At 41.4% G+C, this 144,179-nt stretch overlaps 1 long non-coding RNA gene and 1 pseudogene across 1 annotated transcript; both read right to left on the minus strand.

The window, feature by feature from the left end:
• Positions 1 to 27,306: 27,306 nt before the first annotated feature.
• LOC139179929 (uncharacterized) lies at positions 27,307 to 47,974 on the minus strand. The gene is made up of 4 exons (XR_011564225.1): positions 46,604 to 47,974; positions 43,483 to 43,662; positions 42,013 to 42,241; positions 27,307 to 29,339 (listed from the first exon to the last, which is right to left on the minus strand). It is a non-coding gene; the product is annotated as an uncharacterized lncRNA (long non-coding RNA).
• A 77-nt stretch (positions 47,975 to 48,051) lies between these two features.
• LOC139179897 (ankyrin repeat domain-containing protein 26-like) lies at positions 48,052 to 115,375 on the minus strand (annotated as a pseudogene).
• Positions 115,376 to 144,179: the final 28,804 nt, after the last annotated feature.

Raw genomic sequence — 144,179 nt, forward strand, 5'->3', positions numbered from 1 at the left:
CTCTTCGAGAGGGCGCCTGCGGCCTATGTAAGTGGTGCAAACTTCTTGTCTTGAAGTTTTATTGGTCTCCCGCGTAAACCAAGCTACTCAGTCTCTTTTCTCCACCGAATTTTCCTACTGAGCTATCCTCATACTATTATTCTTGATATCTCTGATGAGCATATAAATAGTCGCCTAGGCCATCTCTGCTTGGCATACCCTGGATCAGCTGGGGCTGGTCCCCGGCAGGTGGCGCCCGAACAGGGACCTCAGGAGGCAATACTCAAAGAGCAGAGCAGACACGAACCACGCAATCAGCAGGCTATAAGCATGGAGCTGAGCAGTGACGAATCATGCTGCTCAACCCGCAATAATCAAGCAGGTGACCAGGCAGGAATCACGCAGCTCAGCTGGCAATTGTCAAGCAGATGAGCCCACAGTACTCACCCAGCTCAGCAGGCCCTGATCACGTGACTCTGCAGGCACTGATCACGTGGCTGATCAAGTACAGATCACGGGACCGAGCATGCACTGATCAGGTGACTGCGCATGCACTGATGACGTGGCTGATCGGACACTGATCACGTGGCTCATCATGCACTGATCACCTGTTTATCAGGCAGTGATCAGTGACTGACAGGCGCTGATCATGGGACTGTGCACGCACTGATCCCTTGGCTGATCAGGAACTGACCACCTGACTGCACATGCAGTGATCACGTGGTTGATCGTTCACTGCTCTCATGTTTATCATACGGTGTTCACGAGACTGAGAGGCGCTGATCACGTGACTGTGCAGTCAGTGATCACGTGGCTGATCATGCACTGATATCGTGACTGAGCATGCACTGAACATGTGCCCGGAGTCGGTGAGGCATTCCATTCTGTGCAAAGGTCATGAGGAAGGAGGCTCGGCATCCGCAAATGCGGGACAGCGCCTCAGGAGTCCACCCGGATATTCTCGAGCATCTCCCCCCCAAAATAACCAGAGTCTGCCTACTTTCTTGCTTTGTGCTCTCACCTCTGATTTCACTGGGGGCTGTCCCCCACCACCATCTCGCTCTCTCTGTCAAAGAGTTAACTTACAGCTCCAATTCATAAAGTTCCTTGTCATTCTTCCCTGTAACCTCCAGCCGAGTCTCCATCTGGAGCGCGGAACCCACCACGCTTCCTAATTATGCCTGGGCTGCTAAGACCCACTCGAGAAGGTGTCTAGGGTGAGGCACCTTCCGCTCTTCCAGAGGGCGCCTGCGGCCTACGTAAATGGTGCAAACTTCTTGTCTTGAAGATTTATTGGTCTCCCGCGTAAACCAAGCTACTCAGTCTCTTTTCTCCACCGAATTTTCCTACTGAGCTATCCTCATATTATTATTCCTGATATCTCTGATGAGCATATAAATAGTCGCCTAGGCCATCTCTCCTTCGAATACCCTGGATCAGCTGGGGCTGGTCCCCGGCAGGTTGCGCCCGAACAGGGACCTCAGGAGGCAATACTCAAAGAGCTGAGCAGACACGAACCACGCAATCAGCAGGCTATAAGCATGGAGCTGAGCAGTGACGAATCATGCTGCTCAACTGGCAATAATCAAGCAGGTGACCAGGCAGCAATCACGAAGTTCAGCTGCCAATTGTCAAGCAGATGAGCCGACAGGAATCACGCAGCTCAGCAGGCCCTGATCACGTGGCTGATCAAGTACAGATCACGTGACTGAGCATGCACTGATCAGGTGACTGCGCATGCACTGATGACGTGGCTGATCGGGCACTGATCACGTGGCTCATCATGCACTGATCACGTGTTTATCAGGCAGTGATCAGTGACTGACAGGCGCTGATCATGGGACTGTGCACGCACTGATCACGTGGCTGATCAGGAACTGACCACCTGACTGCACATGCAGTGATCACGTGGCTGATCGTTCACTGATCACGTGTTTATCATACGGTGATCACGTGACTGAGAGGCGCTGATCACGTGACTGTGCAGTCAGATCACGTGGCTGATCATGCACTGATATCGTGACTGAGCATGCACTGACCATGTGCCCGGAGCCGGTGAGGCATTCCACTCTGGACAAAGGTCATGAGGAAGGAGGCTCGGCATATGCAAATGCGGGACCGAGCCTCAGGAGTCCACCCGGATATTCTCGAGCATCTCCCCCCCAAAATAACCAGAGTCTGCCTACTTTATTGCTTTGTGCTCTCACCTCTGATTTCACTGGGGGCTGTCCCCCACCACCATCTCGCTCCCTCTGTCAAAGAGTTAACTTACAGCTCCAATTCAGAAAGTTCCTTGTCATTCTTCCCTGTAACTTCCAGCCGAGTCTCCATCTGGAGCGCGGAACCCACCACGCTTCCTAATTATGCCTGGGCTGCTAAGACCCACTCGAGAAGGTGTCTAGGGTGAGGCACCTTCCGCTCTTCGAGAGGGCGCCTGCGGCCTACGTAAGTGGTGCAAACTTCTTGTCTTGAAGTTTTATTGGTCTCCCGAGTAAACCAAGCTACTCAGTCTCTTTTCTCTACCGAATTTTCCTACTGAGCTATCCTCATACTATTATTCTTGATATCTCTGATGAGCATATAAATAGTCGCCTAGGCCATCTCTCCTTCGAATACCCTGGATCAGCTGGGGCTGGTCCCCAGCAGGTTGCGGCCGAACAGGGACCTCAGGAGGCAATACTCAAAGAGCTGAGCAGACACGAACCACGCAATCAGCAGGCTATAAGCATGGAGCTGAGCAGTGACGAATCATGCTGCTCAACTGGCAATAATCAAGCAGGTGACCAGGCAGCAATCACGCAGCTCAGCTGGCAATTGTCAAGCAGATGAGCCGACAGGAATCTCGCAGCCAAACAGGCCCTGATCACGTGAATCTGCCGGCACTGATCTCGCGGCTGATCAAGTACAGATCACGTGACTGAGCATGCACTGATCAGGTGACAGCGCATGCACTGATGACGTGGCTGATCGGACACTGATCACGTGGCTCATCATGCACTGATCACCTGTTTATCAGGCAGTGATCAGTGACTGACAGGCGCTGATCATGGGACTGTGCACGCACTGATCCCGTGTCTGATCAGGAACTGACCACCTGACTGCACATGCAGTGATCACGTGGTTGATCGTTCACTGCTCTCGTGTTTATCATACGGTGATCACGTGACTGAGAGGCGCTGATCACGTGACTGTGCAGTCAGTGATCACGTGGCTGATCATGCACTGATATCGTGACTGAGCATGCACTGACCATGTGCCCGGAGCCGATGAGGCATTCCACTCTGGACAAAGGTCATGAGGAAGGAGGCTCGGCATCCGCAAATGCGGGAGAGCGCCTCAGGAGTCCACCCGGATATTCTCGAGCATCTCCCCCGCAAAATAACCAGAGTCTGCCTACTTTATTGCTTTGTGCTCTCACCTCTGATTTCACTGGGGGCTGTCCCCCACCACCATCTCGCTCTCTCTGTCAAAGAGTTAACTTACAGCTCCAATTCATAAAGTTCCTTGTCATTCTTCCCTGTAACTTCCAGCCGAGTCTCCATCTGGAGCGCGGAACCCACCACGCTTCCTAATTATGCCTGGGCTGCTAAGACCCACTCGAGAAGGTGTCTAGGGTGAGGCACCTTCCGCTCTTCCAGAGGGCGCCTGCGGCCTACGTAAATGGTGCAAACTTCTTGTCTTGAAGTTTTATTGGTCTCCCGCGTAAACCAAGCTACTCAGTCTCTTTTCTCCACCGAATTTTCCTACTGAGCTATCCTCATACTATTATTCTTGATATCTCTGATGAGCATATAAATAGTCGCCTAGGCCATCTCTCCTTCGAATACCCTGGATCAGCTGGGGCTGGTCCCCGGCAGGTTGCGCCCGAACAGGGACCTCAGGAGGCAATACTCAAAGAGCTGAGCAGACACGAACCACGCAATCAGCAGGCTATAAGCATGGAGCTGAGCAGTGACGAATCATGCTGCTCAACTGGCAATAATCAAGCAGGTGACCAGGCAGGAATCACGAAGTTCAGCTGCCAATTGTCAAGCAGATGAGCCGACAGGAATCACGCAGCTCAGCAGGCCCTGATCACGTGACTCTGCCGGCACGAATCACGCGGCTGATCAAGTACAGACCACGTGACTGAGCTTGCACTGATCAGGTGACTGCGCATGCACTGATGACGTGGCTGATTGGGCACTTATCACTTGGCTCATCATGCACTGATCACGTGTTTATCAGGCAGTGATCAGTGACTGACAGGCGCTGATCATGGGACAGTGCACGCACTGTTCCCGTGGCTGATCAGGAACTGACCACTGACGGCGCATGCTGTGATCACGTGGCTGATCGTTCACTGATCACGTGTTTATCATACGGTGATCACATGACTGTGCGGTCAGTCATCACGTGGCTGATCAAGCACTGATATCGTGACTGAGCATGCACTGACCATGTGCCCGGAGCCGGTGAGGCATTCCACTCTGGACAAAAGTCATGATGAAGGTGGCTCGGCATATGCAAATGCGGGACCGAGACTCAGGAGTCCACCCGGGTATTCTCGAGCATCTCCCCCCCAAAATAATCAGAGTCTGCCTACTTTATTGCTTGGTGCTCTCACCTCTGATTTCACTGGGGGCTGTCCCCCACCACCATCTCGCTCTCTCTGTCAAAGAGTTAACTTACAGCTCCAATTCAGAAAGTTCCTTGTCATTCTTCCCTGTAACCTCCAGCCGAGTCTCCATCTGGAGCGCGGAACCCACCACGCTTCCTAATTATGCCTGGGCTGCTAAGACCCACTCGAGAAGGTGTCTAGGGTGAGGCACCTTCCGCTCTTCCAGAGGGCGCCTGCGGCCTACGTAAGTGGTGCAAACTTCTTGTCTTGAAGTTTTATTGGTCTCCCGAGTAAACCAAGCTACTCAGTCTCTTTTCTCTACCGAATTTTCCTACTGAGCTATCCTCATACTATTATTCTTGATATCTCTGATGAGCATATAAATAGTCGCCTAGGCCATCTCTCCTTCGAATACCCTGGATCAGCTGGGGCTGGTCCCCAGCAGGTTGCGCCCGAACAGGGACCTCAGGAGGCAATACTCAAAGAGCTGAGCAGACACGAACCACGCAATCAGCAGGCTATAAGCATGGAGCTGAGCAGTGACGAATCATGCTGCTCAACTGGCAATAATCAAGCAGGTGACCAGGCAGCAATCACGCAGCTCAGCTGGCAATTGTCAAGCAGATGAGCCGACAGGAATGTCGCAGCCAAACAGGCCCTGATCACGTGAATCTGCCGGCACTGATCACGCGGCTGATCAAGTACAGATCACGTGACTGAGCATGCACTGATCAGGTGACTGCGCATGCACTGATGACGTGGCTGATCGGGCACTGATCACGTGGCTCATCATGCACTGATCACGTGTTTATCAGGCAGTGATCAGTGACTGACAGGCGCTGATCATGGGACTGTGCACGCACTGATCCCGTGTCTGATCAGGAACTGACCACCTGACTGCACATGCAGTGATCACGTGGTTGATCGTTCACTGCTCTCGTGTTTATCATACGGTGATCACGTGACTGAGAGGCGCTGATCACGTGACTGTGCAGTCAGTGATCACGTGGCTGATCATGCACTGATATCGTGACTGAGCATGCACTGACCATGTGCCCGGAGCCGATGAGGCATTCCACTCTGGACAAATGTCATGAGGAAGGAGGCTCGGCATCCGCAAATGCGGGACAGCGCCTCAGGAGTCCACCCGGATATTCTCGAGCATCTCCCCCCCAAAATAACCAGAGTCTGCCTACTTTATTGCTTTGTGCTCTCACCTCTGATTTCACTGGGGTCTGTCCCCCACCACCATCTCGCTCTCTCTGTCAAAGAGTTAACTTACAGCTCCAATTCATAAAGTTCCTTGTCATTCTTCCCTGTAACCTCCAGCCGAGTCTCCATCTGGAGCGCGGAACCCACCACGCTTCCTAATTATGCCTGGGCTGCTAAGACCCACTCGAGAAGGTGTCTAGGGTGAGGCACCTTCCGCTCGTCGAGAGGGCGCCTGCGGCCTACGGAAGTGGTGCAAACTTCTTGTCTTGAAGTTTTATTGGTCTCCCGCGTAAACCAAGCTACTCAGTCTCTTTTCTCCACCGAATTTTCCTACTGAGCTATCCTCATACTCTTATTCTTGATATCTCTGATGAGCATATAAATAGTCGCCTAGGCCATCTCTGCATCGAATACCCTGGATCAGCTGGGGCTGGTCCCCGGCAGGTGGCGCCCGAACAGGGACCTCAGGAGGCAATACTCAAAGAGCTGAGCAGACACGAACCACGCAATCAGCAGGCTATAAGCATGGAGCTGAGCAGTGACGAATCATGCTGCTCAACTGGCAATAATCAAGCAGGTGACCAGGCAGGAATCACGCAGCTCAGCTGGCAATTGTCAAGCAGATGAGCCGACAGGAATCACGCAGCGAAGCAGGCCCTGATCACGTGACTCTGCAGGCACTGATCACGTGGCTGATCAAGTACAGATCACGTGACTGAGCATGCACTGATCAGGTGACTGTGCATGCACTGATGACGTGGCTGATCGGGCACTGATCACGTGGCTCATCATGCACTGATCACGTGTTTATCAGGCAGTGATCAGTGACTGACAGGCGCTGATCATGGGACTGTGCACGCACTGATCCCTTGGCTGATCAGGAACTGACCACCTGACTCCCATGCAGTGATCACGTGGCTGATCGTTCACTGATCATGTGTTTATCATACGGTGATCCCGTGACTGAGAGTCGCTGATCACGTGACTGTGCAGTCAGTGATCACGTGGGTGATCATGTAGTGATATCGTGACTGAGCATGCACTGACCATGTGCCCGGAGCCGGTGAGGCATTCCACTCTGGACAAAGGTCATGAGGAAGGAGGCTCGGCATCTGAAAATGCGGGACCGAGCCTCAGGAGTCCACCCGGATATTCTCGAGCGTCTCCCCTCACAAAATAACCAGAGTCTGCCTACTTTATTGCTTTGTGCTCTCACCTCTGATTTCACTGGGAGCTGTCCCCCACCACCATCTCGCTCTCTCTGTCAAAGAGTTAACTTACAGCTCCAATTCATAAAGTTCCTTGTCATTCTTCCCTGTAACCTCCAGCCGAGTCTCCATCTGGAGCGGGGAACCCACCAGGCTTCCTAATTATGTCTGGGCTCCTAAGACCCACTCGAGAAGGTGTCTAGGGTGAGGCACCTTCCGCTCTTCGAGAGGGCGCCTGCGGCCTACGTAAGTGGTGCAAACTTCTTGTCTTGAAGTTTTATTGGTCTCCCGCATAAACCAAGCTACTCAGTCTCTTTTCTCCACCGAATTTTCCTACTGAGCTATCCTCATACTATTATTCTTGATATCTCTGATGAGCATATAAATAGTCGCCTAGGCCATCTCTGCCTGGCATAGCCTGGATCACCTGGGTCTGTTCCCCGGCAGGTGGCGCCCGAACAGGGACCTCAGGAGGCAATACTCAAAGAGCAGAGCAGACACGAACCACGCAATCAGCAGGCTATAAGCATGGAGCTGAGCAGTGACGAATCATGCTGCTCAACCGGCAATAATCAAGCAGGTGACCAGGCAGGAATCACGCAGCTCAGCTGCCAATTGTCAAGCAGATGAGCCGACAGGAATCACGCAGCTCAGCAGGCCCTGATCACGTGGCTGATCAAGTACAGATCACGTGACTGAGCATGCACTGATCAGGTGACTGCGCATGCACTGATGACGTGGCTGATCGGACACTGATCACGTGGCTCATCATGCACTGATCACGTGTTTATCAGGCAGTGATCAGTGACTGACAGGCGCTGATCATGGGACTGTGCACGCACTGATCCCGTGTCTGATCAGGAACTGACCACCTGACTGCACATGCAGTGATCACGTGGTTGATTGTTCACTGCTCTCGTGTTTATCATACGGTGATCACGTGACTGAGAGGCGCTGATCACGTGACTGTGCAGTCAGTGATCACGTGGCTGATCATGCACTGATATCGTGACTGAGCATGCACTGACCATGTGCCCGGAGCCGATGAGGCATTCCACTCTGGACAAAGGTCATGAGGAAGGAGGCTCGGCATCCGCAAATGCGGGACAGCGCCTCAGGAGTCCACCCGGATATTCTCGAGCATCTCCCCCGCAAAATAACCAGAGTCTGCCTACTTTATGGCTTTGTGCTCTCACCTCTGATTTCACTGGGGGCTGTCCCCCACCACCATCTCGCTCTCTCTGTCAAAGAGTTAACTTACAGCTCCAATTCATAAAGTTCCTTGTCATTCTTCCCTGTAACTTCCAGCCGAGTCTCCATCTGGAGCGCGGAACCCACCACGCTTCCTAATTATGCCTGGGCTGCTAAGACCCACTCGAGAAGGTGTCTAGGGTGAGGCACCTTCCGCTCTTCCAGAGGGCGCCTGCGGCCTACGTAAATGGTGCAAACTTCTTGTCTTGAAGTTTTATTGGTCTCCCGCGTAAACCAAGCTACTCAGTCTCTTTTCTCCACCGAATTTTCCTACTGAGCTATCCTCATACTATTATTCTTGATATCTCTGATGAGCATATAAATAGTCGCCTAGGCCATCTCTCCTTCGAATACCCTGGATCAGCTGGGGCTGGTCCCCGGCAGGTTGCGCCCGAACAGGGACCTCAGGAGGCAATACTCAAAGAGCTGAGCAGACACGAACCACGCAATCAGCAGGCTATAAGCATGGAGCTGAGCAGTGACGAATCATGCTGCTCAACTGGCAATAATCAAGCAGGTGACCAGGCAGGAATCACGAAGTTCAGCTGCCAATTGTCAAGCAGATGAGCCGACAGGAATCACGCAGCTCAGCAGGCCCTGATCACGTGACTCTGCCGGCACGAATCACGCGGCTGATCAAGTACAGACCACGTGACTGAGCATGCACTGATCAGGTGACTGCGCATGCACTGATGACGTGGCTGATTGGGCACTTATCACTTGGCTCATCATGCACTGATCACGTGTTTATCAGGCAGTGATCAGTGACTGACAGGCGCTGATCATGGGACAGTGCACGCACTGTTCCCGTGGCTGATCAGGAACTGACCACTGACGGCGCATGCTGTGATCACGTGGCTGATCGTTCACTGATCACGTGTTTATCATACAGTGATCACGTGACTGTGCGGTCAGTCATCACGTGGCTGATCATGCACTGATATCGTGACTGAGCATGCACTGACCATGTGCCCGGAGCCGGTGAGGCATTCCACTCTGGACAAAGGTCATGATGAAGGTGGCTCGGCATATGCAAATGCGGGACCGAGACCCAGGAGTCCACCCGGGTATTCTCGAGCATCTCCCCCCCAAAATAATCAGAGTCTGCCTACTTTATTGCTTTGTGCTCTCACCTCTGATTTCACTGGGGGCTGTCCCCCACCACCATCTCGCTCTCTCTGTCAAAGAGTTAACTTACAGCTCCAATTCATAAAGTTCCTTGTCATTCTTCCCTGTAACTTCCAGCCGAGTCTCCATCTGAAGCGCGGAACCCACCACGCTTCCGAATTATGCCTGGGCTGCTAAGACCCACTCGAGAAGGTGTCTAGGGTGAGGCACCTTCCGCTCTTCCAGAGGGCGCCTGCGGCCTACGTAAGTGGTGCAAACTTCTTGTCTTGAAGTTTTATTGGTCTCCCGCGTAAACCAAGCTACTCAGTCTCTTTTCTGCACCGAATTTTCCTACTGAGCTATCCTCATACTATTATTCTTGATATCTCTGATGAGCATATAAATAGTCGCCTAGGCCATCTCTCCTTCGAATACCCTGGATCAGCTGGGGCTGGTCCCCAGCAGGTTGCGCCCGAACAGGGACCTCAGGAGGCAATACTCAAAGAGCTGAGCAGACACGAACCACGCAATCAGCAGGCTATAAGCATGGAGCTGAGCAGTGACGAATCATGCTGCTCAACTGGCAATAATCAAGTAGGTGACCAGGCAGCAATCACGCAGCTCAGCTGGCAATTGTCAGGCAGATGAGCCGAGAGGAATCTCCCAGCCAAACAGGCCCTGATCACGTGAATCTGCCGGCACTGATCACGCGGCTGATCAAGTACAGATCACGTGACTGAGCATGCACTGATCAGGTGACAGCGCATGCACTGATGACGTGGCTGATCGGACACTGATCACGTGGCTCATCATGCACTGATCACGTGTTTATCAGGCAGTGATCAGTGACTGACAGGCGCTGATCATGGGACTGTGCACGCACTGATCCCGTGTCTGATCAGGAACTGACCACCTGACCGCACATGCAGTGATCACGTGGCTGATCGTTCACTGATCACGTGTTTATCATACGATGATCACGTGACTGAGAGGCGCTGATCACGTGACTGTGCAGTCAGTGATCACGTGGCTGATCATGCACTGATATCGTGAATGAGCATGCACTGATCATGTGCCCGGAGACGATGAGGCATTCCACTCTGGACAAAGGTCATGAGGAAGGAGGCTCGGCATCCGCAAATGCGGGACCGCGCCTCAGGAATCCACCCGGATATTCTCGAGCATTTCCCCCGCAAAATAAGCGGAGTCTGCCTACTTTATTGCTTGGTGCTCTCACCTCTGATTTCACTGGGGGCTGTCCCCCAGCACCATCTCTCTCTCTCTGTCAAAGAGTTAACTTAGAGCTCCAATTCAGAAAGTTCCTTGTCATTCTTCCCTGTAACTTCCAGACGAGCCTCCATCTGGAGCTTGGAACCCACCATGATTCCTAATTATGCCTGGGCTGCTAAGACCCACTCGAGAACGTGTCTAGGGTGAGGCACCTTCCGTTCTTCGAGAGGGCGCCTGCGGCCTACGGAAGTGGTGCAAACTTCTTGTCTTGAAGTTTTATTGGTCTCCCTCGTAAACCAAGTTACTCAGTCTCTTTTCTCCACCGAATTTTCCTACTGAGCTATCCTCATATTATTATTCTTGATATCTCTGATGAGCATATAAATAGTCGCCTAGGCCATCTCTCCTTCGAATACCCTGGATCAGCTGGGGCTGGTCCCCGGCAGGTGGCGCCTGAACAGGGACCTCAGGAGGCAATACTCAAAGAGCTGAGCAGACACGAACCACGCAATCAGCAGGCTATAAGCACGGAGCTGAGCAGTGACGAATCATGCTGCTCAACTGGCAATAATCAAGCAGGTGACCAGGCAGGAATCACGCAGCTCAGCTGGCAATTGTCAAGCAGATGAGCCGACAGGAATCACGCAGCTCAGCAGGCCCTGATCACGTGACTCTGCAGGCACTGATCACGTGGCTGATCAAGTACAGATCACGTGACTGAGCATGCACTGATCAGGTGACTGCACATGCACTGATGACGCGGCTGATCGGGCACTGATCACGTGGCTTATCATGCACTGATCACGTGTTTATCAGGCAGTGATCAGTGACTGACAGTCGCTGATCATGGGACTGTGCACGCACCGATCCCCTGGCTCATCAGGAACGGACACCTGACTGCGCATGCAGTGATCACGTGGCTGATCGTTCACTGATCACGTGTTTATCATACGGTGATCACGTGACTGAGAGGCGCTGATCACGTGATTGTGCAGTCAGTGATCACGTGGCTGATCATGTACTGATATCGTGACTGAGCACGCACTGACCATGTGCCCAGAGCCGGTGAGGCATTCCACTCAGGACAAAGGTCATGAGGAAGGAGGCTCAGCATACGCAAATGCGGGACCGAGCCTCAGGAGTCCACCCGGATATTCTCAAGCATCTCCCCCACCAAAATAACCAGAGTCTGCCTATTTTATTCCTTTGTGGTCTCACCTCTGATTTCACTGGGGGCTGTCTCCCACCACCATCTCGCTCTCTCTGTCAAAGAGTTAACTTACAGCTCCAATTCATAAAGTTCCTTGTCATTCTTCCCTGTAACTTCCAGCCGAGTCTCCATCTGGAGCGCGGAACCCACCACGCTCCTAATTATGCCTGGGCTGCTAAGACCCACTCGAGAAGGTGTCTAGGGTGAGGCACCTTCCGCTCTTCGAGAGGGCGCCTGCGGCCTACGTAAGTGGTGCAAACTTCTTGTCTTGAAGTTTTATTGGTCTCCCGCGTAAACCAAGCTACTCAGTCTCTTTTCTCCACCGAATTTTCCTACTGAGCTATCCTCATACTATTATTCTTGATATCTCTGATGAGCATATAAGTAGTCGCCTAGGCCATCTCTGCTTGGCATACCCTGGATCAGCTGGGGCTGGTCCCCGGCAGGTGGCGCCCGAACAGGGACCTCAGGAGGCAATACTCAAAGAGCTGAGCAGACACGAACCACGCAATCAGCAGGCTATAAGCATGGAGCTGAGCAGTGACGAATCATGCTGCTCAACTGGCAATAATCAAGCAGGTGACCAGGCAGGAATCACGCAGCTCAGCTGGCAATTGTCAAGCAGATGAGCCGACAGGAATCACGCAGCGAAGCAGGCCCTGATCACGTGACTCTGCAGGCACTGATCACGTGACTGATCAAGTACAGATCACGTGACCGAGCATGCACTGATCAGGTGACTGCGCATGCACTGATGACGTGGGTGAACGGGCACTTATCACGTGGCTCATCATGCACTTATCACGTGTTTATCAGGCAGTGATCAGTGACTGACAGGCGCTGATCATGGGACTGTGCACGCACTGATCCCGTGGCTGATCAGGAACTGACCACCTGACTGCACATGCAGTGATCACGTGGTTGATTGTTCACTGCTCTCGTGTTTATCATACGGTGATCCCGTGACTGAGAGGCGCTGATCACGTGACTGTGCAGTCAGTGATCACGTGGTTGATCATGCACTGATATCGTGACTGTGCATGCACTGAACATGTGCCGGGAGCCGGGGAGGCATTCCACTCTGGACAAAGGTCATGAGGAAGGAGGCTCGGCATACGCAAATGCGGGATCGAGCCTCAGGAGTCCATCCGGATATTCTCGAGCATCTCCCCCCCAAAAAAACCAAAGTCTGCCTACTTTATTGTTTTGTGCTCTCACCTTTGATTTCACTGGGGGCTGTCCCCTCCACCATCTCTCTCTGTCAAAGAGTTAACTTAAATCTCCAATTCATAACGTTCCTTGTCATTCTTCCCTGTACCGTCCAGCCGAGTCTCCATCTGGAGCGCGGAACCCACCACGCTTACTAACTATGCCTGAGCTGCTAAGACCTACTCGAGAAGGTTTCTAGGGTGAGGGACCTTCCGCTATTCGAGAGGGCGCCCGCGGCCTACGTAAGTGGTGCAAACTTCTTGTCTTGAAGTTTGATTGGTCTCCCGCTTAAACCAAGCTTCTCAGTCTCTTTTCTCCACAGAATTTTCCTACTGAGCCATCCTTATATTATTATTCTTGATATCTATGATTAGCATATAAATAGTCGCCTAGGCCATCTCTCCTTCGAATACCCTGGATCAGCTGGGGCTGGTCCCCGGCAGGTGGCGCCCGAACAGGGACTTCAGGAGGCAATACTCAAAGAGCTGAGCAGACTCGAAACACGCAAACAGCAGGCAATAAGCATGAAGCTCAGCAGTGACGAATCATGCTGCTGAACTGGCAATAATCCAGCAGGTGACCAGGCAGGAATCACGCAGCTCAGCTGACAATTGTCAAGCAGATGAGCCGACAGGAATCACGCAGCTCAGCAGGCCCTGATCACCTGACTCTGCAGGCACTGATCACGTGGCTGATCAAGTACAGATCACGTGACTGAGCATGCACTGATCAGGTGGCTATCATGCACTGATCACCTGACTGCGCATGCACTGATGACGTGGCTGATCGGGCCCTGATCACGTGTTTATCAGGCAGTGATCAGTGACTGACAGGCACTTATCATGAGACTGTGCACGCACTGATCACGTGGCTGATCAGGAATTGACCACCTGACTGGGCATGCAGTGATCACGTGGCTGGTCGTTCACTGATTACGTGTTTATCATACGGTGATCACGTGACTGTGAGGCGCTGATCACGTGACTGTGCCGTCATTGATCACCTGGCTGATCATGCACTGATATCGTGACTGAGCATGCACTGATCATGTGCCGGGAGCCGGGGAGGCATTCCACTCGGGACAAAGGTCATGAGGAAGGAGGCTCGGCATACGCAAATGCGGGATCGAGCCTCAGGAGTCCACCCGGATATTCTCGAGCATCTCCCCCCCAAAAAAACCAGAGTCTGCCTACTTTATTGCTTTGTGCTCTCACCTCTGATTTCACTGGGGGCTGTCACCCACCACCATCTCGCTCTCTCTGTCAAAGAGTTAACTTACAGCTCCAATTCATAAAGTTCCTTGTCATTCTTCCCTGTAACTTCCAGCCGAGTCTCCATCTGGAGCGCGGAACCCACCACGCTTACTCATTATGCCTGGGCTGCTAAGACCCACTCGAGAAGGTGTCTAGGGTGAGGCACCTTCCGCTATTCAAGAGGGCGCCTGCGGCCTACGTAAGTGGTGCAAACTTCTTGTCTTGAAGTTTTTTTGGTCTCCCGCTTAAACCAGGCTACTCAGTCTCTTTTCTCCACCGAATTTTCCTACTGAGCTATCCTCATACTATTATTCTTGATATCTCTGATTAGCATATAAATAGTCACCAAGGCCATCTCTGCTTCGAATACCGTGGATCAGCTGGAGCTGGTCCCCGGCATGTGGCCCCCGAACAGGGATCTAGGAGGCAATACTCAAAGAGCTGAGCAGACACGAACCATGCAATCAGCAGGCAATAAGCATTGAGCTTAGCAGTGACAAATCATGCTGCTCAAATGGCAATAATCCAGCAGGTGACCAGGCAGGAATCACGTAGCTCAGCTGGCAATTGTCAAGCAGAAGAGCCAACAGGAATCACGCAGCTCAGCTGGCATGTGTCATGCGGATGAGACAGCAGGAATCACGCAGCTCAGCAGGCCCTGATCACGTGACTCTGCAGGCACTGATCACGTGGCTGATCAAGTACAGATCACGTGACTGCACATGCACTGATGACGTGGCTGATCGGGCACTGATCACGTGTTTATCATACAGTGATCACGTGACTGAGAGGCACTGATCACGTGACTGTGCAGTCAGGGATCACGTGGCTGATCATGCACTGATATCGTGACTGAGCATGCACTGATCATGTGCCAGGAGCCGGTGAGGCATTCCACTCTGGACAAAGGTCATGAGGAAGGAGGCTCGGCATCCGAAAATGCGGGACCGAGCCTCAGGAGTCCAGCGGGATATTCTCGAGCATCTCCGCCGCAGAAAAACCAGAGTCTGCCTACTTTATTGCTTTGTGCTCTCACCTCTGATTTCACTGGGGGCTGTCCCCCACCACCATCTCGCTCTCTCTGTCAAAGAGTTAACTTAAAGCTCCAATTCATAAAGTTCCTTGTCATTCTTCCCTGTACCTTCCAGCCGAGTCTCCATCTGGAGCGCGGAACCCACCAGGCTTACTCATTATGCCTTGGCTGCTAAGACCCACTCGAGAAGATGTCTAGGGTGAGGCACTTTCCGCTATTCGAGAGGGCGCCTGCGGCCTACGGAAGTGGTGCAAACTTCTTGTCTTGAAGATTTATTGGTCTCCCACTTAAACCAAGCTACTCAGTCTCTTTTCTCCACCGAATTTTCCTACTGAGCTATCCTCATACTATTATTCTTGATATCTCTGATTAGCATATAAATAGTTGCCTAGGCCATCTCTCCTTCAAATACCGTGGATCAGCTGGGGCTTGTCCCCGGCAGGTGGCGCCCGAACGGGGATCTCAGGAGGCAATACTCAAAGAGCTGAGCAGACACGAACCACGCAATCAGCAGGCAATAAGCATTGAGCTTAGCAGTGACGAATCATGCTCCTCAACTGTCAATAATCCAGCAGGTGACCAGGCAGGAATCACGCAGCTCAGCTGGCAGTTGTCAAGCAGAAGAGCCGACAGGAATCACGCAGCTCAGCTGGCAATTGTCATGCAGATGAGACGGCAGGAATCACGCAGCTCAGCAGGCCCTGATCACGTGACTCTGCAGGCACTGATCACGTGGCTGATCAAGTACAGATCACGTGACTGCACATGCACTGATGACGTGGCTGATCGGGCACTGATCAAGGGGCTCATCATGCACTGATCACATGTTTATCAGGAAGTGATCAGTGACTGACAGGCGCTGATCGTGGGACTGTGCTTGCACTGATCACGTGGCTGATCAGGAAATGACCACCTGACTGCACATGCAGTGATCACATGGCTGATCATTCACTGATCACGTGTTTATCATACGGTGATCACGTGACTGAGAGAAACTGGTCACGTGACTGTGCAGTCAGTGTTCACATGGCTGATCATGCACTGATATCCTGACTGAGCATACACTGATCATGTGCTGGGAGCCGGTGAGGCATTCCACTCTGGACAAAGGTCATGAGGAAGGAGACTCGGCAAACGAAAATGGGGGATCGAGCCTCAGGAGTCCAGCCGGATATTCTCGAGCATCTCCCCCGCAAAAAAACCAGAGTCTGCCTACTTTATTGCTTTGTGCTCTCACCTCTGATTTCACTGGGGGTGTCCCCCACCACCATCTCGCTCTCTCTGTCAAAGAGTTAACTTACAGCTCCAATTCATAAAGTTCCTTGTCATTCTTCCCTGTACCTTCCAGCCGAGTCTCCATCTGGAGCGCGGAACCCACCACGCTTCCTAATTATGCCTCGGCTGCTAAGACCCACTCGAGAAGGTGTCTAGGGTGAGGCACCTTCCGCTATTCGAGAGGGCGCCTACGGCCTACGTAAGTGGTGCATAGTTCTTGTCTTGAAGTTTCAATGGTCTCCCGCGTAAACCAAGCTACTCAGTCTCTTTTCTCCACCGAATTTTCCTACTGAGCTATCCTCATACTATTATTCTTGATATCTCTGATTAGCATATAAATAGTCGCCTAGGACATCTCTCCTTCTAATACCCTGGATCAGCTGGGGCTGGTCCCCGGCAGGTGGCACCCGAACAGGGACCTCAGGAGGCAATACTCAAAGAGCTGAGCAGACACGAACCACGCATTCAGCAGGCAATAAGCATGGAGCTCAGCAGTGACGAATCATGCTGCTCAACTGGCAATAATCCAGGAGGTGACCAGGCAGGAATCACGCAGCTCAGCTGGCAATTGTCAAGCAGATGAGCCGACAGGAATCACGCAGCTCAGCAGGCCCTGATCACGTGACTCTGCAGGCACTGATCACGTGGCTGATCAAGTACAGATCACGTGACTGAGCATGCACTGATCAGGTGACTGCACATGCACTGATGACGTGGCTGATCGGGCACTTATCACGTGGCTCATCATGCACTGATCACCTGTTTATCAGGCAGTGATCAGTGACTGACAGGCCCTGATCGTGGGACTGTGCACGCACTGATCACATGGCTGATCAAGAACTGACCACCTGACTGTGCATGCAGTGATCACGTGGCTGATCGTTCACTGATTACGTGTTTATCATACGGTGATCACGTGACTGAGAGGCACTGATCACGTGACTGTGCAGTCAGTGATCACGTGGCTGATCATGCACTGATATCATGACTGAGCATGCACTGATCATGTGCCGGGAGCCGGGGAGGCATTCCACTCTGGACAAAGGTCATGAGGAAGGAGGCTCGGCATACGCAAATGCGGGATCAAGCCTCAGGAGTCCACCCGGATATTCTCGAGCATCTCCCCCCCAAAAAAACCAAAGTCTGCCTACTTTATTGCTTTGTGCTCTCACCTTTGATTTCACTGGGGGCTGTCCCCTCCACCATCTCTCTCTGTCAAAGAGTTAACTTAAATCTCCAATTCATAAAGTTCCTTGTCATTCTTCCCTGTACCTTCCAGCCGAGTCTCCATCTGGAGCGCGGAACCCACCACGCTTACTGACTCTGCCTGAGCTGTTAAGACCCACTCGAGAAGGTTTCTAGGGTGAGGCACCTTCCGCTATTCGAGAGGGCGCCCGCGGCCTACGTAAGTGGTGCAAACTTCTTGTCTTGAAGTTTGATTGGTCTCCCGCTTAAACCAAGCTTCTCAGTCTCTTTTCTCCACAGAATTTTCCTACTGAGCTATCCTTATATTATTATTCTTGATATCTCTGATTAGCATATAAATAGTCGCCTAGGCCATCTCTCCTTTGAATACCCTGGATCAGCTGGGGCTGGTCCCCGGCAGGTGGCGCCCGAACAGGGACTTCAGGAGGCAATACTCAAAGAGCTGAGCAGACCCGAACCACGCAAACAGCAGGCAATAAGCATGGAGCTGAGCAGTGACGAATCATGCTGCTGAACTGGCAATAATCCAGCAGGTGACCAGGCAGGAATCACGCAGCTCAGCTGACAATTGTCAAGCAGATGAGCCGACAGGAATCACGCAGCTCAGCAGGCCCTGATCACCTGACTCTGCAGGCACTGATCACGTGGCTGATCAAGTACAGATCACGTGACTGAGCATGCACTGATCACGTGGCTATCATGCACTGATCACATGACTGCGCATGCACTGATGACGTGGCTGATCAGGCACTTATCACATGGCTCATCAAGCACTGATCACGTGTTTATCAGGCAATGATCAGTGACTGACAGGCGCTGATCATGGGACTGTGCTCGCACTGATCACGTGGCTATCATGCACTGATCACCTGACTGCGCATGCACTGATGACGTGGCTGATCGGGCACTGATCTCCTGTTTATCAGGCAGTGATCAGTGACTGACAGGCGCTGATCAGGGGACTGTGCACGCACTGATCACCTGGCTGATCAGGAACTGACCACCTGACTGCGCATGCAGTGATCACGTGGCTGGTCGTTCACTGACCACGTGTTTATCATACGGTGATCACGGGACTGAGAGGCGCTGATCACGTGACTGTGCAGTCAGCGATCACGTGGCTGATCATGCACTGATATCGTGACTGAGCATGCACTGATCATGTGCCGGGAGCCGGTGAGGCATTCCACTCTGGACAAAGGTCATGAGGAAGGAGGCTCGGCATACGCAAATTCGGGATCGAGCCTCAGGAGTCCACCCGGATATTCTCGAGCATCTCCCCCCCAAAAAACCAGAGTCTGCCTACTGTATTGCTTTGTGCTCTCACCTCTGATTTCACTGGGGGCTGTCCCCCACCACCATCTCGCTCTCTCTGTCAAAGAGTTAACTTACAGCTCCAATTCAAAAAGTTCCTTGTCATTCTTCCCTTGAACTTCCACCTGAGTCTCCATCTGGAGCGCGGAACCCACCACGCTTCCTAATTATTCCTGTGCTGCTAAGACCCACTCGAGAAGGTGTCTAGAGTGAGGCACCTTCCGGTATTCGAGAGGGCACCTGCGTCCTACATAAGTGGTGCAAACTTCTTGTCTTGAAGTTTGATTGGTGTCCTACGTAAACCAAGCTATTCAGTCTCTTTTCTCCACCAAATTTTCCTACTGAGCTCTCCTAATACTATTATTCTTGACATCTCTGATTAGCATAGAAATAGTCGCCTAGGCCATCTCTCCTTCGAGTACCCTGGATCAGCTGTGGCTGGTCCCTGGCAGGTGGTGCCCGAACAGGGACCTCAGGAGGCAATACTCAAAGAGCTGAGCAGACACGAACCACGCAATCAGCAGGCAGGAGCTCAGCAGTGACCAATCATGCTGCTCAACTGGCAATAATCAAGCAGGTGACCAGGCAGGAATCACGCAGCTCAGCAGGCCCTGATCACCTGACTCTGCAGGCACTGATCACGTGGCTGATCAAGTCCAGATCACGTGACTGAGCATGCACTGATCACGTGGCTATCATGCACTGATCATGTGACTGCGCATGAACTGATGATGTGGCTGATCAGGCACTGATCACATGGCTCATCATGCACTGATCACGTGTTTCTCAGGCAATGATCAGTGACTGACAGGCGCTGATCATGGGACTGTGCATGCACTGATCACGTGGCTATCATGCACTGATCACGTGACTGCACATGCACTGATGACGTGGCTGATCGGGCACTGATCCCGTGTTTATCAGGCAGTAATCAGTGACTGACAGGCGCTGATCATGGGACTGTGCACGCACTGATCACGTGGCTGATCAGGAACTGACCACCTGACTGCGAATGCAGTGATAAACACGTGATCAGTGCATGCGTAGTCATGTGATCAGTGCATGGTCAACCACATGATCTGCGTCTCTCAATAACGTGATCAGTGCATGATGGCCAGGTGATCAGGACATGATCAGTCACATGATCTGTGCCTCTCAGTCACGTGATCACTGCATGATAGCCACATGATTAGTGCATGCTCAGTCACGTGATCCGGGCCTGCTCAGTTATGAGATTAGTGCCTGCTCATCTCCTTGATAATTGCCCGCTGAGCTGCATGATTCCTGCCTGCTCATCTGCTTGATTACTGCCAGCTGACCTGCCTGATTCCTGACAGCTCAGCTGCTTGATAATTGCCAGCTGAGCTGCGTGGTGATTCGTCTCAGCTGAGCTCCATGATTGTTGCCTGCTGATTGCGTGAACCATGCCTGCTCAGCTGTATGATTAATGCCTGCTGAGGCACATGATCAGTGCATGATGGCCACGTGATCAGCCCATGATCAGTAACATGATCAGCGCCTCTCAGTCACGTGATCACTGCATGATAGCCACGTGATCAGTGCATGCTCAGTAACGTGATGAGTGCATGATCAGCCACGTGACCAGTGCATGCTCAGTCACGTGATCAGTCCATGATCAGTCACGTGATCAGTGCGTGCTCAGTCACCTGATAAGTGCCTGATCAGTCACGTGATCAGTGCCTCTCAGTCAGGTGATCACTGCATGATAAACACGTGATGAGTGCGTGCTCAGTCACGTGATCAGTGCATGATCAGCCACGTGATCGGTGCATGCTCAGTCACGTGATCTGTGCATGATCAGCCACGTGATCAGTGCGTACTCAGCCACCTGATCAGTGCGTGCTGAGTCACGTGATCAGGGTCTGCTGAGTTACGGGATTAGCGCCAGCTCAACTGCTTGATAACTTCCAGCTGAACTGCGTGATTCCTGCCTGCTCTGCTGCTTAATAATTGCCAGCTGAGCTGCGTGATTCCAGCCTGCTCAGCTGCTTGATAATTGCCAGCTGAGCTGTGTGATTCATCCCAGCTGAGCTCCATGATTATTGCCTGCTGATTGAGTGATTCGTGCCTGCTAAGCTCTTTGATTATTGCCTGCTGAGGCACATGATCAGTGCATGATAGCCACATGATCAGCGAATGATCAGTCACATGATCAGCGCCTCTCAGTCACATGATCACTGCATGATAGCTACGTGATAAGTGCATGCTCAGTCACGTCATCAGTGCATGATCAGCCATGTGATCAGTGTGTGCTCAGTCATGTGATCAGGGCCTGCTGAGTTACGGGATTAGTGCCTGCTCATCTGCTTGATAATTGCCAACTGAGCTGCTTGATTCCTGCCTGCTCAGCTGCTTGATCATTGCCAGCTGAGCTGCGTGATTCCTGCCTGCTCATCTACTTGATAATAGCCAGCTGAACTTCGTGATTCCTGCCAGTTCAACTGCTTCATAATTGCTAGCTGAGCTTCGTGATTCGTCCCAGCTGAGCTCCATGATTATTGCCTGCTGATTTCGTGATTCGTGCCTGCTGAGCTCTTTAATTATTGCCTGCTGAGTCACATGATCAGTGCATGATGGCCACATGATCAGTGCATGCTCAGCCACGTGATCAGCGCCTCTCAGTCACATAATCAGTGCATGATCAGCCACATGATCAGTGCGTGCTCAGTCCCGTGATCAGGGCCTGCTGTGTTACGGGATTAGCCCCTGCTCAGCTGCTTGCTAATTGCCAGGTGAGCTGCTTGATTCCTGCCTGCTCAGCTGCTTGATCATTGCCAGCTGAGCTGCGTGATTCCTGCTGGCTCAGCTGTTTGTTACTTTACTCTTCAGTGAAGTAAGCCAGAAAGAAAAACACCAATACAGTATACTAACGCATATATATGGAATTTAGAAAGACAGTAACAATAACCCTGTATACGAGACTGCAAAAGAGACACCGATGTATAGATCAGTCTTATGGTCTCTGTGGGAGAGGGAGAGGGTGGGGAGATTTGGGAGAATAGCATGGAAACATGTATAATAACATGTATGAAACGAGTCGCCAGTCCAGGCTCGATGCACGGTACTGGATGCTTGCGGCTGGTGCACTGGGACGACCCAGAGGGAGGGTAGGGGAGGGAGGCGGGAGGAGGGTTCAGGATGGGAAACGCGGGTATACCTGTGGTGGATTCATTTCGATATTTGGCAAAACTAATACAATATTGTAAATTTTAAAAATAAAATTTAAAAAAATAAATCTTTAGCTAGACTCATCAAGAAAAAGAAAGGAAGAAAATAAAATTCTAAATGGAGAGGACATTACAAATGATAAGATAGAATAACAAAGGATTGTTAGAGACTTCGATGAAAAATTGTATACCAAAAAATCTGATAACCTAGCAGATACAGACAAATTCCTCTTTGTTCTTATATATCCAAAAGTTCCTCAAATACCTAAAACACTCTTTCTTACTGTAGGCTTCTTTGAGACACTATGTAAGGTTATTATTATGTGACTTAGGTCTCTTTTACATTTCTTTCACATGAGAACATTCCCCTTCCTTTCCCATGTCATTGAGTAGCTTGAAAATGGGGAGGGAGGAGGGAGGAGGGTTCAGGATGGGGAACACATGTATACCTGTGGCAGATTCATTTTGATATTTGGCAAAACTAATACAATTATGTAAGGTTTAAAAATAAAATAAAATTAAAAAAAAGAATCTTGAAGGACTTGCCACACTCTAGATAAGTTACAAAGCCATTTCTTAAGCTGTGAACCACCCCTGGCCAGCTAGGATTTCCAGAGGTGTATCATTTGATATTGTGGACAATCTTCATTGTGTCACTTAATGAAACTGGCGCATGTATCATCTCTGCCCACACCACCCTACTCCTCTCCTGAATCCACTTAGAACCCCAAGCAATAGCTTTCCTCTCTAGGAGGTCCCTAACAGTTTTCCAAGGAGAGCTGAAAAGGAGAGTAGTGTTTCCACAATCCAGAGAAACAGAAGCCTAGGGCTGTGTAGGCACTCTGCTGGGAAAAAACACAAGTTGATTGTCTCAGGAAAACAAACAGCCTACAGTATCTGTGTTCTGGAAGAGGAAGCTTCTATCACAAAGACATGTAGAGGACTTGCCGAGGTTCAGCAGCAGAGCTGCCACATCTCTTCTTGGAAGGCAGGCAGCAAGCAGCAGGCTGGGGTGCTCAGGTGGATTTCATGTGAACCCAAGTTGCTCCTTTCCTTGTACTTACATGCAGCCTGCATCAGCAGGTTAGATCCCACAGCTCCACCTCAGATCACATGGGAGCCAGTACCGTGCTCTGGATACTAAGGCTCCTGGGCAGGGAGATTGATGAGATGGCCAGGGGGCCTCTTCTACACACTAGCCCAACAGCACTGGAAGCTCATCCTGGCCACATCTTGCATGACTGCTTCAAGGTTCTGAACTTAAAGGCAAGAATTCATGCCTTCTGAGTTCCCACTCACCTGGACTACTTTCAGGGTCAAGTTTCCTCCCAATAATCCAGGGGAGCCTGATAGGAACCCCTGGAGGAATCAGAAATGAAAAACTCTAAGATACTCCTTTCGATGAGCTAAGAGAGCAGCTCAAATGCAAACATGCACGTGCTTCAGTCTGGATGAACACACGCTGGCTGGCTGTCAGCTTTGAGTCAGGCTTGTTGCTTGGCACTGGGGCATATGGAGACTATTCCAGACTACTCCACACTGGAATATCCCATTCCTCTCAAAGCTGTCAGTCTGGGCACCGTTGTGTTCTATCCATCCCTGATCTTTTTTTTATTTTTTCCCAAGTATTTTCAGAATGGATTCCAACTTAAATGTTTCTTCTTTAGCTTATACTCCTCTTGCTACTGCCTTACACTATAAACAGATATCAAATCATACTAATTAAATACCATTAGCATCTTTGAAGCCTTTTCATGTGGCAGAGTGGTAAAGAATCTGCCTTCCAATGCAGGAGATGCAGGAGAGCTTGGGATGATGCCCTAGAGGAGGTAATGGCAAGCCACTATTCCAGTATTGTTGCCTGGAAATTCACATGGGCAGAGGAACCTAGTGGTCTACAGTCCATGGGGTCGCAGAGAGTTGGACAAAGCTTAGCAACAAGTATCTTTTGCACAGGACATCACAACACTTCACAAACACTTGCCATGTGTAGTGAATTCATGTGTAAATTGGTTTCAAATTCACAGATGGATAGTAGTAGGTGGGTGTGTAGAGCTGAGAGATATCAGAAAAAATTCTGACTTACCATTCATAACTTGCATTATGATCTCAGGCATACCCCTCCACCTCCCTGGAGCCCTGTGTCCTCTCTGCATGCAGCACTGGCAGCTGAAAATAAAATGATCCTCGGTATTTGAAACTCTGGGAGAGGTGACTTTTATTCATCATAATAGTAGCAGAAGCATTATTGATATGTAGACACCAGGTGTCTGGATGCTGTTTCTCCTGTACAGCAAGTTTCACAGAAATAGATTTTCCTGCCCCAAATGCCAGGGGAGGTCATTTACACTGGTCTCTTTCATCCTTCCCTGCTGTACAATCTATGCATGTTGGTCATGGACAGTGAGCCTGACTACTCAGCAAGTTGAGCAATGCTCAGAAGGAATCCAGAGAAGGAAATGGTACCCCACTCCAGTACTCTTGCCTGGAAAATCCCATGGATGGAGGAGCCTGGTAGGCTGAAGTACATGTGGTCTCTAGGAGTCAGACACAACTGAACGACTACACTTTCATTTTTCACTTTCATGCATTGGAGAGGGAAATGGCAACCCACTCCAGTATTCTTGCCTGGAGAATTACAGGGATGGGGGAGCCTGGTGGGCTGCCATCTATGGGGTCGCACAGAGTCGGACATGACTGAAGTGACTTAGCAGCAGCAGCAGCAGCAGCAGAAAGAAACAGCTGGAGCCAATCCACGACGACAGGTAGAATAAATCCAGGTTGCTGAACTGGCCATGTGCTCACTTGAAATTCCAGTAGTCTTGGAGCACAGTCTTTGGTTGTTTATAATGCCACAGTCCTTTCTTTAGTAATTTTTGTCCTGTGTGTGCTAAGTGAACTAAAATTATTCACTGTGTATCTGACTTACAGATGGACTCTTTTAAGTCCTAAGGAATCAATCACTCTGTTGTTCAATTGTTGTTTTGTCCCTAAGTTGTGTCTGAATTTTTGTGACCCTAAATTCTAACTAACTTTACAAGGTTCTTAAGGGCTGTCTTAAATGAAATACCTCACATGGGAGAATTAAACATAAAGCTCCAAAGTAGGAGTAATTGTTTTTTTTAAAAAAAACTGTATGTCTGAATGCACTTAAAAAAACAACAACAAAAAAAGATATCCTCAAAAGTTTTCCAAAAAATGACACAAAAGCATGGGTGAAGTCAGCTTAGCCAGAAATAATGATAAATTTGGGCACTTTGAGGTAAGTTGAAACAGGTTTAGTATTTCTCTTGGTTTCTAAAAGTCAGTGTCTTTAATTAAAAATAAAACTAAAGTTAGATGACTGGTGTTTTGACATCCAACCAAGTTTTATTTCTGGTACAACTATCCAGACTAAAACACCACTTGCAGCAAAACTTGCACATTTTTATGTGAATGCTTGTTTATACTCAGCTCTCTAAGCTCCACACAATCATGTCCTGTTGTGAGTTAAGTAATCTTGTCCAACAGTATGTGGAAGTACACTTACATGTTCATTTCACCTCACTGTAAGTCCTTTCCAAATGTCTGACAGAGAACCTGGATGAAGTGTGAAGACCACAGACCATAGCCATCAGACAAGGACCATGTGCTAACACCCACCACACTCTCCAGGGTTATATGATCAGTAAGTTTTTGAATGGGCCACCCCAGACTCATAATATTCCAATTGGTTTTCTTTGACCTTGGACTTGCCCATGATGTCGTGCATAAGGCGAAGAGTCTGAAGACAGGTGACCTGCTTCCAAATGCTAACTCCACCATTTCTTGCTGTGTCATCACGGCAAATCATTTAAATCCTCTGAGCCCCAGTTTCTTCTTTCTACCTACCTACCTATCCATCTATCCACCCATCCATCTATCCATCCATCTTCTACCTTCATCTATTACAGCAGGTTGTGGTAAAGAGGAAAAGAGGAAGTATAAAGAGGGAGGCACTTTGAAAACTGCAAATGCATAAATTTACAGCAATAAGTCAGATGATGATAGATGGACAAGGGCTTAGGGCCTAGGCCTAAACTTGGGCTTTCTATTGTCTGAGGGTTCCTGGGATTTGAAAGAAGAATGAGACAGGGAACGTGGGCTAGGGGGTGATGACTTCCCGGATAGTTCCATGAGGTGGTCCCGCGGCCAAGTCAACATGATTGTCATTGAGTATGAAAGAAATGAGTGCCACACGTCGGAGGAGGAGAGTAGTGGTAACGTGGAATATTAAGTTGGGAGCTGAGGACCTGTTAGACCTGGATCCTTGACTAGAAGGAGGGCAGTGGGAGGAAGTGTGGAAAGAGCCTGAACCAGACCAAATGGAGCCATTTCTGGACCCCTGTTTTGTTATTCTCACTATGTGCTGTTGGATATAGAAACCTTCAATTTCCTGCTTGGTTACCCCTTAAAGTAATTCTTTAAACTGTATGTCTTTTCAAATTATTCATTTGGGCATCTTTCAAAATGCATGGTAACACTATCATTTGACAAAAAACAACCATTATATGTCTCTTCACATGTGTTTAAGTTAACATCTCAACCATTTCTTTATCAACTTAAATCGTTGCAAAGGATATAAACTCTGGTGAATCAGAAATAGGAAAATTTAAAAATAAAATCCTAATATGACTTCTTCACTGTTTCCAGTACAATCTAATACCACAGCAACTTGATGTCCACCATAATTCATTTTAATATACAACTACAAGCTCATATTTAGTAGGCAAAAATCATTTCATTTACTCCTTAAAGTTGTATTTCCACTCTACTTTCTTCACATAATTTTATGTTAATGTGATACATTTTATGCCTAAAATCCTTTCATTGATCATCCATAATTATTTGCAGCAAAATATGTATATAACTTGAATTCAATTTTGTACATTTTAATTTGAAGGTAATGTTTAATCCTGTAGCCAAATAGCTCTAGATATTAAAGAAATAATTCTAAACTGAATAATCACTATAGGTACTATTAATATGTGATTTATCACACAGGATTTTATTAATGTTAAACATAAAAAGTAAAATTTTATTGGGAAAACCAGTTTTCATCAGACTTACTAAATTAAGATGCATCTATTTCCTAAAATAGATGGCAATGTTCACCAACATTAATCTCATTTTACAATTATTGTTGTTACAGTTGTTATACACACTATGAAACATTTTTCATGAAAACGAAAGGAACTTTATCATAGTAATGTCCATTACCGAGCTCCCTCTGATAGGGTGATCTATCATCAAAATGATTTTTAATGATCTAACTTTTGACAGAGCTCAACTCGGTCTTCCTTCAAATTTCATGAAAGCAAAGTATTAGAAATCATCTGAGTTGCAAAATTATTTAATACTAAATCAACAGACTTTCACTTTCTCAAAAAACACTATTTTGTCTGGCACTCAAAAGATTTGTGGGCCCTGGAGAAACTCATCATAGCAAGCATAGGGATAGAGGGCAGGTATCACCATTATGGAGAGGACTTTGTAGAAAGCAAGACCTTCCACCCACCTGGGACTGCTCACTGCTGCTCAGCTCTTGGCAGAGCAACCTTTGCAAAGGGTGCACAGGCAGGCTGTGGATCTTCATTTTTTTTTTTTTTAATCCACGTATTGATGTAACCTTAGCCAGCATTCATATACAACCAAGTATGTGGGGGTCCATTTGTGAAGGCTATCACTTTGGACTGCCTTGGAGCTGACTCCCACTGACCTGGGAGCTCAGTCTCAGCAAAGCTGGCAGCCCTGGACAGCAGGAGATTCCCTGACTACTCCAGCTGGCATTCTCCAAACTGGGTTGGGGCAAGGGCACATGGGGGCATTTGTGCACGTTGAAAATGTGAGTGATTCCCAGTGAAGACAGAATCCCAGTTGGAAAACATTTGGGAAAGGCTCCCTTTTATTTCCCCCTCTTAGAGACTTGCAATGAAACCAGAATATTAAAGGCTAAAGAAAGCTGTATAACTTTCTTTAGTGTAGATTTTTTTGAAATCAATTTGCTCCCCCACCCCAATCTTTTCTCCCAAAGAACACACAGTTATATAGAAAGAGACTTTAAATCATCTGCTCTGATCCCCATAGGGCCAGACTGAGTCTCCTATGAGATCTATGTGGTCTGACCTGTTCGTGACAGCTATAGGCCTCTCTACTTTCCAGGGACTTGAGATTGGTTGGTTTCCAAGGGCTGTTAACCTGCCAGGGCAGTGTTACCCTCTGCCCCAGTCTTCCTACTGATGTTACCCATTTTTACATGGACGTTCTAGTACAGCAGGAAGGTTTCTGTGCTACTGATGTAGGGGCAGCACCCACTGCAGCCATGAACTTGAAGCCTTATGATCAGATTTCAAATAACCACCAGTGGAGGGTCATTTTGGTGCCTCTGTAGCTGTCTTTTTGCACCCCATAGTCCATGATGGTGTGGGCCAAGTCAGGAGAGGAGTATAATTAGATGCAGAATACAATTAAAAGCAAACATATATGAGAGGAATGTGTGTGTGAGAAATAGACTGTGTCTCATCATATGACTGTCTTTATTACATCCAGAGCCACGTGGATTATAATCATCTCGTTTGAACTGTCCATCTTTTCATTGCCAAGCATGAAGAGTTCACTACATTACCATGATGAAGATGAGAATACACAGTTCAAGTACCCGCTGGGGAGAGACGTCCCTGACGCTGTTCACTACATGGGAAAGAGGGCTGGGCCACCTGACTTGGGTCACATTTTGGAACTTCGCAGGCATTTGATCTAAGACACCACCACTGACAATACACAAGAACAAGTCCCTGCTATCCTTTCCTCCAGGAAGACCCCAGGACTTCAAGTTAGAAATCAGTCAATGTGAGGTGCACCAGTGCTGAACATTTTGGTTAGTATGGAGATCCAATCAGACTCTCCACTCTGACAGCAGCTCAGAACTCAAACAAATCCATCATACCTGATGGGAACAAGGTTGAAGAGTGGAGCATCTCTGTTCTAGGAACACAGGAACCGTGAAGCATTCTGACTGTACTTTCACTCCGCACACTGTCTTCACTCTACACAGAACAAGACAGCTGATGAGAACCAGAGGCCAACCACATGGGTGACTAGTCCAGCCTCAAATGGAACTCGATTGGTCTGCCCTCACCTGTGAAGCTGAAAAATAACAAATGCATTTTTATAAGCCTCTGCAAACCAAGAACAGAACTCAAAACAGCTGGAAGAAAGGAGATAAGGCATCACAACTAGCTTTTGATGTTAAAACCATTAGAAACTTCCTGGGAAATCATCCTCCCAAACTCCCTTTTATGGGAAGACAAGGGGAGCAGAAATCAAACGGTTTGCCTACAGGTGAAGGGGGAGAGCTCTCAGCACTTCAGGTCATGGGTTCTAGATGTTAAGGTTCAGAGAAACCTGCAGGAAAGTGCCAGGGAATAAACACCACACAGCATGTCTGTGAGCAGGATACTCTACATGCTCAGTGAAACCTCCTGGACAAATTTGGCTTAAATATTCTCTTTTTAATGCTTTGTAGGAGGGCTGGTAAGAAGAGCTCGGTGAGGAAAACAAAGTACTGAGATTAAAATTTCTTCCATGTAATGAGATAGACAAAATATGACCGCAAATAATAATATGTCTAAGCATAAGTCTTAAAGAATACAGCTTTCTTTATTCTACAAGAAGTATGGGGTCACACAGAGTCTGACACGACTGAAATAACATAGCAGCAGCAGCAGCAACTTTTATATTCCTCCTTTGGTTTCAAATCGTCCTGATCTTCCTCTTAATATGCTCATTGTCTATGCCCTTCATGTGTCTTATGATCATAATTTTAACTCTTTAAAGCAGCTGGATGACATAAATATGGATCTGTGAAAAGCATACAATAAATATGTCATGTCAAGCTTTCCTAACATTTACCAACTTATTGATTTTTTTTTTTAAATATGGTACAATTGATGAGAGAACACTGAAAACCCAAGGAGATGATGTTGCTAAACTAGGAAATTCTGGCTTCTCATCCTTTATAACTGAAGGTTGTTAACAAGATTATTCTTTTAATCCCTTTGCCACTCTGCCATCTGTACTGTAGGTTTATGGATGTTCATAACATCCTTGCTTAACAACTATTCTAGGAAATGAATTCTGTTCATTCATCTCAAATATCCTGTTCATTGCCATCAATCAGGGCCCAGGCCATGTCCCAGCTCTCCCGACCTAGTCTTCTCTCCCGACCACACTTGCTCACTTACATGCAACTTCCTCCTAAATTCCTGCCACACTCTTTTTGATATCACTGAAAATTCAAAACTTACCACCTGACATTGTCATTCATATTATATATATATATGTAAATATATGTAAAATATATTATATTATATATATTATATATATACATATATATATATGTAAATTATATGTAAAATATAATATGTAAGATATATGTAAAATATAACATAGAGAAATTATAAAGAGTCCTTGAAATAAAAATTTCCACTGAATTGGTTCCAGATGACTTGGTGTGTTTTTTCTTGTCCTCTACTTGTATGACAGTCATTTGAAATTCAACTATTATTAGAACTTCAAGAAAGAGAGGACTAGGATCTTGCCTCCTGGAGCTCCCTTGTCAGTACTTTTATCCACATTCCCCGGTCTCATGCCCCCTTGAGCTTTCCTTTCTCTCTCTTTCGTGACCCACTTTTTAAATTCTTTTATAGGTTTTTCTACAATGTTTTCTCTTTACTTTTTTTTTTTTTGGAATATGTTTCATCACTTCCATTCTTTACTGTTTAATCTTTCTCAGAAGCACAAGTACACACACACACACACACACACACACACACACACACACACACACACATACACACAAGTTCCCATACAAGCTCTGTGTTTAGGTGCTGTTTGACTGGGCTGTCTCTGTGGTTGACTCACATTTTCATATTCCACAATATCACCACACTCCAGGAGAGACAACTATTTTCCTGCCTGCTTCTCCTTTTGACCCACATTACACTAAAATGAAGAAAAAGGAAGGGTTGCAGACAGACCACTGAACACTTTAAGATGCTGGCCTTTTAAAATTACATTTCATGTTTTCCAAAGCATCAGAGCCCTGGCCAGTCATTTGGTGCCTTCTTCAGGACACAAGGAGCCAAAGGCTTGGAAAATCAGATCTGATTTAATGAATTTGATTGAATCTGATTTAATTCAAGGTGGTCACCACATACCTAGAACCCCTCTGAATAAACCATTTCCTGCTGTTAAAATAACTTTACTAACCAAAGAAATCTACAGATTTGATGTAATTTGTATCAAATTACAAATGGTGTTTCTCATAGAACTAGAACAAAAAATTTTACAGTGTGTATCGAAATACAAAACACCCTGAAGAGCCAAAACAATCTTGAGAAAGAAGAGCAGGAGCTGACAGGATCAGGCTCCCTGACTTCAGACTAAACTACAAGCTACAGTAATCAAAACATTGGTACTGGCACAAAAAAATGAAATATATTGCATAGATCAATGGGACAGGGTAGGAAGTCCAGAGAGAAACCCACGCACCTGTGGTCAATTAATCTAGGACAAAGGAGGCAAGACTGTACAATGGAGAAAAGGCAGCCTCCTCAATAAGCAGTGCTGAGAAAACTGGACAGCTACATGTATAAGAATGAAATCAGAACACTCCCTAACACCATCCACAAAAATAAACTCAAAATGGATTCAAGACCTAAACATAAGGACAGACATTATAAAACTCTTAGAGGAGAACACAGGCACAACACTCTGCCACAAATCACAGCAATGTATCTTTTTTAACCCACCCCTTAGAGTAATGAAACTAAAATCAAAAGTAAGCGAATGGGACCTAATTACACTTAAAAGCCTTTGTACAGCACAAGATATCATAAACAAGACAGTAGAAAACCCACAGAATGGGGGACAATATTTGCAAATGAGGCAACTGACAGATTAATCTCCAAAACTTTCAAACAGCTCAAAGAGCTCAATATAAAAAAAAAACAAACAACCCACTCAAAAAATGAGTGTAAGATCCAAATAGACATTTCTCTAAAGAACACTTACAGATGACCAAAAAGCACATGAAACAATGCTAAGAAAGGATGCTCAACATCTCTAATTATTAGAGAAGTGCAGAAATACTACAATGGGGTATCATTTCACACCAGTCAGAATAGCCATCATAAAAAATCTGCAAACAATAAATGCTGGATAGGGTGTGGAGAAAAGGGGGCCCTCCTACAGTGTTCATGGGAATGTAACTAGGTACACCCACTGTGGAGAACAGAATGGAGGTTTCTTGAAAAACTAAATATAGAATTGCCATATGAATCAGCAATCCCACTCCTGGTCAATTATCCAGAGGAAACCATAATTTAAAAAGATACATGCACCCCAATGTTCATTGCAGCAATATTTACAATAGCCAATACATGGAAGCAACCTCCATCAACAGATTAATGGATAAAGAAGATGTGGTACACACATGCATACACACAATGCAGTATTCAGTTCAGTTCAGTTCAGTCGCTCAGTCATGTCCGACTCTTTGCGACCCCATGAATCGCAGCATGCCAAGCCTCCCTGTCCATCACCAACTCCCAGAGCTCACTCAAACTCAAGTCCATCGAGTCCGTGATACCACCCAGCCATCTCATCCTCTGTCGTCCCCTTTTCCTCCTGCCCCCATCCCTCCCAGCATCAGAGTCTTTTCCAATGAGTCAACTCTTCGCATGAGGTGGCCAAAGTATGGGAGTTTCAGCTTTAGCATCATTCCTTCCAAAGAACACCCAGGGCTCATCCCCTTTACAATGGACTGGTTGGATCTCCTTGCAGTCCAAAGGAGTCTCAAGAGTCTTCTCCAACACCACAGTTTAAAAGCATCAATTCTTCAGTGCTCAGCTTTCTTCACAGTCCAACCCTCACATCCATACGTGACCACTGGAAAAACCATAGCCTCGACTAGATGGACCTTTGTTGGCAAAGTAATGTCTCTGCTTTTGAATATGCTATCTAGGTTGGTCATAACTTTCCTACCAAGGAGTAAGAGTCTTTTAATTTCATGGCTGAAGTCACCATTTGCATTGATTTTGGAGCCCCCAAAAATAAAGTCTGACACTGTTTCCACTGTTTCCCCATCTATTTCCCATGAAGTGATGGGACCAGTTGCCATGATCTTCATTTTCTGAATGTTGAGCTTTAAGCCAACTTTTTCACTCTCCTCTTTCACTTTCATCAAGAGGCTTTTTAGTTCCTCTTCACTTTCTGCCATAAGGATAGTGTCATCTGCATATCTGAGATTATTGATATTTCTCCTGGCAATCTTGATTCCAGCTTGTCCTTCTTCCAGCCCAGCGTTTCTCATGATGTACTCTGCATAGAAGTTAAATAAGCAGGGTAACAATATACAGCCTTGATGTACTCCTTTTTCCTATTTGGAACCAGTCTCTTGTTCCATGTCCAGTTCTAAATGTTGCTTCCTGACCTGCATACAAATTTTTCAAGAGGCAGGTCAGGTGGTCTGGTATTCCCATCTCTTTCAGAATTTTCCACAGTTTATTGTGATCCACACAGTCAAAGGCTTTGGCATAGTCAATGAAGCAGAAATAGATGTTTTTCTGGAATCTCTTGCTTTCAATGATCCAGCAGATGTTGGAAATTTGATCTCTGGTTCCTCTACCTTTTCTAAAACCAGCTTGAACAAATGGAGTAATACTCAGCGATAAAAAGAATGAAATAATGCCATTTGCAGCAACATGGATGGACCTAGAAATTTTCATACTACATGAAGTAACTCAGAGAGAGAAAAACAAATACCGTATGGTATCACTTAACAGTGGAATCTAATAAAAATAAGTTTATTTACAAAATAGGAACCAACTCCCAGGTCTGAAAATCAAACTTACAGTTACCAAAAGGGAAACATGGGGGGAGGGATAAATTAGGAGATTGGAATATATATATATATATATATATATATATATATATATATATATATATACACACACATATATACACACACACACACACACTACTATGCATAAAATAGAAATAGATAACTAATAATGACCACCAATATATTACAGGGAATTTACTCAATAACCCATATGGGAAAATAATCTGAAAAGAAGGTGGTCATATATATACTGATTATATATATATATAAAAAACTGATTCACTTTGCTGTACACCTGAAATTAGCACAACACTGTAAGTCATATACACTCCAATAAAAAATTTTTAACAATTATTTCCTGCTGGGACAAGGCTTTATAGCCCTTCAGAAGAGATCTCTCCAACTCTCAATAAATATCTCAGAAGCTAAGGGGTCTTTCCTATGACTTCCTTCCATTTTCTTTGCAGTTTCATAAAGTACCTTTTTTCAGTCCAAAGACTCATGAGCGTTGAGGGGCCCAGTGGCAACCAATAACAACCAATGTGAGAGAAGAAGCCACATTTTGTTTGTTTTTTTTTCCATCTCTAACATCCAGCACAGAGATTGGACTCTGGAATTGGTTGGTTTTGGGTGTGTGGCTTTTGAAGCACATGATGCGTATTTAATATATGAGGTGGAGGACTATGACACACAGATTATTTTAAGAAGAGAGATTTTTCTAGATGTTCCAGCCTAGGTGGGTTATGAATTAAAAACTCCTTTGAACCCTCTCTCTACCTCTTAAATCTATTAAAAATAAAGGAGGACACACTAAAAAGAAAAACCAATGGAAACGGAGTAGGACCTGTCCACAGAACCTGCCTCTTGTTTACAGAAAAGCTTTAGCCTCTGAGGCTTTGACCAAAGAGCAAATGTAATCAGAGAAGTGAGAAAATGCTGAAACAAAAACAGTTGAGCAAGACAAAATAACAGATAGGTAAAACTTCAAAGTCAAGGACCTTGAATTCCTCCTTAAGTGCTGTAGATAACATTATGAACCACATTCTTGAATTCTGCACATACTGAAATGCCTACCAGCTGGAAGAAGTTAACTGCATGTTGACTAAACCTATGTACACCCCAGACCAGTTGAAACCTGATGGTTGATGATACTGACTCCTAAAGTCACTCAGTTATCTCACCACCAACCAGTCCAGAAGGATGTACACCAGCTATCAGGCACCTCACACTCTCACCCCTAACTCTGACATCAAAAACCCTTCCCTGAATTTGGGAGAGAATGGATACATATATGTGTGTGGCGAAGTCACTCACTATGCTCCTGAAACTATCACCACATTGTTCGTTGGCTATACTCCAATATAAAATAAGTATTTTTTAAAAATTGCTTTCATCTTTAGGAAACCTAAGCCACATATTTTTCTTTATTCTAGTTTGCCAAAAGGTGTATTCATTTTTTCCCAAGTATTCTAACTATTGGGAAATGTTTAAAATTGTGTTAATTCTCTCATTAACTAGCCTTTCCTCCTTGTTTAATACAAATATATGTCCTCCTGTTTAATACAAAACTTGGGGACATATATTTCTATACTGCTATCTCTATATCTACTCCTGTGTGTGTGTTTATGTATGTCTATATCTAGCTATTTCTCCATACTGGAAATATGTTTGTAGTATTTTGAAGCTTCCCTTGCTTAACAATAAATGACTAATATTAAAACAAAACAAACAAACAAACAAAAAAACACCACTGACAATAAAACCCTTCCCTGGAAGCCATCAGAGACTTTGGGTCTTTTGAGAAGGAATCCTCTGTTATCTTTACCTGGCCCCACACTGGGCACCTTGCAGGAAACACCAGTTTCCTTCATCACAACCTGGTGTCAGGAGATTGGTTTGACTGTGTATTGGGCAAGTGGACCCAAGTCTGGTTGGGTAACAAAATCAATAAATAACTCCTGCAGGAGGACAGGAAGGAATAAATAGATTGTGGTATAGGTTCTCCATAAAACCTAGCCTAGAACTGGAGAAATACTAGGCGATTTCAATATTGTCCTTTTAATTATCTGCCCAGTGTGATGGCTAATTAATCTGTCGACTTGGCTAGAATATGATCCCAGCTGTTTGGTCAAACACCAGTTTAGATGTTTCTGTGAAGGTATATTTTAGATGTGATTAGTATATAAATCAGTAACTTTGAATACAACTGATTACCCTCCATAATGTCCAGGGGCATCATCAGTTAACAGCTGTCAAGGCAAAGACTGAGGTTCCTCAAAGTGGAAGGATGCTTTCAAATTGTGGTGCTAGAGAAAACCCTCAAGAGCCCTTTGGAGGTGGGGGTGAGGGGTGAGATACAGGACGGGCAGACACATGAACACGCATGGCTGATTCATGTCGATGTATGGCAAAAGCCACCACAATACTGTAAAGTAATTAGCCTCCAATTAAAATAAATAAATATTTTAAAAACAAAAATTAAAAAAAAAAACAAGAACTACATAGACCTTTTAAGATTTTTGTTAAGGCTATGGAACATAATGAATAAATGAGAAAGAAGGAGATTTTTTACTATGACTGCTCATGTGTTCACATTTTTCATTAGCAATGTATTAGAAAAATCATTTAACATAGCATCTGTTATCCAAACAATGGCAAAAGATGCCATTTACTGTTTTAAGTGTATTTCAGAAATCAATGTCTAAATTTAATTCATAAGTTTTGGCAACATAACTTTTGTTAGTTCTCATTATACTCCTGGCCAATTCCTGCTGCATCTGAAATATGTCAAATATTATTTATGTTTAATTTAAGCAAGAGATATTGTCATAGGAATGCCACAGAACTGACTAAATATGACATTTAAAAATACTTTTAGAGACTAGACATAACTTGAAGATTACTTAAGTAGAAAAATAATCACATAAATAAAAGAAAATGAATTCCCACTTATTCTGCTTTTAGATAACAGAGAACATATATATGGAATGCTATTTAATCTGATAAAATGTACAAAAAATACCAGCCTATCGAGAACACACAATTTCAGAGAACTAGGGAATCATGCATAGTCCTAGAAATGACCCACAAGATTACTATCTTCTCCCCTAAAATCTCCTGCCCTAAATATATACTTCCAAGGCCTTTATTTTGATTTCTAGGTGAGGATCGAGTTCAAATGGAGGAAGTAGTTTGAAATCAAACTGCTAATAAGGGGAACACATCTGTGATTTTCTTTAAAATTTTCCATTTAATGAAAACACAGAAAGGTAAGAAAATTATACACAAGAAAACAAAGTACCAGCAAGTTTTATTTCTAAAGATGTTTAGTGAGAAGGATTCTCTCATAACTGTTAGTTTCCAAACTATGTCCCATAAAAGTAGAAGGTCACACAGGGGTCACTGCTGAGTTGAAGAACAGAGAAATCACAGCGGCAGGGTCTCTGGTCATTCCTTTAGCTAAAGGGCTCTATACTTGTCTCTATTTTATATAATATGGTTCCACGGAAAAATTTTTTTGTTGTTTGTTTATTTTTTTTAACTTTACAATATTGTATTGGTTTTGCCATATATCAACATGAATCCGCCACAGGTATACATGTGTTCCTCATCCTCCGTCCTCCCTCCTCCCTCCCCGTACCATCCCTTTGGGTCGTCCCAGTACAACAGCTCCAAGCATCCAGTATCGTGCATCGAACCTGGACTGCTGACTCATTTCATATATGATATTATACATGTTTCAATGCATTCTCCCAAATCATCCCACCCTCTCCCTCTCCCACAGAGTCCAAAAGACTGTTATATACATCAGTGTCTCTTTTGCTGTCTCATATACAGGGTTATTGTTACCATTTTTCTAAATTCCATATATATGTGTTAGTATACTGTACTGGTGGTTTTCTTTCTGGCTTACTTCACTCTGTATAATAGGCTCCTGTTTCATCCACCTCATTAGAACTGATTCAAATGTATTCTTTTTAATGGCTGAGTAATACTCCATTGTGCATATGTACCACAGCTTTCTTATCCATTCATCTGCTGATGGACATCTAGGTTGCTTCCATGTCCTGGCTATTATAAACAGTGCTGTGATGAACATTGGGGTACGTGTCTCTTTCCCTTCTGGTTTCCTCAGTGTGTATGCCCAGCAGTGGGATTGCTGGGTCATAAGGCAATTCTATTTCCAGGTTTTTAAGGAATCTCCACACTGTTCTCCATAGTGGCTGTACTAGTTTGCATTCTCACCAACAGTGTAAGAGGGTTCCATTTTCTCCACACCTTCTCCAGCATTTATTGATTGTAGACTTTTGGATTGCAGCCATTCTGACTGGTGAGAAATGGTACCTCATAGTGGGTTTGATTTTCATTCCTCTAATAATCAGTAATGTTGAGCATCTTTTCATGTGTTTGTTAGCCATCTGTATGTCTTCTTTGGAGAAGTGTCTGTTTAGTTCTTTGGCCCATTTTTTGATTGGGTCATTTATTTTTCTGGAATTGAGCTGTAGGAGTTGCTTGTATATTTTTGAGATTAGTTGTTTATCAGTTGCTTCATTTGCTATTATTTTCTTCCATTCTGAAGGCTGTCTTTTCACCTTGCTTATAGTTTCCTTTGTTGTGCAGAAGCTTTTGAGTTTAATTAGGTCCCATTTGTTTATTTTTTCTTTTATTTCCAGTATACTGGGAGATGGGTCATAGAGGACCCTGCCGTGATGTATGTCGGAGAGTGTTTTCCCTATGTTCTCCTCTAGGAGTTTTATAGTTTCTGGTCTTACATTTAGATCTTTAATCCATTTTGAGTTTATTTTTGTGTATGGTGTTAGAATCATTATAGTGAAAATGAGTATACTACCCAAAGCAATTTATAGATTCAATGCAATCCTATCAAGTTACCAACGGTACTCTTCACAGAGCTAGAACAAATAATTTCACAATTTGTATGGCAATACAAAAAACCTCAAATTGCCAAAACAATCTTGAGAAAGAAGAATGGAACTGGAAAAATCAACCTGCCTGACTTCAGGCTCTACTACAAAGCCACAGTCATCAAGACAGTATGCTGCTGCTGCTGCTGCTGCTAAGTCGCTTCAGTCATGTTTGAGTCTGTGCGACCCCATGGACAGAAGCCCACCAGACTCCCCTGTCCCTGGGATTATCCAGGCAAGAACACTGGACTGGGTTGCCATTTCCTTCTCCAATGCATGAAAGTGAAAAGTGAAAGTGAAGTCGCTCAGTTGTGTCCAACTCTTAGCGACCCCATGGACTACAACCCACCAGGCCCTCCGTCCATGGGATTTTCCAGGCAAGAGTACTGGAGTGGGGTGCCATTTCCTTCTCCGCAAGACAGTATGGTACTGGCACAAAGACAGAAATATAGATCAATTGAACAAAATAGAAAGCCCAGAGATCAATCCACGCACCTATGGATACCTTATCTTTGACAAAGGAGGCAAGAATATAAAACGGATTAAATACAATCTCTTTAACAAGTAGTGCTGGGAAAACTGGTCAACCACTTGTAAAAGAATGAAACTAGAGCACTTTCTAATACCATACACAAAAATAAACTCAAAAAAAATTTTTTTTGAAAGAAAAGTTGTTTTGTTTGGGGGAAAAAAAACAAACAAACAACTTTTTGTAAGATATGAGACTCATTGATTTAGTCAAATTTCCGAATTCTACAAAAGAAGTATCAAAGCCAATGGTCTTCTTACTGAGTCCTATGCCAGCTACTTACTCAGATTAAGAAAAACACATAGATTTTTAACTATAACAGAGAGAAAATGAATATGTAAAACCTTGTTTATAGTTCAATACTGCTTGTGGCATGGCATGATGTAGTAACTTTCTAACTAAATCATATGCTTTAAAGGCATGAATTAGAATAAATGAATATCAAACTCCTTTTGGAGAAGTGGATATAATTAATTTATAAAGCATGACATTTTTTTAAACACAGGAAAGGGAACTTGAAAGAGAAAATCTTTATTGTAATCAAGCAGGCCAAAACTGAAGAGATTCATCCTTAAAAGGATGTTTGCTTCCTCCAGATAAAACCTGTTTTTTTTTTAAATGAGTCAACAAATGAATTATCCACATTTTGGGTTATTTAGGATAAAATTTAAAACACGCAACAGATCTCTCTTTACTGTCTAGCATACTTCTATCCAAAGGTCTCATCATTAGTTGGTACATACAAAAAGCATGAGTATAATCTCCATTATAGTCTAAATCTGGTCATAAATTACAGTTGAACTTCATTTCCTCAGCCTGAAGTTTCAAGGGGAGGACTTATACTCCTACCCTCTTTATGAGGAGAGAGGAGATTTATCTAACGGGTGAGTTTGGGACAAAGAACTAAGAGGTGCTTGCTTGGTTCCAAATCTCTTCTTTGAAAAGATGTAGGTGCCCACAGCGCCATGCACATGGGTGTGCAGTAGGCAGCCTGCCCCTGGGACAAGGGTCAAGCATTTGCTTCCTCTCCTTAGTCCTGCATGGGGAAGTGTCTGACTTGGGATGAAGTGTTCAGAGGCCCGCTGTGACGGCATAGCTAAAGCACGTCCTCCAGTTTCACAGCTCTCAAGTAATAAAACCCAACATAACTGCAGTGCTGTTGAAGAAACTTTAGGTCGCTCTTCTATGATGGCAAGATGTCAAGTTAGAAAACAGGTTGAGACTGCATTTAACAAGGGCTACTTGTCTCTGCATCACCAACACCACAGAAACACTATCAAAATGATAAACCCGTGTGCACAGACTGAAATGGATATTTTAACCACAATGCTTACACAATGAAAACTGGTTGCAATTTCAAGACTCCCCATCATTGCTATCTTAGATATCGTTCATCCAGATGATGTCAAGATAGAGATAAAGTGAGCTTCATTTATAATTTTTAAATGTTTTCATTGAGTACAAATTTAGAAATATTCTACAACTGCTCAGCAAGATAGTTTTTAGAAATTTAAATCAAAATTCTATAAGTAAAATAGCAATTAAAGACATACTCTTGTACAAGAAAATAACAAAAAATGTTAACCTAAAACCAGAAATTAATCTTCTGATTTAGTATTACAAGTTTGTTTAATTCATAAAAAGGATTTATCTAGGACTCTTTCAAATAAAAACACATCCATATGTGGTTAGTGTATAGATGCCAGTGATTCACTTATGCTTGCTGCTGCTAAGTTGCTTCAGTCGTGTCCAACTCTGTGTGACCCCATAGACTGGAGCCCACCAGGCTCCACTGTCCCTGGGATTCTCCAGGCAAGAACACTGGAGTGGGTTGCCATTTCCTTCTCCAATGCATGAAAGTGAAAAGTGAAAGGGAAGTCGCTGAGTCATGTCTGACTCTTTGCGACCCCATGGACTGCAGCATACCAGACTCTTCAGTCCATGGGATTTTCATGGCAAGAGTATTGGAGTGGGTTGCCATTGTCATTTATGCTTAGGGGTAGATAAACTGCCGTGGGTGCAACAAAGCTTGGAAATGATTATGAGCCACTGCTAAAGTGAAATCAATTAGAAAGTAAGTCAAACATCTTAAAGAATACTTTCAATTACTAGGCAATAAGATTTCATTTCTAAAGTAGAATTTCAATGCAGCTTTTCAAGAAATTTAAAAAGTATCTCTTAAAAACAAGAGATCTAGGACAAAAAAAAAATCATTAAATATCTCCTTAATTAGCACAGTTAATGACAGATTTTACTTAGTGTGCATAAGTCAAATAAACAACTCAGAAGTTCACCGAATTAAAAACAAGGATTATTCATATTAGAAATCTGAAACCCAATGAACAAAAGATAATAGAACTAACCTCAGTCAAGTAAGTCTTCATGCTGTTATTCGAAGGGCATGGAATTGAGGTAGAAAACCCTACTTTTGCTCTTGGAGTAAGATTTCCATTGAGCACTAAAGGATTATTGAAATTTCCAACACAAGGGGGCTCCAGGACAGGCCTCATGCTAAGAGAGCTGAGTAAAGATCTTTTCTTCTCTTTCTTCACCTCAAGTTTGGTGCTGATCACTGCCAGCCTCTCATGAGTCCTGAAGAAGATGGAAAACACCAACTTTACTCATGTTTCCTTAAATTATCTGCATTTTTAAAGTTGCCATATAGTTAATGGAATTCCCAATAAACTGAACACTGAAAACACAGAGCAGACCTACTGTAAAAAGTGATAGTTGTAACCTTGTTCTAAAGAGTACACATGTGTCTAGGGTTACTCAAGTAACAAGTCACAGTTGGGAGAGGAGAGAAAGGACATCAAAGAGAAAGGGAGGTGGCCTCCCAGTGACACCTGTTGCCCTCTGGGGCACACCTGCCTCCAGGAAACAGTTCAGGGATGAAGAAACACCCCATCCCACAAAGCCACTTTCAAGCATTTGCTTTCACCACCCTTGTATACACGTTTCACTCATGACCTCGGAGAAATTAAGCTTTTGGCTCTGAGGTATCACTTAGAGCCACAATCTCAAGGGAGGATGAGAAAGTCAAAGGGTGAGGCTGAAAAGAGCTAAAACAGCCCCAGGATCAATTGCAAGTATCCCCTGCTTTTCCAAAGTTCACTGTATGTTACTACACTTCTACGAAGGGCCTATGTCAGTACCTGTTTTTGATGATAGAGGGAAAAAAAAAATCTGAAGACAATTTCTGGTCTCATTTAAAAAGCCAAAACTCTAAACAGTGTTCAGTGTACAGTTTTACAGTGAGAGGCATCGTGTTCCCCAAGCAGGGAGACTGGCCCCACTGAGTTCCTTCCCCAGAAGCCACACCCCACATCTCAGCATCAAGTCGCCACAGCCCAAAACCCTGTCTGGGAGCACCTGTGCTTCACTTGTGCATATTCATTTTATGTATCAATTAGCAGAATGTGTCCTTAGGTACCTGCTTCTTTGTTTTATGCTGCTTTGGCTTATGAAAGGCTTCCTAGTAGTGCTCTGCTTTCAGATAGTGGGGAAACCTGGACTTGGCACTGCAGGTGGGATCTGCCCTTTCCATTCTCCAGACCCCTCAGTCAGGTCACTATATTACTTTTAGCCACTTTGGAATTTATCCTGCCTTTAACCCATGTGTTAATTTCCCCCTATTTCATAAGTATGCCTTTACATAGTGTGGAAAAACTTGATACAGTACTAATATTTTGTTTTAAGGTGCCCCCTTAGCAGTGACCATTAGTTAGCTTTCACTTCCTATGAATGTCATGTACCCCACTCTATAAAAATTAGGCTTTAGAGACAAATTAATGAACTAAATTTAGTTTCTGTGTTTTTGTGTTTTGACTTACTTGTCTAGTTTATCTTCCAATGACTTTCTAACTTCACATTCTACTTGGTTGAGTTGCTTATATTTTTCCAACTCTGCTTTATTAGAATCTTCCTGCAAACTTTTCATTTTGGAGAGTTCAGATTCCAAGTCTTTAATTCTGAGTTCAATCTGTTGAAATTCAGCTTGTGTCTAAGGCAAACTGAAAAAGATAACATTTTTAAAATAATCATTAACCTGGAAAATTATACTTGTTCCCTTTAGTTTTGAGTCAGTGATTCAGAGAGCGACTTCAAAGGTGAAAAAAAAAAAAAGCAGAAGTTTAAAACAGTTATCATTAATGTGAAGTGAATTAAATCTGAATTATAAAATTAAAGGGGAATCACTGTTGTAGTAGTACATATATAATCTGATAATTCAAAGAATAAGAGGATCAACTTAAAATTTTAAAAATTGAACAAGATGACTTAAGAATAATTCAAGAGAATGGTACCAGTTTTAAACTATAATATTTTCTTTTCTTCCTAATGATCTTGTTTTTTACCAATTGGTCTTATAAGTAAAAGGATTCTCTAGTGAGAATAATTCTGAAAGATCAATTTAGTGATAACTGTGATGGAAACTGAAATATTCAAAGGGAAAACAAGTGCCTCCCTTCCTTCCAGAAATCTACAAAACTAACTGCTCTAAGGGAGGTAGAGGAAACACCTAAGCTGTATAGATCCAAAATGTACTGTACAGTGAAAGTGAATTCAAGCATATGACAGATGAACAAATTAACCTGCAAAAATAGGTTGACTTCTTTTTATTTCTCTACAATATCCTGTCTCGCTCTTTATTCAATCTCCTGTTGATATTGCTCTACTTGACTGTGTTCTATCATATTCATTTCTATATGACTTCTGAGGTTCACTACTTCTTGCTCCAACTTCTTTTTCTTCTTCTCTAGTTTTTTACATTTTTTTTTTTTTTGCATTCGTTTCATAGATAATAACTCCTGTTGAAAAACTTGATTTTTTGCAACCAGGTGCAGATATTTTGAAGATGCAGTTTCCAGCTCTGCTGGAAAATCAGCAGTCTTCAAGAATAAAAGGTTACTGTTTGCTAGTGAAGAAAGTGGACTGAGCACAGCCTAAATCAAACCCAGGATCAAATAAATATGATGGTATCTGTATTGTAGAATGTAGGACCAGAGATTACTCAAGAGAATAAAGAAAGAAGTTCAAACCACCAAGTGTCACAAAATATATTCTTCACTGTCATCTTTGTCACACAACAATTGCACTTTATTTTACACTATTTTATTGTTCTACAATAACGTTTTTCTATCTTTCTTCATAAAATGACTACAAGTCACCTCTTAGTGGAATGTCTCTTATTCCTACCCCCATCTTAATGTCCCAGGATTTTAAAGAAGTTTGAAGGATACTGTGTTGAGTTATCTAGGGCTTAGTTAATAAGTTCCTCTCAAAAGAAGACTGTGAGAATAAGACTCTAATTAATAAATCTTGAAAATATGGATTCTAATCCCATAAGCCCTTTTCTGAAGTACAAAGACTTTTTGTTAATTTGAATTGCTTTCCAAAGAGAATTACTTTCAAATTAAAGAAATCTCATTTCCTAACAGTTAGCAGAGATGATCCACATGTTTTTCTGTAAAGCAACAACAAAAAATGCCTCATTCTTGTAATCCTTTCTTACTGTCCATTTATGCAAGGCAAGTGCTGTGCATATCAATAAATATTCCCTGTTACACCAATGTATACTTAGCCAAGATTCCCCGTCTTGGAAGACATGTCCACAGTGTAAAATTAGGGGCTAAACTGTTCCTCAGAGACTAGGAAACAAGCGCTCATGTGAAAAGGCTCAAAGAGCTGAATAGTCACGAAAGCTCCTTGAAGGAGGAGAGACCGGGTGCCAGGTCTGAAATAATGAAGGACTACCCAAGAGGAAAAGAAACTGTAAAGACAGAAAGGACAGTCTGAGCAAGGGCCAAGAAAAGGTGAAATCAGCCAGCTAACTTTGAGGATAAGATCCAACCACAGGGAAATAAAAACATGTGCACACAGAATCATGGAAATCAATGTTCACAATAGCATTATTAATAAACCCAAAGCGGAAACAACCCAAAGCTCCATCAAGTGATGATGGATACATGGCTTAGCTTACTGTTGACAACACACAGAAATGGAAGAACTGATACGTGTTATCACATGGATGAACTGTGAAAACATGACATCAAATGAGCAAAGTTAATCCCAAAGGAGAATACAGCATGATTCCATTTATATAAAATACTGAGGACATGCATGTCTACAGAGACAGATATTATACTGGGGGTTACCTGGGGCTGAGGGAGATGGGAGGCCATGGGTGGTGGCTAAGGGATGCAGGGTTTCTTTTAGGGGGTGATGGGAATGCTCTAAAATTGACTGTAGTCACCGGTTACACATCTCTAGACTAAGAGATACTGAAATACACATGTTGAGTAGGTGAATTCTATGATATGTCAATTATATCTCAATAGCTTTAAAAAAAATCCAATGGCAGGATCCAGATAATCTTTTTAATTCTCTAGTTTGGATGTACGTATTCTACACCATCTGAGTACATCCATGCTTTTACAATATACTTAAAATGAAAAGGAAAGAAGGCAATGCCTAAACTTCAACTGGTTTGTATAAGACCCTTTCTGCACACGTTATTCTGAAATCCATGAAATAAATGTATACAGAACTCTACAGCAATTTACAAAAGGAAAGATGAGAAATGATAATTTTCTGAATGTTCCATTAAACTAATATTATCCTCTGATTTTAATCTGGATTGCCATATCATGGTAATACAGCTATCACTTTAAAAAGTATTGTTTCAAAGGAAAAAAAAAAAAAGGCTCTCAACTTGTGTGAATAATGAGACACAATTCTCAAGTTTCCTAAGGGTAAATAATATAAGGAAAAAGTAATATAATGCAAATGGTAGGATGAAAGTCAGAGTTTAAGGAATGAGTGCATTATAAAGATAAGAAAATTGTAATAAGTTACTTGTAACAAAAATACAGAAGAAAACTGACAATGAAAATGAGTGTTCTAAAACACTCTATCCTACATATTAACTGTTAGCATGTTCAATTTCATACATACCTGACTTATGAGTTGACATAGTTGTAGTAGTTTACAATTGTTCTTCAAATCCTGTACCTCAGCTTCTAACTTAGCACAATAACATGACATGACTTTCAGTGAAGTCTCTGACATAGACTGCTTTTTTACAGAGTCATCCAGTTCTTGTTGAAGTTGTCTCACAACTGCCTAATAAGATGCTTTGTCAGTGAGTTTATCAAATCACTTTACTATTATGCTATGTTAATAATAGAAACTCCAACATATGCACTTTGAAAACTATCACCACAGACAGCAATCACCTTTGTTTTCCTCCTCACTGACTCTGGCTATAGACACAGAAGTGGCCATCCTCCAGCCTTCCTGATATTAAGTTACTCAGACAAAGGATGTGGTCCCACTATCCACACCCTGCCCCTCCCAATAAATCTGCAGAGCTTCACCACCTCACGTCTAGAAAGAAATGAGTGTGTAGGTGGGGAAAGTGATGGAAAATTCCACACTGTGGAAACAGTATGGAAACATTTTCCTTTCCTTTTTTATTAGAAGCTTTGATTAACTCAGAGATTTTCACATATTCCAACCAGTGCTCAGATCTTTCCAATAGATCCCTACCTCAGCAGAAAAATGATGTCATTCCCTTGTGGCTTATCTGTTTTATATCCAGTAGTGTGTCTACATTAATCCCAAACTCCTAATTCATCCCTCCTCCCCACCTTTGCCCTTGGCTAACTGCTCTACTCAATATTCTGTAGTCACCTACCTGGGAAAAGGAACTGAAAAATAATGGATATAGTGTACAAATAACTGAATCAACTTGCTGTACATATGAAACTAACAACAAAATTGTAAATCAACCATATTCTAATATAAAAGAAAAATGCAATTTAAAAAATGAGGTTGCTCCCATGGCCTTCAAGGAGCCTCGATAACCTGGCCTCTACCTGACTCCAGACCACAGCTCCTACAACCTTCTCCCTGACTCACTCCATTCTTGCTGCTCACAAATCCTGCCATCCTTCATTTTTAGAGGACAAGCTTGTATTCAAATGATAGTAATTGATACTTAAAATGAGAATTATGAGCAAATTGTTTGTAAAAATGTTAAGTAAATCATAAATAGCAGTGGGAAGTTTAAATCAATAATAGTTTTGCTAAAGCTCACCACCTGAGTCCCAAATTATGACTTAATGATAAGTAACTGCATTTGAAGAGTTGAGAGGCTTTAAGAACAAATGATTCAAGGCTAAAATGTTTCCCATATTAACTCAAATTGACATGAATAAAAATAAAATTGTACCAACAAATATAACAAAAAGCTATGACAAGCTACTGAAGCCAAAGTACGATATATAAAATACAGCCTCTGGGAAACCTGGAATTGATGATCAAGATAATCCAGGTAACTGAAGCTTCATTTCGAAATATTCATTTCAGGTTTGAGCATTTCATTTATCTGCTTCGTCATGATACTGAAATGTGGTAACATAAAGATTAAAATTATTACCTTAATAAAGAGTAAATTAATAGCACCTGTCTATGTTAACAATATAGAACTAAATCTCTTAACATTTCATAAATGACACAATGTCCCTACTCAAAGTAAAGGATTTCTTCGGTCTAATTTTTATTTGCTGGATATAAGGTATGCTTTTAGGCTGGTTTAGAGACCATAGATTCACAGCCTGTGTATTTTTTATATTCAACTAGATTCAAATTTGGAGAAGGCAATGGCACCCTACTCCAGTACTCTTGCCTGGAAAATCCCATGGACGGAGGAGCCTGGTGGGCTGCAGTGCACGGGGTCGCTGAGAGTCGGACATGACCAAATGACTTCCTACTTTCACTTTCCACTTTCATGCATTGGAGAAGGAAATGGCAACCCACTCCAGTGATCTTGCCTGGAGAATCCCAGGGACGGGGGAGCCTGGTGGGCTGCCATCTATGGGGTCGCACAGAGTCGGACACAACTGAAGTGACTTAGCAGCAACAGCACATTCAACATTTAGCCAGAATCAAGAATCACTTTTAACTTTCTTTCAGGAAGTCTGAGAATTATTTCTCCTTCTGGATGCTCACTTTTCCTTCTGCTTTCTCATTTTCATACCAATACATTCTCTCTTTTAAATGATTATATTCCTTGATTAACTCATTGTTTCTTTTCTCCAGCAACAGACCTTGTTTCTCATATTTGGCCTGAAGTTTTCTCACGATCTGCTGAAACTGGTCTTGGATGCTAATGACCGTCTTCACTTTACTGTTGGCTCTGTTTTGTGCATTACCCAGTTGCTGTCGGAGCAACATGTTTTCACTCTGGAGTTGAGATAATCTCTCCTCTAAGGATTCCTGCTTTCCAAGGCATGTATTCACTTTGCCTTGTTCATTCTGATAATGTGTTCAATTTCCTGCTTTTGACACTCTGATTGACTTAGATCTCTCTGGACACGTTCTAACATCAAAGTCTTTTCTCTAAGATCATCTCTCGTGTGATGCAGCTTGATTTTCAGCTTATTGAAGATACTTTCCACTGTAGATAGTTGCTGGGAAAGCATCTCGCTGTTATCTTTTAGATTAGCCACATCATACTTCATTTTGTCCTGCAAGCATAACCATTCATCTCTTGCTCTCTGGAAGGCAAGTTCCAGATCTCTTTTTGATGTCTGACCTTAATCATGATCATGTAAGGCAGCAGCCAGTCTAGAACAGTAGGATTTCACTTCTGTTCCGGTCTTTATTTACTTTCTTTTTTGTTCTCCAGCTTAGAGTTTATCATTGTATTCTCAGCTGTCAGAGCATTAAGCTGGCCTGTGTAGTGGGATATAGTCTTTGTTAACGTTTCCTCATTCAGTTTTATTGCCTTTTGAAGATCATCATTCTTTACTTTGAGAATTTCAATGTCCTCAAAATAGTTCTCTTCCTTTTCCCGGTGCTGATTTTTCAGTGCATCTATCTCCAGTCTTAGCATGGCAATTTCCTCCTGCAGCATGTGCTTTTTGTGCAACAGGTCTTTTGTTTCTTCACAACTATCATAAACCTAAGTGAAAAAAAAGGAGATGTTTAGCTAGTACTCAGTAAAGTGACATTCCATGATTTCTTCTGAAATGAAAGACTAACTTGTATGTTTATACAATGAAAAGACTGCCCCAAGTGTGTCTCCAACAGGAAAAAATAAGGTTCAATTCAATCCTCAGACTTTATACAAGCAGGAATTCCCAAAGGTTCAAAAATTTAATGTAAGACAATGAATCCATGAAAATCAAAAAGAAATACCAAGAGACTTTTCAAGAAGCTCAGAACTGAAAAGGCTTCTCTCTGAACTATAACAAACCCAAAGGCTTAAAATAAAAGATTCATAGATGTGACTACACTTAAAAATTGCATCTGATGTGGAATATTTATATAATGGAAAACTAGTAATCCATAAAAAAGAATGAAATAATGCTATTTGCAGCAAGGATGTTGGGATTAACATATACACATGAATAGATATAAAATAACCAACAGAGATCTACTATACAACATAAGGAACTACACCTAATATTCTGCAAGAAGAATCTGAAACGGAATATGTGTGTACATGTGAGCGTGTGTGTGAGTGAGTGTGTATGTGTATTAGTCACTCAGTCATGTCCAACTCTTTGGGACCCCATAGACTATAGCCTGCCAAGCTCCTCTGTCCATGGAATTTCCCAGGCAAGAAAACTGGAATGGGCAGCCATTTCCTTCTCCAGGCTGCTGCTGCTACTGCTGCTAAGTCGCTTCAGTCGTGTCCAACTCTGTGCGACCCCATAGACTGGAGCCCAACAGGCTCCACTGTCCCTGGGATTCTGAACACCGGAGTGGGTTGCCATTTCCTTTTCCAATGCATGAAAGTGAACAGTGAAAGTGAAGTCGCTCGGTGTCTGACTCTCAGCGACCCCATGGACTGCAGCCTACCAGGCTCCTCTGCCCATGGGATTTTCCAGGCAAGAGTACTGGAGTGGGGTGTCATTGCCTTCTCCACCTTCTCCAGGGGATCTTCCCAATCCAAGGACTGAACCCAGGTCTTCTGCATTGCAGGCAGATTCATAACAGTCTGAGCCAGCAGGGAAGCCCCATTTATATAAAATACACACACATATACATATATATCTGAATCACTGTGCTGTATACCTGAAACTAACAGAATATTGTTAACTATAATTCAATAAACAACACCACTTTCTAGGTTTATAACACTGCATTTGATACCTCCTATATATCTACTTCACAGTAAGACTCTTAACTCTGTATAAATAGACTAAATTTTGTACAAAAAGTTTTTGCTTGAGAATATGTTACCTTCTAACATTTTAATAGACAGTTACAAGAATTACACCAATTGACAACTGTACTAGACACTTCTACAAACATTAATTAACTCATTAGCTGTAATGATTCTGGAAAGGAAAATGTTAAAAATATGAGTAAGCTGCAGCCTTTTCGCCAGGTCTTTGGACTCTACTAGTCTTCTTACATCAAACCACATGTCTCTAGTACAAACATATCAATACAAAATAAGCTTCCTACTTCATTCATGGTACATACACTAATGGTAAATAAGCTAAAATTTAGAAAGTTCTTAGAAAACTATGAGATTATTTGCTGCTGCAACAACTTTCATTATCTCTCCATTATGTTTAAAATAGTAAGATGGGGAAAATATGATTAAAAGCACTTAATAACTATCACTAAATATATATTATGCCATATCTATCACTATTTTGAAAAGTTCATTGTACTGAAATAGGACACTCACAGGGCAGAGTGCTCATTTTCTCACAAGTAGAAGAATCACATCCAAAATGTGGTCTCTGAACAGCCTATAGTTTCCTCCTTACCATTAGGGGAAGTGATAAACTAACCGAATGATCAATTGAGGAAGTGAAATCATTACCAAAACCCAGAATATCTTTAATTGGTAGCAAGAGTTTTGTTGTTTCCCCCCTCCCCCTGCCCCTTGGTGCGGGGGAGGCACTTTTATAAGTTTATTCTAAAGAAACAACTTTTTAAAGTGTTCAAAAGTGTTTTTACAACTGATGTCGCAGTTTTTACAAAAAAACAGTAAATGATGTGAAAAGGTTGTTGACAGGGTATTGGTTAAAGAATGACAGTGGAGCCAAGAATGGACTCTGATTCAGACACTGAAGGTGACGACATGCATGGAGTGACTGACACGTTCACTCCAGAGCAGAGGGACTTGGTCAGGTAGCGCAGTCGATGGTGGACCACACATGGTCCTCCTTGCCTAAACCACAATCAGGGTGCTGGCTCCTCGGAGATAGTCACAAAAGATTTGAGATCAATTCCTATGGAAAATATTAAAGGCCTCTCCTTGGATGAGGCCATCGTATGTGACCACCTAACTGCTCTAGACAAATGGATTTGAATTACAAATACTACTTTCCCGAGCTCTTCCTGAGAGCTTTTCATTGTGGGGGATCTGCTGCTAGGACCTCAGGGATGGGACCCAGTCCATGTTTGAGAGGGACATCAGGTGTGGGAGCAAATTCCTCTGCTGTGAGATGCCACTCAAGAACTCTGCAGAAGGAAGGACAATCAACTTCAAAATTGTCTGGTTTCTACCAACTGCTGGGAAAAAAATCCCTGCACCTCTCGAGGACGCCAGTTAACACCTGTCCTTGAGGACTCTGCTGTAAGGGAGAATGCAGCTGGGAAAGCTGGAGCCAGCTCTGAGCTGTTCATGGGGCAGGTGGACTGGAGGGCTCATGGGCACAGAGGGAGGGGGGTCCACGACCCTCAGCCACCTGCCAGACTGAAGGCCAGAGGCAACTCGGTGTAAAATTAGGCAGGATGGTCCCTCCCAGCACCCCTTCTCTTCTAGACCTATTCACTCACGAATGTTCCATCAAGGCTGAAGGATTGGTTGCCTGAGGTGGGCTGAGAGCTTAACCTCCAGTTTCTACACCATTCTCAACCCTGTGGTTTCTCAGGATCTATTGTGTGAGCTACTGATGTGACCTCTCCCTCCCTCTGCTCGAAAAAGTGCACCCAGCATGTCAGGATCATACAATTCTTATTTCCGGCCTTGTTACTTTGGGAACTTTGAATTTCTTTTCTTTTGTTTTTAACAATTAACCTAAAATTTCCTAAAACACTAAACAAAATGACACTAAATAAATGGTATTTTTTAAAAAGTAGATATTGTAAATAATATTGATAAAATCGTGTTAGAAATTTGAAATTTTTACCAAAGATTACTCTACCTGATTCAGATTATTTCTCTCAGTCTTCACTATCACTTCTACTGCTTGGAAAGTGAGTTCTAGGTGCTGTTTCACTTCAACTTATTTACTATATTGGTCTTCTTTTCTTGTTAAATGCTCCCTCATTTTTTCATATAACATCTAGGCATTTCTTCTATTCTCTTCTTCTTGCTTTAAGGTGAATCTGAAAAATTTAAAACTCTTCTTAGAAAATCATGAGATCATTCACTGCTGTAATAAATTTCGTTTCCTCTTCACAATGTTTAAAATAGTAAATGTTAGGGGAATACAATGAAAAACACTTAATAATGGTCACTGTTTTCAGACAGAGGGTTAAGAAAAAAACTGCATAAATTTTGTTTTCATTTTCTCTTGAGAAAAATGGCTACTTCATAAATCTGTGGGTGGGAATGTAAAGTAATATAAACTAAGAATAGTTTAGAAATATAGATTACAGACCACTTTTAAGTTCTCATACTTTGACCACATTATATGATATTATTAAAGAAAATGTATTTAAAATAATTAGAAAGGTAGAAATGAATTTATAGAAAAGGTGTTCCTTGGAGTATTAAATAGAATACAGAAAAGTGAAAAACAATTGGAAGTCAATTTCAGTTCAGTACAGTTCAGTTGCTCAGTCGTGTCCGACTCTTTGCTACCCCATGAATCACAGCACACCAGGCCTTCCTGTCCATCACCAACTCCTGGAGTTCACACAGACTCACGTCCATCAAGTCAGTGATGCCATCCAGCCATCTTATCCTCTGTCATCCCCTTCTCCTCCTGCCTCCAATCCCTCCCAGCATCAGAGTCTTTTCCAATGAGTCAACTCTTTGCATGAGGTGGCCAAAGTACTGGAGTTTCAGCTTAAGCATCATTCCTTCCAAAGAAATCCCAGGGCTGATCTCTTTCAGAATGGACTGGTTGGATCTCCTTGCAGTCCAAGGGACACGCAAGAGTCTTCTCCAACACCGCAGTTCAAAAGCATCAATTCTTCGTTGCTCAGCTTTCTTCACAGTCCAACTCTCATATCCATACGTGACCACTGGAAAAACCATAGCCTTGACTAGACAGACCTTTGTTGGCAAAGTAAAGTCTATGCTTTTGAATATGCTATGTAGGTTGGTCATAACTTTTCTTCCAAGGAGTAAATGTCTTTTAATTTCATGGCTGCAGTCACCATCTGCAGTGATTTTTTAGCCCCAAAAAGTAAAGTCTGACACTGTTTCTCCATCTATTTTCCATGATGTGATGGGAACAGATGCCATGATCTTCATTTTCTGAACGTTGAGTTTTAAGCCAACTTTTTCACTCTCTTCTTTCACCTTCATAAAGAGGCTTTTTAGTTCCTCTTCACTTTCTGCCATAAGGGTGGTGTCATCTGCATATCTGAGGTTATTGATATTTCTCCTGGCAATCTTGATTCCAGCTTGTGTTTCTTCCAGCCGAGCATTTCTCATGATGTAATCTGCATAGAAGTTAAATAAGCAGGGTGACAATATACAATCTTGACATACTCCTTTTCCTATTTGGAGCCAGTCTGTCGTTCCATGTCCAGTTCTAACTGTTGCTTCAGTAAATATTTAATGGGGTTTCTATTATGGTGGACTTCTGTATGCTCATGAAAATGATGATTTGGAAAAATATACATTAAGTTATTAGAAGCATTCACTGTTAAGAACCTGCTATATTATTTCTAAGAATTTCACCCTCCAAAATACTAGTAACACTTTCTCCTCTGTAAAATCCTAGAGGATAAGTTAGTCCTTATGACACGTCTATGTCTCTGCAGAATTAAAGGAAACAATAGTTCAAATATTTCCTTAAAGGTGAGGTGTATAGTGTCTCAAGCTGCTGAGCTCTCGTTCCCACTCCACTTTCTGATGCTCTAACTGTGATTTCACTTCTTTGGTTTCTGACAGCTCTTTTTGTAGCCCATGAACCTTACTTTTCATTCTGTAAAATTCTCCTCTAAGTAGTTCACAGTGGCTTCTTTGGCTTCTTTGAAAATCTACTAATCTTTCATGTGAAAGAATTGTATCCTGAATTTTCAACAAGCTAACAGAATCTGCATGATGAAGAAAACAAAGATAGAAACAAACAAAAAAACTTATGTGAGTAATTTTTGAGTATAAAGGACTTTGCCTTTCATGTTCACTCATCCACGCACTGAACAGATATTAAGGGTCTATAATGTGGAAGACATTATTCTAAGTTCTGCAAATAAAACAGATGCCCCTGGGTCTTGTTTAGCTTGAAGTCTAGTAGGAGACAAGGACAAATAAAATAATTATGAACTCAGATAGATACTCTAAGAAAAGAGAGTTCTATGATCACATAACAGAACTTGACATAGACTGGGTCCAGGAAAGATTTCCCTGGGGAAGAGATGTCACACTGAGAAATGAAGGATGAGCAGGAAGTAGTAAGTAGAGTAGGAAGAACAACTCTGTGGACAGTCTCCAGCTGTCATTATGTTTTTAACCAAGACAGAGTGAACAGCTACTGACTTACCTTCCTGAGTGGAGTGAGCAAAAACAATGCGGACAAAATACATTAAACGATGATTTTCATGACAAAGGACTTCAGGGAATGAAAGACAATGATCCTGGAAACACATGAGATTAGCCTAAGGAATGCCCCAGCTCACTGCCTTGAGAGAATTCTCAGGCCCCAACACGGGGAGAAGGAATGGAAGCTGAGTTAGCCAGACTCCCTGACAGGAGGTGATGAAGCTGACAGTCTGGTGAACCAAAGTGGGCAGAGATCACAGATCAGAACTGTGGAGAGGAGAGAGTGGAACAGAGAGAAAAAGGACCCTGGGGATCTCAGGAGCCCCTCGGGTATTCAGCAGATGAACAAACAGAAACCATCTGGGAGAAACCACCTGAGACCAGGGAGAAACCATCTGAAAAGACTATAGGAACCTGTGACTGGTGCTCACTCAGTCCCAGGAATTCTGTCTATTCTCATGAGCCAGGCTGGAAAATTCCTAGGTATCAGCAGAATTAACAGGGTAGTCAGCAAGGTCTTGCCTCCAAGGCAGGAAATCATCAGCCCTAGCCCCAGAGCCCCTCTGGATGCACCTAATGAATCATGAGAAGCAAGAGCACAGAAGGATCTCTGGAAAACTCTCAATATTTGGAAACTAAATCACATGGGTCTAAATAACCCTTGGATCAAAGAGGTAATGAAAAGAGAAAGTACAAAGTATTCTGAACTGAAGGAAAATGAAAAAGTTAAGACCAGAAGACATTTTAGGGAATTGACAAGCTGATTCTAGAATTCATGTAGAAAGAAGGGTGAAAACTAAAACCAGATGGAACCACACAATTGTGACCTTTAACCATGCAGCAAAGAGAGGCAACAGTTGGGCTTGAAGCAAGGGGGTAGCATGATGGGACCTAAATGTTTAAAAATAGGCAATAATTACAGTTGCTGTGCAGACTGAGGTTCTGCCAGGTGGAGTGGCAGGAAAAGAAGTCCTGAGATTATTTCAGTTACTCTAGGAGGAAAATGATGCTGACCTGACCATGGGTGAAGGCACAGGAAAGAAGAGTCAACAGAAGGTACAGTGAGTGAGAGTATCATAGGCCTGTGGCTCAGAGTATACACTCACTTTCATGTCCTTTTAAGGCAAAACAAACTTCTGAGATGCACGGCACTGTAGCATATCACTGGCTCTAGAGCAGTACTGACAAGGTGTGCATATATCACTCCTCTATACACAGACAGGCTTTTCGTTAACATTTACACTGCAGTCCTACCTTTATACCCCACGTTGTGAGGTTCTACTTGCAACGTGGAATTCCTAGAGTAAAGCACGTCACCATCCTCAGAAACAGTCTCGGACGACTGAGTTAAGTCATCCAGTTCATTCACATAATTAATTAGTTCTTTGACCTACACGTAAACAATACTCTTTCACAATGTCCTTAAAATATATATAAATACACCAAGTGTACAGAGGTGATAAATCTCTGTATCAAAACAAAAACAGACATTTCTTAAAAGAAGAGATTTTTATCAAAAGGATAACTTTATCAACAGTGTTTCTAAATGATGTGTTCAAAGTAAACTTCTCTACAACAAAGGAAGATTTTCTATTTTAGCACTATTCCTTTGACAAAGTATTTTCGATAAGGATAATATTTTTGAAAGTTCATTTTTTTTTTTTTTTTACTATACCTTCTTCTTTTCATATGGTGTTTTCCTTGCAGGCCTAAAAGAACAAATGATTCTTTTCAGGCTAATATTAAATATTCAAAAATACAAACAATACCTAAACTTTTCTTTTTTATATAAACTTTTTCCATTGGCAAGTAATTGTCTATAAAGGATGCAGAAATAAATTAGAGCAGCATTAAAGGACACAGAAAATATATCAGTAATACTAATAAAGTATTACAGTTAGATCTAAAGAAAAGGAAAAACATAAAGTTACTTGCATTGTGTAATAGGAAACAGTATACCAGTATTCTTTGCACCTGTTCTTTTCCATAAGAACTAACTTTTATGGCAATACGACCTACCTGGGAGGTATTCCTTCAGTTCTTCTAAGAAAGAAATCCATTTGAAAAACCAAGATATTAGCTTTTTGAGGACGTCCTATGCATCAGCTATGCATTATCAGAAGCACCTAACATGTCCTAAAGGCATTTTCATCCCCACAGTCATTCTGGGAGATAGGATAGGAAGAAATGGAGCACACAAAGGCTGAGGAACTTGCCCAAGTCCACTCAGCATGTCACCAACAGACCCAGAATTCAAACCCAGGAAGTCTGGCTTCAAAACTGCTCTTCCAAAATATGCTGAGAAAGTAATATTGAAAAGTCTTTTTAAGTAATATGATAGCAAATGAATCTATAGTATTATTTCAGGTCTAGCTATAGCTATAAATAATGATTTCTGAATCTTAAAACATATTTCTCAAAAAATAAAAAGACATCAGAAGTAGGTAAGCCTGCATATCTACTGTCAATAAAGTTTTGTTTTCTGTAAAAAAAAATCATCAATAAGCATTCATTCACCCATTGTGCTGTTTCTTCATGCATCTGACATACATGTATTGAGCACACAATATATGTTAATGACACACTTAGTAAAAGAAGTACGGGTTTTGTCATTTAGATCTTTATCATGCAAAAGGAATAATTTGTGAAAGACTGCTAATAATGTTTTTCTATTGAATATAAACAAAATCTTCCCCTTTTCCCTGGAATCTATAAACAACTATGAAGTTAATATGATGTGATGTTTCAGAGCACCTTACAAAATCACAGCTACTCATCATGTAACTGTCAGCTAGAATTATCAAGGAATGACCATATCCTATTCAGTATAGCCTATGTGTTTGTAAATTCACAATTACGTAATTTTTGAAAATCTATATATGATAGAATTAACTTAAGCAATCATCTGCATATTCCATTACATAGAAATATTACACTTCAGAACCAATGAACAAGCCCTTACCATAAAACTATACATGAACAGAAGTCATATGTACAATTAGTTCACCGTAATAGTTTAAAGATAATGTCATACAATCAATAAGGTTTCTAGTATTGGAAATGCAAACAAGACTAAACTAAATAAACACGCCATCTGCTGGCTCATTTCCAATAGCATGCTGCTGCTACTGGTAAGTCACTTCAGTCGTGTCCAACTCTGTGTGACCCCATAGACAGCAGCCTACCAGGCTCCCCCATCCCTGGGATTCTCCAGGCAAGAACATTGGAGTGGGTTGCCATTTCCTTCTCCAATGCATGAAAGTGGAAAGTGAAAGTGAAGTCACTCAGTAGTGTTTGACTCCTAGCGACCCCACGGACTGCAGCCTACCAGACTCCTAAGTCCATGGGATTTGCCAAGCAAGAGTACTGGAGTGGGTTGCCATTGCCTTCTCCCTCCAATAGCATACATACTCTAAAAGCTCCCTTCTTAACATAAAACAAGTAACACCTGTGAACTCCACATTCCTCTTTAGTTACCATCCAATTCTTCATTGCCTGTCCCAATAACATTCCCTACTGAATGTTTACCTGTATTCATTACAGTCTAGCTTCCAAGGGGACAATTTACTGAAATGACTTCTCCGCCAAAGGCACTGGACTTCACCTTAACATTTCAGCAGTGTTCGTCCACTAGAGTTGAGCAATCTCTTGTCTTGGCCTGAGTACTGTATAATGCTGCTCTATTTCCAGAAGAAGTATTCAGTGCTAATATGTCTTCCCCTACAAACAAAGAATCTGGAGAATGTACCTGTCATCACCCTGATCCACTTCCCTTAAAATGCTGTCATCATTCAAGTGCAGCAGACCACCAGTCAGTGAATCGGTCTTTTCAAATATTGGTGCAACCACACGTTCGTCCAGTGTCCATTTATCATTGTTCTTTTTCTTTACTGCCTTCCTGTGCACACCAGGATCGCTACTTTAAAAAGTCCACAAAAAAAGCCAATGTTTTCCAATAATTCTACTGATAAAGAAAAAAAAAACAACCAATTCTTACAAAATTCCAGCTCTTACCCATCTTAAGTTGTTGATTAATTCACAAGAGAGTTATAGAGTACCAACCGTATGCAAGAAAACAAATTCTTCCTTCAAACACAGACATGATTATGATACAGTATATAAAACTTGATATATGAAAGTGAAAAGTGAAATAAGGAAGGATTTGCAGAAGTGAAGAGAGGAGGTCATGAGAAGCAGAAAAGGGAGAAAATCATTCTACCTGGAGATTCGAATGTGAGCACAAACATCAGGCACAGGACATCTAGGTTGTTTCTGAGGAACCTGGAAGGAAGAGCACAAAATACATGGAAGAAAATAGAGAGATGCATCTGGAAAGACACTGAGAAGAACCTCAAGGGCTACACTGCAAACCTAGAGTACACTGGCTAAGCGCCTTGACTCTTAGACATGGGAGTCATAAGTAGATTTACACTATATTTTTTGTTTTGCTTCTAAATATAATAATGGTGAATTTAGGGACTTCCCTGGTGGCCCAGTGCTTAGGACTCCACCTACCAATAAAGGGGGAAGGCATTCCATTCCTGGTCAGGGAAGATGCCACATGCCATGGTAAAACTAAACCCTGCTACACAGCTACTGAAGCCAGTACCCTAGAGCCCACACTCAGCATCAAGAGAAGCCACCACACTGAGAAGCCCAAGCACTGTGGCGGCAAAGACTCAGCGCAGCCAAAAATAAATGAAAAAGAGAATTCACAGAAAAAAGCCACACATAATTTAGGTGGTATTTTAAATGACATGAGGCACATATACCATGAAAGAAGAAACCAAAGAAATATTTGGCCAGGGGAGGAGAGCTCACTTTTAAATCACCCACATGATGTGGCGACCACATCACTGCTGAAAGACTGATGCCTCATCGGTTTTCCCGCCACCATCAGCAATTTGGCCTCCCTCCATGGACATACTCAAAGAGCTAGGAGAGAAAAACCTGCCAGCCAAAACCCTGGAAGAGCCTCTTTCCAGAAATATTGTCTTTCAGAAATGAAAGAGAAATAAAAACTGTCCCAGACAAAGCAAACCTGATGGAGTTCATCACCACTAGTCCCGCCTCATGAGAAATGCTGAAAGAAGTCCTCAAACTGAAATGAAAGAATGTTCATTAGTGACAAAACAAATTTAAATATACAACACACTGATTAATATGCAGTCAAATCCAGAATACTCTAATATGTAACATGGTGGTATATTAACAAAGGCATTCTAGTAATAAGGCTAAAGGACAAGAGTATTACAAATAACTATATCTCTAGTAAAATATACAATCTGTACATCACAAATATTAGCTCAAGTTAGAAATTATTTTATAGGAACATAACAAGGGACATGCTGTTAAATATTGATACAGGATTACCTATCAGAACCCTCATTCTGCATAGCAGGAAACTCCTGGTTGCTGTTTCCTCCAATCTTTCTCTGCTGAAACAATCCACTCTCATCAGCAGCATCGCATATGTTCTCTGATACTTCCACTTCACTACTTTTGTGTTTCTTTTCTTCTTCAACCTTTAATGGAAGTTTGACACTAAGAATAATTGCTATGTATTGATTATAAAGATCTTTGTTTTCAATTTTATTATTTGACTCAGTGCTCACCCTGAATTTAAGTGATAATAATATTTTTGTGTTTATTTTAATTTTATCACTTACAAGTCACTGAAATTTTTGTGAAATCTGCTCCTTTCTGTTTGAGAAAAAGAAACAAAATTCCCCAAAATTTCAAAAATGGTTTTCTTAATAAGATGCAATTATTCATATTCAGTCTTCCCCATCTGACTGGCAGAGACAGAGAAATAAAAAGACAAAGACACAGAATCTGTCCTCTTTTGTCTTTACTACCTGGATTTTCCATTAAACAGCCAGATGTAGAGGATGTGACACCTTAGCACCTCAGAAAGGAAACATTCTTCTCTCTGCACTAAAGCTATTCTTTCCCCTCTGCCTTATCCAATTCTTTTTTCACTTGGATCTGGAAGAGAGCAAAAAAGTGACAGTGTTCACTAAATTAAATGAACCAGAGTTTACCAAAACACAAGGAGCAGAACGAAACTGAGGAGTTGTTAGTTAGTGTGGAATTCTGGAATATAAATAATGCTTCCCAATTCCACATTCAATAACCTTCAAACCTTACAGCTAGAAGATATAGAAATAATTACCTAGTATTGCCCCACTATTTACCAAAAACAGCAATAAACTAAAAAAAAAAAAAAAAGTTCAAGGTTTTGTTTAAGGCCCCTAAACTGGCACTCCCTAGCATTTTATGGCATCAAAAGAGATGATACAATTCTGGAATGTTGAATGTTATATATCACCAAATGAATTCATCAGATTAATCAGATAAGTTAAAAGCATGACTTTGGCACAGTAACTCAGTGCCTTAGTTGGGGGTAGGGCTCATCTCCTTTTTGTTGTTGTTGTTGTTTTTTAACAGGAGAATACATAGAATTTTTGTTTCTTTTCTTTCTTTTTTTTTTTTTTGTCTTTTTGTCTGTTGTTCAAACTCAGTCAAAGCACCTCTTACACAAAAGAGCAGACAAACAATTTAAAAAACCTATTACTGAAGAAAAAAAAATCTCACAGCATCTCAGAACTCAGTCTTCTCCTTTGGAGATAAACACTTAATGTTTTTTGTTTTTTTTTTTTTTTTTCATTTTTTCTCAGGGTTTATACTACCTATGGGCTTCCCTGGTGGCTCAAATATTAAAGAATCCACCTTCAATGCGGGAGACCTGGGTTTGATCCCTGGGTTGGGGAGATCCTCTGGAGAAGGGAACAGCTAGCCACTCTGGTATTCTTTCTGGCCTGGGGCATTCCATGAACAGAGGAGCCTGGCAGGCTACAGTCCAAGGGTTTGCAAAGAGTTGGACATGACTGAGCAACTTTCACACACACACACACACACACACACACACACACACACACACTATCTATGTAACAAAATCACACAGGTCAAAACTTTCTACATTTTAGTAAACAACATAATGGAAAGGTCTGCCTCAAAAGAAACATCTGAGAGTGCTGATTAAAGTATATATGGGAGCGCATGTATTTGTTATTAAAAAGATCCTGAAGCAGCCATGCTGGAAATCTAAGTGCCCAGTGATTGCAGAAAGCAGAGAAGATCACACATATTCAACCACAATGAAGAGATTAGAGGGAACACATTTTCAAATCCCATCTCTCAGTCAAGTGCTTTCTTCCCATTCTATGGAAATATAACATATTTAACCCAACGGAGTTAAAGGGAAAAAAAAAAAAAAGACACAAAACCCTAGCTGATTATTCTTCTTAAGCAATTTCCTTGGTGTTTGTTCTGGCTCAGAAGTCCACATGGCAAACAGGTAAATGAGTTTCCCAGTCCATATGAAGACTGACAGAGAAGAATTAGATATGAGAATTGATTGAAGGACAGAAGCCATGAAAATCGTTTCCTGAATTCCTGTTATTGAGATAATAATTGATTTCTACACAATTACCTCTTTGGATGACCCCCTTTTATTCATAAATGGAAAATCAAAATGGACCACATCATCAAGAAAGAGAAAAACCAAAACAAGGGAAAATGAGAAACTCCTTTGGAAGTTAAATTTTCTTTTTCCAGAGCCAGAAACTCTACTTGAAACACGTCTATTTCATTCTTAAACCTCTGCATATCCTTCTCTAATTCTTCATTTACATACACTTCAGATGCACTGTGACTATTAGGTGGAGAAGAATTCCCATTTTCCAATCCGGATTCCATGCTTTTATTGTCACTAGTGCTGCAATTATCTGCATGCAGTGGCTTCTGGAACAAGTCCTGCATTGCTTTGTTTTTCAGATCGGTATTTTAACAACAGCAAGGGGAATTTTTATTTGAATTCTATGTTTCATCTTACCAGATTAGACAAGCTACAGACTAAAATAACATGTCTGCCCCGTGTCTAATTTCCGATTAGTTTGACCTTGCCTCATATTTTGTGACATTTGCATATCAATCTCTTGGTCTTTCACTTCGAATATAACTACCAGCTCCCCTACTTTTTTAATTTTCTGTATCGTTATAAAAACCATCCTCAATTTTCATAAACACATGTTCAATGTCTAGTTGATAATTCTCAAAGTCTACTTTATTTTCAGGGAAAAAAAGCTTTGAAGATGACCGACAAGCCTATCCAAGGGACCCAGAGTTTACAGACCATGGAAAAACATTTTTGAGACTGGAAATGCTTGGAATACTAGAGAGACAGGTACTCCAAATGCATCTTTTCCCTCCCAATGAGGTATATTATTTGTGAGATTAGGAGATATTTCCTTTTGGTTTGCTCCTTCTTTAGGGTTATCATGTAGTTGATCTTCCTCAGGAGAAATGGTAATTTGGTATTCCTTACAAAATTTCAGTGAACCACTTTAACTCATTTATGATGGGTGTTAACTTATCTTTCCATTCTAATTTGCCTTGTTTGATACACATTTTCTCATACAGTACTACGCCAGATATTGAAATTTAGTTTTACATACCTGTGCATGGTTATTCTCATCTTCATCAAGTTTTTCTTGTTCTTCCTCTGTTATCATTTCTAAGTCTAATTCTCTTGACAGATCTGCATGTTTAGTTAAAATTACTTAGAACGTTTAGATAAAAGACATAATCCTCATTTAAAACAGAGATCTAAAACATTGTATGAAATGACAGGTTAAATCAATCTTAATCTTCAGCTGAATGTTTACTTCTTTAAGAACTACTTCCAGTGACTTGCAAACTTCAACAAACCATTTAGGAAATACTAGATGTCACCAGGTTACAGGCACACAAACAGCTCAAAGATTCAGCCACAGATTAATCCAAACATCAGTGAACAAAACAATCAGAAACCAAACAAAATACAGGACAGACATATAAAGTCACCATACATTCTCTTCTCTACTTCATAACAGGACCTTTTTAACAACGTGCCAAGCATCAACTGCAACATTATTCATGGTTTACAAAATTCCTCTTACTTTTTAGCTTTTATCAGTTACTTCATCTGAAAGGTTTCCCTCTACTCTTCCAACAAATTACTTTTCATCTTTTAAGGTTCAACCTGTTTTGTGAAGTTGTCTTTGATTACTGCCATCTTTCCCCTGATAAAGAAGTATGCCTTTCCTTTTAGCTCCCTTAGTACTTTAAAAATTTTTCTAGTGTATCTTTCTAGATTTTTTAAGTTATAGATTTAGATCTGAACTGTAAATTATTTCTTTATGTGTCTATCCTCTTGGCTCCTAGACAGCAGAGGACAAGCTCTTAAAAGTCACCTCGATATATATAGTGCGTTTTTTTTTTAATCTATTTTTTTTAATTGAAGGATAACTGCTTTACAGAATTTTGTTGTTTTATGCCAAACCACAAAACATGAATCAGCCATAGGTACATATATCACCCCTTTTAAACCTCCTTCTCATCTCCTTCCCCATCCCATCCCTCTAGGTTGATACAGAGCCCCAGTGTCTCTTATTCAATAATTATTTCTCGGGTTTCCACTCAGTACTAGACACTGGAGTTTCACAAAAAAAAGGTAGAAAAAGGTGTCAGGGATGGCTTTTCTAGAGATAATGCCTGAGTGCAGACTTACACAGTTCAAGGGAACAGAGGGCAGGAGAGGGAGAGCATTTCAGGCTGTAGCAAGATGGGGAGAGAAGCACACACACTACAGGGTAGATATTTGTCCAAAGTGAAGGGATGGGACTGATGAAGGTCATGGCATCCAGTCCCATCACTTCGTGGCAAAGAGATGGGAAAACAATGATAACAGAAACAGACTTTATTTTCTTGGGTTCCAAAATCAATGCAGATGGTGACTGCAGTCATGAAATTAAAGGACACCTGCTCCTTGGAAGAAAAGATATGACAAACTTAGTGTATTAAAAAGCAGAGACATTACTTTGCCAACAAAGGTCCGTCTAGTCAAAGCAAAGGCTTTTCCAGCAGTCATGTATGGATTTGAGAGTTGGACCAAAAAGATGATTGAGCACCGAAGAACTGACGCTTTTCAACTGTGGTGTTCGGAAAGACTCATGACAGTCCCGTGGACTTCAAGGAGATCTAACCAGTCAATCCTAAACAAAATCAGTTCTGAACATTCACTGGAAAGACTGATGCTGGCACTGAAGCTCCAGTACTTTGGCCACTGGATTCAAAGAGCTGACTCATTAGAAAAGACCCTGTTGCTGGGAAAGGTTGAAATCAGGAGGAGAAGGGAATGACAGAGGATGAGATAGTTGGATGGCATCACAGACTCCATGTACATGAGTTGAGCAAGCACTGGGAGATGATGAAGAACAGGGAAGCCTGGTGTGCTGTGGTCCATGGGGCCACGTAGAATCAGACATGACTGAACGACTGAAGAACAACAACAGGTACAAGTGACAAGGGCACCAGCAGCAGTTCAGAATTCTAGAGCAAAGGACTGAAAGGGCTAGAGATAGAGGGTCAGGCAGAAGTCAGATTATGAAAACATCAATGGTGCTTTAAGAGGTTTAGACATTAATGTGACTCAGAGTGTCTCATAGTCACGTGTGCTTTTGAGATTGGTGACTCTAAACACCACAGGAGGGAGGAATCTGAAGGGCATATGAATAACCAGAGGAGGGGAATCTGAAGGTATTAATACTGGGAATAACAAGGTGATGCAGGCCTGAACTGAGGGAGTGTTTACAGAAATATTTAGGATATAAAACTTTCAGGGTACAGTATAGAATAAATCTTTAAGGAACCAATAAATGTACAAATCCAGGCACCCTAAAGGATAAAATAACTGCTCATTATTTTATAAAATGTATTGACTGAGAAGAAAATGATCAACATGAACTGACTGAAGTGGCTTCTATTTTGTAATTTTCCTATCTCACATCGTTCAGTGTTGAAGGGACTCGTGTAGGTATTTTCTTGAATTTGTTTTTCCTGGACCTACCAAGCTCATGGAGAAACAAGAGCAAACAACTCAGTTGTATAGATTAAAAGAAAAAAAAAAAAGACAAACACATTGAGTTTAGAGCCTGTAGTCATTATTCTAGGAGATAACTGAGAACATTCTGTAAGTTCAAGGTAAGGATAGAAAAGAAAAAAGTACAGGAGTGAAAAAAGAAGGAGTGCATGATTTATTACCATAGTCCTGACTGTATGACTGATTTAGGGTGCTAAATTAATTAGTATTTATGGACAACACATTCTTAGACGTGGTTACTCAATAGACTGGGCATCCTAGTAGAATTAGAATTGACTTTCTATATACTGCTTTTAAGTGATATACCACTCCTTTATACCAACCTCCCTTGTGAACGCTTAATTCATTACAAATACTAAAACAAGATATACTATGTGGACACAGCTGAGAAGGAGGTACTATGTAGCAAATTTCCCATGACTCCCATTCCCACTGGGAAAGCCAATTCTAAAAAATATGAAGTCACGGAAAACACAAGAAATATTTTAGTATTTGGTATCAGAGTTGCTTTTGCAGTTATACTGAATATAATCATGAATAATACTTATGAAATGACAACCATATTAAAACATTGCTACAAAGTCCCGTTTTGAGAAGGCAATCTCTAGATGGCTACCTAGTCTCCCAACTAGTCCCAGAGTTCTAAACATAATCCTGCTATGCGCTCTCAGGTGTATGCTAAACACCAGCCTGAACGAACTTACGTTTTCCTAATTCTCTTTGTTATTTATTGTATTACTACGGTCAGAGGGCAAATGCAAACACCTTGCTAAGAGGTATTGATTGGCTGTAGTTTGCATAAAAGGAGTCAGCACAAGGTAGACTTTGCCACAGAATCTAATTTGGAACCATCATAAGGATGGTAAGTTCGTGCCCAGGTGGCCCACAGCTGAGTGTTTTGGGCTTCTGCATTACCTTTGCTTCCTCTGTTTCCTGGCAGCTCCGACTTGCATAGCTGATGGAGCGAGTAATTCCCTACCGGGAACACTGCTACAGTCTTCATCTTCATTTTATCTATTACAGTCTTCTGTCCAAATTCTGTGGATGCTGATTGATTTTTGATCATTGAATGGGACACCAACGCACACTGACCATCAACTTTCAAATGCCTGGCTCTTTGACAAGTCTCATTATTGAGGCTCAAAGCAGCAGAAGCCCAATTTGAAAAATGTGAAAACAAAGTCTCCACTTATTAGAACGTGAGAATACAACTCTGACCAACTTGTACAAAGTCTTTCTTCAGATAATCAGTTCCATGACCTCCTCTCCCCTGAAACTCACTAGTCCTTCACAGCTTACAATATCTCACACGTCACCGTCATTCATGAAGAGATGTAAACTAGTGTGTCTCATTTCTTCTACTTTTTAATTGCCTAGTATTACTGATTTTGATTCACTTAACTTCTATTGCATATTCTGTACTCCATAAGAACTTTACCAATAATTATTTTTTCAACATCAGTTCAATTCAGTTCAGTCGCTCAGTCATGTCCGACTCTTTGTGACCTCATGAACTGCAGCATGTCAGGCCTCCCCGTACATCACCAACTCCTGGAGTCTATCCAAACTCGTGTCCATTGTGTCAGTGAGGCCATCCAACCATCTCATCCTCTGTCATCCCTTTCTCCTCCTGCCCTTAATCTTTCCCAATATCAGGGTCTTTTCAAATGAGTCAGCTCTTTGCATCAGGTGGCCAAAATATTGGAATTTCAGCTTCAGCATTAGTCCTTCCAATGAACACCCAGGACTGATTTCCTTTAGGATGGACTGGATGGATCTCGTTGCAGTCCAAGGGACTCTCAAGAGTCTTCTCAAACACTACAGTTCAAAAGCATCAATTCTTCTGTGTTCAGCTTTCTTTATAGTCCAACTCTCACATCCATACATGACTATTTTTCAACATACAAATATATTATTAAGAAAATGTATATCTACCTTATTTTACACTTAAGTATGCCTTATAATACTGTGTGCTCTAGACACCATGGTTTTAAAAACACTTTTAATGAATGCTACTACTTTAATTAATGTTACAAACCTAGACAACATTAAAAAGGAAAGACATCACTTTGCTGACAAAGGTCCATACAGCCAAAGCCATGGTTTCTTCAGTAGTCATGTACAGATGTGAGAGTTGGACCATAAAGAAGCCTGAGCATTGAAGAATTGATGCTTTCAAAGAGTGGTGCTAGAGAAGACATCTGAGAGTCCCTTGGACAGCAAAGAGATGAAACCAGTCAATCCTAAGAGAAATCAACGCTGAATATTCACTGGAAGGACTGATGCTGACACTAAAGCTCCAAAACTTTGGGTACCTGATGTGAAGAGCTGAATCCCTGGAAAAGACCCTGATACTGGGAAAGATTGAGGGCAGGAGGAGAAGGGGAGGGCAGAGGATGAGATGGTGGGATAGGATCGCTGATGCAATGGATATGAACTTGGGCAAACTCCGGGAGATGATGAGGCACAGGGAGGCCTAGCGTGCTGCAGCCCATGGGCTCACAAAGAGTTGGACCCGACTTAGCGACTGAACACCACCACCAATGACAACTTCTTTAAACACAATGAGATGGTCTTTCCTCAAATTATCAATATCTTCAAAACTAATTTTTTAAGCCCTGGATAGACATCATAAACTTATATGAGACATGATAGTCTTGTGGGTGACCAATTGTTTCCACATGAAAATACGATAAGTCTAGGACCACACTGGATCCAAAGAGCACGGAGAACCATGAGGAAAGAATGAACACAACACAGAAATATTTGCTTAAAAAAAAAAAAAAAAAAAAGGAACTCTCAGGTCTAAATTTCTTAAGAGAAATCAAAGAAACAAGCAAGAAATGTAAAAGCGAAACTTTAAACCCTGTGTCAACACAAGGGTCCCTTTATCATTTCACATCCAGCCATGCCAATGGTTTAAAATAGTGGTTCTCTAGTGTGCCCTGAAAATTCCTGAAGTCCAGAGACCCTCTGGGCCTGGGGATCCAAGAGGTCAAAACTGTTTTCACAACAACTCTAAACGTTACTTCCATGCTCAGTTATGTTCTGAGTGGACACAGGAGTTCTCCAGAGACAGGATATGTGATATCAGAACTTTAATGACTAACGGAATTTGCCATTATGATTGTGTGTGCCTGTATTTTTTACTTTTTTTAGTTTTATTATCCAGGAATCTCTGGCTGAGGGGAGGGTTGGAGGTGGCCTGCTGCACAGTCAGGGTCACTGAGTGTAGCAGGGCATGCATGGGACCTGTTGAAGGAGGTGCTATTATCTTCATTACCTCCACCATAGTTTGGCCTCAGGTCAAACAACAGGGAGGGAACACAGCCCCACCCATCAACAGAAAATTGGATTAAAGATTTACTGAGCATGGCCCTGCCCATTAGAACAGGATCCAGTTTCCCCCAGAGTCAGTCTTTCCATCAGGAAGTTTCCATAAGCCTGTTATCCTTATCCATCAGAGGGCAAGCAGACTGAAAACTTCAACCACAGAAAACAAACCAAACTGATCACATGGACCACAGACTTGTCTAACTCAATGAAATTATGAGCGAGCCATGCCATGAAGGGCCATCCAAGACAGATGGGTTATGCTGGAATATTCTGAAAAAACATGGTCCACTGGAAAAGGGAATGGCAATCCATTTCAGTATTCTTGCCTTGAGAACCCCATGAACAGTATGAAAAGGCAAAAAGATAGGACACTGAAAGATTGCCAAGGTCCAGTCCCAGCTGATACAGGGTATTCAAAGGGGAGATGGCGTCAGCGAATATTTACATATTCATCAAAGATATAAAGAGTAATAGAATGAGGATAGCTCAGTAGGAAAATTCAGTGGAAAAAAGAGGCTGAGTAGCTTGGTTTATGTGGAAAATCAATATAACCTGTGACACCAGGTTAGCTCTGACCACGGAGGCCGCAGGCACCCTCTCAAATAGCAGAAGGTGCCCCACCTTAGACACCTTTTCGAGTGGGTCTTAGAAGCCCAGGCAAATAAATGGTTGCAGAGGACCTCCGTGCTCCAGATGGAGACTCAGCTGGAAAATGAGGAGAAAAATGACATGGGGAGACCAAGCTTTGGTGAGCAAGGGCCGTAGCTTTATTTTCAACAGGGGTTTTTATACCCTAAGTTACACATAGAAGATAATAGGGGATGTAAAGCCAGCACTCTTTGATCCTTATCAAAAAACCAGGGTTTCTTTCCTGCAAATTTATCGTATACTAATGGTTTAGGTGATTTACATCATCTTCTGGCCAGAAGGCCTATTAACATTTTATGACTCTTGACAAAGGTTTGTCAACCATAAGACTTATTTTCTCTAAGAGTAATTATTTTAAGGTTTGGCGCCATCTTCCAAAGGTGTTAGATAAAATTGCATTCCTATAGGGCAGAGGTGTAATGAGTTTACAACAAAGGAAAGGATTTATTACCTTAAGGGGCTAAAGTTGCTAACACCAAGGCCACTAGTTATTTTTTCTACATACCAACTATATTAATTAATACACATTCAAGGATACAATACAGGGGATGTGGAAACTTAGCAGCAAGCATTGGCTCATCAATGAAATCTTTTACTAGTTTTATTCTGACAGTTTCTAACTCTCTGAGAGGCTCTAAGTTATTTGAATATCTTAAGCTTCCCGTGCCTCTCGAGGCTGGGAGACTGTAAACAATCATATGCATAGCTGTAGGAGTCCAGGTAAACTTGTCAGGCGAGTTAGAGAGCTATCTGAGGGGTTTGGATTTAAACACTCCTAATTGCCCAGGAACTTTATTAATTGGAGCTGTAAGTTAACTCTTTGACAGAGAGAGTGAGATGGTGGTGGGGGACAGCCCCCAGTAAAGTCAGAGGTGAGAGCACAAAGCAATAAAGTAGGCAGACTCTGTGTTTTTGGGGGTAGATGCTCGAGAATATCCAGGGGGACTCCTGAGGCTTGATTCTGCCTTTGAGTATGCCGAGCCTCCTTCCTCATGACCTTTGTCATGAGTGGAATGCCTCTCACTGGCTCCTGCCAAAAGATGAACTCCCCATCAGCAGGTCAGTAGGTGTCCAATATGCTACTAGAGATCGGTGGAGAAATAAATCCAGAAAGAATGAAGAGATGGAGCCAAGCAAAAACAACACCTAGCTGTGGATGTGACTGGTGATGGGAGTCAAGTCCAAGGCTGTAAAGAGCAATACTGCATAGGAACCTGGAATGTTAGGTCCATGAATCAAGGCAAATTGGAAGTGGTCAAGCAGGAGATGGCAAGAGTGAACATTGACATTTTAGGAATCAGTGAACTAAAATGGACTGGTTTGTGGTTTAGGCTGTAAGTCGTGTTCCATGCTTCTGACCCCATGGGCTATTTGTAGCTCGCCAGACTCCTCTGGCGATAGGATTTTCCAAGCAAGAATGCTGGAGTGGGTTGCCATTTCCTTCCTCAGGAGATCTTCCTGACCCAGGCATTGAACTCAGGTCTCCTGCATGGCAGGTAGATTCTTTACTGACTGAGCTACCAGGGAAGCCCCCAAATGGACTAGAATGGGTGAATTTAACTCAGTTGATTACTATGTTGATTACTAGTTGATTACTACTGTGGGCAAAAATCCCTTAGAGCAAATGGTGTAGCCATCACAGTCAACAAGAGTCCCAAATGCAGTACTTGAATGCAATCTCAAAAATGACACAATGATCTCTGTTCGTTTCCAAGGCAAACCATTCAATATCATAATAATGCAAGTCTATGCTCTGACCAGTAACACTGAACAAGCTCAAGTTGAACAGTTCTATGATGACATAGAAGACCTTCTAGAACTAACACCGAAAAATGATGTTATTTTCAATATAGGGGACTGGAATGTACAAGAAGGAATTCATGAGATACCTGGAGTAACAGGTAAACTTGGCCTTGGAGTACAAACTGAAGCAGGACAAAGGTGAACAGAGCTTTGCCCAGAGAACATACTGGTCATAGCAAACACCCCCTCTTCCAACAACACAAGAGAAGACTCTACACATGGACATCACCAGATGGTCAATGATGAAATCAGACTGATTCTATTATTTTCAGCCAAAGATGGAGTGCTCTATACAGTCAGCAAAAACAAGACTGGGAGCTGACTATGGCTCAGATCATGAACTCCTTATTGCCAAATTCAGACTTAAATTGAAGAAAGTAGGGAAAAACACTAGACCATCCAGGTATGACCTAAATCAAATCCCTTAGGGTTATACAATGGATGTGACAAATAGATTCAAGGGATTGGTTTTGATAGACAGAGTACCTGAAGAACTATGGACAGAGATCTGTGACATTGTACCAGAGGCACTGGCCAAGAACATCCCAGAGAAAAAGAAATGCAAAGAGGCAAAATGGTTGTCTGATGAGGCCTTACAAATAGCTGAGAAAAGAAGAGAAGCTAAAGGCAAGGGAGAACAGGAAAGATATACCCATTTGAATGCAGAGTTCCAAAGAAGAGCAAGGAGAGATAAGAAAGCCTTTCTCAGTGGTCAATGCAAAGAAATAGAGGAAAATAATAGAATGGGAAAGACTAGAGATCTCTTCAAGAGAGTAAGAGATACCAAGGGACCATTTCATGCAAAAATGGACACAATAAAGGAGAGAAATAGTATGGACCTAACTGATGCAGAAAATATTAAGAAGATGTGGTAAGAACACACACATAAAAACTATATAGAAAAGATCTTCATGATCCAGAGAAGCATGATGGTGTGATCCTTTACTTACAGCCAGACATCCTGGAATGTGAAGTCAAGTGGGTCTTAGGAAGCATCACTATGAACAGAGCTAGTGAACAGAGCTAGTGGAGGTGATGGAATTGCAGTTGACGTATTTCAAATCCTAACAGATGATGCTACGAAAGTGCTGCACTGAATATGCCAGCAAATCTGGAAATGTCAGCAGTGGCTATAAGACTGGAAATGGTCAGTTTTCATTCCAATCCCAATGAAAGGCAATGCCAAAGAATGCTTAAACTACTGCACAACTGCACTCATTTCACACACTAGCAAGGTAATACTCAAAATTCTCTAGGCCAGGCCTCAACAGAACATGAAACGTGAACTTCCAGACATTCAAGCTGGATTTAGAAAAGGCAGAGGAACTAGAGATCAAATTGCCAACATCCACTGGATCATTGAAAAAGCAAGAGAGTTCCAGGAAAACATCTACTTCTGCTTTATTGACCACCCCAAAGCTTTTAACTGTGTGGATCACAGCAAACTGAAAAATACTTAAAGAGATGGGAATACCAGACCACCTGACCTACCTCCTGAAAAATCTGTATGCAGGTCAAGAAGCAACACTTAGAAATGGACATGGAACAACAGACTGATTCCAAATAGGGAAAGGAGTATGTCAAGGCTGTATATTGTCACCCTGCTTATTTAACTTATATGCAGAGTACATCATGCAAAATTCTGGGCTGGATGAAGCACAAGTTGAAATCAAGATAGCCAGAAGAAATATCAATAACCACAGATATGCAGATGACACCATCCTTATAGCAGAAACGGAAGAAGAACTAAAGAGCCCTTGGATGAAAGTGAAAGAGGAGAGTGGAAAGGTTGGTTTAAAACTCAATATCTGGTCCACTGTAAAATGGCCAGGGGTCATGAAAAAGGGTGATGACTTAATCCAAGGAGCAAGAGAAGCCATAAAGATGTTAAGTTAAACATTTTGACCTTTAAACGGATTAGTTAGAAATGACATAGTTTAAGGACAGGAGCCAACCAAAAATGTACAGAATACTGGTAAGGATATAAACTACTGTAAGTCCTGTCTTTGGGGAACTCTTTACCTTCTCTCAGTGCCTATGCTGAGAGCTTTATACTTTCCTTCTCTTCAATAAATCCTTTTCACTTACTACCATGAAAAAAAAAAAAAACTCAATATTAAAAAAAAAACTCAGATCATGGCATCCGGTCCCATCCCTTCATGCAAATAGGTGGGGAAAGAATGGAAACAGTGACAGACTTTATGTGTTGGGGGGGGGGGCTCCAAAATCACTGCAGATGGTGACTGCACCCATGAAATTAAAACACTTTTGCTGCTTGGAAGAAAAGCTATGATCGACCTTGACAGCATATTAAAAAGCAGAGACATTACTTTGCCAACATCAATCTGTCTCATCCAAGCTATGGTTTTTCCAGTACTCATGTATGGATGTGAGAGTTGGACTGTACAGAAAGCTGCACACTGAAGAATTGATGGTTTTGAATTGTAGTGTTGGAGAAGACTCTTGAGAGTCCCTTGGACTGCAAGGATATCCAAACGCTCCATCCGAAGGGAATTCAGACCTGAATATTCATTGAAAGGACTGATGTTGAAGCTGAAACTCCAATACTTTGGGCATCTGATGTAAAGAACTGACTCACTGGAAAAGACCCTGATGCTGGTAAAGACTGAAGGCGGGAGGAGTAGGGGAAGACAGAGGATGAGATGGTTGGATGGCATCACCAACTCGATGGACTTGAGTCTGAGTAAACTCCGGGAGTTCTGATGGACAGTGAAGCCTGGTGTGCTGCAGTCCATGGGGTCGCAAAGAGTCGGACACAACTGAGTGACTGAACTCAACTGAACTTCCATATAGTAAACATCAATAGACATAAACAAAAGTTCCTTGGAATTCTCAGTAATTTTTAGAAGTATAATAGGATCCTAAAGCCAACAACTTTCACAATCACTGTTTCAAAAGATTATGTCTATCCAACTGTCATTAAAGTATGATTACTTCCCCTACTTCTAATAATCAAGGATACCACAAACTCACACACACACACACACACACACACAAACACATGCACATAAAAACACACACACATACAGCCTGCTCATCAAAACATCATATTGGCCTCCATTCATCTGTGTAACTAGATACTATAATGAAACAATTATAAGCTGAAATACAACTAACATATTAGCAAGTGAAGTTTTACTCTAGGGAAAGTTTAGAGTTCAAACAAGCATTTTTGGACATTGGAAAAAACTTAAGAGTCTAAAATTTAATCTCGGAGAGTTCCTGAGAAGTATAGAGATTCTAAACTGAGAACTTCAGAGTGTAGAAGCATATACAGAAACACGTTGAGTTGAAGCTTACAATTTAATTTTTTTTTTTGTTCTTATCCTTGTAAATATCTTTTGTTTCAAAACACAGGTTTCAACAATAACATTTGCTTTCAGATCAGATTAGGTCAGATCAGTCCTCAGTCATGTCCGACTCTTTGCGACCCCATGAACTGCAGCACGCCAGGCCTCCCTGTCCATCACCAACTCGTATGTCCAATTCTTCAATTAAATTTGCAAAGAAAATATTAGAAGTATGAAGACTGAACATTTCAAATAGTTCAATGTCCCTCTTTCCAGAGTTAACTGTGTACTGCAAAATTTACCTGAACTGGATGTTTGTAAATCCTTCATTCTAACTGTTTCATTAGCAACAGACTCTTTCATTCTGACTGCTGGCTGAATGGCGTTTGGAAACAAGTTGATTACTAAATAATGTACATAGGAGACGACCCACAGTTCAGAATTCAAGATAAAATCATAAACGTTTTTACCTTCACGTTAGGATATTTCCCAGGAGAATCTAAAAGGAAAAAGGGGCACAAAGTTAATTACATGTAAATATGAAAGCCAGCTGTACATTCATGCAGAGTTAGTACTGAGCAGAATCCTCTTGCTCAGGCTTGGCACTGAATACATTCAGTTTTAGTGTCTTGTTTTTAGGGGGGTCTTAGGACACTGGTAAGACAGACATAGGAATCCACTAAAGATAGTGAAAAGGAAATAATACATTTAATTGCCACAGAATTATTAGAAATTAAAAATCTTGCATGTTTCAAAATCAGTGTAATATTTATTAAAAGTATTTCTAGCATTTAGGGAATGGACCCTATTAATCTGTTTGGCTTCAAAATTTAGTTTGGTTTGGTACATCATGCTAATGTTTCAAAGGATTTCTATGAAACAACTTTCAAAGAATCAGCTATCTTTAAAAAAAGTCAATGCCTCCTTTTTCAAATTAATCTAATTTGAATAACAAATACCAGCACAACATATATCTTTGATGCCTAAGATATACTCGGAGGGGCTGTGGTTTCCCCCACTTCTAGCACCCCCTCCCACCTCCAGGATTCTCTGGAGCAATAATGATCTTATCTCTTTTCAGGGCAAATACACTGAAGTCATCTAGGAGTTCTCTCAAGTGTCCCCATCAACTCCAAACTCACCTCCCTAAGGCCTTCCTTTCCTCTCTTTGTCCTTTCACTAGATTCTCTCCTATCCAAAGGGTAGTAATATCTGGATCTGTGGACTTAAATATTCCCCCTTGACATCCTTTCTATGGATCATCCCTACCTGCGGTCTTCTTTACAGACTGGGGCCTGGTGGACCAGAGTCAACGAAAAGAAAGCAAAAGAGAGAGACTAATATTCCCTGGGTTATGTGGAAAACCAAAAAGCCCTAGAATAGGGCTTGTACCACTCACTAAGGCACAGGACGTCCTCTCAAGGAAGTCTTGGAAGCCCGGGCAAGAAAATGAGCTTGGCAGGCCTCTATGCTCCAAAGAACTAGGCAGAGAGACAAAGAAGGACATGGGAGACCCAAGTCTCTAGTGGAACAAGGGTGCATTATTCATGTTTGTGTGAGTTTATGTATTGTTATACAAGGAAGCTTTAGGCAAAAAAATAAAGTTAAGAAAAGAACAAAAGCCAGATGTATAACAACGGTTACCAAGGGAATAACAAGGAATAACAATCGCCACAAGGCCAGAAGACAACCTATATCTTGAGTAAGAGGGTCGTGACTAAACACTTTTACTGTAGAGTAAAAGTTACTAAAGGAAATCCATGTATGCGTTCTGTCCCATGACCTCAGTCATGGGAAGAGCGTGCCACTCCACTTGTTTTGTATACCAGGAACTGATAAGGAACAGAGGGTTCATGAGAAACAGAAAACAACATACAGGAGTCCTAAAGTTAAACATTCCCTGACACATACCATTTCTTTCTCCCTCTTTGCTTAGCAATGGTATCTTACACCTATAACTGCTACTTAAACTCTTTGCTTCCCTCTGGCTATAAACACACTCAGAAAGAAACACAAAATAATGCTTTTCCTTGATCCTGTTATGTCCTGCACTATCCAATGTTCTTCTTTCAGATTTCTGTATATGCAAGGCTACACACTTGCTACTCAGAGAGCTTGTTAGAAACACAGAATCTCAGCATATGCACTTGAGCAGACCTCCTGCTCAGCATATGCACTTCACACATGGTCCCCAAGTGACTAATTAAAATTTGAGAAACTCTGATCTACACAGAGTCTGCTTCTACATAATTTCAATTTAATTCATTCTCTGGAAATCTCAGCCTCCATTTCCTCACGTGAACACATTCCTCTAAACTGAAATGGCATTAGAAGTTGGAAACCTTCCAGTGGACTCTCTATGAGGCTGTAGGTTCCTTGGTCTCCCCATCATGCTCCCTGCTCTCTCCTTTCCAGCTCTCTTCTTTTGTCCCGTGTGACACCATGCTGGAAAGCAGCAACATTTCATATGACACCAATTTTCACATATTACAGCTGAGCACATATGTCCACGCTCCCCTAGAGGATGACACACCACTCTGCATGCCCAGGGACCGCAGTTCTGAACGTCTTCCTAATAACGAGTAAACAGGAAGAGGCAAGAATTTGCTGTTCTTCTCTGACAAGTTTTGGTGCAAGAAGCTCACTTCAAATACACTGTCCATGTCAAATACTCTCCTTTTATCTAAAGACCTTCATTACTTATTGCCCCCTTCCCCCACAGACCTGTGCTTCCTTTTCTTCTTTTCCTCCCTGTACCCTCTGCCTCTCTCATCTTTCATTCCCTTTTGCCTCTTACTTTTTGACTTTCCTTAGGTCGTAGAGTATCTTGAAATAGAACTAATAATTTGTTTTTGGTCATGTGTCACATGGAATCTTAATTCCCTGAGCAGGGATCGAAACTGCACCACCTGCATTGGAGAGTCTTAACCGGACAAAGTCTTAAACATTGGACTGTGAAGTAAGTCTAAGAACCAATAATTTAGCTCCTTAAACTGGATTCTCAATGTAATCTGTGATAGACATCTGATAAGACACATAATTGCCCTCCTTTTCTCATCTTTTTTCTCACTGCCCATCTGAAAGGTGATTTTCTTTGCCTATTAGAATGTATCAGTATTCCCATTTTTAATCAATGTTCTCTCAAATGATTTTTCTGTAAAATACAGTTTTTACCTTCTACTTGTCTATTTAATGTCTTTTTTCCTCTTTGACCAGCAGTTCCAGGTAAATGATCCACATACTTCTGTGGAAGGCTCTCAGAGACACTCTACTAGAATGGATGATAACAATGAGTTGCATGAAGTTTTCCTAATCACTTTTGAGGAAATACCCTACTCTGAACCTGGTTGAGACAGGTTTTGCCAAGATCCCACAGTTGCTATATGACAGAACCAGGATGCTGAATTCAAACATGGTGCTGCATCACCAAGCAGTGGCTGCCACATCTAAGAGATTAGGCCCTTCTTATCTCCTTCCATAGCTGCCACCTTCAAACAGGGCACTGTTACTTTATGTTACTTCAAGTACGGCTGCCATAAAGGTACTCTGCACATGCTACTTACACTATGCGAAATGGTTTGCACTTACTAAAACATCACTAAAGCTAAATGCTGTTATTATAGCCCCACATATTTATTACTATTTCCTATGCTTTTGCTTCTCTTGAAATGTTCCTTGGAGATCAACTTGAGAATCCAAATGTAGCAATACTTTCAAGCCTCCAGCACTATCTTGTCAATGTCGATTTGGTAAAAAACCACAGTAGAAATAAAAATCAAAACTACAATGAGATACCACCTCACACCAGGCAGAATGGCTATCATCCAAAAGTCTGTTACCACTGCTGCTGCTTAGTCGCTTCAGTCATGTCCGACTCTGTGCCACCCTAGGACTGAAGCCTTCCAGGCTACCCTGTCCATTGGATTCTCCAGGCAAGAATACTGGAGTGGGTTGTCATGCCCTCCTTCCAGACTCAGGGATCAAACCCAGGTCTCCCACTGAAGGCAGATTCTTTACCACTCAGCCTCAGTGAGATACCCCTCACACCAGTCAGAATGGCCATCATCAAAAAGTCTAAAAACAATGAATGCCGGAGAGGGTGTTGGGGGAAAGGGAACACTCTTGCACTGCTCGTGGCAAGGTACATTGATACAACCACTATGGAAGATGATATGCAGGTTCCTTAAGAAACTAGGAATAAAACCACCATACAAACCAGCAATCCAACTCCTAGGAGTATACCCTGAGGAAACCAAAACGGAAAGAGACACATGCACCCCGATATTCATTGCAGTGCTGTTTATGATAGTTAGAACACGGAAGTAACTTAGATGGCCATCAACAGATAAATGGATGAAGATGTGGTGGTACATATCTACAAATGAACATTACTCAGCTGTAAAAAGGAATGCATTTGAGTCAGTTCTATTGAGGTGGATAAACCTAGAGCCTATTATACATAGTGAAGTAAGTCAGAAAGAGAAATATAAATATCTGATACTAACACATATGTATGGAGTCTAGAAAGATGGTACTGATGAATTTATTTGCAGGGCAGCAATGGAGAAACAGACAGAGAGAACAGACTTAGAGACACGGGTGAAGGGGAAGAGGGGAGAGGGTGAGATGGATGGAAAGAGTAACATGGAAACTTACAATTCCATATGTAAAATAGATAGCCAATGGGAATTTGCCCTCTCACTCAGGGAACTCAAAGAGGGGCTCTTCAACAATTTAGAAGGGTGGGATGGAGAGGGAGATTGGAGGGGGTTTGGGAGGGAGGGGACATGGGTGTACCTAAGACTGATTCTTGTTGATGTCTGACAGGAAACAACAAAATTGTGGAAAGCAATTATCCTTCATTTAAGAATAAATGAATTTTTTACAACTCTATTTGAACATTCAGATGGTTTACTGCCTCTTTCCCTGTAAGCAGCACACTAACGACTGTAACTTCTTATCTATGTCTTCTGGAATGGCAGGTAAAGAGTAAAGGAATGACCTAGATATTAAAAAAAAAAAAAAAAGAGTAAAACTATGGTTATCCAAGTTGAAGGTTTAAAAGTTTTCAGATACATTTATGATGATCAACAAGGACTCAATATTCACATCAGGAAAGAAAAAAACAACTAAAAAAAAATCAAGTTACCACAATGACTAACTTTTCTATATGGAAGAATTTACACGTTAGTTTCACATAACAAAGAATTGACATGGTAATTTAACATCTATAAACATTGAAATTAATAAAGTTTCTTAAATATAATATGGGGGGCCGCGGTCCTAAGATGGCAGAGGAATAGGACGGACAGACCACTTTCTCCTTCACAAGTCACTGAAAGAACATTTGAACGCTGAGCAAATTCCACAAAACAACTTCTGAATGCTGGAGCACCCAGAAAGGCAGCCCATTGTCTTTGAAAGGAGGTAGTACAAAATATAAAAGATAAAAAGAGAGACAAAGATGTAGGGATGGAGATCCATCCATGGAGGTAGGGAGGGAGTCTTAAAAATGGAGAAGTTTCCAAACACCAGGAAACACTCTCACCGGTGGGTCTGTGGAGAGTTTTGGAATCTCAGAGGGCAACATAACTGGGAGGAAAAATAAATACATAAATAAATAAAACCCACAGATCACGTGCCTAAATGGAACTCCCTGTGCTTGCATCCACCAGCAGCAAGTGGGGGCTGAACAGGAAGGCACGGGCTGCACTGCTTAAGGTAAGGACTGGGCCTGAATGCCCTGAGGGGGCAATCTGAGGAAACTAACATGAGATATCAACCCACACTGTGGGATAGCCAGAGAGAGAGAGAGAGAGGAAAAAGAGAGAGAGAGAGAGAGAGAGAGAGAGAGAGAGAGAGAGAGAACTATCCTGCGAAAAGCCCTAACCTAAGGCACTGCCAGGCCTACTCAAACAACAAAGGACTGAGCGAATACCAGAGGAGATCTAGATGGCTGCAGGTCGGCCCATCCCCCACTGGAGACAGGGAGGCAGGAGCAGGGAAGCCAGAGGAAAGAGGCAAACTCGGCCCCGAGAGGCATCCTCTACTAAGCTGCAAGCAGGCACCCAGTTGCTAACCAAAACCCCTTGCGATTCTGGATGGTTGACTTCTGTCAGGAGGGTCACAGCCAGAGATCAGCTCCCCAGAAGAGATATAAGGCACACTGAAGACGGGTGCACCCGCTGTCACCCAGGAAACTGAGCAGCTGGGACCGGGGAGGTGATAAGATGCACTCCCCACCTGGGGAGAGAGCGCTCACCAAGCACCTGGTCGCCTGAGCTGCTCAGACCTGGAAAGGTCAAAAAACGCAGGCCCAACTGAGTCTGCCCCTCTGTGGACTACCTGCAAACCTGAACCTGAGCGGTTTAGACCTTGGAAGTGCACGCAACCCAGGGCCCGCCTCAGATAGTTCCCTGGCAGAACAACCTAGAGCCTGAGAATTGTAGAGGGGGAAAGTGCACGTGCCATGAGCAAGGGCAAACCCAGTGTCGCCGAGACACTGCAAGCACTCCCCACACATGCCAGTGATATTTGTTTGCAGTGTCCCTCTGTCCTCACTGCAGTACTGAACAAGTGAGCCTAAATAAGTGACCACCTTCGCCCCCTTGTGTCAGGACAGGAATTAGACACTGAAGAGAACAGCAAATGGAAGAAGCTAAAATAAACAGAGGGAACTGCTTTGGAAGTGACAGGTGCAATAGATTAAAACCCTGTAGTTAGCAGTGACTACATTGGAAGGGGCCTATAGATCTTGAGAAGTATAAGCTGGATCAAGGAACTATCTGAAACTGAACTGACCCCACACTGCCCACAACAGCTCCAGAGAAATTCCTAGATATATTTTTACTATTATCATTATTTAAATATTTAATTTTTTAAAAGTTCTCTATTACTCTGTCATGGTCTTTTTAGACTGGGACCTGGGGACTGGAGTCGACAAGAAGAGGGATGCCGGGGACCCAAGTCTGGAGTGAAACAAGGGTTCTTTGTTTGCAGAAAAGCATGTTTATATATCTTCATACACAGCAGCTTTAAGCAGTTAAAAACAAAACAAAACAACTGAGCAAAAACAAAGCCAAGCAAATAACAATCTTCAAAGGGCCAGAAAGCATTGCATGTCCGCATAACTGAGCAGATCACGTTTCAGTGAGGTCACTGGAGGGAGTCATTGAAGGGACCAAGCAGGTGCCCTTTCTCAGGATCTCAGTCCCGGGAACTGTGTGCAGCTCTGCTTGTTCCTGCAGCAACTGATGAGGAATAGAGAATCCTTGAGAAATGTCACACAAAAGAAAAGAATAACATTGGATTCCTTAAAGCTGAATGTTCCCTGATATTACTCCTTTAATTTTCATTTTTATAAGCTACTATTACCTTGAAAAAACAAAAGACCCTATTTTAAAAGCAAACTTCATGTATATATTTCATAATTTTTGTGACTTTGTTTTGTTTTTCTAATATTGTGTTTTTCAGAGTCTAACCTCTACTCTAGATTTTTAATCTCTGCTTTTTGGTATTTGTTATCAGTGTTGTACCTTTAAGAACCCAATCTTCAGTACCCGTTTTTACCTGGGAGTGTGATTACTGGCTTGATTTCTATCTTCCCTTTTTGACTCTGCTTTGTCTCCACCAGGTCGCCTCTATCTCCTCCCTCCCCCTTCTTTTCTCTACCCAACTCTGTGAATCTCTTTGTGTGTTCTTGACTGTGGAGAATACTTAGGGACCTGATTAGTGCCTGGATCTGTCTCTCTCCTTTTCATTCACCCTTTTGTCCTTCTGTTCACCTCTGTCTCCTTGCTCCCTCTTCTCTTCTCTTTGTAACTCCATGAACCTCTCCAAGGTGTCCAGACTGTGGAGAGCACATAGGGAATTGATTACTGGCTAGCTTGCTCTCTCCCCTTTTGATTCCCCCTCTCCTACTCCTGGTCACCTCAATCTCCCTTCTCCCTCTTCTCTTCTCTATGTAACTCTGTGAACCTCTCCAGGTGTTCCTCACTGTGGAGGAGCTTTTCATCATAAACCTAGATGTTTTGTCATTGGTGCTGTATAGATGGAGAAGTCTTGAGGCTTCTGTAAGAATAAGTCTGAAAAACAGAGGCAGGAGGCTTAAGTCCCAAACCTGAGAAAACCAGAGAACTCCTGACTCCTAGGAACATTAATCGATAAGAGCTCATTCAAAAGCCTCCATACCTACACGGAAACCAAGCACCACCCAAGAGCCAACAAGTTCCAGAGCAAGACAAGCCATGCAAATTCTCCAGCAATGCAGGAACATAGCCCTAAACTTCAATATACATACTGCCCAAAGTCACTTCAAACCCATAGACATCCCAGAACACTATTGGACACTTCATTGCACCCCAGACAGAAGAAATCCAGCTCCACCCACCAGAACACCGACACAAGCTTCCCTAACCAGGAAATCTTGACAAGCCTATCGTCCAACCCCACCCACAGCGAGGTACCTCCACAATAAAGAGGAACCACAAACTGCCAGAATACTGAAAGGCCACCCTAAACACAGCAATCTAAACAAGATGAAAAACCAAAGACATACTCAGCAGGTAAAGGAACATGATAAATGCCCATCAAACCAAACAAAAGAGGAGGAGATAGGGAGTCTACCTGAAAAGGAATTCAGAATAATGATAGTAAAAATGATCCAAAATCTTGAAAACATAATGGAATTACAGATAAATAGCCTGGAGACAAGGATTGAGACAATGCAGGACATGTTTAACAAGGACCTAGAATAAATTAAAAAAAAGTCAATCAGTAATGAATAATGCAATAAATGAGATCAAAAACTCTCTGGAGGGAACCAAAGTCGAATAGCAGAGGCAGAAGATAGGATAAGTGTGGTAGAAGATAGAATGGTAGAAATAAATGAAGCAGAGAGGAAAAAAGAAAACAGAATTAAAAGAAATGAGGACAGCCTCAGAGACCTCTGGGACAATGCTAAACGCCCCAACATTTGAGTCAGAGGAGTCCCAGAAGAAGACAAAAAGAAAGGCCATGAGGAAATACTTGAGGAGATAATAGTTGAAAACTTCCCTAAAATGGGGAAGGAAATAGTCATCCAAGTCCAAGAAACCCAGACAGTCCCAAACAGGATAAACCCAAGGCGAAATACCCCAAGACACACATTAATCAAATTAACAAAGATCAAACACAAAGAACAAATATTAAAAGCAGCAAGGGAAAAACAACAAATAACATACAAGAGGATTCAGACAAGGATAACAGCTGATCTTTCAATAGAATTCTTCAGGCCAGAAGGGAATGGTAGGACATACTTAAAGTGATGAAAAAGAAAAACCTACAACCCAGATTACTGTACCCAGCAAGGAGCTCATTCAAATATGAAGGAGAAATCAAAAGCTTTATAGATAAGCAAAAGCTGAGAGAATTCAGCACCACCAAACCAGCTCTTCAACAAATGCTAAAGGATCTTCTCTAGACAGGAAACACAGAAAGGGTGTATAAACTCAAACCCAAAACAACAAAGTAAATGGCAACAGGATCATACTTCTCAATAATTAACTTAAATGTAAGTGGGTTGAGTGCCCCAACCAAAAGACAAAGACTGGCTGAATGGATACAAAAACTAGACCCCTATATATGTTGTCTATAAAAGACCACTTCAAAACAGGGGACACATACAGACTGAAAGTGAAGGGCTGGAAAAAGTTATTTGACACCAATGGAGACCAAAAAGAAAGCAGGAGTAGCAATACTCATATCAGATAAAATAGACTTTAAAATAAAGGCTGTGAAAGGAGACAAAGAAGGAAACTACATAATGACCAATGGATCAATCCAAGAGAAGATATAACAATTATAAATATATGTGCACCAACATAGGAGCACCACAATAGGTAAGGCAAATTATTAGCAATAAGTACGAAAGCAGAAATTAACAATAACACAATAATAGCGGGAGACTTTAATACCCCACTCACACCTATTGATAGATCAACTAAACAGAAAATTAACAAGGAAACACAAACTTTAAATGATACAATGGACCAGTTAGACCTAAATGATATCTATAGGACATTTCACTCCAAAACAAAGAATTTCACCTTTTTCTCAAGGGCGCATGGAACCTTCAACAGGATAGATCACATCCTGGTTCATAAATCTAGCCTTGGTAAATTCAAAAAAATTGAAATCATTCCAAACCTCTTTTCTGATCACAATGCCATAAGATTAAATGCCAATTACAGGAGAAAAACTATTAAAAATTCCAACAGATGGAGGCTGAACAACATGCTTCTGAATAACGAACAAATCACAAAAGAAATCAAAAAGGAAATCAAAATATGCATAGAAACAAAGGAAAATGAAACAAAACAACCCAAAACCTATGGGACACTGTAAAAGCAGTGTTAAGGGGAAGGCTCATAGCAATACAGGCTTACCTCAAGAAACAAGAAAAAAGTCAAATAAATAACCTAACTCTACACCTAAAGCAACTAGAAAAGGAAGAAATGAAGAACCCCAGGGCTAGTTGAAGGAAAGAAATCTTAAAAATTATGGCAGAAAGAAATGCAAAAGAAACAAAACAACATAATAAACAAAGCTGAAAGCTGTTTTTTTGAGAAGATAAATAAAATTGACAAGCCATTAGCCAGACTCATCAAGAAACAAAGGGAGAAAAATCAAGTCAACAAACTTAGAAATGAAAATGGAGAAATCACAACAGACAGCACAGAAATACATAGGATCATAAGAGACTACTATCAGCAACTATATGCCAATACAATGGACAACTTGGAAGAAATGAACACATTATGAGAAAAGTATGTTTCCAAAACTGAACCAGGAAGAAATAGAAAATCTTTAACAGACCCATCACAAGCATGGAAATCGAAACTCTAATCAGAAATCTTCCAGCAAACAAAAGCCCAGGTCCAGACGGCTTCATAGCTGAATTCTATCAAAAATTTAGAGAAGAGCTAACACCTATCCTACTGAAACTCTTCCAGAAAAATTGCAGAGGAAAGTAAACTTCCAAACTCACTCTAGGAGGCCACCATCACCCTAATACCAAAACTAGACAAAGATGCCACAAAAAAAGAAAAATACAGGCCAATATCACTGGTGAACATAGATGCAAGGATCCTTAACAAAATTCTAGCAAACAGAATCCAACAACATATTAAAAAGATCATACATCATGACCAAGTGGGCTTTATCCCAGGGATGCAAGGATTTTTCAATATCTGCAAATCAATCAATGTAATATACCACATTAACAAGTTGAAAGATAAAAACCATACTATTATATCAACAGATGCAGAGAAAGCCTTTGACAAAATTCAACATTCATTTATGATAAAAACTTTCCAGAAAGCAGGAACAGAAGGAACATACCTCAACATAATAAAAGCTATATATGACAAACTCACAGCAAACATTATCCTCAATGGTGAAAAGCTGAATGCATTTCCCCCAAAATCAGGAACAAGACAAGGGTACCCACTCTCACCACTCTGACCACAAGGGTGCCCACTCTATTCAACATAGTTTTGGAAGTTTTGGCCACTGCAATCAGAGCAGAAAAAGAAATAAAAGGAATCCAAATTGGAAAAGAAGAAGTAAAACTTTCACTGTTTGCAGACGACATGATCTTCTACATACAAAACCCTAAAGACTCCACCAGAAAATTACTAGAGCTAATCAATGAATATAGTAAAGTTGCAGGATATAAAATTAATACACAGAAATACCTTGCATTCCTATACACGAACAATGAGAAAACAGAAAGAGAAATTAAGAAACAATTTCATTCACCACTGCAAATAAAAGAATAAAATACTTAAAATATACCTACCTAAAGAAACAAAAGACCTAAATATAGAAAACTATAAAACACTGGTGAAAGAAATCAAAGAGGACACTAATAAATGGAGAAATATACCATGTTCATGGATTGGAAGAATCAATATAGTGAAAATGAGTATACTACCCAAAGCAATCTATAGATTCAATGCAATCGCTATCAAGCTACCGACGGTATTTTTCACAGAACTAGAACAAATAATATCACAATTTGTATGGAAATACAAAAAAAAACTTTGAATAGCCAAAGCAACCTTGTGAAAGAAGAACGGAACTGGAGGAATCAACCTGCCTGACTTCAGGTTATACTACAAAGCTACAGTCATCAGGACAGTATAGTACTGGCACAAAGACAAAAATGTAAATCAATGGAACTAAATAGAAAGCCCAGAGATAAATCCATGCACCTATGGGCAAAGAGTCGGACACGACTGAGCGACTGATCTGATCTGATCTGATGGGCAACTTATTGATGACAAAGGAGGCAAGAATATACAATGGACAAAAGACAGTCTATTTAACAAGTGGTGCTGGGAAAACCAGTCAACAACTTGTAAAATAATGAAACAAGAAGACATTCTAACACCATACACAAAAATAAACTCAAAATGGATTAAAGATCTAAACATAAGACGAGAAACTATAAAACTCCTAGAGGAAAACATAGGTAAAACACTCTCTGACATAAATCACAGCAGGATCCTCTATGACCCGCCTCCCAGAGCAATGGAAATAAAAGCAAAATAAACATATGGGACCTAATTAAACTTAAAGACTCTTGCACAACAAAGGAAACTATAAGGATGGTGAAGAGAGAGCCTTCAGAATGGGAGAAAATAATAGCAAAGGAAGCAACTGACAAAGAATTAATCTCAAAAATATACAAGCAGCTCCTGCACCTCATTCCAGAATAATAAATGACCCAATCAAAAAATTGGCCAAAGAACTAAACACACATTTCTCCAAAGAAGACATACAGATGGCTAACAAACACATTAAAAGATGCTCAAAATCACTCATTATCAGGAAAATGCTAATCAAAACCACCATGAGGTACTATCTCACCATGGTCAGAATGGCTGCTATCCAAAAGTCTACAAACAATAAATGCTGGAGAGAGTGTGGGGAAAAGGGAACCCTCCTATATTGTTGGTGGGAATGCAAACTAGTACAGCCACTATGGAGAACAGTGTGAAGATTCCTCAAAAAACTGGAAATAGAACTGCCATATGACCCAGCAATCCCACTGCTGGGCATACACACTGAGGAAACCAGAAGTGAAAGAGTCATGTGTACCCCAGTGCCCATTGCAGCACTGTTTATAATAGCCAGGACATAGAAGCAACCTTGATGTCCACCAGCAGACGAATGGATAAGAAAGCTGTGGTACATATACACAATGGAATATTACACAGCCATTAGAAAGAATACGTTTAAATCAGTTCTAATGAGGTGGATGAAACTGGAGCCTATCATACAGAGTGAAGTAAGCCAGAAAGAAAACTACAAATACAGTATACTAACGCATGTATATGGAATTTAGAAAGATGGTAACGATAACCCTATATGCGAGACAGCAAAAGAGAGACAGATGTAAAGAACAGTCTTTTGAACTCTATGGGAGAAGGCAAGGGTGGGATGACTTGAGAGAATAGCACTGAAACATACATATTATCATATGTGAAACAGATCACCAGTCCAGGTTCAATACATGAGACAGGGTGTTCAGGGCTGGTGCACTGGGATGCCCCAGAGGGATGGGATGGGGAGAGAGATGGGAGGGGAGTTCAGGATGGGGAACACATGTACATCCATGGCTGATTCATGTCTGTGTATGGCAAAACCACTACAATATTGTAAAGTCACTAGCCTCCAATTAAAATTAAAAATAAATAAAAATAACATGGAATGTACATGTTGCTAGAGATATTTTTAAAAGAAAAAATATCTTCCACAGACAATTTTATAAACTCTGGTGGTAATTTTTCTTTCTTTATGATTTAATAATAACAAGTAGTCTATATAAATGGCAACCCACTCTAGTGTTCTTGCCTGGAGAATCCCAGGGACGGGGGAGCCTGGTGGGCTGCCGTCTATGGGGTCGCACAGAGTCGGACACGACTGAAGTGACTTAGCAGCAGCAGCAGCAGTCTATATAAGACAAAAGCATAAATCGTGATCTCATCCATTTAATGTATGTAATTACCCATTATTAGCTGACATTCAGAAGAAAGAAATCAGAATCTCTCCAGAGGAAAAAATATACTTCTACATTTGTTCTTTCAGATTGTTGCAGCTGAAAATTTTCTCATTTAATGAAGAGAGATTAAGAATCTCATTTATAAAATTATAAATTATAATTTTAGTAAAAAGAATAGATAAAATGCTTATGTATTTCCTCTTTATTTTCAGAAAGATCTAAAACACCCACCAAGGTTACAGTAAACAGTAAGATAAATAAATACATTAAGTATTAAGCGTCAGACATAACTGAGCGACTGAACTGACCTGAAGTTAGAAACCACAATAAATAGAAGGGCCAGAAATTATTAATTCATAATACATCTCTGAAGGCCCAAAACAGGGCTCATCTTGAATTATCGCTAAATGAAAATTTTGCTAGGTTAAATAGAAGACATCACTTCATTAGTTTCAAAGTGAGATTTTTTTTAAAAAGGGGAAATAACTTCAAATTTAAATGAACTTCCAGAGGGAACTATATTCAATACACACACACACACACACACACACACACACACACAGGTATAAACAAATCACATTGCTGTACACCTGAAACTTACACAGTATTTTAAACTGACTACACTTCAGTTCAACAAAAAAAAACAAGAACCACCACCAACCTCAAAAACAACCACCAAAAAAAATAAGGAACACATTTTTTTTAGTTCTTCATAAAAATCAGCTATATGACATTCAAAAGAGTATGAGCATTGTTTTTTTACAACCTCACTTTCTCTTCTTAAGTTGAATTTGAAATAATTTCTCGCATATTTATAATACAGAGTTCCTAGTCTGACTGACCCCACTGTTTCTGTTGTGTTTGTATAATATCTGTCTCATCTTCACCCTCATTCCATTTTATATTCATCTTGTCCTTCTTAAAGGAATTCTTCATCTTGCACTTCTTAAAGGAATTCTTCCCCTTCATCCTCCTCCCCATCTTCATATTCATCTATTTGTTTTACCTCAGTGCTTTTTAATTCTTTTCTTTCATAATGGCAATATTTATAAATCTGAAACATGCACATGTATGGCTCATATTATCACACCACTTCATATCGTGACTTTGAGGGCTTCTATTTCTGTGGTGGGATCCTTTTTGTCACCATAAAGATCAGGGGACTGGTATGTGAACAAATACAGGGAAAGAAGAGTTACAAACAGAACAAACTTACCTTTGTAAGATCCAAGGCCTGCTACAGACTTGAGAAGTTATGAAACAGGCTCAGGCAATGGGAAGGCAGGATTACAGATGCCCTCAAAGCAGGGTGATGGTTTGAGAAATGTTTCAATCATATCTTCAACGTTACTATCAGAATTACTGTCCTGAGAGAAAGTTGTACTCTCTGGTCTCAAAATGCCACATTTTGCTTCTAGTACAGTGAAAACAGGAGAGAGTACATGAGAACATGTGTCATTTCAAATCAAGGAATAACACCAGGAAGACAGTCTTCAAATAACTTACTGTTTCTCTTGGATTGCTGAGAAGCCTTCATTAGTTACCTTTGATTTCAGGACATGCTGGAGAAGAAAATAAGAGCTTGAAGAATATAACAAGTACCAACCTGAATAAAATAATTATAACATCCCCCATTCCTCTATAATATAACACAAAGAGCACAGGCTCTGGAGTCATTCAGATGTGGATTCAAATCCCAGTTTTTTTCCCTGACTGACCTGCTCATGAGGAAGGATTATGACAGATGACATTAGAAGCCCCAGATGTTCCTCTCCTTACCGCTAATTGACTGCTATACAAATATTAGGACACCCACTAGATTACTTTCTCTACCAAAATGTTCTAGAGTAATAATTTATCCCTGGTAGTTTAGAGCACTATTGAAAAACTAAGACATTTAAATTAATTGCTATATTTTGAAATTTGCTTCCATGATTAATATGTACATGGATTATCACTTGTGAAGGGAAATATGAAAGTTTAGGTTTTAACAACCGTATTTAGATGGGCTAGAACTGCAAATACGATAAGCTACTTCTATTCTGTTTGTCAAACAGCTAGAGACCAATGAAACAAGGAAAAAAATTCAACTGCTTCCATGAAACAGGGGAAAAACAAGGTTAAACCTATAGGGCAAAGGTCATGAATGAAAGCCACACTCTAAATTGAAAGCCATAAGCAAACATGTTCACAATAGAGACAGAGAGAGATGGACTGAAAGGACAGACACTGAAGAAATGTGTTCTGCAAGGAAAAATTAAGTTAACAGTAAATATTTAAAAAATTGTTTTAAAGGTAGAAGAGGAAGAAGGAGGAAAAAGTGAGACATTTGTAGTCAAGAACAAACTTTACGGAAAAAAAAAAAGTATAATAAGGTATGTGAAGCAACACATATATTTAGAATTTATATACAATAGATCAGTAACATATCAGTATTCTTAAGGATATACTATAAGCTAAGCCTCCATTTCATATGATTTCATTAATATATTTTTATGCATCTACACTGTGTTCTTCAAATTTTATGAAAATATCAACATCAGTTCAGCACAGTTCAGTTGCTCAGTTGTGTGCAACTCTCTGCGATCCCATGGACTGCAGCACACCAGGCTTCCATGTTCATCACCAACTCCCAGAGGCTTTACAAACTCTTGTCCACTGAGTTGGGGATGCCATCCAACCATCTCATCCTCTGTTGTCCCCTTCTCCTCCAGCCTTCAAACTTTCCCAGAACCGGTATTTTCCAATGAGTTGGTTATTTGCATCAGATGACCAAAGTATTAGAGTTTCAGATTCAACATCAGTCCTTTCAATGAATATTCAGGACTTATTTCCTTTAGAAGGGAATAATTGGATCTCCTTGCAGTCCAAGGGACTCTGAAGAGTCTTCTCCAATACCACAGTTCAAAAGCAGCAATTATTCAGCACTCAGCCTGCTTTATAGTCCAACTCTCACATCCATACATGACTTCTAGAAAAACCATAGCTTAGACTAGACAGAACTTTGCTGGCAAAGTAATGTCCCTGCTTTTCAATCTGCTGTCTAGGTTGGGCATAGCTTTTCATCCAAGGAGCAAGCATCTTTTAATTTCATGGCTGCAGTCACCATCTGCAGTGATTTTGAAGCTCTAATAAAGAAGTCTGTCATTGTTTCCATTGTTTCCCCATCTATTTGCCATGAAGTGATGGGACCAGATGCCATAATCTTAGTTTTCTGAATGTTTTGTTGTAAGTCAACTTTTTCACTCTCCTCTTTCACTTTCATCAAGAGGCTCTTTAGTTCTTCAATTTCTGCCATCATGGTGGTGTCATCGGCATATATGAGGTTATTGATATTTCTTCTAGCTATCTTGATTCCAGCTTGTGCTTCATCCAGTCCGGCATTTCGCATGATGTACTCCGCATATAAGTAAAATAAGCAGGGTGACAATTTATATCCTTGATGTACTCCTTTCCTGATTTGGAACCAGTCTATTGTTCCATGTCCAGTTCTAACTGTTGCTTCTTGTCCTGTATACAGATTTCTCCGGAGGCAGGTCAGATGGTCTGGTTTCCCACCTCTGGTTCCTCTTCCTTTTCTAAATCCAGCTTGAACATCTGAAGTTCATGGATCATGTACTCTTGAAGGCTGGGTTGGAAAATGTTGAGCATTACTTTGCTAGCATGTGAGATGTGTGCCATTATGTGGTAGTTTGAACATTCTTTGGCATTGCCTTTCTTTGGGATTGGAAGGAAAACTGACCTTTTCCAGTCCTGTGGCCACTGATGAGTTTTCCAGATTTGCTGGCATATTGAGTGCAGCACTTTCACAGCATCATCTTTGAGGATTTGAAATAGCTCAACTGCAATTCCATAACCTCCACTAGCTTTGGTCATAGTGATGCTTCTTAAGGCCTACTTGACTTCGCATTCCAGGATGTTTGGTTCTAGGTGAGTGATCACACCATCCTGGTTATCTGGATCATAACGATCTTTTTTGTAGAGTTCTGTATATTCTTGACACCTCTTGCTTCTCTTAGGCCCATACCATTTCGTCCTTTATGGTGTCCATCTTTGCATGAAATGTTCCCATGGTATATCTAATTTTCTTCAAGAGATCTCTAGCCTTTCCCATTCTATTGTTTCCTCTGTTTCTTTGCATTCATCACTGAGAAAGGCTTTCTTATCTCTCTTTGCTATTCTTTGTAGCTCTGCATTCAAATGGGTATATCTTTCCATTTCTCCTTTGCCTTTTGCTTCTCTTCTTTCCTCAGGTATTTGGAAGGCCTCCTCAGACAATCATTTTCCCTTTTTACTTTTCTTTTTCTTGGGGATGGTCTTGATAACTGCCTCTTGTACAATGTCACGAATCTCCATCCATAGTTCTTCAGGCACTCTGTTTATTGGATCTGATCCTTTGAATCTATTTGTCACTTCCACTGTCTAATCATAAGAGTAAATATTACATGAAACTAATTTCAGAGCAGGAAAATGAATTTCACAACAGAACATTTTACCTTAGTTTTAAAATCTAAGACTTCATCATTTGATGTAGGTCCTAAATCAATGCCAGGTTTGTTGGAAAATCTTTAAAGAAAAAAAAATACAATAAAAATGAGTGATAAAATAGACTTTAAAACAAAGGCTGTGATAAGAGACAAAGAAGGTTACTACATAATGATGAAAGGATCAATCCAAGAAGAAGATATAACAATTACAAATATATATGCATCCAACATAGGAGCACCACAATATGTAAGACAAATGCTAACAAGTATGAAAGGGGAAATTAACAATAACACAATAATGGTGGAGACTTTAATACCCCACTCACACCTATGGATAGATCAACTAAACAGAAAATTAACAAGGAAACACAAAATTTAAATGATAAAATAGACCAGTTAGACCTAATTGATATCTATAGGACATTTCACCCCAAAACAATAAATTTCACCTTTTTCTAAAGCACACATGGAACCTTCTCCAGGACAGATCACATCCTGGGCACAAATCTAGCTTTGGTAAATTAAAAAAAAATTGAAATCATTCCAAGCATCTTTTCTGACCACAATGCAGTAAGATTAGATCTCAATTACAGGAGAAAAACTATTAAAAATTCCAACATACGGAGGCTGAACAGCACACTGCTGAATAACCAACAAATCACAGAAGAAATCAAAAAAGAAAAAAAATTTGCATAGAAACGAATGAAAATGAAAACACAACAACACAAAACCTGTGGGACACTGTAAAAGCAGTCCTAAGTTCATAGCAATACAACCATACCTCAAGAAACAAGAATAAAGTCAAAAAAATAACCTAACTCTACACCTAAAGCAACTAGAAAAGGAAGAAATAAAGAACCCCAGGGTTAGTAGAAGGAAATAAATCTTAAAAATTAGGGCAGAAATAAATGCAAAAGAAACAAAAGAGACCATAGCAAAAATCAACAAAGCCAAAAGCTGGTTCTTTGAAAGGATAAATAAAATTGACAAACCATTACCCAGACTCATCAGGAAACAAAGGGAGAAAAATCAAATCAATAAAATTAGAAATGAAAATGGAGAGATCACAACAGACAACACAAACACAAAGGATCATAAGAGACTACTATCAGCAATTATACGCCAATAAAATGGACAACGTGGAAGAAATGGACAAATTCTTAGAAAAGTACAACTTTCCAAAACTGTATCAGGAAGAAATAGAAAATCTTAACAGATCCATCACAAGCATGGAAATTGAAACTGTAATCAGAAATCTTCCAGCAAACAAAAGCCCAGGTCCAGACGGCTTCACAATTGAATTCTACCAAAAATTTAGAGAAGAGCTCACACCCATCCTACTCAAAGTCTTCCAGAAAATTGCAGAGGAAAGTAAACTTCCAAACTCATTCTATGTGGCCACCATCACCCTAATACCAAAACCAAATAAAGATGCCACAAAAAAAAAAAAAAAAAAAAAACTACAGGCCAATATCACTGGTGAACATAGATGCAAGGATCCTTAACAAAATTCTAGCAATCAGAATGCAACAACACATTAAAAAGATCATACACGATGATCAAGTGGGTTTTATCCCAGGGATGCGAGGAATCTTCAATATCTGCAAATCAATCAATGTAATACACCACATTAACAAATTGAAAAATAAAAGCCATATGATTATCTCAATAGATCGAGAGAAAGCCCTTGACAAAATTCAACATTCATTTATGATAAAAAGATCTCCAGAAAGTAGGAATATAAGGAATATACCTTAACATAATAAAAGCTATATATGACAAACCCACAGCAAACATTATCCTCAATGGTGAAAAATTGAAAGCATTTCCTCTAAAGTCAGGAACAAGACAAGGGTGCCCACTTTCACCATTACTATTCAACATAGTTTTGGCCACAGCAATCAGAGCAGAACAAGAAATAAAAGGAATCCAGATTGGAAAATAAGAAGTAAAACTCTCACTGTTTGCAAAGGACATGATCTTCTACATAGAAAACCCTAAAGAGTCCACCAGAAAATTACTAGAACTAATCAATGAATATAGTAAAGTTGCAGTATATAAAATCAACACACAGAAATCCCTTGCATTCCTATACACTAATAATGAGAAAATAGAAAGAGAAATTAAGGAAACAATTCCACTCACCATTGCAACAAAAAGAATAGAATACTTAGGAATATATCTACCTAAAGAAACTAAAGACCTATATATAGAAAACTATAAAACACTGGTGAAAGAAATCAAAGAGGACACTAATAGATGGAGAAATATACCATGTTCATGGATTGGAAGAATCAATATAGTGAAAATGAGTATACTACCCAAAGCAATTTATAGATTCAATGCAATCCCTATCAAGCTAACAACGGTATTCTTCACAGAGCTAGAACAAATAATTTCACAATTTGTATGGAAATACAAAAAACCTCAAATAGCCAAAGCAATCTTGTGAAAGAAGAATGGAACTGGAGGAATCAACCTGCCTGACTTCAGGCTCTACTACAAAGCCACAGTCATCAAGACAGTATGGTACTCTCACAAAGACAGAAACATAGATCAATGGAACAAAATAGAAAGCCCAGAGATAAATCCACGCACCTATGCACACCTTATCTTTGACAAAGGAGGAAAGAATATACAATAGATTAAAGACAATCTCTTTAACAAGTGGTGCTGGGAAAACTGGTCAACCACTTGTAAAAGAATGAAACTAGAACACTTTCTAACACCATACACAAAAATAAACTCAAAATGGATTAAAGATCTAAGCGTAAGACCAGAAACTATAAAACTCCTAGAGAAGAACATAGGCAAAACACTCTCTGACATATATCACAGCAGGATCCTCTATGACTCACCTCCCAGAATATTGGAAATAAAAGCAAAAATAAACAAATGGGACCTAATTAAACTTAAAAGCTTCTACACAACAAAGGAAACTATTAGGAAGGTGAAAAGACAGCCTTCAGAATGTGAGAAAATAATAGCAAATGAAACAACTGGCAAACAACTAATCTTCAAAATATACAAGCAACTTCTACAGCTCAATTCCAAAATAAAATAAATGACTCAATCAAAAAATGGGCCAAAGAACTAAGTAGACTTTTCTCCAAAGAAGACATACAGATGGCTAACAAACACATTAACAGATGCTCAACATCACTCATTATCAGAGAAATGCAAATCAAAACCACAATGAGGTACCATTTCACGCCAGTCAGAATGGCTGCTATCCAAAAGTCTACAAGCAATAAATGCTGGAGAGGGTGTGGAGAAAAGGGGACCCTTTTACACTGTTGATGGGAATGCAAACTAGTATAGCCACTATGGAGAAGTGTGGAGATTCCTTAAAAAACTGGAAATAGAACTGCCTTATGACCCAGCAATCCCACCGCTGGGCATATACACTGAGGAAACCAGAAGTGAAAGAGACACATGTACCCCAGTGTTCACCGCAGCACTGTTTATAATAGCTAGGACATGGAAGCAACCTAGATGTCCATCAGCAGATGAATGGATAAGAAAGCTGTGGTATGTATACACAATGGAGTATTACTCAGCCATTAAAAAGAATACATTTGAATTAGTTTTAATGAGGTGGATGAAACTGGAGCCTATTATACAGAGTGAAGTAAGCCAGAAAGAAATACACCAACACAGTATACTAACGCATATATATGGAATTTAGAAAGATGGTAACAATAACCCATATACGAGACAGCAAAAGAGACACTGATGTATAGAACAGTCTTTTGGACTCTGTGGAAGAGGGAGAGGGTGTGATGATTTGGGAGAATGGCATTGAAACATGTATAATATCATATATGAAACGAGTCGCCAGTCCAGGTTCAATGCATGATACTGGATGCTTGGGGCTGGTGCACTGGGACGACCCAGAGGGATGGTATGGGCAGGGAGGAGGGAGGAAGACTCAGGATGGGGAACACATGTATACCTGTGGTGGATTCATGTTGATATATGACAAAACCAATACAATATTGTAAAGTTAAAAAATAAAGTTTTAAAAAATGAGTGAGTTCATGCCTTTGAACAAAAGAAAAAAAAAAGTGAAAGTTTATATATTAAATGAAATTTATTGACATGAATAAAATTTGGCCTGTTTTAAAACAGCTTTTTATTTTAATTTTTAAAAGATTTCTTGATGTGCATCAGTTTTAAAGTCTTTACTGAATTAGTTCCAATGGTGCTTCTATTTTATGTTTTGGCTGTCTGACCCTGGGTCATGTGAGATCTTAGCTTCTCTGACCCAGTATCGAACCCACACTGCCTACATTGGAAGATGTCTTACTAACCATCTTAACCACTGCATCCCCAGGGAAGTCTCCAAAAAAGTTTTTCATTACCTATTTCTGCATCCATCTCTCCCAACCTATGAAATATCTAGTTAACACTCATTCTTAGTTTCCATAACAGAGAGTGACAGCCAATGTATTGGCAGAGCCTAAAAATAATTTTTCACTAAAAGTTCTAATTGCTAAACTGAAAATCCAATTGATGGATTGAAATAAATCTTGTTTGCCCAAACTGGAATAAATCTGATGACTTAAAACTAAGCAGAACAATATGCTTTTCCTTCTCCATTGTCTGTTCAAGGTTCAGAGACGAATCTGAGCCTGTCCAAAATGGGAGTCTTGGTCCGTCAGCAGGGATATCACTTACTGAGATGGCATTACTTCTCTCCTTTACTCTAAGGGAGTACAGGGAGTTTCCCCACAATGTCAAAACTTAAAATGTATATGTCAAATAACTAATTTATATATTTAACTTATATGCTACATGGGTACTTCTCAGTTTCTGCTGAGGCCTATGGGCATGAACGTGGGAGCCAGGAAGGCCAATTGTCAAATCACAAGCCAGCTCATTTTAACCAGGGTCAATTCATTAACCTCCTGAAACCACAGTTGTCTAATTAAGTAAAAGTAGGACACAGCTACTTTACAAAGCTGCTGTGATGACTCTATGAGGTCACAAATGTTAAGCACGTAATGCAGTGTCTAACCCAGAGCAGAACACTCAGCAACCATTATTTTCTCTTCTCCATGTTCCATTAGTTAAATATATAATTTAAAACATCCATAAAATCCTACCTCCTTGAAGAGTCCTCCTCAGAACTCTCATCCACTGTTAAAGAAAAAAACAAGATACATTTTAAATCAATGGAAGAAAAATACAGAATATTAAAACCTCAAGGCTGAGGCTTTGTTTAAAAGTATTCCTTTCAAACCACACCTGGAGGCCACACTAGAGGAAGGGAACAGTGGTTGTACTATACTAGTAGGCCACTAATGTCTAAGAACCACTCCTCCCCTTTATAGTCATAAAATGCAAAACAAAACAACAAAGAAAAGAACCGCTGTTTACAATGACCATAATCCTAACCAAACTCCAGAAGACTGAACAGAAAATGATACTACACCATTAATACAATAAGTACTATAAGCTGACAATAGCATTCTTAAACAGCACAGTATTTCTGGATTTCTATTGCCTGGAGCACTGAACAGAGACTATAGGTGTCTTGCTGGGACATGACTACTTCTCTGGCTCTTCAGTTCACAATGAAAATGCCCTATCACAGGGAAGCTTGGCCAAAGGCCCTGAACTTCAGAGCAAGATAAAACATTGGAAACAAAAGTCTTCTCTTCCTGGCCCTCTTTCCAAAAGTCAAGAGAAGTATGAAAGATGTAGTAATTCCAAGTTTAGAAAGGATAATCTCTTGAAAGGCAGGTGGGGGAGGGCAAACGGGTAAAGGGTCTCAATTCAGTGATGAGAATGGGGACTAGACTTGTAGCAGTGAGCATTAACTAGGGTACACAGAAGCTGAATTTTTAAATATATATATATTTTTTTCCATATATATATATATATATGGAACTTTAAAAAAAAATTTTTTTTTTAAAGTTCAGGTTCTGTGTGTGTGTATGTGTGTATATATATATACATACATATACATATGTATATACATATACATATATATATATATGGAACTTTTTAAAAAGTTCAGGTTCTCTGTGTGTGTATGTGTGTGTGTATGTATATATGTATGTGTGTGTGTATATATATATATATATATATATATATATATATAAACATGTTTAAAAAGAATCTCTTGAGACTATCTCCTTCCATTGCTCAAGAGTATCTGGACCACACAGATCGGGATGGTCCAAAGAGTGCTGTGTACTAATGAGGGATATCATTATATCAGTCCTTCCCATTATATGGCAAATGTTTATAGAAATCATGTTTTTTCAGCTTGGAAGGCATACATCATCACATCCTAAGCTGATGAACTAAGGAAGGGAGGGAAGGATGGAGGGAACCACGGACTCTGATGCTGTTGGACAACATTTCCCAGGGGTCGTCATGATCTGATGCTGGAGGGATGACTCACATGCAGTGACTCCATGGGGAGAGGAGCACTGCAAGCTTGAGCAAGGAGAGCAGGGGCAGTGATTTTTAAAAGTTTTCACCCTGTGATATCAGAAAAATGCTTAGCACATAAAAGACACTTGAAATGTATCTGCTTAGTGAACAAATGAACAAATAAATTAGCATGTTTTCTTTGAAAATTTTCTTTAGAAAAATACAGAAATTAACCAGAGAAAAACTCTATTCTGAGCGTATTGAAGATCAAGACACTGACATCTCTGTATCTCCTCTGACTAGTGTAATAAACCAACCTACAGTTCTCTGATAGATGTTTTTGTGGTTCAGTCACCAAATTGTGTCTGACTCTTGTGATCCCATGGACTACAGTTCACCAGGCCCTTCTGTTCATGGGATTTCCCAGGTAAGAGTATGGGAGTGGATTGCCATTTTCTTCTCCAGGGGATCTTCCCAACACAGGGATCAAGCCATATCTCCTGCATTGGCGGGTGGATTCCTTACTACTGAGGCACCTGGGAAGCCCCCTTTGTTTAGATAGAGGTCTACTCAGTTAAAGGTATCCTTGGATACCCTGTACAATGTGCTAGATGCCACATCCAGTGGATCTAATGCTGTTTTTGTTAATGCAAAGTATTTTTGTGCTTTTATTAGAACCTGCAGAGTCCCAAGTTGTTCTATTTGAATATCTATTATGATAATCTTTTAACTGATGGCAAGAGAACATCTTGTTCTTACAAAACTATACTCTCATGACAATTGTCCTACACACAAAAGAAAATATCTGATCCTAATGAAGTCAAACTATCTCACTCTCTCTGGATCTGTAAGGAATGAAGTTGGTAATCTAGTCCTGCTTGGTACAATAGGCAAAATAACTGGTTCTCAACCAGGCATTACTTTTCTGCCTTCTGTACAACTGGTAGGTATCTTTCAGAAATAATATCTCACTACGATGCTGCACACTGCCTCAGCTTTGCAGTTGTTGTTTATCATTTCTTATCCTACCAGGAAGGGATTATTCAAGTTCCCAGGTTTAATGATGGTAACTATTTTGGTGAGACTAATCACTACTCAGTGAAACTGAAAGTCAAAGTGAAGTAGCTCAGTCGTGTCTGACTCTTTGTGACCCCATGGATTGTAGCCTACCAGGCTCCTCTGTCCATGGGATTTTCCAGGCAATAGTCCTGGAGTGGATTGCCATTTCCTTCTCCAGGGTATCTTCCCAACACGGGGATCGAACCTGGGTCTCCTGCACTGTAGACAGACACTTTACCATCTGAGCCATCATTCACTAAATGCAAACCATTTCTAAAAATTAGAGTTCACTTTCATAAGACATCCAATCTGCTGTACTATGACTATAGATGACATATACATCATACTCACTTAATGTTTTTTTTTTTTTCTGATTTACACAAAGAACTAATATGGGACTTTAGGGGCCATATTAAAAAGATGGATTTCTTTTCAGACAATACAGTCTTTGATGTTAAATCACCTGCAATTAACTTCTTAAAGAATTCTGAATACTAGAGTATAAAGAAATTAATTAAAAAATAAAATACACATGAAATTTACACTATTTTTTCCATAGTCCTTTCATTATTGAAACTTCCTCATTCCGACTTTAATCTATGGTAGAATCACCGAGAGTAATTCGGTATCAGATGACATACCTGAGTTGCTATTTTCAGGAGAAGTTTTAGATATCTTTTCTTTATATTCAGAAATCAGTTGGCAAAAACTATGCATTGAAAATGCGATAAATAATATTTTAACACTGATACAAAAAACAAGTACCAAATTCTTAGATCATTTCAGACAATGTCAGAGATAATATCAAAACTTCAATTGTAGTATACATTTCAAGTTTCTAAGTTCTATAAACTTTTATTAAGTATGTAGTAAAGGAGAAAGTAAAGGTATATTTTCACCCTGCTTATTGAGCTTATATGCAGAGTACATTATGAAAAATACTGGGCTGGATGAAGCACAAGGTGGAATCAAGATTGCCGGGAGAAATATCAATAATCTCAGATATGCAGATGACACCACATTTATGGCAGAAAGTGAAGAAGAGCTAAAAAGCCTCTTGATGAAAGTGAAAGAATATAGTGAAAAAGTTGACTTAAAGCTCAACATTCAGAAAACTAAGATCATGGCATCCGGTCCCATCACTTCATGGCAAATAGATGGGGAAACAGTGACTGACTTTGTTTTTTGGGGGCTCCAAAATCACTGCAGATGGTGACTGCAGCCATGAAATTAAAAGACACTTACCCCTTGGAAAGAAAGTTAGACCAACTTAGCATATTAAAAAGCAGAGACATTACTTTCTGAACATAGGTCCATCTAGTCAAGGTTATGGTTTTTCCAGTAGTCATGTATGGATGTAAGAGTTGGATTATAAAGAAAGCTGAGCGCAGAATTGATGCTTCTGAACCGCGGTCTTGGAAAAGACACTTGAGAGTCCCTTGGACTGCGAGGAGATCCAGTCAATCCTAAAGGAAATCAGTCCTGGGTGTTCATTGGAAGGATTGATGTTGAAGCTGAAACTCCAATATTTTGGCCACCTGATGTGAAGAGCAGACTCATTTGAAAAGACCCTGATGCTGGGAAAGATTGAAGGCAGGAGGAGAAGAGGACAACAGAGGATGAGATGATTGGATGGCATCACCGACTCAATGGACATGATTTTGGGTGAACTCTGGGAGTTGGTGATGGACAGGGAGGCTTGGCATGCTGCAGTTCATGGGGTCCTAAGGAGTCGGACACAACTGAGCAACTGAACTGAACTGAAAGGAGAAAGAAAAGGAAGATGAAGTAGTCATGAAATCAGGGCAGTACAGCTCCAATAATTAACTAGATTTAGCTTGGCATTGGAGAATGTGATGGCACCTCACTCCAGTACTCTTTCCTGGAAAATACCATGGATGGAGAAGCCTGGTAGCTGCAGTCCATGGGGTTGAGAAGAGTCGGACACGACTGAGTGACTTCACTTTCACTTTTCACTTTCATGCATTGGAGAAGAAAATGGCAACCCACTCCAGTTTTCTTGTCTGGAGAATCCCAGGGATGAGGCAGCCTGGTGGGAGGCCGTCTATGGGGTCACACAGAGTCGGACACGACTGAAGCGACTTAGTAGTAGCAGCAGCAGCTTGGCATACGAAAAATCTCTCGAGCTTGCACATCCTACCTCTATAACCAACTGCTCTTTATTCCTGGAGGAGTTGTTTCTCTTCAGTTCAAAGTCCTTCCTCTACACAACTTGGATACTTACTATCATATTTCAAAAGAGGATTAATAGGATGTAATGAGATAATATACACCACAAATGCTTGCAGAAACAATCTAAGAGTGGAATAATTTCATCTTCAAGTTTATTGCTGTAACTACTTTGGAATTCCAAGTAAATCCCAATGTGTGCTTTTTCATACATTTAACACTCAAATGTTGCATGAAACTGTTATTAATTCTGGTGATTATCTGTTCTTTGTGGTTTGTAATTTAGGGAATCTCAGCTTTTAGATAATGTGTACCTAAATTTATTTATAACATAAGAATTCACTACATTAGAGAACATAATGATCCCCCATTATTGCAGCTAATTACACCAAGAGCAGAAAAATAATCACAGTCAAGACCTGGCCTGGACCACTACTTTTCCTTCTCTACCTACTCAAACTCTGAACCAGCAGATCTTTCTGACAATGATGTTTAATCTCCATGTTCCTCTCCAATTCACATGGAAGACATATCCCTACTCTTACAGTGGGTACTGACAAGTTCTAGACAGGGCTTACCTCTCTGAATTCCAACTATCTTACTTGAGATTTAGGGATTTCTGCTGAATGGGTTACTTATGGGGCAGATTCTGAAAACATTTAAGGTGGAGGAAGACAGAAATCCGTTGGAAGATTTTCATTATTACAGGAAACAGATCCCATGAGGGGCCAAGCATAATTAGGGAATCTCAGGCAAGCTGGGACCCACTACTCTGGGAAGGATGACAGGGAACCTGTGACCTAAGAACAGGTGCCCCCACAGGACAGAAAGCCACCTTGAGGTTCAAGTCAAGATACAAAGGAGAAAGGAAAGTCTGCTCAATCCCTGCAGGAGCACTTGACCCTCTCTGACAGCCTAAAATGGTCCCCACTGACATCTGCTAGCAGAAAAGATAAATAAAAGCCTCAAGGGCACCTCATCGTGAAGATCTAGGCTTCCATGTGGGCTCTACATAAGGTCTCTGAGTGAGGGGGGAAGCGAGGCCACCCAGCTGCCTGAACTGGGTGCTGGAGCTTTGTTTGCAGCAGACTGAGCAACAGCATACATATGAGAACAAAGGAGCTCTCATTCTGAAGTCGACGTGTGCATCACCTTAAAGGCTGGGGAACTTGGACCCAGAGGGGTGGCCTGGGAGCAAAAGTCAATCATGATCCCACTGCACGATGAGTTTTTTTTTTTTTTTTTCCTAATTTTATTTTATTTTTAAACTTTACATAATTGTATTAGTTTTGCCAAATATCAAAATTAATCCGCCACAGGTATACATGTGTTCCCCATCCTGAACCCTCCTCCCTCCTCCCTCCCCATACCATCCCTCTGGGTCGTCCCAGTGCACTGGCCCCAAGCATCCAGTATCGTGCATCGAACCTGGACTGGCAACTCGTTTCTTACATGATATTTTACATGTTTCAATGCCATTCTCCCAAATCTTCCCATGATTTTATTAAAGGTCTTTATAGAGCCACATCCAGACTCCACATCCAGCTGCCAAGCAGACCCTGTCAAGACCAGCTGTAGCAGCAGTGCTGCAACAGTAGAATCAATGCAAGGAACAGAATGATGATAAGGAACTATTTTTTCCTCTCCAAATGACTGGTGGAAGAGGACTGTTTCGTTGACCTTAGGGAATCCTCCAGGTTCTTGGAAAATTCAAGCAGAAGTGCACAGAGAGGCAAGCCCTCAAGGGAAAACAGGATTTGCTGTTGAAATAAATATTTCAAGAACCAAAGAACTAGTCAGAAATATCACAACTGTGACACTGTTCATACGCCATAACAAGAGGTCACACTTGGAATGAAATAGCTAATGTCAAGCTTTCTAAGGATCAAGATCTACATGTCCTGAGATAAACCACCCCGAGCCCACAGCCAAGAGTCACTAACTGCCTTTTGCTTGGCTTTAAGCTCTTGAGGGGGAACATCTCACCACCATTCTCCAAACTGCCTGCACCAAACTGGAACTCTCACTGGTCACGTAGCAAGTAACAGTTAGAACTGGCATTTTAATGTGAATACTTACGTATTAAAACCACTAATAACAGCATATTTTTCTGCAATCCATCCAAAAATATCTTGAGAAAAGATGTCAGCACCTTGCTGAAGAAGAAGTCTGACAACATTTGTTGATTCATACTTGACAGCAAGCATGAGGGCTGTTCTAAAACAACAGAGAGATGACTTCAGCCTCAGGAAGTTGAGTTGACTAACTTAAACAGTTAATTTGATATGCTTTACCAAGTGAATGCCTTGCCCTTTCATGAAGAACTGACCATTTACAGGCTCAAGTGTTCATCTTTGCAAATTACCTCCAAGGCTAAAATGAAAGGACAGAAAAGAAGCCTCCTGTCCCACTGGGATGCCAGGTAGCAGCACTTACTATTTCAAAAGTCCCTGATGGGGACTTCCCTGGTGGGCCAGTCGATAAGACTCCAGGCTCCCAGTGAAGGGGGCCTAGGTTCCATCCCTGGTCAGGGAACTTGATCCCATATGCTTCAACTAAGTGTTCCCACAACTAGGACCCCACGTAGCCAAATAAATAAATGTTTTTTAAAAAAATAATAATAAAGTCCTTGATGGACAAGAAACGATGCTGAGGTCACTTATCTGACGCAGATGACTATTTAAGGGTTAAATTCCCTATTTCCTCCTTAGTCTGATATATTCGGCTTCAAAGTCAGCTAGAGGTTGGGTTAAGGAAAGGCTACTTGCAGGTTTAAATAAAAAATATTAATAATGGGAATAAAAATAGTCATGGTGGCAGTTAAGGATGTGGACAAGAATGTGCTAGGTGCTAAAAATGAAATACTATATATAAAATCTTTCTTACACAGAAGCACCTTTGAAAGATGCATTACTATTTGCCTTTTGTATCAGGAAACTTATTTGCTGATGATAACCCTAATCAGTAGGAAACCTAGGAGTTGAACCTAGCCTGAACCTAAAGCCCATCATTTTCATCTGTATCATTCACCTCTGACTTGTCTTTGTTAAAGGAACTGTTTATCTGATCAAAGCTATCTTTCCTGCTTCTACCTGCATTAAAAATGAAAATATCAAAATGTACTAAAATGAGAAAGGATAAAAACTGATGAGCCCACAGGATCTGGTGACTGTGAATAATAATCACCTTTTTGTGGCTGTTGTTATTTAGTCACTATGTTGTATCTGACTCTTTTGTAACCTAGTAACATCAGCATTCTTCAAACAAAGTAATTTAAAACACTGGGACGACCCAGAGGGATGGTATGCGGAGGGAGGAGGGAGGAGGGTTCAAGATGGGGAACACATGAGAAATAAAGGAATAAAAAAAAAAAAGACAAATAAAAATTTACAAAGTAAAATAAATAAATAAATAAATAAAACAGTTATCCAAAAGACAAAATCAAGTCTTTTAGTTTTACTATGCATCTTATAAAAATATATACATACAAAGTAGAGGTTAAATAATTCTTTTAAAAGAATTAAGAAACTTGATACTGTCATGAGGTAAACTCAAAAGCAGAATCCATATTTCACAAAGCTAATAAAACTAATTTGAAACACCTCAGCTATTACAAGATCAACCAACCAAACAAAAAGAGGTTGCATATGACATTGGTCAATATTATAAAGGGATATGAATCCTGCTATATATTCCTGCTATATATTGTTCATGATTCATGATTCAATCAGAATAATTGATTTTCTACCTAAGTAGATCACAAATGAATCCTCTTATTCATTTAATCTTGATATTACAATCCTAGAACACCACTAAGGGTTTTAAAAAGAAAAAGAACAACAGTACCTTTTCATCTTATTAACCTCATGTATATTTGCTTCTTTCTTTACTAAAAACTCCACCATTTGCCCTCTCCTTTCACATATTGCAAGTAACAGTGGTGTCAGGCCATCCTGTAAAACAGGGAAAACCATTTCTAATGTACACAGTTAACCTATTTCTAAACTGAAATTAAAATTGTGCAATAGATACTCTGAACTTAAAAATAAAAGTCAGAAATTAAATGAAAGAGAGCTCCCTCCTCATTGCCCTGTGCATCTTCTTTCTCTTTAATATGCTCCTCCTCTGGGCCTTCCCTGGTGGTCCAGTGGCTAAGTGTCAAGCTCCCAATGCAGGGGGTGCGGGTATCATTTAGCTACTCTATCAACTGCATATTTTAGGGACAATGCTGAGGCAGAAATATATAATACTATCTGTAGCATGCATAACCTATCCATGGATGACCATGAGTAAACTCAAAAGGTTTACAGACATTCCAGTGGGAATATTATTCTCTACATGAACATGCAAAGAGAGAAACTTTTTTTTTTTCCTTTTTCAAAAATTCAACTGTGGGAACACTGTTTTACTGCTTTCTCAGAAATGTCTCCTGGAATTTAACCTTACTCATTTTCTCTCCCTAGCTTGCTCTTTCCACCGCCCTTCCTTAAGTTAGATGTTCTGGTTGAGAGGTCAGCATTAGCTAGATGCTAACTACATGCAGAATGAGCACCCCCCCACACACACACCTTATCTTCAAACACCCTTCTTGATGACTCTCATGTGATTACCTCCAGACCACCAGGAGGAAGCTTCCAAAATCCTAGAGTTCTGGTGTCTGTCTTGCTTTACTGCTTTTAGTTAAAGATTGCAACATAAAATTACCAGTAAATACATGCTCAACATTTTCTTAGGGACTTGCTCTTCCACCAGCTCTCTCTGCATTGTCTCTTATAATCCTGTGTGTTTGTGAGAGTTATTCAGTGCAAAACCACCACAACCAACTTAAAAATTCTAATTTGAAAAATTCAATCCCATTTTTAAGATATTTTTTAAAATATCAAATCAATTATAGATTAATTAGACTGTTTTCAAAAACCTTCAAATATTTATCAAAATAAACTATCAATCAAAAATTGGAAACTCAAATGCTTATGGATGGAAAGCTGATGACCTGATTAAGTGAAAAAGCCAGGTGAGACTGGGAACCCCGAAAACACATGTCCCACACAGAAGGGGTGGCCTCTGAACGCAGACCAAACAGTAGGACGGGCTCAAGGGGGTCCAGATTTGGTCCTTGGAGAAGCCTGAACTTCTGCATGAGCCTCCTAAATTTGAAATGTTGACCCAATGTATGGAGGTAAATTAATATATCCAAGGGCCATGTTTGGTTTATGGCCCACGTTTTGTTTTATGTTTGCTGTTTCCAAACAGGTGGGTATAAAGCAAATATTTGTATGTGAACCTTTCCTTTCTTTAGTATCATATGTTTCACAAAAAAACTGGGTCCCAATATGTAATAAATATGGCTATTAAGACTCATAATTCAATTAAACATAAATTCTTTTTAAAAGACTCATAATTCACAGTCAAGAATGTTTCCACTGCCTGTTGAAACTACAATCTATCTCTAGAATTCTTCTAGATTGTTCATAAAATGGATCATGTGTTTCCAAGCCTGCTGAAAATAAATGCTTAAAACAATTCCCCTCTGTACTGTTACTAACTTCACGGGTTTTAAAGCTCTCATCTGCTTATGCCAGAGATCAGGAATTCTAACAGACACACTGCAAGAGTCTGTCCTGAGGCTGACACCAAAAAAGGCTCATGAGTTACTATTATTGTAGTCAGGAAAACCCTGTTGGTAATGAACATCTGTCGACCTAATGACCTGGATGATAAGTGAAGGTGCAAAATCCTTAAAGGGTCAGACTCTACAGACAAAGTGACTTCATCATGAGCAAATAGCTAAAGACTCTCGGAGTGTCACTGAATGATGAGTGGTTGAAAGGAAAAGGAGTTATCATTCAAGCCCATAGATATTGCCAAAGATACTTCTTTTAATGTCTCAAGCACAGGGGCAGAGAAAAAGTCAGTCTAATATTGTTGGAAAGAAGGGAGCTGATGGAAGTAGCTAGCACTGATCAAACTCCAACACTTTAGGAGACTACTTTCTTTTGTGAAGGGTGCATTTAGAAATTACATGTATTCACTCTATAGTTATTCATCAAGGATTCGATCAGAATCTCAAGGGAATAATTCTAAATACACACGTCTAAGCGTTCCTCGATTTACTCAGTCAAAATCTACAGCAAACAGCCTAGGCTTATACATTTTTAAAATAAGTTTTCCTAAATAATTGTGGTTCACCAGCAGAATATAGCTGAGAATTACTGCAGCAACCACTCCAGTCTCATCTCTTACTCACACAGCCAATTCCTTCTCTTACGTAAAGGTTTGAATAAAAAAGAAAAGCATTAAGAGGCAAGAGTCATCAAAACTACAATTTTTTAAAAAAAATTTTCCTGGGTAAACAGTGGTAGAACAGGGACTAGTAAACCCCAAAGGCAACCTGATCTCATTATTTATAAACCCCTTACTTCCTTCCCATCAAGACATTCTAGATGGGAGAGCAGAGTCTAGACTCTTATCTAAGTGGATGGTTCTGCCAGAATAGGATAATATCAAGTAGTTATTTGTTCTTCTCTCTTAATTCCCACTTAATCACCAACTGTTCACTGTCAGTCTGTTTTGATCAGAGTCTTCTTAAAACTGGCACCTAGGCAAGTTTACAATTCACTCACACTCTTTTTCAAAATAACAACTATTATCCCTGAAAACTGAAAAGCATATAAGAAATATATAAACTGAAGGGAATAAAAAGCACAAACCAAAATCTCAGGACTTCCATCGTGGTCCTGTGGCTGGGTCTCAGTGCTCCCAGGAAAGAGGGCCTGGGTTCTACCCCTGGTCATGAAACTAGATCCTACATGCTAAAACGAAGCCCAGCTCAGCCAAATAAATAAATATTAAAATAAATAAATCCTCTTCTTGGCATTTCCCAACTGCCAAAATTCCAGCTTGACTTGCACTTTTCACTTGCTTGTTCCTTTTCCTTTCCTTTTACCCTCTTAAGACTTGGGAAATGAGAGAGAAACTGTGTTTATATAAACCATTTTTCATGAAATGGGAATTTGTGAACAGCAGCAAGATTTCTAATATGTTGTAAAATGCTTTCATTATGTTTGAATTTTAAGACAAAGTCTACTGAGGCAAATTTTGCTTTACTGTGTTATTTTAGACTGATTAAACAAAACAAAACAAAACCTTAAGTGGGGGAAAATATTTGGAAAATGTTTTACCTTTAACAAGTGCAGTGTTATCATGAATACCAGCCATAAACGCATAAAGGAATGCTTTACTCTCTAATGCTTGAGAAATATCATGATTTAAAGTGAAATCTTAGACAATTTGGTTCCTTCAAAATACTTTCACTCAGGGAAGGCTGGAGCTTCCAAAGAAGGAAAACTGAGCCCACCTGTGAGAGTGGAGGGAGTTCTTGGTGGGGCTGCAGCTGCAGGACATCATATGTGTCCTGGAGAAAGTAGGAGGGGCGGCTTCGCCACCACCAGCTCCACACGCACAGCTGCAACCCCACAGAGCTTGTCCCCAGTGCTGAGCATAGGAGACCCCGAGGTGTACCTCGTGAACCAAGTGGTCACCAGCACAAGTGAACACCCTTGCTGGGAGTCAAACATGACCTGACCCTCTTGGCTGGATCTCAGAACCAGGGTCCTGGAGGGCTCAGGGCTCCAGGCCTGCTGCCTCCCAGGCCCACTTGCACTCACCCAGCTCCCCCTCATGGGCACTGGATCTCCTTCCTCGTCCCACCCACTCCCAGGGGCACCCATTCTTTGAGCCCTTGGAAGCAGCCACTTCTCACATCACTTCACTCCCCCCAGGTCTTCATCATTTGTGGGCTCTGAGTCTACCACCCACTCGTGGGCACGTTCTGATGGTAAATCTTCCTTCTGGGGTAGATGGCTGGCTGGGAGACACAGTTTTGCCCTCTCTGTGAGCTCCAAAAATTTTCCCCTTTCAGTGGCTTTGGAGTTGTTTCCACGGTAACAGGGCTTGATGGACACTATTCAGTTTACCTATTTACACATTTAGAAATAAAACACTTCTACTCTTGCCTGGAAAATCCCATGGATGGAGGAGCCTGGTAGGCTGCAGTCCATGGGGTCACAAAAAGTCAGATACGACTGAGCGACTTCACTTTCACTTTCCAGTTTCATGCATTGGAGAAGGAAATGGCAACCCACTCCAGTGTTCTTGCCTGGAGAATCCCAGGGACAGGGGAGCCTGGTGGGCTGCTGTCTTTGGGGTCCTACAGAGTAAGACAGGACTGAAGCGACTTAACAGCAGCAGCAGCAGTTTAAAAAAATGCCTTGCAAATATTTTGTAAATAAAGTTAGTTGAAATATACCTTGTTCCTGGCTTCTATATTGGCATCACAGGAAAGCAGCTTTGCTGCAAGTGATATATTCTGGCAAAAGACAGCGAAGTGGAGCGCCGTGTTTCCACAGACGTCCATGGCATTTGGGTCGGCACCATGCTCCAGCAGAAGAGTCGCACACTCGTCTTCTTGGCATGCTATGGCCTGTCAGTGATGCACCAAGAAACAGAGTGTAAATTCTAGAAATTCCAAGTAAACAGTCGACAAGCTTCACTGGTTTGCTATATCTTAATGAGATGAATTCACTTTTAGTCTCAGTAGTTAAATCACATCCACCTCATGTGGACACGGTTCGCTGCCCCATACCTTCATCAGTGTTGTCCTGTTTTCATTGTCACAGAGGTTAAGCAGGCATTTTCTCTCCAGGAGCAGAGTGACCACCACTGAATGGACATTGGCACAGGCCAAGTGGAGGGCAGTCCTATGAAAGCAAGAGGAGTTTTCAGGAAACTGTAGTGTTACTGTTTCAAAACAAATAATTGTTCCTGTGATTGAAAACATTCAATAGCATGCTATTCCTATCCCTCTAAAACAAATATTTCATTTCCTTCTGGAGAAAGAACATTATATATTAGCATTAGCTCTTCTTAACACAGTAATGAAAGAACAATTTACTTGAATAGAATGGCCATGATCTCGAGTTTCAGCTCAAGTTGGGTTTGAATTTGACTTTCACTCTGTCACTTAGCTGTCACTCAGCCTCTCTGAGCCTTAATTTCCTCATCAACAAAATGGAGAGAGAGAAGTAGTTCTCTCACAGGACAGCACTGCGACACTTAAATGAGATCCACGCAAAGAGTTTAGAACCATTCCTGGCACAGGTAACAGCTCAGTAACTGTTAGGTAATATAATCATACTTATTGCTGCTGCTGCTAAGTTGCTTCAGTCGTGTCTGACTCTGTGCGACCCCATAGATGGCAGCCCACCAGGCTCCCCCATCCCTGGGTTCTCCAAGCAAGAATAGTGGAGTGAGGTGCCATTGCCTTCTCTGATTTTACAAGGACAACATCTCAATGAAGTCAAAGGATATCATACCTACTTTGCAGATACATTTTGAGGATTAGAGACAACACTATGCTTCAGTGATTCTAATACCTTCAATTTCTGACATTTTAACGTCTCTGACATTGGAATGAAATTTATAATTCACAATGTCTGTACCACTATAATTGGTGGCATTTTTGTTTGTTCATTTCTCATTTTTCCCATTGATTTAATTAACATAAGGTCTTTTTATCTAAAGTTGCTTCTTTTTAATTAAAATATAGATGATGCATAGTACATATGATTATATATTACAGGTACACAACATAGTGATTCACAATTTTTATAGGTCATGCTCCATGTAAAGTTATTATATGATATTTGCTATATTCCCCATGTTGTACAATACATCCCAGTAGCTGGCAGGATTTTAGTTCCCCCACCAGGTATTGAACCCTGGGCCCACAGCAGTGAGTCTTAACCACTAGATGACCAAGGAACTCTGTAGACTCCCTTGACTTCTGAAAAGGCTGAAAGTTGTCAGAAAATATCAATCCTCAAAAAAAATTCTAAAAAACAAAAATTAAAAGTGAGAAATCATTTTTATCTGTGCCACATTCCTATTAGTGCCAAAAAGACAAGCCCTGTCTGCTAAGCCGACTTGCCTATAGACAGATTGATCTACAGAGAGTTTTAATTTTTTTATGTTGTTAAAATGTTAAATCAACATCCAGATTTCTTTTCTTTCTTTTTCTTTTTTTTTGGTGTGTGCCGAAATCCAGGAAACTCCAGATTTCTTACTTTTGAAATCATTCTTAGAAAGATGTTTAAGGTGGGAGGGAGGCTCACAAGGAAGGGGATATATGTATACTTACAACTGATTTATAATGTTATACAGCAGAAAACAACACAACATTGTAAAGCAATTATTCTCCAATTAAAAAAGAAAATAAGGTTAATAAACAGTAGAAATAGAAAAAACAGAAGGTCTCTGTCAGCAGATAAAAAAATGTATAAATAGGAAACTGAGTTTTATTCTGGTACTTTTCTCACTGTGCATATTTGAAATCTTTGATCCATACTCTATCTGAAACTTTTTGGTGAGATAAAAATTGAGTTACTTTTATCTTTTACCAGGTTATTTCTCCACCATCTACACACAGTTTATCATTTCTAACAGAAAAGGTCATCATTTTCAAGTTCTAAAGTTTTACATATATTTGGGTGTTTGGACATTCTGTTCCATTCATTTATTTATCTCTTCAGTTGTTAGTAAATGAACACTTTGTGGGCACTTATAGCACATTTTGATATCTAGAAGGGCAAATCTTCCTCTACTATACAAAACTTTTCATTTCATCACAACAATTAAAGACAGCATATGTAACCCAAAATCTTTAAAACCATGAAATGTTGATTTGCTTTAAATATAGAAAGACCATACATCTAAGAATATGTCTTCCTATTCAAGGACACAGCCAGCTTCCTACTTCAAAGCTGTCTTCTAAGGTCCTTTAGCAAAGAACACATATTTCTAAGTGTACACTGATATAAAATGGATATTGAATTGTATCTGAAGAATTTTTAATCCAGAAGCTGATTTGGCATGGGAATTATTTTGCTCACTATGCAGTTTTCTGAAATATATAACCTTACAGTATAAAAAGTATATACATTAAAAATAAGATATTGACAACATCAGAAATCTGTCCACTACCATGATCCACAATAGGCAATCCATGAGGAAGTGTTTTCATAAATCACAGGAGAAAAAATGTGAGATCCAGAAGGTTCAGAAGATTTCTTGAAGGCTATATAACCTGAGAGCTTTTACTCATGAGTACATCATGCTAACCCATGCAAATAAAAAGTAGGAAGAAGAAAGGAAAAACAGATGCTATTCGTGTTTCATTTCATTTCTGTGATTACCAACATTCAGTTAAATGACTTCAAAACTATCAGTAAAGCTCTATAAGGGGAATTATAAGTGGGTCCAAAACCAGCTAAGGCTTTTTGCTGCCTATAAAGTCTGCGGGGTACTGGATCCCAGGAGCCTTGGAGGGGAAACTCACAGGCGGGATCTCCGCCAGGACCTTCCACCCCGCTTACCTGTTCACGTTGTCCCTGTCATTCAGGCCATTTTTTCCCAAACAACACAAAGTGCAGCTTTGGCTACGTTGCCCACAATGGCAGCTTTGTGGATCTTTCTGAGGTCTTTGTCTCGGATGCGCTACCCGGGTTGGAAGTTGACTCCATGCCCGCTGTTTCTCACTGGGTTGATGGAGGAGCCAAAGGGTGACACACCCTTCTTACTCCTGAAGCCAAAAATCTTCTTCATCACAGAGCCTACAGACTCCAAACACACCTCACCTCTCCCTTGGCTCTTCACAGTCCCCTAAACCCAACACGAACACTACAGGCAAGCCAGAGCTGTCCGGCCACAACTTCCCAGCTGGGAAGCTCAACGGTTTGGAATCTTTCATCCCAGAATGATCGTTGCTAAGTAACACCTCTAAACACATTGCCCATGCACACAGAGGCCTGGCGTGCCAGCCTAGTGCTCATATGCAAGAACTGTAAGTTCATTTCCTGAAAGAAACAAACAATATCAATAAACCTTTACCTAAACTAAGGAGGAAAGAGAGGAAACTGAAATACAGAAATGAAAGTGACATTATAACTGTATAAGTGTCAAAATAACTATAGTATCCAAAGCAATTTACAGATTCAGTGCAATTTCTATCAAATTACCAATGGCATTTTTCACACAACTAGAACAAAAAATTTTACAGTGTGTATGGAAACAAAAGAACCCCAAAGAGACAAAGCAATCTTGAGAAAGAAAAGCAAGAGCTGACAGAATCAGGTACCCTGACTGCAGACTACTCAGCAAGCTTCAGTAATCAAAACAGTAGTAGCACAAAAACAGAAATATATTGAATGATCAATGGAACAAGACAGAAAGTCCAGAGATAAAGCTACATACCTGTGGTCAATTAATCTAGGATAAAGGAGGCAAGACTATACAAAGGAGAAAAGACAGCCCCTTCAATAAGTGGTGCTGAGAAAAGTCAACAGCTACATGTATAAGAAGGAAATTAGAACACTCCCTAACATCATACACAAAAATAAACTCAAAATGGCTTAAGCACCTAAATATAAGAGAGGTCCTGTAAAACTCAGAGGAGAATATAGGCAGAACACACTCTGACATAAATTACAGCAGGATCTTTTTTCATCCACCTCTTAGAGTAATGAAAATAAAAACAGAAATAAGCAAATGGGATATAATTAAATGTAAAATCTTTTGCACAGTGCAGGAAATCATAAAGAAGACAGACTACAACCCACAGAATGGGACACAATATTTGCAAATGATGCAAGTGACAAGGGATTAATCTCCAACATATTCAAACAGCTCAAAGAGCCCAATATCAAAAAACAAACAACCTGATCAAAAAATGAGTATAATATCTAAATACACATTTCTGTAGGGAACACCTACAGATGACCAAAAAGCACATGAGGGATGCTCAGAAAGGATGCTCTGCATCACTAATTAGTATAGAAATGCAGAAATACTATAATAAGGTATCATTTCACACTAATCAGAATAGCCACCATCAAAAAATATACAAACAATAAATGCTGAAGAGAGTGTAGAGAAAAGGGAATCCTTATACACTGCTTATGGAATGCAACTAGGTACACCCACTGTAGAAAACTCTATAAACGTTGCTATAAAAACTAAATACAGAGTTGCCAAATGATTCAGCAGTCTCAGTCCTGGGAGTATGTCTGAAGAAAACCATAATTCAAAAAGGTTCATGCACCCCAATGTTCACTGCAGAACTATCTACAATAGCCAAGACATTGAAGCAACCTAAGTGTCCATCAACAGAAGAATGGATAAAGAAGATGCACTATACACACACACACACACACACACACAATGAAAATGGAATATTACTCAGCCATAAAAAGAAATAATAATGGCATTTGCAGCAACACAGATGGATCTCGAAATTACAATACTAAGTGAGGTAACTCAAACAGAGAAAAACAAGTATCACGTCACTTCCATGTGGAATTTAATAAAAATAAACTTATTTACACAACAGAAACCAACTCAAAAGATCTGAAAATCAAATTATGGTTATGAAAGGGGAAACATGAGGGGAAGGACAAATTAGGAAATTGGGGTTAACATATATACACTATTTTCTAGTAGTCATATATGGATATGAGAGTGGTACAATAAAGAAAGCTGACTGCCAAAGAATTAACGCTTTTGAACTGTGGTGTTGGGAGTAGATCTCAAGAGTCTTTGGCCTGCAAGTAGATTAAACAAGTGAATCCTAAAGGAAATCAATCCTGAATACTCATTGGAAGGACTGATGTTGAGGCTGAAGCTCCAATACTTCAGCCACTTGATGTGAAGAGCTGACTCATCAGAAAAGACCCTTATGCTGGGAAAGATGGAAGGCAGGAGGAGAAAGGGGACAACAGAGGATGAGAGGGTTGGATAGCATCACTAACTCAATGGGCATGAATTTGAGCTAACCCCACAAAATAGTGGAGGGCAGAGGAGGCTGGCTGGCTGCAGTCCACTGGTCGCAGAGTCGGACACTACTGAGTCACTAACACTCTTTGAATATGGAAAACTTAACAGTGCTGGTTTTTAAATCACTTAAGTTAGCTGCAGAAAAAACACTTAGTATCAAAAGGACTTAGATACTACTGTTTAAAAGTAGTATTTTTTAAATACCATATAAATTTTCATCACACACACACACAAATATTTCCATTTAATAAAGATTTTCTCATCATGCTGAATGAGAAACAACTAAAATGTCATGAAAACAGTCTAGAAGGGAAATTTTTACTATTTATCTTTCAGATCATATATTTTTTTCTTCAAAATCTGTACATATTCTTGTGATGTTTTCAAAAGCAGGTCCTGAGACAGATTTGACCCATCTGTAGCTCCTAGAGGAGACAGTCCATAGGACTCAGATTCAAATTCAGTAGCAGCTATAAAGAAAAAGGATTACATTCTTTATCTAAAATACTTGAGTTAACTCAGTATTAGTAAAAAAAACAAAAACAAAAACAAAAACCTGAGACATTTCTAAGTGCTCTGAAAAATGAAACATATCTATAAATGACAGAAAACAAAATACAAGATTACAATTATATAATCAGCCCATGGTCCCACATGTGTCTGAGTATCAGAGCTTCTGGCTTTCTCAATCTTCATTCATTTACTCAATAACTGTCTGTTAAGGTGCTGTGACAAACACTGGACTTACAAGATGAAGGTGACCCACTCACCCTGAGAAATGATAATGCCATAAACTGTAAAAATAGATGAACAGACAATTTCCATACAGAGTCATAAATACTAAAACAGGTATACAAGATGGCCCAAGGAACACTAAGAAGGGACAGCCGGCTTTGTGTCAATATTGCCAGCTTTTTGGTGGAGGTGCTATGGAAGTAGCTACCTGAAGGACAGGAAAAAGTACAAGAGTCAGAGGGGAGGAGCACGTACAAAGACCAGAGGTGAGGAAACGAATCTGTGGGATTCTGAACAGTCTGGCTGGTTAGATGCATAGCTAAGTGGCAGAATAAGGTGGTAAAGAGATAAGGCCAACTACTTTGGAAGGACCCACATTGATGCAGGTGTTTGGAGATTTTCCTGAGGGCAAGAGATAAACTAGTGACAAAGTCAATGACACAGAATTTATAAAGTCACCCACCAAGTGACAGCTATGCAAACATAACTGCTTGAGTCTGGATGTTCTAGCCTTAACCACTACCAGACACTTGAGACTGATGAATTCCATGCTTTCTGAAAATGGTGTCAGGGTGCAGATTGACAGTTCCACAGCGATGGCAGTAGTAGAGAAAGGATACAGTCAGAAATAAATAGAAATGCATAGACCTTTTGAGATTATTTTTTAAACTATGGAACATGATGAATAAATGAGGAAGAAGAATAATTTTCACTATGACTGCTCATGCTTTCACATTTTTCATTAGCTATGTATAAGAAAAAAACTATTAAACATAGCATCTGTTATCCAAACAATGGAAAGAGATGCCATTTATTGTTTACAGTGTATTTCAGAAATCAATGTCTAAACTTAATTCATACATTTTGCCAACATACCCTCTCTCAGTTCTCTAGTTATACTCCTGTCCAACTCCTGCTGCATCTGAAATAAGTCAAATATTATTTATCTTTAAGTTAAGCAAGAGATATTATCATAGGAATGTTGTACAGCTTACTAAATGTGACATTTAAATAATACTTTTAGAGACTAGACCTAACTTGAAGATTACTTAAGTAGAAAAACAATCACATAAATAAAAGAAAATGCATTCCTACTTATTCGGCTTATAAATAACAGAGAACATATATATAGAGAACGTTAAACTGATAAAAAGTACAATAAATATCAGTCTATAGAGTACATATAATTTCAAAGAATTAGAGAATGATGCATGATCCTAGGAATGACCCACAAGATTACTTTCTTCTCCCCCTAACAGCTCCTGCACTAAATACATACTTCTGAGACCTTTATTTTGATTTCTAGGTGAGGATCCTGTTCAAATGGAGGAAGTAGTTTGATTTGAATGTTATTAAGGAGAACACACCTGCAATTTTCTTTAAACTTTTCCATTTAACAAAAACACAGAAAGGTGAGAAAATTATACACAGAACAATGTACCAGAAAGTTTTTATTCTAAAGGTGTTTAGTGAGAAGGATTAACACATAACTGTTAGTTTACAAACTATGTCCCATAGAAGGGGAAGGTCCCACAGGGGTCACTGCAGGGTTGAGAACCTGAGAAGTCACAAGTGCAGGACCTCTGGCCACTTCTTTGGTTAAAAGGCTTTATATTTATCTTTGTTTTATATAATATGGTTCCACACACACAAAAAAAATTGTTTTAAAGAAAGTTTGTTTTCTTTGGGGGGAAAAAAAAACTTTTTTTAAGGTATGAGAGTCATGATTTAGGCAAAGTTCTTAATTCTACAAAAGAAGTAAGAAAGCCAATGACTGACTTTCTTACTGAGCCCAGAGTCCTATGCCAGCTACTTCCTCAGATTAAGAAAAAACACATAGATTTTTAACTATAACACAGAGAAAATGAATATGTAAAACATTCTTACATAGTCCAGTAATGCTTGTGGCATGACATGACATAGTAGCTTTCTAACTAAATAATGTTTTAAAGGCAAGAACAAATTATTGTCAAACTCCTATATGTAGCAGTCATTTGATATAGTTAATTTATAAACATATATTTTTAAAAACACACATGACAGGGAACTTGAAGGAGAAAAGTTTCAAGGTGAGGACTTATACTCCTACCCTCCTTTTGAGAGGTGAGGAGATTTACCTAACTGGTGAGTTTGGGAGAAGGAACTTCTCCCAAAGTGCTTGTTTGGTTCCAAATCTCTACTTTGGAAAGGTGTATGTGCCCACTGCACCATGAACTTGGTTGTGCAGTAGACAGCCTGTGTCTGGGACGGGAATCAAGCATTTGCTTCTTCCTCTTAGGCCTGCGTGGGCAAGTGTCTGACTTGGGATGAAGTGTTTGGAGCCCCACTGTGACCACACAGCTAAAGCACATCCTCCAGTTTCACAGCTCTCAAGTACTAAGACCCAATATAGATGCAGTGCTGTGAAAGAAACCTTAATTGCTCTCCTACAATGGCAAGAAGCCAAGTGAGAAAACTGGTTGAGACTGCATTTAACAAGGGCTACTTTTCTGTGCATCACAAACATCAGGAAAACACCATTAAAACTATAAACCTGTGTGCACTGACTGAAATGGATATTTTAATCACAATGACTGAACAGTGAAAACTGGTTGCAATTTAAAGACTCCCCATCATTGCTATCTTAGATACCATTCATCCAGATGATGTAAAGATAGAGATAAAGTGAGCTTCATTTATAATGTTTAAATGTTTGAATTAAATACAAATCTAGAAATATTCTACAAATGCTCAGCAAGATTGTTTTTTTTTTAATTTTAAATAAAAATGCTATAGGTAAAATAGCAATTAAAGAAAATTACAAAAATGTCATTTTTGTAAGAAACAACAAAATTTCTGTAAGCAAATGACAAAAAATGTTAAGCGAAAACTGGAAATTAATGTTTTGGTTTAGTAATGTAAGTTTATTTAATTCATAAAAAGGATTTATCTATGATTCCTTTAAACAAAAGGCATCCATATGTGGTTAGTGTTTAGATGCCAGTGATTCACTTATGCTTAGAGGCAGAAAAACTTCGTTGGGTACTGCAGAGCTTGGAAATGATTATGAACCATTGCCAACTGAAATCAATTAGAAAGGAAGTGAAACATCTGAAAGAATACTTTTAGATACTAGGCAATAAGATTGCATTTCTAAAGTAGAATTTAAATGCAGCTTTTCAAGAAATTTAATAATTTAGTAAGTATTTCTTAACATCAAGAACTCTGGGACAAAAAAAAATCATAAAATGTCTGTCTCCTTTATTAGCACAGCTAATTATGACTTTTACTTAGTGTGCATTAAGTCAAATAAACAACCCAGAAGTTCACCAAATCAAAAACAAGGATCATTCATATCAGAAATCTGAAACCCAGTGGAGAAGAGATAATAGAACTAACTTTGGTCAAGTAATTCTCCATGCTGTTATTCGAAGGGCATGGAATTAAGGTAGAAAAACCTAGGTTTGCTCTTGGAGTAAGATTTGCATTGAGCACTAAAGGATTATTGAAATTCCCAGCCCAAAGGGTCTCCAGGACTGGCCTCATGCTAAGAGTGCCGAGTAAGGATTTGTTTTGCTCTTTCTCCACCTCAAGTTTGGTGCTGATCACTGCCAGCCTCTCATGAGTCCTGGGGAAGATGGAAAACACCAACTTAATGATTTGCATTTTTACAGTTGCCATATAGTAAATGGAATTCCCAATAAACCGTTTGAACAATGAAAACACAGAGCAGACCTCCTGTACACAATGATAGTTGTAACCTTGTTCTAAAGAAGTACACATGTGTCTTAGGGCTCCTCAAGTAACAAGTCACAGTTGGGAGAGGAGAGAAAGGGCATCAGAGAGAAAGGGAGGTGGCCTCACAGTGACACCTCCTGCCCTCTGGGACACACCTGCCTCCAGGAAACAGTTCAGGAATGAAGAAACACCCCATCCCACGAAGCTACTTTCAAGCATTTGCTTTCACCACCCTTGTATACACGTTTCACTCATGACCTGAGAGAACTTAAGCTTTTGCCTCTGAGGAATCATCTAGAGTCACAATCTAGAGGGGAGAACAAGAAAGTCAATGGGTGACTGAAAAGAGCTAAAACAGCCCCAGGAACAATTACAAGTATCCTCTGATTTTCCAAAGTTCACTTTATGTTACTTCACTTCTAGGAAAGGCCTACCTCAGCATCTGTTTTTGATAATCAAAAAAAAAATTTTTTTTTTGAAGAGACTTTTTGATTTCATATAAAAAGGTTCAGCGTACATTTTACAGTGAGAGGCATCACACTCCCCAAGCAGGGAGACTGGCCCCACTGAGGTCCTTCCCTGGAAGCCACACCCCACATCTAAGGGTCAAGTCACCACAACCCTGAACCCTAGATGGGAGCACCTGTGCTTCAGTTGTGCATATTCATTTTAGGCTTCAAGTAGCAGAACGTGCCCTCGGGTACCTGCTTCTTTGCTGTATGCTGTCTTGGCTTATGAAAGGCTTCCTAGGAATGCTCTGCTTACAGACAGTTGGGAAACCTGGACTAGGCACTGGAGGTGCCACCTGCCCTTTCCATCCTCCACACACCCACTCAGTAATGTCACCATACTATTTCTAGCCACTCTGTGAATTATCCTGTCTTTCACTCCTGGGTTAGTTGCCCCCAATTTCACAAGCATGCCTTTATGCAGTGTGCTACTGCTGCTAAGTCACTTCAGTCATTTCTGACTCTGTGTGGTAAAACTTAAAAGGACACAGTATTAATAGTTTGTCTTAGGCCGCCCTCTAGCAGTGACCATCTAGTTAGCTTTCACTTCCTACTAATCTCATGAACTGTGCTCTATAAAAGTTAGGCTTTGGAGACAAATTAATGAACTAAATTTACTTTCTGTAATTCTGTGTTTTGACTTACTTGTCTAGTTTACCTTCCAATGACTTTCTAACTTATAGTTCCACTAGGTAGAGTTGCTTATATTTTTCCAACTCTGCTTTATGAGAATCTTCTTGCAAAGTTTTCACCTTGGAGAGTTCAGATTCAAGTCTTTAATTCTGAGTTCCATCTGACTTTTATAGAAGCATTATTCTTCTCTTGTAACTGCTCTAAGTTCTCCAGAGAGCTGCTTGTATCTAAGGCAAATCTAAAAAGATAACATTTTTAAAATAATCATTAACATGGAAAATTATATTTGCTCCCTTTAGTTTTGAGTAAGTGATTCAGAAAGAAATTTTAAAGGTTAAAAAAAGAAAAGAGTAGAAGTTTAAAATAATTAACATCAATGTGAAGTGAATTAACTGTGAATTATAAAATTAAAGTGGAATTATTGTTATAGTGGTGCATATATAATCTGATAATTCAAAGAACAAGAGGATCAACTTAAAATTTTAAAAATTGAACAAGACAACTTAAAAATAATTCAAGAGGATGGTACCAGTTCTAAACCACAATATTTTCTTTTCCTCCTAGTAGTCTTGTTTTATACCAATTGGTCTTATAAATGAAAAGATTCTCTAGTGAGAATCATTCTGATAGGTCAATTTGGTGATAACTATGATGAAAATGGAAATATTTAAAGGGAGAAACAAGTGTCCCCTTCCTTCCAGAAAACTACCAAACCAAATGCTCTAAGGGAAGTAGAGGTAACACATAAGCTGTATAGATCCAAAACGTAATTTACAATGAGGTGAATTCAAGCATCATGACAGATGAACAAATTAACCTGCAAACATAGGTTGACTTCCTTTAACTTCTCTACGAGATCCTGTCTTGCCCTTTTGCCGAGGTCCAGCCCCGGCTGATCCAGGGTATTCAAAGGAGAGACGGCCTAGGCGACTATTTATTCATTTATTCATCAAAGATATAAAGAGTAATAGAATGAGGATAGCTCAGTAGGAAAATTCAGTGGAGAAAAGAAGCTGAGTAGCTTGGTTTACGCGGAAAATCAATATAACCCGTGACACCAGGTTAGCTCTGACCACGGAAGCCGGAGGCGCCCTCTTGAATAGCGGAAGGTGCCCCACCTTAGACACCTTCTCAAGTGGGTCTTAGAAGCCCAGGCAAATAAATGGTCGCAGAGGACCTCCGCGCTCCAGATGGAGACTCAGCTGGAAGTTAAAGGGAAGAATGACATGGGGAGACCAAGCATTGGTGAACAAGGCCCGTAGCTTTATTTTCAACAGGGGCTTTTATACCCTAAGTTACACATAGGGGCTGCAAAGTCAGCAGTTTTTGATCCTTATCAAAAACCAGGGTTTCTTTCCTGCAAATTTATCATATACAAATGGTTTAGGTGATTTACATCATCTTCTGGCCAGAAGGCCTATTAACATTTTATGACTCGTGACAAAGACTTATCAACAAAGACTTATTTTCCTAAGAGTAATTATTTTAAGGTTTGGCACCATCCTCTGAAGACAAAATTGCATTCCTATAGGGCGAATGTGTAATGGGTTTACAATAAAGGAAAGAATTTACTACCTTAAGGGTCTAAAGTTACTAACACCGAGGCCACTACTTATTTTTTCTACATACCAACTATATTAATTAATACATATTCAAGGATACAATACAGAGGATGTGAAAACTTGGCAACAAGCATTGGCTCATCAATGAAATCTTTTACTAGTTTTATTCTGATAGTTTCTAACTCTCTGAGAGGCTCTAAGCTATTTGAATATCTTAAGCTTCCCGCACCTCTTGAGGCTGGGAGACTGTAAACAATCCTATGCATAGCTGTAGAAGTCCAGGTAAACTTGTCAGGCGAGTTAGAGAGCCATTTGAGGGGTTTGGATTTAAACACTCCTAATTGCCCAGGAACTTTATTAATTGGAGCTGTAAGTTAACTCTTTGACAGAGAGAGTGAGATGGTGGTGGGGGACAGCCCCCAGTAAAGTCAGAGGTGAGAGCACAAAGCAATAAAGTAGGCAAACTCTGGTTTTTTGGGGGTAGATGCTTGAGAATATCTGGGGGGACTCCTGAGGCTCGATCCCGCCTTTGCGTATGCCGAGCCTCCTTCCTCATGACCTTTGTCATGAGTGGAATGCCTCACCAGCTCCCGGTACCCTTTCTTCAATCTCTCGTTTATACTGCTGTACTTGACTGTGTTCTATCATATTCATTTCTATATGACTTCTGAGGTGCACTACTTCTTGCTCCAACTTCTTTTTATTCTTCTCCAGTTTTTCACATTTCTTTTGCATTCCTTTCATAGATAATAACTCCTCTCGAAGAACTTGATTTTTTGTATCCAGGTGCAGACATTTTGAAGATGCAGTTTCCAGCTCTGCTGTACGATCATCAATCTGCAAGAAAGAACAATACTGTTTGGTAATGAGGTAAGTGGACTGAGCACAGCCTAACTCAAACCCAGGATCAAATAGATATGATGGTATCTGTATTGTAGAATGTAGGACCAGGGATTACTGAAAGACTCAAGAAAGAAGTTCAAATCACCAAGAGTCACAAAATATATTCTTCACTGTCATCATCTTTGTCACACAAAATTTGCACTTGATTTTACACTCTTTTCTATTGTTTTCTCCATAAAATGACTACAAGTCATCTACCTCTTAGTAGAATGTCTTTTACTCCTTCCCCCCATCTTAATGCCCCATGTTTTAAAGAAGCTTGAGGGACACTTTATTGAGTTATCTAGGATTGAGTTAATAAACATTTCCAAAAAGAAGATAGTGAAAATAAGACTCTCATTAATAAATCTTATAAATATGGATTCTAATCCCGTAAGTATTTTTCTGAGCTATGAATAGTTTTTTTTTTCTAATTTTAACTGCATTTCAAAGAAAAATAATTCAAAAGGTTAAAGAAATCCCACCTCCTAATAACTTAGTGAGATGATCCATACATTTTTCTGAACAACAACAACAAAAAAAATGCCTCATTTTTGTAACCATTTGTTACTTTTCACAGAACAGAACATACCAAACTAAAGAACAAACAAGATTTGCGGGAATTTCAGTGACACCGAGTTGCAAAGAACTTTCCTTTAGACAGAATGATTACTTGGTAAGTCGAGGTGAGTGGAGGTGGTGGTATTGAAACTGTCTACAAATTCGTTGACACTTTTCTCTGGAATTCCCTCCCCTTAAATATGTCCTGGGCTCAGTAACCGATTTCTCCTGGACAGAGTCTGGGGAAACTGACTTTTGCTCTGTGGGAAAGCCCACCCTTAGCATCAGTCACTATGCTGCAAAGAAGCCCAGAACACACTGAGCACCTTGTCAGTGCCCCCACTGACTGCCCCCAACTAATGTCCCATCCAAAAGCCAGCTCCAACTGCCAGACATGTCCATGAACTAATCTTCAGATGACCCTTGTCCCCACCTTCAAGACATCCCAGCTGATGCCGACTGGAAAAGAAACGTGCTGGCCTCATTCACTGAGCCTTGCCCCAACACAACTTTTTGAACAAAGTAAATGCTCTTTTGAGCCACTAGGCTTTGACGTGTTTTATTATACAATTTGCTGGCAATAAATACCTGGCACAGATACTGATATTAAAAATGCCATTAAAAAAGAACCAAAAGATGTGAAAATGCCTTTCAACCTGGAGGTAGGTGAGATCTGAATGGACTCAGAGAAATAAATGAAAACCCAAAGGGATTCTTGACATTGTAAACTGAATCCTGATGGCCCTTAATGAGGCTACTGGTGATAGCTTCTAGGCAAGAGAAGAAAACGACACTGAAACACAGGGGAAAGGAGACTCTTGCTATGAACCAGCTGAAAGTAACATCAATGAGAGGGATAAGCTATCAAAAAAAAGGGGGGGGGGAAAGACTATTAAATATAAAGGAACCAGGCTCAATTATATTTGGGTTCAATATCTGTTATCTCCTTTACAGCATCTCCACATGTCCAGTGGTCACATGATGCTAAAAGAGAGAAACAGCTTCTGGGCTAAGATCAAATCTAGGGTGCTGCCAGGAAAATATGTCTAAAGGTGAAGCCTGTAGACTGTAAAACCCTTCATTAAAACCCTGGAAAGACTTAAGGTGGTGCCTCAAATTAAAGACCTTAAGGGCATAAGAATTTTAAAGGCATCATTCTACAAAGCTTCACAAGAAGCTCAAGGTGCAGAGCTTCTCTCGAAAAATATTTTTGAGGGTAGCCTCTCCAATGACGTGAACCCCAATCCAATTCACGGGACACTAAAAGCTTTAAAGAGAACCCTGGGAGCAAAAAAAAAAAAAAAAGTGCTTTGCTTAACAGACACCAAGATATACAAATGAGAATAGGCCTTTGGGATTTTCTTAGAAGTTCAATAAAGAGGAAGCTGGCTTAAGAAACATGACTCAGCTACAGACAGAGGTCATTTCTTATGAAAAGAGCCCAGAGGGTAGAGCAAAGGAGAAACACTCCTATGGGCAGGACCAAGTCCTCATCTGCCAGGGTCCAGCCCCGGTGGATCCAGGGAAATTCGAAGGAAAGACAGCATCGGCGAATACACTGGCTTTAATTAAATATTAATTAGAGATATAAAGAGTTATAGAATGAGGATATCTCAGTAGGAAAATTCAGTGGAGAAAAGAGGCTGAATAACTTGGTTTATGTGGAAAGCTAGTAAAATTTCAAGGCAAGGAATTTACATCACCTACGTAGGCCGCAGGCGTCCTCCCGTTCTCCCGAAGGAGAGGAGACGCTAAGGCCTACCCGGTCAGATCTTAGAAGCCCAGGCATAATTAGTAGGCTTGACGAGCCTCCACGTTCCAGATGGGGATTCAGCCAGAAGGTGAGAGAAAGAACGACATGGGGAGACCAGTCTTTCGAGGAACTGATCCCATTTTTTATTTTTCGAGGGTCTGTTTTTATACACTGAGATGTTATACAAAAGTCACGTGGATCAGCAGTCCTGACTTTTATTAAAGTCAGGTGCTTCATACAGATGTATACAGAGGTGTTAGGGGTGTTACATCATCTTATGGCCAGGGGGCCTGCTGACAATTTATGATCCTCTCCTTGTGACTGTGGTCAGTCAACCAGAACACTTATTTCTCCAGGGGTGATTATTTTTAAAACAGATGCCACCTTCCAAAGGTACCAGATAAAGTTACATTCCTATAGGGTGAGGGTGTAGTGGGTATTAATTAAGGAAAGAATTTTCTTAGCCTAAGGTCTAATGTGATTAATATAAAAGGTTAATACTTATTTCTTCTATATATTCATTAATGTGTATAAGGGCAGGGGATGTGGAGACTTAGCAGTAAACATTGGCTCAACAAATGAAAAACCCTTCACCAATACAATTTCTAATCAGCCCACTATACTTATACTAATAGTTTTCTAACTTCTCTAAAGAACCTGTTTTTAGAAGATTTAAAGCATCTCATGCCTCTCACAGTTGGGAGGCTGTGAGCAATCACATGTGGCCGGACAAGCCTGTCAGGCAGGCTAGAGAACCTTCAGAGGAGTTTGTAGGTTAAAACACTTCTGTCACGCCCAGGAATTATTATTAACTGGAGCTCTAAGTTAACTACTTCTCTGAAAGAGGTGGTGGGGGACAGCCCCCAGGAAAGTCAGAGGTGTAGGTGAGAGCACAAAGTAGTAAAGTAGGCAGCCTCTGGTTTTGGGGGTAGATGCTCGAGAATTTCCAGAGGGACTCCTGAGGCTCGATCCTGCCTTTGCATATGTCGAGCCTCCTTCTTCATGACCTTTGCCATGGGCAGAGGTCCTCACGCTTGCTCCCGACACTCATCAAAGGGCTGGCAGCACCAAACTGGACCTCAGAGCTGCTATGGACTATGGTGCCTCCCGTTTCCCATTTCTGAACGGGAGAGGCTAGTCATTCAGCACAATGGTGGGGGTGTGGGTGGCAGATGACTTGTCCCTTTAGTTCTCAAGTCTTAGTACTGAGAGGGTTGTGCTCACAGGGTCACACTCTAGAAATCACACCCAGAAACCTCATCTGCATGTGCCACCTATACCTGATGAAGACGGTAAGACCTCTGCTTGAGCCTGGGCCTGACACTGTTAACAATTGAGACTTGTGAGGGGACGGGTAGGGAAAAGGGTATTTTTCATTGGAAGGAATGTAAAAAATTGTGGCCAGTGAGTAAGTGTGATAGTTTTTAAATGTACCCATTAGTTTTAAAAACTTTATTCTGTAAAAAACGGTAGAATATAGGCCAAGTATAAGTGACTTGCTCCTATTGAACAGAAGATGATGAAAGTGATGCTGTGTGAACTGCAAAGTGAGGTTAGACAAGGCAGCAGGGCTTCTGCCTGGCTCTCAACCTGGGAACCAGGCTCCAAGTTGTGAGTAAGCCCAGGCTGCAAAGAGAGCCTAGGTGCTCAGGGTAGGTGTTTCACTTGTCTGCTTTCATCAAAGTCCAGCCAACCACAGAAACCAACTATCAGACATGGGAATGAAAATAACTTCACCTGATTCCAGCCCCCAGCCCTCGAGCTGCCCCACCTGAAGCCGAGGGGACGAGAAGCCAGCCGTCCTGGCCACCTTTTCCTAAGTGTAGATTTTGAACGAAACCAATATTGTTTATTGAAGCCACTAAATGTAAAGCTGATTAAGAAAAAAACAGAAAAATGGACTTTTGAAAAAGAGAAAATAAAGAAACATAACTAAAATGCAGGTAGAAACTGGTCTCCTATAAACTGGAATGTAATAAAAGGTGAGATTTTTAATGACAGTGTTGATGAGAAACATATAACTAGAAGGAAGACTTAAGAACTATTCAGGAAGAAGTTTTTTCAGGGTTCCCTTCAATTACAATTTCTTACACATAAGCAGGTGTGACTCCTTAGAATTTCTGCTCAAGTTTGAAAGCAATGAAGACTAGTAAGCAATAAGACATATGATTTGAACTATAAGCAATAACTAGAAATAGTTTAATTACCAAAATCAGACTTTTGACCTCATCTCAATTTACTAAAATTCTAAAAGAGATGGGTAGCTTTGAGTACTTACTAATCTAGAACTTAATCTTCATTGTCCTCTCCTCAGAGAGAGAAATAAAACACCACGAGATGCCACTTCATACTTGCTAGGATGGCTATACTCACAGAGACAGGTAATGACTAGTGTTGACAGGAATGTATAGAAATGGGAACGTTTTACATACTTTGGATAAAAATATAAAATAATGCAGCCATGCTGGAAAACAGTATGGCAGGGCCTCAAAAGGTTAAACAGAGTTGCTGTGTAATACAGTAATTCTACTCATAACTGTTTTCACAAAATAAATGAAAAAAATATTTTCACACCAAAACTTAGACATAAATGTTCACAGCAACATTACTGACATTGGCCAAAAAGTAGAAACAACCCCAAAGGTCCATCAGATGATGAATGGATAAATAAAATGTGGTACGTCCGTACAATAGAATATTATTGAGCAATAAAAGCAAGGAAATACTGCTACATGTTAGATGTACCTTGAAAATATTATGCTAAATGAAAAAAGGCAGTCACAAAAGATCCCATATTGTGTGATTCCACTGACACGAAATGTCCAGAAAAGGGACATCTACACAGTCAGGGAGTGGAGTCATGGTTCCCTCAGGCTGGGAAGATCAGGAAAGGAAAACTGGCACAGTGATTTCTTTGGAGGGTGATGTAAATGTTCTAACATGCCTGTATAACTCTTTAAACACATATAAAGTTACTGAAGTATACAGTTTAAATGAATAAACTGCATGATATGTTCATTAGATTTCAACAAACCTGTCACCAAAAACAACGGATGCTTTGGGGTCATTTATGCTGTGCTGCTCAGCTTCAGATCACCAGCCAGGGTTCAAGACAGAGAGAGTCAAGAGTGTGCCCTTTTTATCTCAAAATGATATAGGGAAAATAAGTCTTTTTTACTGGTGTCCAACCTAAAAAATTAATAGACAAATCTGTGTTTCACTGCTCAAAGCATGGAATGATTTATATTTCCCCAAATTAAGTGATTTTGTGGTTCTAAAACTGATTAAATATTATCTTATGTTTTAGCATATTAAGTTGAATATCCATTTAAGTTTGACTGGTTTTTAAATTTGCATGGAAACTAAGCTCTCCATTTTCATATTCATTTAACTTTCTTCTTGTCATTTTTAAGAGTTTCTTAAATCTGTAGAAATGTATAGAATGAGTAAGTTCTTTAAGAGTAGATATTTAATAATTAAACAGATATATGTTCTATCAGATAAAACAAACAAATCTATAAATTACAATCTTTTCTCATTGTTCAGATTTAATATTCCTTGAAAGCATAACTAAATTCTAATCAGATAAATATTATGAAGAAAAATTTTATCACATTTAAATATACTGTGTGTGATATATGTAATATATGAGTTCTTATAAATAAGTTAATGTCAATTTTAGCATACTAGTGTGAAATATTAATTTAGTATTAAATATTAATTATAAACCAGATATCAGTATTCAAGCTAAAGATGAAGAGATATTATATAGGAATGTTTTTTGAAAAGACACAAGACACATTTGTTCCTACTGACCACAGCCTCTACAAAAAGAAAAGGAAGTAGATACAAAAAACCAACAAGATTCTGACTCAAAATTAAAAAAAGAAAAAGAAAAATCTTTTGAGCCTGAGTTAAATGGGAAATAACCCAGGCTGAGAGTTTTAGAAGAAAGGAAATCAGAAGAGAGAGAGAGGGTACCAGTCTCTTCAAGACTGTTTTGAGAGATGTAGAAATCTTGCCCAGCACATTGTTAACAAAATGCAAAGCAATGTAGAGAAAATTAAAAAAGAAAAAATATTAATGAGAATCAGAGAAGAACCCTTTGTATAATCATCCCTTGGCATCCACAGAGGACTTGTTCAAAAATCCCCCAACACTCCGTGGACACAAAATCCACGAATGCTCAAGTTTCCCTAAGCACATCTTCCCTATACTTTCAGTCATCCCTAGATCACTTACATTATCTAATACAATGTAAACGCTTTGCAAATGGTTATAAACACAGTGTAAACACTATGGAAATAGTTGCCAGCTTGAGACCAATCAAAGTTTTGCCTTCTGGAACTTTCTCAAATTTTTTCCCTGAATACTTTTGATCTTGGATTGGCTGAATCTGTAGATGATGAGGGTTAACTGCACTCAGCCAAAACACAGAAGCAGTTTTTTATCTTACTGATCAAAACATGGTCACTAATTTTATTATTCTTTAAGTTACACATAGATTTTTGTATGTACATTTTATAACTAAAATTTTGGGGCAAAAAGAAAATATAAGCCAAATCAAGATACTTTTTAATGTTGTTCAACAATAACACAGGTAGGTTTTTAGATAACAAATTACTTGAATGATGAAAGGAAGGAATACAATTAAAAGAAGGCAGGGAGAAAATAATAGCAAATGAAGCAACTGACAAACAACTAATCTCAAAAATATACAAGCAACTCCTACAGCTCAACTCCAGAAAAATAAATGACCCAATCAAAAAATGGGCCAAAGAACTAAATAGACATTTCGCCAAAGAAGACATACAGATGGCTAACAAACACATGAAAAGATGCTCAACATCACTCATTATCAGAGAAATGCAAATCAAAACCACTATGAGGTACCATTTCACACCAGTCAGAATGGCTGCTATCCAAAAGTCTACAAATAATAAGTGCTGGAGAGGGTGTGGAGAAAAGGGAACCCTCTTACACTGCTGGTGGGAATGCAAACTAGTACAGCCACTATGGAGAACAGTGTGGAGACTCCTTAAAAAACTGGAAATAGAACTGCCTTATGATCCAGCAATCCCACTGCTGGGCATACACACTGAGGATACCAAAAGGGAAAGAGACACGTGTACCCCAATGTTCATCGCAGCACTGTTTATAATAGCCAGGACATGGAAGCAACCTAGATGTCCATCAGCAGATGAATGGATAAGAAAGCTATGGTACATATACACAATGGAGTATTACTCAGCCATTAAAAAGAATACATTTGAATCAGTTCTAATGAGGTGGATGAAACTGGAGCCTATTATACAGAGTGAAATAAGCCAGAAGGAAAAACATAAATACAGTATACTAACGCATATATATGGAATTTAGAAAGATGGTAACAATAACCTGGTGTACGAGACAGCAAAAGAGACACTGATGTATAGAACAGTCTTATGGACTCTGTGGGAGAGGGAGAGGGTGGGGAGATTTGGGAGAGTGACATTGAAACATGTAGAATATCATGTAAGAAACGAGTTGCCAGTCCAGGTTCGATGCGTGATACTGGATGCTTAGGGCTGGTGCACTGGGACGACCCAGAGGGATGGTGTGGGGAGGGAGGAGGGAGGAGGGTTCAGGATGGGGAACACATGTATGCCTGTGGCGGATTCATTTTGATATTTAGCAAAACTAATACAAGTATGTAAAGTTTAAAAGTAAAATAAAATTTAAAAAAATTAAAAAAAGAAAGAACCAAAAAAAAAAAAAAAAGGCAGGATTACCAAAAAGAACAAAGATACTTTGCAGAAGTAAAAATTCAGCATAGATGATGAGGAAGAGAGTGACATTACTATATGCAGAGGCACAGTTGTTACTGTTTTAGAAATCATTACAGTTAAGTGTAACACTGCTGCACTCAAAAACATTTCAGATTGTGCTGACTTTTCACAGTAAACTTTGAAATAGGACAATGTGTTTAATTATGAAAATACATTTAAAAATGAATTTGTGTCTAAGGTTTTAAATAAAATAAAATTAAACTTTTATTAATAGTTGAGATTATCAGAAATATTAAAATCTTACCCAGTAATCTCTCTTTTGAACTCACTGTTTTTCTTCTTTTCTTTGTCCAAGTTATGTTCCAGAGATTGTTTTAATTCAATGTATTTCTTTAATTGTTCCTTTTCATCCTCAGACTTAGAAAAAAACAATTTAAGAAAATTATTTTTAAACACCTAGAGAGACTTATTCTTTCTTAAAAATATTATTTCTCATGAATTCACAAGTTAATATGAGTTTATAGTAAATACAGTTTTTAAACTTGATTGATGCCAATAACAGATTTCAAAATTGATGACTTTTCCTAAAACAACTTAAAATGATTTTTCATTTCATCATTTTTCTGGAATTTAAATTGCCAACATTTATTTGTTAAAAATAGAGACTTTAACACATAAAATACTAAATGTTAATGAAAGTTTTTTTAAACACTGCCTATATTTATATTTTACTTTCTAGAGATGCTCTAAAATCATTTTCATCAATGGTTCAACACATTCCAGGTTTTGTTAAGTCACACCTTACTAAAATAATCTTTGAAAAATTCCCATGCAACCCCCATCTCTTAAAAAAAAAAAATCCAACAAATGAAAAATACAGTTGTTCAGAAAAATGGTTCTATACAGACATAGTGTTCATTCTTAATGAAGAGAACAAACTACAATATTTAAAATGATTCATTCTCAGAAATCTCACAGAAAGATCTGGATTACAAAAGAAACTCAAAATTCTCAATCAAATCATTACTCAAATTTCTGGACTCAAATAGATCTTTGTGTACCAATGTTCAAAGCAGCATTATTAACAGTAGTCAGAAGGTGGAATATCATTGACAGATGAATGAATAAACAAAATGTGGTCTATAAAAAATATTGCTTTTGGACTGTCACAATTTTTTAAATTAAAATCTTACTATAAAAATCATTAATTTTATGAATTTCAGTTGATTTCTTCTATAGAGGAATCACAGTACTAGTAGCTAGCAGTATCAATAAAAATACAATAAGCTAATCAATGAGACTTTTCATATTGCCCAAAATATTCTTATATATTACTAGTAAAAAAATTAAAATCCTTTTTCAGTATAACAGAAATTAAGAAGTTGACTTACCAATCTTGTGCTTAACAGTTTTTTCTGAAGCTGTTCAACTTTGCCCACTTGCTTTTTGACTGTAGTTTGTAGCTTGACATTTTCAATTTCAAGCCGAAAATGCAGATTTTAAAATAATTATTCTCACACATGTTTGTTGTTTTTGTTTTTTTTTAAGATTTTCTTTGGACATAGACCATTTTAAAGTCTTTATTGAATTTACTGTAATATTGCCACTGTTTTATGTTTTTGTTTTTTTGGCTGTGAGGCACGTAGGGCCCCAGCTCCCCAACCAGGGATCAAACCCACACTCTCTGTCTTGGAAGGCATAGTTTTAACTTTTGGACTGTCACAGCGTTCCTTCACACATAGATTTTTAAAATATCACACTGTTTTTGAACAAACATCTGCAGGTTCAATTACATAGGTTCTTAGAATTTTGAAAAGTAGATGATTTGGTCACTGTACTGTCTCTATTTGTGACTAATCGCTTTCCCTGGTGGCTCAGATGGTAAAGAATCTGCTGACAATGCAGGAGACCCAGGTTCAATCCCTGAATCAGGAAGATCCCCTGGAGAAGGGAATGGTAACCCACTCCAGGTTTCTTGCCTGGAGAATTTCATGGACAAAGGAGCCTTGATGGCTAGAGTCCATGGGTTGCAAAGAGTCAGACATGATTGAGCAATTAAAACTTTCAATTTTCACTTGTGGATAATGTGCAAAATATGGAAATAATGGGGGAAATTATGCATCTCAAAACAGCTCAAAGCTGAAATGTTACACAGCTTCACGATAATGTGCTTATTATCACTATTGATCTATTCTCATATTATACTGTTTATCTGCTTTATATTTATTTTCTATGCTGCTTTAAATTGTACTTTTGGACGTGATCCCGTGTTTTCTCAGCACATCTCACAGCCTCTGTAAGTTGATCCTGTGCTTCTTGCAACTAAAAAAAAAAAAAAAAAAAGAAAAAACAACTGTTTTAACTACTAATAACCTAGTAAATCTGCCATCATTGGTTTTTGTCTCTTTTGTCTGCATATTGTTAACAGCTGCTTTCCTGCCATACAACAGAGATGAGTTGTTACAATAGACACCTTACAATCCACAAAGTTAAAATATTTCCTGTCTGCCCTCTGCAGGATACTGACCTCTCCACTAGCACTCAAACACAACATCATCCATGCTTTAAATCAGATTTTCTCAAATAAACACAAATTTATAAACTATTTTATAAACTATTCAAATGGGGAAAGGCAGAAAACTATAAACTATAAAATAGTTTATAAACAAATTTATAAACTATTCAAATGGGGAAAGACAGAAAACTACCTTATGGTAAACAATTTTTTTTTTAAATCCAGGCTCTACATCAGCCATCACTTTAAATATCCACATATGTAAATGACCACAGATCTTCCAATGGTTACGAGAGCTAACACAGCTGTTGGGGACAACTGGATGCTTCAGAAACTAGTGTGAGAGGCAGTAGCTACACAGGAACCAGAATGTGCGGGCCTGTGTCACAGTTCCATCAGTTCTGAGCTGTGTGTCCTGGAGCAAATCACTTAACCTTTCTGTATTTCTGTGTGCTACTGTTCATGAGGTCACAAAGAATTGGACATGACTGACTAACCACATACATAAACTATTTAGAAGAGGAAGTGATCTAAAGTGAGGCCTGACCCCCCTGCCATGACTTGAGAGCAATCCCGTGCTCTCCCACACAACTCGAATGGAGACTTGACTTTGCTGAGACAACACGAGAGGCTCCCTGAATTCCCCGTGGTACCTGGAGAGGAATCCCAAGCCTCCCGCCGCAACTTGAGACAAACCACTAGATGCCCCCATCAACACAAGATGAGGCCCTTTTCTCCTGCAGTGCCTCGAGATCATTCCCGAGTTCTCTCTCAAAACTCGAGAGGAGGCTTGACTCCCTTCATGAAGTTCAAGGAGGCCAAGAGATCCCCGTCACAAGTCAAGATGAAAGACAAGTTTCCCACCACAAGTCGAGAAGAGTCCCGTGTTTCCCACCTCATCTGGAGATGAGGGCCCATTCCCTGCTTCAACTCAAGAGGAATCCCAACTTCCCCTCGCACCACAATAAGAGGCCTGTGTCACCAATTAAATGTCGAGTGGAAACCCGCAGATCCTGCTACAAGGAAAAAGGATGCCGAGTTCCCCCTCCACTCCAGATAAGTCCTGATTCCCCTGCACCGGCTCCAATGGAACACCAAGTATCCCCTCACAAAAGGATGGGAGACCTGTCTCCCATGCTGATCCTCTTGAAAAAGCCCAAATTCAATGCCTGAACTCGACTGGAGGCCTGACACCCCTTAGACAACTTGAGAGGAATGCAGAGTTCCATGCCTCAAACAGATGAGGCCTGACTCCCTAGTTGAACACTGATGGGAAGCCCGAGATCCCTGTCCCCGCTGGAGAGGAATACTGTGTTGCCCGACTGAACTCTAGACATAGCCCTGTTCCCTGACAGCGACTCAAGAGAAATCCCGACATGCCCCTCGCAACTCCAAAAGAGACCTGAATTCTCTGAGGCAACACAAGCAGGTCCCAGAGGTCCCCATCACAAATCGAGAGGAACCCCAAGCTTCCCGCTGCAACTCGAGAAAAACCACGAGATTCTCCTCTCAACACGAGATGAGGCCCTGTTCCAGAGCAGTGTCTAGAGAGAAATGCCACATTCCCTCTGGAAACACGAAAGGGTACTGGACACCCTTGATGTAACCCAGGAAGGTCCCAGAGATACCCGTCCCCACTCGAGAGGAACGCCATTTCCCAGCACATCTCAATCTGAGCCCCTTTGCTCCTCCTCATCTCGAGATGAGGGTCGATTCCCCTGCTTTCTCTGGAAAGGAATCCCGACGTTCCTGTTGCCCCTCAAGAGGAGGCCGGTCTCACAGTGAAACTCGAGTGGAACCCTCATGGGTCGTGCCACAATCCCAAATCCACTCAAGATAAGGCCTGATGACCCTGCACCAATTCAAATGGAACCCCGAGTATCAAGTCAGAACACGAAGAGCCACTGACACCCCAGTTGCATCCTCCAGAAAAAGACTCAGGCTCCAAATCCAACTCAGCAAGAGGCCCGATGCCTCATTCACAACTCAAGAGGCAAGACGAGTTCAATGCCTCAACACAAAAGGATGCCTGCCTCCCCTGTTCAAACTCCACAGAAACCTTGAGATCAATGTCGGAAATGGAGAGGAACCTGGAGGTTCCCACCAAACTCGAGATGAGGCCCTATTCATCCCTGCAGCGCTGCTAGAGGAATCCCGAGGTGCCCCTCGCAACTTGAAAGCAGATCTGACTTCCCTGAGGAAACACCAGTGGGTCCCCCACGTCCCCACGCAACTCGAGAGGAACCCTAAGCTTCCCACCACAACTCCACAAAAAAAAAAAAAAAAAAAACACGAAATTCTCCCCTCCACACAAGATGAGGCCCTTTTAGGCTGCCGCATTTCCCAAGAAACCCCACGTTCCCTCTTGGAACTCAAAAGGGAACTTGATACCCTTTATGAAACCCCAGAAGCTTCCCGAGATACACGTCCCCACTCGAGAGGAATGCAGAGTTTCCTGCTGCAATTCAAGAAGAGCCCCGTTTTCCCCTCCTCAACTCGAGATGGGTGGCGATTCCTCTGCTTCATTGGTGAAAAACTCCTGATGTTGCCGTCACCCTTCAAGAGGAGGCTGGTCTCACCTTGAAACTTGATCACATCCCCGGTGTCAGAGGGTTGTGGGAGGATGGTGGGAGGGTGGTGGGAGGGTGATCGGAGGGTGGTGGGAGGGGGGTGGGAGGGGGGTGGGAGGATGGTGGGAGGGGGTGGGAGGATGGTGGGAGGGTGCTGGGAGGATGGTGGGAGGATGGTGGGAGGATGGTGGGAGGATGGTGGGAGGGTGGTGAGAGGGGGTTTGGAGGATTGTGGGAGGGTGGTTGGAGGGTGGTGTGAGGGTGATGGGAGGGCGGTGGGAGGGCGGTGGGAGGATGGTGGGAGGGCGGTGGGAGGGTGATGGGAGGGTGGTTGGAGGGTGGTGGGAGGGTGGTTGGCAGGTGGTGGGAGGGTGGTGGGAAGGTTGATGGAGGATGGATGTAGAGTGTATGCAGGTATATCTTCAGTGAGCTCCTGGTCTGGAACAAGGAGGACCTCAGAACTGCACAGTACACAATGAATTGACCCAGGCAGCACAGCTCTGTAGTATTAGCATCTGGCTGACCACCACTGGGATTCCCACCTGGCAGGCTGGAGGTGGGGTTTTTGGAAGAGGGAGGAGGGCATTTGAACCTGGGGGCTCATAAACACATCCCTTCGTGGCCTGTGTCCATTTCCCCATTCTTAGCAGCCCCTTCTCTGGAGCCGAGTTCATGACTTGAGGGCTGAGGATGGTGGACCCACCAAGAGGTGTGCCTCCTCCTGCTTCCGCCGATTCTCCTCCTCAGCCTTGATTGCCTCCTGCTTCTTCATCTCCTGTTCCTGCTCAAACCTGCTGGTCAGGTCCCTGGGCTGTTTGATGGCGTACTTCTTCAGTTCAGTTCAGTTCAGTCGCTCAGTCGTGTCCGACTCTTTGTGACCCCATGAATGGCAACATGCCAGGCCTCCCTGTCCATCACCAACTCCCAGAGTTCACTCAGACTCACAACCATCGAGTCAGTGATGCCATCCAGCCATCTCATCCTCTATCATCCCCTTCTCCTCCTGCCCCCAATCCCTCCCAGCATCAGGCGTACTTCTTAGGGGGTGCCTTTTCTTCCTCCTTGACACTCTGTCATGAGACAAGAGGAAAAGGATTGGCAGCCACCCACACTCTTGCTCCTGGAGTTTGCAGGCTCTCTGACCCCAAACACAGAAAGAACCTCTCCAGACCTGTGACTGTGGGCATGGCCTCCCATTTCCCTAACCACAGCATCTTCTGGAAAATTCAGTGAGAACCTTTTCCCCAGGCCATGTCTGTATTAGTTGCCCATCCAGGTTGGAGCTCATGTGTGCATGAGCGTGTGTACAAAATATGTGCTAGGTGGCCAGAAAAATCTCCAGGAAAAGACACCACAGAAGCTGCAGAATGGGGAGAATCTCCTGGGATTGCTTCTCCTGGGTTTGAATCTCCTGGGTTGCTTCCCGCCACAACCTGTGAACAACCACAAGATTCTCCCCTCAATGCGAGATGAGGCCCTTTTCCAGAGCAGTGTCTCGAGACACTGCTCTTGAAATGCGAAAGAGTACTTGACACCCTTGATGCAACTCAGGAAGGTTCCTGAGATACCCGTCCCCACTCGAGAGGAACACCGAGTTTCACGCCACAACTCAAGAAGAGCCCCGTTTTCCCCCTCCTCTAATCGAGATGAGGGTAGATTCCCCTGCTTCCTCGGGAAAGGAATCCCAATGTTGCTGTCGGCCCTCAGGAGGTTTCTGGTCTCCCCTTGAAACTCGAGCACATCCCCAGGAGTCGTGCCTCAATTTGAAAAGATCCCAATTTCCCCATCCACTCCAGACAAGCCTGATTCCCCTCCACGGACTTGACTGGAACCCCGAAGATCGACTCAAAACATGAAGGGAGGGGTGACAGCCCCGTGGCACCTCGAGAAAATGCTCCAGACCCCTATGTCCACTTGACAGGAAGCCTGACACCTCTTTTACACCTCAAGAGGGAAGCTGAGTTCCATGTCTCCACACAAGACGAGGCCTGACTCTCCTGTTGAAACTCCATAGGAACCCTGAGATCCATGTCAGAACTGAAGAGGAACCCTGAGGTTCTGGCCTCAACTAGAGATGAGGCCATATGCTCCTGCACCGACTGGAGAGGAATCCCGGGAGGACCCTCACAACTCGAATGGAGACTTGATTTACCTGAGGCAACATGAGTGGTTTTGAGGTCCCTGTCACAATTCGAGAGGAACCCCAAGTTTCCTGCTGTGACTCGAGAAACCCCAGAGATTCTCCCCTCAATGTGAGATGAGGCCCCTCTCCGCTGCAGTGACTCGAGAGAAATCCCACCTTCTGACTAGAGCCTCGAAAGGGTACTGGACACCCTTTAGGCAACTCAAGAAGTTCCCCAACATACTCGTCTCCACCCAAGAGAAACACCAAGTTTCCCACCTCAACTCAAAAAGGACCCTGGTTTCCCCTCCTCATCTCGAGATGAGGATCCAATCCCCTGCTTCATCTGCAAAGGAGTCCCAATGTTCCTGTGGCACCTCAGGAGGAGGCCAGTCTCACCTTGAAACACGAGATGAACTCCAGGGGTTGTGCCACTGTTAGAAAAGACCCCGATGTCCCCATCAACTCGAGATAAGGCCTCATTCTCCTGCAACCACTCAAATGTCACCCCGAGGATCAACTCACAACACGAAGGGAGGACTGAGAACCCCGTGGCACCTCTAGAAATAGCCCCTGATCCCTACCTCAACTCGACAGGAGGCCTGACACCCCTTTTCCACCTCAAGAGGGAAGCGGAGTTCCATGGCCCAACACGAGATGACGTCTGACTCTCCAGGGCAATCTCCATAGGGACCCCGAGATCCCTGTCAGAGCTGGAGAGGAACCCTGAGTTTTCCACCTCAACTCGAGATGAAGCCCTAGTCACCTGCACCAACTTGAGAGGAACCCCGAGAGGCCCGTCACAACTCAAAAGAATTCCTGAGTTCCCAGAGACAACATGAGAGGCTCCCTCAGGTCCCCATGGCAACTCAAGGGAACCCACACTTCCTGCCGCAAGTCGAGAAACACCTTGAGATTCCCCCTTCCATGCGAATTGAGGCCTGATTCCCCTGATGTGACTCCAGAGTACTCCCGCGCTCGCCCTCGCAACTCGAATGGAGACTTGACTTCCCTGAGGCAACACGAGAGGCTCCCTGAGTTCCCAGTGGTACCTGGAGAGGAATCTCAAGCCTCCAGCCGCAACTCGAGACAAACCAGGAGGTAACCCCGTCAACACGAGATGCGGCCCTTTTCTCCTGCAGCACCTCGAGAGCAATCCCAGGTTCCCTCTCAAAACTCTAGAAACCTTGACTCACTTTAGGTAACTCAAGGGGGCCCAGAGATCTCTGTCACAACTCGATATGAAAGCCGAGTTTCCCACCACAACTCGACTAGAACCCTGTGTATCCCACCTCATCTGGAGATGAGGGCCCATTCCCTGCTTCAACTCAAGAGGAATCCTAACTTCCCCTCGCACCACAAGAGGAGGTCTGTGTCACCAATGCAATCTCGAGTGGAACCCCGCAGATCCTACTGCAAGGAATAAGGACACCAAGTTCCCCCTCTGCTCCAGATATGTCCTGATTCCCCTGCACTGGCTCCAATGAAACACCGAGTATCCCCTCACAAAATAATGGGAGGCCTGTCGCCCCTGCCCACCCTCTTGATAAAGCCCAAATTGCCCAACTGAACTCGACCGGAGACCTGACACCCCTTTGACAACTCGAGAGGAATGCAGAGTTCCATGCCTCAACACCAGATGAGGCCTGACTCCCTAGTACAACCTTGATAGGAAGCCCGAGGTCCCGGTTGCCGCTGGAGAGGAACACTGAGTTTCCCAACTGAACTCTAGACACGGCTCTATTCATGGGCAGCAACTCGAGAGGAATCCTGACGGGCCCCTCGCACTCGAAAAGAGACCTGACTTCTCTGAGGCAACCCGAGCCGGTCCCTGAGATACCCGTTGCAACTCGAGAGGAACACCACGCTTCCCACCGCAACCCGTGAACAACCACGAGATTCTCCCTAAAACGCGAGATGAGGCCCTTTTCCTGAGCAGTGCTTCGAGAGAAACCCCACATTCCCTCTTGAAATGCGAAAGGGTACTTGACACCTTTGATGCAACTCAGGAAGGTGCCCAAGATACCCGTCCTCACTCGAAAGGAACACCGAGTTTCACGCCACAACTCAAGAAGAGCCCCGTTTTCCCCCTCCTCTAATCGAGATGAGGGTAGATTCCCCTGCTTCCTCGGGAAAGGAATCCCGACATTGCCATCGGCCCTCAGGAGGACGCCGGTCTCTGCTTGAAACTCGAGCACATCCCCAGGAGTCGTGCCTCAATTTGAAAAGATCCCAATTTCCACATCCATTCCAGATAAGCCTGACTCCCCTGCACAGACTTGACTGGAACCCCGAGGATTGACTCAAAACACGAAGGGAGGGGTGTCAGCCCTGTGGCACCTCAAGAAAGAGCCCCAGAACCCTGTGTCCACTCGACAGGAAGCCTGCCCCTTCTTTTACACCTCGAGAAAGAAGCTGAGTTCCATGTCTCCACACGAGACGAGGCCTGACTCCCCTGTTGAAACTCCATAGGAACCCTGAGATCCATGTCAGAACTGAAGAGGAACCCTGAGGTTCCAGCCTCAACTTGAGATAAGGCCCTATGCCCCTGCACCGACTGGAGAGGAATCCCAAGAGGCCCCTCACAACTCGAATGGAGACTTCACTTTCCTGAGGCAACACAAGCGGGTCCCTGAGGTCCCCATCCAAACTCAAGAGGAACTCCAAGTGTCCTGCCGAAACTCGAGAAACCCACAAGATTCTCCCCTCAATGCGAGATGAGGCCCTTTTCCAGAGCAGTGTCTCGAGAGAAAACCCACATTCCCTGTTGAAACACGAAAGGATACTTGACACCATTGATGCAACTCAGGAAGTTCCCCAAAATACCTGTCCCCACTTGAGAGGAACACCGAGTTTCATGCCACAACTCAAGAAGAGCCCCGTTTTCCCCCTCCTCAACTCGAGATGAGGGTCCATTCCCCTGCTTCATCGGGAAAGGAATCCCAACGTTGCCGTTGCCCCTCAAGAGGAGGCTGGTCTCATCTTGAAACTTGAGCGCATCCCCAGGAGTCGTGCCTCAATTCGAAAAGACCCCAATTTCCTCAGCCACTACAGGTAAGCCTGATTCCCCTGCACTGACTTGACTGGAACCCTGAGGATCGACTCAAAACATGAAGGGAGGTGTGGAAGCCCCGTGGCAACTCAAGAAAAAGCCCCAGACCCCTATGTCCACTCGACAGGAAGCCTGAGACCTTTATGAAACCTCGAGAGGGAAGCAGAGTTCCATGTCTCCACACGAGACAAGGCCTGACTTTCCTGCTGAAACTCCATAGGAACCCCGAGATCCATGTCAGAACTGGAGAGGAACCCTGAGGTTCTGGCCACAACTTGAGATGAGGCCCTATGCCCCTGCACTGACTGGAAAGGAATC

Source organism: Bos indicus, chromosome 26 (genome assembly GCF_029378745.1).
Source record: "Bos indicus isolate NIAB-ARS_2022 breed Sahiwal x Tharparkar chromosome 26, NIAB-ARS_B.indTharparkar_mat_pri_1.0, whole genome shotgun sequence".
NCBI classification, from domain to species: Eukaryota; Metazoa; Chordata; class Mammalia; order Artiodactyla; family Bovidae; genus Bos; species Bos indicus.